The 144,179-nt window shown below is 37.7% G+C and overlaps 1 long non-coding RNA gene across 1 annotated transcript; it reads right to left on the bottom strand.

Annotated features, from left to right (window-relative positions):
- Positions 1-68,798: 68,798 nt before the first annotated feature.
- On the bottom strand, positions 68,799-134,728 carry LOC105485072 (uncharacterized). The gene is made up of 6 exons (XR_989332.2): positions 134,692-134,728; positions 120,379-120,448; positions 89,354-89,398; positions 81,691-81,736; positions 72,036-72,134; positions 68,799-70,084 (listed from the first exon to the last, which is right to left on the bottom strand). It is a non-coding gene; the product is annotated as an uncharacterized lncRNA (long non-coding RNA).
- Positions 134,729-144,179: the final 9,451 nt, after the last annotated feature.

The following is a 144,179-nucleotide window of genomic DNA, read 5'->3' as shown; positions in this document are numbered from 1 at the left end:
TGATTTTTTAATGTTTTCATAGAGATAGAGTCTCTCTATGTTTCCCAGGCTGGTCTCAAACTCTTACTTTCAAGTGATTCTCCCACCTTGGCCTCCCAAAGTGAGAAATGAGTGTTTGTGTTCAACAAAACACATGTACAAGAATGTCAATTTCACATTTACTCATTATGGCTAAAAACTGGAATAAACTAAAAGTACACCAAGTTTTGAATGAATAATTTCTGCTGTATTCATATAATACTACAGAGCAATGAACAAGAGCAGACTACTGTTACATACAACAACTTATAACAACGTATAACATATCACAGACAATGTAGCGAGAAACATAACAGACTCAAAAAAGTATCTAGTGTGTGGCTCCATTTATATGAATGTCAAAAGCAGGTAAACTAGTCTATCCTGATAGAGTTCAGAATCACGGTTAATTTTAGAATATATTTGTTTTTTGTTGTTGTTGTTTAAAACCATCATTTATTTTTTTATTATATTTTAAGTTCTAGGGTACATGTGCATAACGTGCAGGTTTGTTACATATGTATACTTGTGCCATGTTGGTGTGCTGCACCCATCAACTCATCAGCACCCATCAACTCGTCATTTACATCAGGTATAACTCCCAATGCAATCCCTCCCCTCTCCCCGTGATAGGCCCCGGTGTGTGATGTTCCCCTTCCTGAGTCCAAGTGATCTCATTGTTCAGTTCCCACCTATGAGTGAGAACATGCAGTGTTTGGTTTTCTGTTCTTGTGATACTTTGCTGAGAATGATGGTTTCCAGCTGCATCCATGTCCCTAGAAAGGACACAAACTCATCCTTTTTTATGGCTGCATAGTATTCCATGGTGTATATGTGCCACATTTTCTTAATCCAGTCTGTCACTGATGGACATTTGGGTTGATTCCAAGTCTTTGCTATTGTGAATAGTGCCGCAATAAACATACGTGTGCATGTGTCTTTATAGCAGCATGACTTATAATCCTTTGGGTATATCCCCAGTAATGGGATGGCTGGGTCATATGGTACTTCTAGTTCTAGATCCTTGAGGAATCGCCATACTGTTTTCCATAATGGTTGAACTAGTTTACAATCCCACCAACAGTATAAAAGTGTTCCTATTTCTCCACATCCTCTCCAGCACCTGTTGTTTCCTGACTTTTTAATGATTGCCATTCTAACTGGTGTGAGATGGTATCTCATTGTGGTTTTGATTTGCATTTCTCTGATGGCCAGTGATGACGAGCATTTTTTCATGTGTCTGTTGGCTGTATGAATGTCTTCTTTTGAGAAATGTCTGTTCATATACTTTGCCCACTTTTTGATGGGGTTATTTTTTTCTTGTAAATTTGTTTGAGTTCTTTGTAGGTTCTGGATATTAGCCCTTTGTCTGATGAGTAGATTGCAAAAATTTTCTCCCATTCTGTAGGTTGCCTGTTCACTCTGATGGTAGTTTCTTTTGCTGTGCAGAAGCTCTTTAGTTTAATGAGATCCCATTTGTCAATTTTGGCTTTTGTTGCCGTTGCTTTTGGTGTTTTAGACATGAAGTCCTTGCCCATGCCTATGTCCTGAATGGTATTACCTAGGTTTTCTTCTAGGGTTTTTATGGTATTAGGTCTAACATTTAAGTCTCTAATCCATCTTGAATTAATTTTTGTATAAGGAGTAAGGAAAGGATCCAGTTTAGAATATATTAGCTTGGATAGGCATGAAGTTACCTTCTTTGGTGTTGGAAATACTCTATAGTTTGAGTACAATTAACATTTATGCACACTGCTATAACTATGTTTAATTCAATTAAAAAAATAAGGAAATTAAGGCCTATCAGGATCCACCCATCCCCAGCCAGTGGCTCACTTCATATTAACAAGTAATACTTTCCCATAATGCCCTATGAGAATGAATGTGGAGCACCTAGCACATTCCCTTTTCTAGAGAGAACGGGGCATTCAGTATTGGTTGAATGATTGAAGGCTTCCAGCCTTGCCTTTGAAACCTTTCACCTTCCCATTCCCCACTTCCACAGTTCCACCTGATCTCTAGCTTGTGTGATGCAAGCACCAAGGAAATTGGAGATGCCTGACATTGAGGATTGGGCAGCACAAATGGTGAACAAGTGGGCGGACAGCAGACAACCTGAGAAATGAGAGGTAGAGGAAGAGGAAAGGAGGGAATAGCCTGCTCTGGAGGGAAGTGGGCAGAACATCAGCTGCATTAAAGTGGCTTCTACATCAAGCCCTCTTTAGGGCTTGGTAATCATCTCCTTAGTACTTCATTCTCCCCATTTCTTACATATTACCTGGTTATATTTTTCTTTAACACAGTAAAGGAGGCAGATACATTGTAATGAAAAGGTCCTCTTAATGAATAGACCTCTAAAGGAAAATCTGCATCAAGAAGAAAGGGGCTCCCTTCACTTCAGGACACCCTCGATGGTAGCTGTGCCACCTGGGGGAATACGCTTCAATCTCTTCTGGGAGTTAAGAGGTTGGGGCTAGGCACGGTGGCTCACGCCTGTAATCCCAGCACTTTGGAAGGTCGAGGTGGGCAGATGACCTGAGGTTAGGAGTTTGAGACCAGCTTGGCCAATATGGAGAAACCTCATCTCTACTAAAAAATGCAAAAATTAGCTGGGCATGGTGGCATGCACCTGTAATCACAGCTACTCTGGAAGCTGAGGCAGGAGAATCACTTAAATCCAGAATGGGGAGATTGCAGTGAGCCAAGATCTTGCCACTGCACACCAGCCTGGGCGACAGAGCAAGACCCTGTCTCAAAACAAACACACACAAAAAAAAAGGGGGAGAGAGAGGTTGGTGTGAATTCCTTGAGAAAACTATCCAGTGTAGATGCATCTTTCCCCTAAACCACTGAAGGTGAATCAGTTTGGTTGTTTTCTCTGTGGGTGTCTAAAGGAAGGTCTAACATCCTGTAACACTTCTCTTCTGTCTTCAGGTATCCGCACATCTTCACAGAAGATTATCTGGATCTGGAGAAGAAGTGGTTGTCTCTGGGAAAGAAGCAGAGAGGTGAGTGGCACAGAGGCTGTGGTGGGTGAACCTGAGTGTTTGTATCATCTCTTAGGCCTGAACACCAGTGCCTTCACCTCAACACATGAAGGCCATGCTCACCGAGCAGGGGAGGAGAAAGGGCAAAGGCAAGGGTGAAGTCCACATTATTGCACAAAAGTCTGTGACCACTCCCAGGCTGATCATCCCTGGGGCTGGGAGGAAAGTTATTTGCAGAGGAGAACAAGCTCAGGACTCTTCCTAAGAAAGGCTGAGTAAGAAACTGGGTTCCTGACCTCTCTACCCCAGCAAGCTCAGAGTTCCTTGCCTTTCCTCTCTTCTGGCTCTGTGTGTTTGCATTACTCACTCTGTGGTTTGAAGTTCAGGTAAGTGATTCTGGAAAAGGAACTTTTGGAAAAAGTTGCCTGGAAAACAGGATGCTGCTTGGAGTGTCATTTCTCCTTATCAATCGAATATGGACAGAGGCAACTCACATTTAAGTAGGCATCTTATTCCGCTGTGAAAATCAGTAGGCAAGGACATTCCTGCCCTTGGGAAGGCAAAGAGGAAGACTTATTCTCTGAGACTGTGCTCAGCCTGGGTGAGGGGATACTCATTCTGGGTAAGATGGAAGAGGGAGGGCAGGAGAGGGGGCCTGGCGAGGTTTTTGCAGACATTTTGATGTCCACTTATAGGCTGATAGCAGCAGCACACTCGTCACTACACAATCAAGGTTCAATGGATTGCCTACGACACAACTTGGTGAGTAGCTGCCACTTTGCTCATTTTTTTAATTTTTTTTTTTATTTTTGTCTACATAATGGTGTGAAGGAATGAAGGGAGGAGAGACAGGTCAAGCTTAGTGAGAATGGAGATATGCCATTTTGACTTTCCTTTTTCAACTGTTTTTGTGTGCCTTTCCTTACATAGGGAAGAGAGAGAGGGGAAGAGAGAGAGAGAGAAAGATACAAGTACAGGATGTGCAGACATTCTGCAAAAGAGCAATAGCAGTCCTTTGTGTCTGGGCATCAGGTGATACATTTTATATCCTTGAGTTTGGAATGGGGGATTATCCCGATTCCTCCCACTCAGGTAAGTTTCCTTATAACACGTCAGGGAATTTCATGGGTAAATGGTATTTATGCAGTTTTATTGCCGATCTCAAAATAGCTACATACCTCCCGAACTCCAGTCTCAAATGCATTTTTACAACCTGAGAAAAGGAAATGGCTCTGGGTTGTATCCTTACATATCAGGCCATATCCAGCATTTGTTTACCTTTCATGGGGTCTGCTCACATCTTGCTTGAGCTCTGAGCCTTTCCCATTTTTAGAAAACCAGTTCAGGCCATGTAGCTAGTAAGTGTCAGTATGATAACTCCAACCAAAGCCACTGTCCCTAGGAACTGTGTTCTTTTAACTCATAAGCTTTATGGCCTCACCAGGTGAGGCCTGCCAGGAGAATAGGGAGATGCAGAGGCTGGATCCTTTTTGTCTTATAGTCACCTTCTTGGGACCTCAGTCAAGTGATGGAAGCAATCTAAAACTTCAGATTTCCAAAAGAGTGTGAGTGGGATAATCTGATGGCCTAGGATAGTTGGAGAAGGCTCAGGAGCCTTAGGGTCTCCAAAGAACTGTGTAGGTAATTGAATATCATAAAATGTGGTATCATTTGTTGGTCAGAGATGAAAAGTCTTTTTAAAATAGGCTGGACTGTTGCATGTTTGTTTGTACTGGGTTCATTGGGATGTGGCCCCTCTCATTGAGTTTTGCTGGTTCTGGATTTAGAACGCCAAATTCCCTGCTCCCTCCAGGCAGAGTTTCCACCCAGAAAAAAGCACCATCTTGGAACCAAAGAGTAGTGATGAAGGCATGAAAGCAGGTAAAGGGCAATTGATTCTGAGTGCAGAAGGAAGGAGGTGTGAGCTGGTCAAGTGGGATGCACAGCTTCCCTTTCCCCAGGTCCGGAGGTTTCATGGTTTTAATAAGTGACATGAACACACTAGCCATACACCAAAATCACTGATTTGCAATAGCATTTTATGCTATTTCCTGTGATTATAGATGTTTCATTTATCCACAATTTATGTTATTTAGGAGTTCTTGTATTCTGGGGGGAGCTACCCTCCAGACATTTTTTATTTTGTTCACTTTGGGCATTTAGCAATAGTTTCCTCCAGAGGCAGCCCAGGTATTTGGAGGGTTTGGTAATCCCCACAGGCTTTATTTTAATTTTTAGTGTAACGATAGATATTACTTAAGGAAAGGCATGGATCATAGGCCAGTCTGTTTATACACTGCAAAAAACCCACACAGCTTCTTTTGTAGCAGGACCGGTCACAGACAAAACCTATCAAACACTGGTTTTAGGAAGGAAGAGGCTTTAATCAGCTGGGAGCATCAGTAGACTTGCGTCTCAAGGTCCGAGCTCCCCAAAGTAAAGATTCCTGTCCCTTTTAAGGGCTTACAACTCTAAGGGGTCCACGTGAAAGGGTCATGATACATTGTGCAAGCTGGGGTGACGTGATTAAGGGCTACATGTGTCAGTGATGGGGGCTAGCAGAACAGAACAGAAAGTTTCACAATGCTTCCTCATACAATGTCTGGAATCTACAGATAACACAAGCGGTTAGGTTAGGAGTTGATGTTTAACTACCAGACTTGGTTTTTGGCACCAAGCCATCTGGCTATTGATCTCACTTCTGCTTCTTGTTAACTTTCTGCTTCCTTTTTGAAACAGGAGACAATGGGAGAGGTGGACTCCTTCCCTATTTTCACATTTGTAATGATGAAATGATAGCCTAGTGTCTGGCTAGGATTGAGACAAGTGGGGGCACTTGTGACTTTTATAGATGCTTTTGCTCATACAAAAGAATTTGATGCAGGCCCGTAAAGTGCAGGATTTGTAACTATGATGCAAAATGTAAAGCTGATAAGCAGTAGTACCATGTATTCAAAGCACATGCAGTCAGGTAGGGGACGGAGAGGATAGTAAATAAATGGGCAATGAGAGGAGAATATGGCAGAGAGGGAGGTAAGAGTTCCTCCCCTTCCCACCCAAGAGGGTGCATGTGAATGGGAATCTCTGGACTTCAGACCCTGGCTTCTCAACAAGATGAAGTGAAAACCACTCCACTCTCTGTCTTTAGTCACCTGTTGCACCTGTGAAAAATAGTCAGGTCTTTATTTTTCTTCTTCCTTGCAGGATGCAGGGGACACAGGGCTTGGCTCAAAAGTGTTGACATCCCTTCCTTCTCAGTGGCAAGGACAGTGTGTCTTATAGACCAGGGTGTCTGGGCTACAGTAAGAAGTGGCCATTCTGGGGCAGCCCTGAGTGGGCCTTGGGCCCACCCCTCTCAGACCTGGGAAGGGCACCACTGGAAGAATCAAAACAGGTGAAGAGGCAGAAAGGGCCCCTGTGGGAGCAAGAGGGAGACCAGCACAGAGAACAAAGGAGTTATCTGGAAGAAAGGGTTGGTGGATGCTGGGTCCTGACTGCCCAGTGTTCCTCTGCTGCTTATCTCATCTCCTCCTTGTTCCCAAAGCAATCTCGCCATCAAAGAGTTTCCATGGTGATGGCAGTCATTCTTGATCCCTCCCACCTTCCAGCTGATTTTCGGAGGCATCTGGTGAGAGTGGGGCAGGGGGTCAGAAAAGAAGAACATGTTGGTTTTTTGCCACCCTCCGTCTCTTGGCATCCTTCTGAGGGGGACAGAGCAGGGACAAGGTTGACAGTGGTGTAGGCTGGGGTGGTGGATGAAGGCATGTGTGATACCCTTCACGTCCTGTGTTCTCCTAAGTCCTATGACCAGCACGGCAGCCGATCAATCCTACTACTCATTCCTGATTGTCTTTTCATTCTTTTCCTTCCCATTCTTTAAGTCTCCGTTCTGAAATGTACCCTCTGATGCAGGCTGCAGCGAGATGTCTCAGAGCAGCCAGGAAGTTGTCGCAAGGTTTGAGTCAAGCAGCTCAGGCTCCTCTCCTCAAAACCATTCCAACTCCAAATTTGTCAATAAAAGGAAACCTGACGACTGTGGTTAATGACAGGAGTCGTGGCTGCTTTGTTCCTCTCTACCCATGAAGGTCACAGAGAACAGGGAGAGATTGGACCAGATGATTCACAGGACAAGTGGGGTCTCTCTTGACCCAGAATGGGTACACATACATGAACCTCTCAGTGTTCCCAAGCAATCAGTAGTTTCTTGACCCAGAATGGGTACACGTAAATGAACAATTCCATGTTCCCAAGCAGTCAGCTCTGAAGTATCTTAGGAATCTAGCGCTATTGGGTCAGCAAACCACCTGGGCTCCTTCCAACTCTAAGCAAACAGTGTGCTTAAAGAAGTGAAACATATCACTTGTGCCGGTGATGTTAAAGATGCTCCATCCAGGCTAACACAAGTACAAAAATTCTTAATAATTCTTGGTATTGGTCAGAGAGTCCCCACCTTTTATCAACGTAACCCTGTGAGGTTTCACTTTACAAATAACGACAAAGACGTATCCTGTGAACTAGAATGAAAATACTGTGTAGATGTTGGATGCGCTTTAATAACAATGACTCCCAATGAGTCAGGTGTTCCTGTGAAAACACCCTTTTGCAATGAGACTGTCTCTCCTTTCAGGGTTTGAATTCATTTCCTCATGCGGTGACGCTGGCTTGGTTAACTTATTTCGATCAGTGAAATGTTTCTGATATGACATTGCTCACCTTCCTAGGCTGAGTCCTAAGATGCTTCGTAGTTTCTGTCTTTGCCCTTTTGGAGTCTTGAGCGCCCCACACTGTAAACAATTCCAGAATGAAAGACCAGCTGGAGGGAGAGGCCCAGGCATGCTTGCTGTTCCTGCCATTCCAGTTGGAACTGCATCCTTGTGAGGGGGCATCTTAGACCACCCAAGAGTGGCTGTTTGTAGTTCCATGTTTGAGCCCAGGTGAGCCTAGCAGAAGAAACTCCCAGCGAACTCACTGAATCATAGAAAACTCTAATCATTGTTTTCAGGCACTGTGGTTCAGGATGGAATGCAGCCCTAGGTTGAGTACCAGGTTTGATCCTCTTTAGTCTTAAGGTATAAGTATCCTTTAGTGTTACAGTATAACCCTAAGATCAGACTATGGACTTGGTTCATAGCATGGAACAACTTACTTAACTTCTCTAAGCTTCATTCTTTATCTGTAAATTCATGATAAAAATAAATACTGTCTTATCAGGATTTTGAGTAGATTAAATGTGGTAATACATGTATGTTCTTAATGAAAAAAATTATGGAACAAAATCTAAGAAAAAACACTATTTAAAATGGAATATTTTAGTAAATCTGATAGAAAGTAGGAAACACTTAGAAAACATTTAAAATATTTAAAATTCTATAAAAGCAAGTCAGAAATCAATCAGAAAAAATTTTATGATAGAATGAAACATGGCGCATAAAACCATGTTTCAGAATTACTAGGCTACTCAATGTTTTTATAAAATATTCATGATGCATTATTTGAAATCATTTATAAAAAATCACACAAAATTGTTGACTCCAACCTAAAACCCAAGTATAAATACAGATAAATGTGTGGAAAGATCCACATCTAAATTTTATCAAGCACTGTATCCATATTATGATGTTACTGGAATTATTTCATTACTGCTATTCATGTTTTTCATACCTTGTATGTGTTTTCCACATTGTTCTGTAATAAATAGGAATTATCCTCATGGTCTGAAAAAGAAAGATATCATTAAAAATGTAGTTTTCTTTGGCAGAATTCTGATATAAGAATAACTTGGAAAAGTGTAAAATTTGTGAACCATCTGGTCCAATCTCTCCCTGTTCTCTGTGTCCTTCATGAGTAGAAAGGAACAAAGCAACACAGATAAAGAATGAAGCTTAGAGAAGTTAAATATTTTTCCTATTTTTAGCTTCCTAAATCTATATATACTCAGCCTATTCAGTTAGAGTTCTTGCCTTTCCACATTCCTGACTCCTAAGCCAAATAAATGTTAACTTATTATAAATTAACTTATATATAACTTACACTTTTATATGTAAATAACTTATTATATATAAGTTAGCTTATAAATTATGAGGATAAACTAATATATTCATATTAACGATGTGACAAAATTATAGTATAGCAAGGAAGGTCCAGAATGAATACATAAACATTAAACCAGGTTTTTTCATGTGCTAGGACTACAACACAGATCAAAACAGCCTCAACACATGCTAACAGAACTGACAGTTTAAAACACAGATAATTTTTTAGAAGTAACTAGTAAAATACTTAGTATACACAGGAGTGCTAAATTATATGTAGTTATTTATGCTGGATATATGTTATTTATCACATTATTGAATTATATATATTTTTATTATTCTGTAATTTGCCTTTTCATTATCTCAATGGTCTTATTTGAAGACAAGTCTTAATTTTTTCAAAGTCTATTTTATCAATTTATTTTTAATAAATTTTTTAATATTTTGATATACATAATAAGTTGATGGTCAAAAATATTTTCTCTCATGTTTTTCATGAAATTTGATAGTTTGACATTTTGGCTTAAGATTGTGTTAATTTCTGTATGTGGTTTGAAATATGATCAAGGTTCATATTTTTTACATCTCTCACATTTCCCAGCATCTTATTGTTTAAATACTATTATTTCTTCATTAGATTGACTTTACAGCTTAGTCAATATGAATTGGTGACATATATGAATATTTCTGGTCCTTCTATTTTATTTGTCCATCCTTTCTTTGGCACCACAGTACATTGGGTAATCTAATTAGACAGTAAATCTGGAAATTACAAGTGTAAATTCTCCAGCTTTGTGATTCTGTATTTGTTTGGGATATTCTAGTTTATTCGTCTTTTTTATCAGTTTTAGAATCATCTTGCTAATGTGTACAAATATTTTTTCTGGGACTCTGGTTGGAATTGCATTACCTCTAGAGATTAATAGGGCTTTAAAAGTCTATAGATTTGAATCCTTCAATCCATAAATATGATCACTCCACTTAATTCGTAATTATTTTAGTGTATTTTACAATTTTAGCATACAGATATTTTTGGGTTTCTATTGATACTGTAATACATTGCCACAGATTTACTTGTTTACAACAATACAAATTTATTAGAGTCTAAAGGTGAGAAATCTAAATTAGATTTATCTCGGCTAAAATGAAGGCATTGGCAGGGCTTTGTTCCTTCTGTTGGCTCTAGAGGAGAATCTACTTGATTGTCTTTAGAAGATTCTACTTGCTTTCTCCATTCTTTGGCTCATGGCTTTTACCTCCACCTCTAGTCAATACTATAGCCTTTTCCAATGTTTCTTTTATTCTAACCACCTTTCTCCTACTTATACGGGCCCTTGTGATAATGTTGGGCTCACCTAGATAATCTAGGATAACCCCAATCTCAAAATATTTAATTTAATCACATGTCTTCTACAATAAAATGTGTCGTTTATGAGTTCAGGGGTTACTCTGTAAACATTGTTTCAAGGGGCTGTTATTCTGCTTACCACAGAGATCTTGTAATTTTTTGAGAGTTTCACCTAAATATTTTATGTTCATATTTTATTTTTCAATTAGCTTGATTTAATCATTGCATAATGTACACATATATCAAATCATCGTGTTGTATACTTTCAATATATATGACTTTCGTGGCAGTTAAACCTTAATTGGAAGTAAAAAGGATGAGTAATACAAAACAGTATTTCACTGAGAAAAAAACACATAAATACCATTAAATATACTACTCTTTTGAGAAATCATAAAAGAGGTATGATAACAACTAAATTCTCTTACTTTTCTTTCATTTTAAGATATCACTTATATAAGTAACATGTATCACTATAATACAGTTTTAGAAATTATATACTAAAAAAAGCTATCACTTTGGAAAATTCTGTGTAGATACAGTATTTCAAAGTGACAAAATTTTTTTACTGTTCAGAATGCTGCACCGACCCCAAAAAGATTGTATGTATTCTATTATTACAGTGGTATTCATTATAGAAAAGATACTTCAACTGTTTATTTTTTTACTTTCAGACATTAATGGTCTTATACATATTCATCCATTCTGAATCTAAAAAAACATAAACTAAAATCCTGCCTGTAACCATATAGTAATTGTTTTTTATAGTTTTTCCCTTTGGATGTTTATGCTGTAGGCTCTGTTTCAGTTGGAATCAAAATTGTATTAATCCCTTACTATTTATAACATTTTTTTACACATTTCCACAATATAAGTAGCTTATTTATAACCTATTTCCCAAATATGCATACTAGATTAATGCTGCAGATGGCCTTACATAGTCTGGTGCTTGTCCTTCTCCTTTCTCTTGCATGCTGTGTGTGTGTGTATCTCCCTCTATTTCTCTTCATTAGGTTAAGAGTTAAGCGTCACCACAAAAAAATGGGGAGAGAAGCCTAGGAGATATCTCTTGAGTATCAATTCTGTCATAGCCTTCCATTCTTCAAATATAGTCTTTAAAAATGGGGGAAAAAAGATAATTCAAAAGAGTGAAATATTCTTGGGTGGGCTGTGCTTAACCCTTCATAAACTGGTGACATAATGATTTGAAAGGTATTTTAAAAGTCAATGAGAAAACGTTTTAGACTTTGACAGAAAATGGACACTGTGGATCAGCAATGAAGGGACCTGAGAGGCAGGAGAGTCTTTGGGGAGCTCTAAAGGAGAAGCCTTGCAAATGATGAGTAGTTGATAGGTGAGAAGAGTTTAGAGAATTTAGGAATCTGGAGTAAAACCTTCCAGCTGATGAAGAATGGCTGTGGCCTCTGTACAATGTATTTGTTATTTGAGCCAAGCATCATTTGGCAAAAATAGATAAATTCTTAAGGAACCCAAGTGCATGTGTTTTCTCAGGGAGCCACAGTTCCTAGGTATAGTCTTCTAGAAGGGACGAAAAGTGCCTTGAAGTAGCCCAGCACTGAAGAGTGGGTGCAGAGGATCCAAAACAGGCATCACCATGCTTGCAGCTACAGCCCCATCCCCAGGGACACCACATTTGCAGTGCATGTTGTACATTACTCTTCCCAAAAAGGTGACATTTATAGTTTAGTTCACATAAATGACACCTCCTTGTGAAAGGCACTGTAAACCGAATGGCTGAATGTGGCATCCCAGACCCAATGCTCCCTATTCACGCCGTTTTTATTCAAGTCCCTATAGGTGTATGCTTTCACATGGCCACCAAGATTTATGCCAAGGAACAGTGCAACTTCTAGCCCCTAGCGCTCCCCTTTTCATCCTGCCCTGAGTGAGATTTTAACATGCAGATTTTTGTTTTGTTTTGTTATTGAGCCACCTAATTAATTCCTAATTAAATTAATTCCTAATTTTCCTTTTTTTCTGCCTGATGGTGGATTTAGTATTTTTATCATTCCATTATATTTTCTGCACTCTTGGCTTATTAGTTGGTCACTTAAATAGCCATTGCTCTGGAGTTTCCAGTGTTCATATTTAATTCATCACAGTCTATCTTCAAAGAATATTATACTATATTTTATATAGTTTAAATATCTTATGGTATACTTACAATGCACCCCATCCTTTGTAATATATTTGTTAATTACTTTCATTAATGTTCTAATCCCCACACACATATTTTTTACACTGTTATCTATTATTGACTGATTAAAAATAATAAAATATCCCCTGTGTGAACCCCCAAAATTTGAGACAGGTCTCAGTTAATTTAGAAAGTTAATTTTTCCAAGGTTGAGGATGCGTACCTGTGATCCAGCCTCAGGGGGTCCTGATGGCATGTGCCCAGGGTGGTCAGAGCACAGTTTTGGTTTTATACATTTTAGGGAGACATGAGACAATGATAAAAATATGTAAAAGGAATGTTGATTTGGTCTGGTCCGAAAAGGTGGGACAATTCGAAGTAAAAGTGGGACAACTCAAAGTAGGGAGGAGGCTTCCAGGTCACAGGTAGGTGAGAGACAAACGGTTGCATTCTATTGACTTACTGACTAACCTTTCCAAAGGAGGCACTCAGATACTCATTTATCTCAGTGAGCAGAGGGGTGACTATGAGTCAAATGGGAGGCAGGTTTGCCCTAAGCAGTTCCCAGCTTGAATTTTCCCTTTAATTTAGTGATTTTGGGGCCTGAGATATTTCCGTTTCACATCCATATCTTCATCTTTACCATTTTCTGGGTTTTTAGTTTGTTTGTGTAGATTAACGTTTTTGCCTGGTATTTCTTTCTGCCTGAGGAAATGTGTTAATGTGTCATGTAACACATTTCTACTGGGGTGAATAATCTAAATGTTCTTTGAAAAAATTATGTCATTTTTGTGTTTATTATAGAGATAATGTGAGTCCATCAAAATATTTATCTCTCAAAATAGTTTGTTTGCTTTTTTCTAACTGTAAATTTCTAAGAAATTTACACTTCCTATCTCTGTGCTCAAATTCCTCATTTGCTCATCCATGATGTCTACTTTTTTCCAATAGTGACGAGGTTTGGATCTGTGCTCCTGCCCAAATCTCATCTTGAATTGTAATCCCTAATGTTGGATGTGGGGCCTGGTAGGAGTTGTTTGTATCATGGGGGTGAAATTCTTGTGAATGGTCTAGCACTATCCCTTTGGTGCTGTTCTCATGATGGTGAGTTCTCATGAGGTCTTGTTGTTAATAAAAAATGTGTAGCACCTCCCCAACCTCTCTCTTGCTCCTGTTCTAGCCATGTGAGGTGCTAGCTCCTCCTTTGCCTCTGCCAAAGTTGAAAGTTTCCTGAGGCCTCCCAGCCATACTTCCTGTATGGCCTAAAGAAGCATGAGTCAAGGAAAGATACCTAAAAATGTGGAAATGGCTTTTGCATTGGGTAACAGGCAGAAGTTGAAACAGTTTGGAGGGCTCAAAGGAAGACAGGAAGATGAAGGAAAAGTTGAAATATCCTAAATACTCGTTAAATGGTTGACACTAAATTACTGAAACTGATATGGACACTGAAGGCCAGGCTGAGGAGGTCTCAGATGAAAATGATGAACTTGTTGCGAAGTGGAGTAAAGGTCACCTTTGTTATGGATTAGCAACGAAATTAGTGGAATTGTGCCGCTGCCCTAGGGATCTGTGGAACTTTTGCACCTGACAGTGATGATTTAGGGTTTCTGGTGGAAGAAATTTCTAAGCAGTATAGCATTCAAGATGGGGCCTGGTTCCTTCTAATAGCCTATGCTCATGGGTGTCAACAAAAAAATGATGTAAAACTGGCACTTATATTTAAAAGGAAAGCAGAATGTAAAGCTTTTGAAAAATTGTAACCTGGCCAAATGGTAGAAAATAAAATCCCATTTTCTGGGGAGGAATTCAAGCCATCTGCAAAAATCTGCTTAAGTTACAAGGAGCTGAATGTTAGTAGCCAAGACAATGGGGAGGCCTGAAAGGCATTTCAGACACCTCTGCAGTAACCTCTCCTCCCATCACAGTCTGAGAGGTTAGGAGGGGAAAATGTTTTCATGGGCCACACTGAGGGACCCATTGCCCTGTGCAATGTCTCGACACTGCTCCCGATATCCTGGGTGCTCCAGTGCCAGCCTCTGCCCAAAGGTCGCCCAATACAGCTTGAGCCACTGGTTCAGAGGGTGCAAACAATGAGCTTTGGTGGCTTCCACTTGGTGTTAAGCCTGTGGGTACACAGAGCAAGGGTTGAGTCTTGGGAGCCTTGGCCTAGATTTCAGAGGATGTATAAAAAAGCATGGATGTCCAGGCAGAAGCCTGCTACAGGGGTGGAGTCCTCACAGAGAACCTTCACTAGGGCAGTTCAGAGGGGAAATGTGGGGTTGGAGCCCCCACACAGAGTCCACAATGAAGTACTGCCTAGTGGAGCTGTGAGAAGAGGGCCACCACCCATAATGGTAGATCCACTGACAGCTTGTATTAGGGCCTGGGAAAAGCATAGGTACTCAATGCCAGCCCACTGGGGGTTGAACCCTTCAAAGTCATAGGGTTTGAGCTGCCCAAGGCTTTGGGAGCACTCCCCTTCTGCCAGTGTGCCCTGGATGTGGGACATGAATTGAAGGGGATCATTTTGGAACTTTAAGATTTAATGACTTCCCTGCTGGGTTTCAGACTTGCACAGGATCTGTAGCCCCTTTCTATTGGCTGATTTCTCCCGAGTATTTACCCAATGCTTATACCTCCATTGTATCTTGGAAGAAATTAACTTGTTTTTTATTTTACAGTCCCATAGGCAGAAGGAATTAGCCTTGTCCCAGATGAGAATTTGTACTGTGGACTTTTGAATTAATGCTTCAGTGAGTTAAGACCTTGGGGGAATACTGGGATTGTAGTTTGCAAAGTGAGAAGGACATTAAAATTTGGGAGGGGGAAGGGCAGTATTATAAGGTTTGGATCTGTGTCCCCACCCCAATCTCAGGTTGAACTGTAATCTCCAGTGTTGGAGGTGGGGTCTGGTGGGAGGTGATTGGATCATGGAGGTGGAATTAAATAGCAAAAAAAAAAAAAAAAAAAAAAAAAAAAAAAAAAAACAAAAAAAAACCCACTATTTAAAATGAAATATTGTAGTAAATCTGAGAGAAAGTAGACAAGACTTAGAAAACATTTAAAATATTTAAAATGCTATAAAAGCAATTCAGAAATCAATCAGAAAAAAATTATATGATAGAATGAAACATGGCATATAAAAATGATATTTCAAAATTATTTACCTGGCAACTCAATGTTTTTATAAAATATTCATGATGCATTATTTGAAAGCATTACAAAATTGTGGACCCCAACTTGAAACCTGAGTATAAATACAGATAAATGTGTGGAAAGATCTACATCTAAATTTATCAAAAACTGTATCCATATTATGATGTTACTGGTATTATGGTATTATTTCATTACTGCTATTCAAGTTTTTCATACTTTGTATGTGTTTTCCCAGTTGTTCTGCAATAAATAAGAATTATGCTCATGGTCCAAAAAAGAAAGATATCAATAAAAACATAGTTTTCTTTGGCAGAATTCTGATATAAAAATAACTTGGAAAAGTGTAAAATTTGTTTTTGGCAGTTATTTTTCCTCTTTTGAGCTCCCTAAATCTATATATACTCAGCCTATTCAGTTAGCGTTCTTGCCTTTCCATGTTGTTGACTCCTAACCCTAATAAATTTTAACTCATTATAAATTATGAGGATAAACCAATATATTCACATTAACAATGTGACAAAATTATAGTATAGCAAGAAAGGTCCAGAATGAATACGTAACAATTAAACCAGGTTTTTTCATTTGCTAGGACTACAACACAGATCAAAACAGCCTCAAAACATCCTCATAGAACTGACATTTTATTGAAAAACAGATAATTTTTAAAAAGTAACTAGTAAAATTCTTGGTATACACAGGAGTGTTAAATTATATGTAGTTATTTATGCTGGATATATGTTATTTATCACATTATTAAATTACATGTATTTTTAGTATTCTGTAGATTGCTTTTTGTTATCTCAGTGGTCTTATTTGAAGACAATTTTTAATTTTTTCAAAGTCTATTTTATCAACTATATTTTTATATTTTGATATATATAATAATTTATAGCTCAAAAATATTTTCTGCCTTTTTTCATGAAATTTGACAGTTTGACATTGTGGCTGAAGATTGTGTTAATTTTTCTATGTGGTTTGAAATATGGATCAAGGTTCATAGTTTTCATTTTTATATCACATTTCTCAGCATCTTGTTTAAATATTATTATGTCTTCATTAGATTGACTTTACAGATTATTCTAAATGAATTGGTGACATATATGGATATTTCTGGTCCTTCCATTCTATTTGTCCATCCTTTCTTCAGTACCACACTATATTGGCTAATCTAGTGAGACAGTAAATCTGGAAATTACAAGTGTAAATTCTCCAGCTTTGTGATTCTCTTTCAGATTGTTTTGGATATTCTAGTTTATTTGCCTTTTATATCAGTCTTAGAATAATCATGCTAATGTCTACAAATGTTTTTCTGGGACATTGGTTGGAATTGCAATACCTCTAGAGATCAATAGAACTCTGTAAGTCTATAGATTTGAATCCTTCAGTCCATAAATAGGATACTCCTCTCCACTTAATTAGTAATTATTTGATTTCCTAGTGTATTTACACTTTTAACATACAGATGTTTTTGGTTTTCTATTGATACTGAATCAAATTTCCACAAATGTAATTGTTTACAACACAAATTTATTAGAGTCTAAAGGTGAGAAATCTAAAATAGGTTTATCTTGGCTAAAATTAAGGCACTGGCAGGACTTTGTTCCTTCCGTTTTCTTTAGAGGAGAATCTACTTGATTGTCTATAGAAGATTCTACTTGCTTTCTCCATTCTTTTACTCGTGGCCTTTACCTCCACTAGTCAATACTATAGCCTTTTCCAATGTTTCTTATATTCTAACTGCCTTTCTCCTGCTTATAAGGGACCTTGTGATAATGTTGGGCTCAACTAGATAATCTAGGATAATCCCAATCTCAAAATATATAGTTTAATCACATGTATAAATTTTCTTCTATAATAAAATGTGTTGTTCATGAGTTCAGGGGTTACTCTGTAAACATTGTTTCAGGGAGCTGTTTTTCTGCCTACCACAGCGATCTTGTAATTTTCTCTTAGAATTTCACCTAAATAGTTTATGTTCATATTATTTTATTTTTCAGTTAGCTTCATGTAATCATTTCTTAATGTACACATATATCAAAATATCATGATGTATACCTTAAATATATACAATTTTTATGTCAGTTAAACCTTAATAAATTGGTAGAAACACAGATGAATAATACAAAACAGTATTTCTCTTTAAAAAAAAAACAGTGATTATACTATTCTTTTTGAGTAAATCATAAAAGAGATATGATAACAACTAAATTTTCTTTCCTTTCATTTTAGGATATCACTTAAAGTTATATATAAGTAAACATGCATTCACTATAATACAGTTTTATAAATTATATTCTAAAATGAGTTATCACTTTGGAAAATTCTATGTACATACAGTATTTCAAACTGACAGAATTTTTTTATTGTTGAGAATGTTCCCCCCCCACCCCCCCACAAACGAAGATTATTTGTATTCTATTAGTACATTTGTTTCATTATGGAAAAGATACATGAACAGATTTTTTTTTTTTACTTTGATACTAATGGTTTTACACATATTCATCCATTCTGAATCTAAAAAAACATAAACTGAAATTCTGCCTGTAAGCCTACAGTAATTTTTTTATAGTTTTTCCCTTTCGGTGTATATGCTGTAGCCTCTATTTCAATTGGAATCAAAATTGTATTAATAACTTATTATTTGTAACATTTTTTACACATGTCCACAATATAAGTAGCTTATTTATAACCTACTTCCCAAACACGCGTACTAGTTTCATGCAGCAGATGACATCACACAGTCTGGCGCTTGTCTCTCTCTCCCTCTACCTCCTCCTCTTTCTCTCTCTCTCTTTGTATGTGTGTGTGTGTGTGTGTGTGTGTGTTTGTATTTCCCTCTACTTCTCTCCATTAGGTTAAGAGTTAAGCATCACCACAAGAAAATGGGGAGAGAAGCCTAGGAGATATCTCTTGAGTATCAATTCTATCATAGCCTTCCATTCTTCAAATATAGTCTTTAAAAATGGGGGAAAAAAGATAATTCAAAAGAGTGAAATATTCTTGGGTGGACCCTTCAAAAATTGGTGATGTAAGGTTTTGAAAGGTATTTTAAAAGTCAATCAGAAAACGTTTTAGTCTTTGACAGAAAATGGACACTGTGGATCAGCAATGAAGGGACCTGAGAGGCAGGAGAGTCTTTTGGGAGCTCTAAAGGAGAAGCCTTGCAAATGATGAGTAGTTGATAGGTGAGAAGAGTTTAGAGAATTTAGGAATCTGGAGTAAAACCTTCCAGCTGATGAAGAATGGCTGTGGCCTCTGTACAATGTATTTATTATTTGAGCCAAGCACCATTTGGCAAAAATAGATAAATTCTTAAGGAACCTAAGTGCATGTGTTTTCTCAGGGAGCCACAGTTCCTAGGTATAGTCTTCTAGAAGGCACAAAAAGTGCCTTGAAGTAGCCCAGCACTGAAGAGTGGGTGCAGAGGATTCAAAAACAGGCATCACCATGCTCGCAGCTACAGCCCCATCCCCAGGGACACCACATATGCAGTGCATGTTGTACATTACTCTTCCCAAAAAGGTGACATTTATAGTTTAGTTCACATAAATGACACCTCCTTGTGAAAGGCACTGCACACTGAATGGCTGAATGTGGCATCCCAGACCAAATGCTCCCTATTCATGCCAATTTTATTCAAGTCCCTATAGGTGTATGCCCATTTTCCCAAGGTCTTATCAATCGGCAGACCAGGTGATTCTGTACTGTGCCTGGCTTGGCGGGTCCCACGCCCACGGAGCCTTGCTCACTGCTAGCGCAGCAATCTGAGATCAATCTGTGAGGTGGCAGCCTGGCTGGGGGAGGCACATCTACCACTGCTGAGGCTTGAGTAGGTAAACAAAGCAGCCAAGAAGTTCGAACTGGGTGCAGCCCACAGCAGCTCAGCAAGGTCTACTGCCTGTAAACTCCACCTCTATGGGGTAGGCATAGCTGAATAAAAGGCAGCAGACAACTTCTGCAGACTTAAACGTCCCTATCTGACAGCTCTGAAGAGAGCAGTGCTTCTCCCAGCATGGTGTTTGAGCTCTGAGAAAGGACACACTGCCTCCTCAAGTGGGTCCCTGACCCCCATGTAGCCTAACTGGGAGATACCTCCTGGTAGGGGCTGACAGACACCTCATATAGGCAGCTGCCTCTCTGGGGTGAAGCCTCCAGAGGAAGGATCAGGCAGCAATATTTGCTGTTCTGCAGTATTTGCTGTTCTGCAGCCTCCGCTGGTGATACCCAGGCAAACAGGGTCCGGAGTGGAACTCCAGCAAACTCCAACAGCTCTGTAGCTGAGGGACTTGACTGTTATAAAGAAAACTAACAAACAGAAAGAAATAGCATCAACATCAACAAAAAGTTCATCTACACCAAAACCCCATCTGTAGGTCACCAACATCAAATACCAAAGGTCGATAAAACCACAAAGATGGGGAGAAACCAGAGAAGAAAAGCTGAGAATTCTAACAATCAGAGCACCTCTTCTGCTCCAAAGGATCACAGCTCCTTGCCAGCAATGGAACAAAGCTGGATGGAGAATGACTTTGACTAGTTGACAGAAGTAGGCTTCAGAAGGTCGGTAATAACAAACTTCTCTGAGCTAAAGGACGATGTTCAAACCCATCTCAAGGAAGCTAAAAACCTTGCAAAAAGATTAGATGAATGGCTAACTAGAATAAACAGTGTAGAGAAGACCTTAAATAATCTGATGGAACTGAAAACCATGGCACAAGAACTTCATGACACATGCACAAGCTTCAGTAGCCAATTTGATCAAGTGGAAGAAAGGGTATCAGTGATTGAAGATCAAATTAATGAAATAAAGCAATAAGACAAGGTTAGAGAAAGAAAAGTAAAAAGAAATGAACAAAGCATCCAAGATATATGGGACTATGTGGAAAGACCAAATCTACATTTGATTGGTGTACCTGAAAGTGATGGGGAGAATGGAACCAAGTTGGAAAACACTTCAGGATATTATGCAGGAGAACTTCCCCAACCCAGCAAGGGAGTCCAATATTCAAACAGAAGGTTAACAAGGATATCCAGGACCTGAACTCAGCTCTGCAACAAGCAGACCTAATAGACATCTACAAAACTCTCCACCCCAAATCAACAGAATATATATTTTTTCTCAGAACCACATCACACTTATTCTAAAACTGACTGCATAATTGGAAGTAAAGCACTCCTCAGCAAATGTAAAAGAAGAGATATCACAACAAACTCTCTCAGACCACAGTGCAATCAAATTAGAACTCAGGATTAAGAAACTCACTCAAAACCACTCAACTACATGGAAACTGAACAACTTGCTCCTGAATGACTACTGGGTAAATAATGAAATGAAGGCAGAAATAAAGATGTTCTTTGAAACCAATGAGAACAAAGACACAATGTACCAGAATCTTTGGGACACATTTAAAGCAGTGTGTAGAGGGAAATTTATAGCACTAAATGCCCACAATGGAAAGCAGGAAAGATCTAAAATTGACACCCTAACATCACAATTAAAATAGCTAGAGAAGCAAGAGCAAACAAATTCAAAAGCTAGCAGAAGGCAAGAAATAACTAAGATCAGAGCAGAACTGAAAGAGAGAGAGATATAATAACCCCTTCAAAAATCAATGAATCCAGGAGCTGGTTTTTTGAAAAGATCAACAAAGGTGAGAGACTACTAACAAGACTAATAAAGAGAAAAGAGAGAAGAATAAAATAGATGCAATAAAAAATGATTCCATTCCTTCTGAAACTATTACAATCAATAGAAAAAGAGAGAATCCTCCCTAACTCATTTTATGAGGCCAACATCATCCTGATATCAAAGGCTGGCAGACAAACACACAAAAAAGCAAGTTTTAGACCAATATTCCTGATGAACATGAATGTGAAAATCCTCAATAAAATACTAGTAAACCACATCCAGCAGCACATCAAAAAGTTTATCCACCACAATCAAGTTGGCTTCATCCTGGGATGCAAGGATGGTTCAACATATGCAAATCAATAAACATAATCCATCACATAAACAACCAATGGCAAAAACCACATGATTATCTCAATAGATGCAGAAAAGGCCTTCAACAAAATTCAACAGCCCTCCATGCTAAAAACTCTAAATAATCTAGGTAATGACAGAACGTATCTCAAAATAATAAAAGCTATTTATGACAAACCCATAGCCAATATCATACTGAATGGGCAAAAACTGGAACATTCCCTTTGAAAACTGGCACAAGACAAGTATGCCCTCTCTCACCACTCGTACTCAACACAGTGTTGAAAGTTCTGGTCAGGGCATTGAGACAAGAGAAAGAAATAAAGGTATTCAATTAGGAAAAGAGGAAGTAATATTGTCCCTGTTTGCAGATGACATGATCGTATATTTAGAAAACCCCATCGTTTCAGCCCAAAATCTCCTTAAGGTGATAAGCAACTTCAGCAAAATCTCAGGATACAAAATCAATGTGCAAAAATCACAACCATTACTATACAGCAATAACAGACAAACAGAGAGCCAAATCATGTGTGAACGTGAACTCCCATTCACAATTGCTATAAAGAGAATAAAATACCTAGGAATCTAACTTACAAGGGATGTGAAGGACCTCTTCAAAGAGAACTACAAACCACTGCTCAGTGAAATAAAAGAGGACACAAACAAATGGAAGAATATTCCATGCTCATGGATAGGAATAATCAATATCATGAAAATGGCCATACTGCCCACAGTAATTTAAAGTAATTTATATAATCAATGTCATCCCTGTCAAGCTACCAATGATTTTCTTCACAGAATTGGAAAAAACTACTTTAAAGTTCATATGGAACCAAAAAAGAACCCGCATTGCCAGGACAATCCTAAGCCAAAAGAACAAAGCTGGAGGCATCACGCTACCTGACTTCAAACTATACTACAAGGCCACAGTAACCAAAACAGCATGATACTGGTACCAAAACAGAGATATAGATCAATGGAACAGAACAGAACCCTCGGAAATAACACCACACATCTACAACCATCTGATCTTTGACAAACCTGATAAAAACAAGAAATAGGGAAAGGATTCCCTATTTAATAATGTTGCTGAGAAAACTGGCTAGGCATATTTAGAAAGCTGAAACTGGATCCCTCCCTTACACCTTAAACAAAAATTAATTGAAGGTGGATTAAAGACTTAAATGTTAGACCTAAAACCATGACAACCCCAGAAGAAAACCTAGGCAATACCATTCAGGACATAGGCATGGGCAAGGACTTCATGACTAAAACACAAAAATCAATGGCAACAAAAACCAAAATAGACAAATGAGATCTAATTAAAATAAAGAGATTTGCTGTGCAGAAGCTCTTTAGTTTAATGAGATCCCATTTGTCAATTTTGGCTTTTGCTGCCGTTGCTTTTGGTGTTTTAGACATGAAGTCTTTGCCCATGCCTATGTCCTGAATGGTACTACCTAGGTTTTCCTCTAGGATTTTTATGGTATTAGGTCTAACATTTAAGTCTCTAATCCATCTTGAATTAATTTTCGTATAAGGAGTAAGGAAAGGATCCAGTTTCAGCTTTCTACTTATGGCTAGCCAATTTTCCCAGCACCATTTATTAAATAGGGAATCCTTTCCCCATTTCTTGTTTCTCTCAGGTTTGTCAAAGATCAGATGGCTGTAGATGTGTGGTATTAATTCTGAGGACTCTGTTCTGTGCCATTGGTCTATATCTCTGTTTTGGTACCAGTACCATGCTGTTTTGGTTACTGTAGCCTTGTAGTATAGTTTGAAGTCAGGTAGCGTGATGCCTCCAGCTTTGTTCTTTTGACTTAGGATTGTCTTGGAGATGCGGGCTCTTTTTTGGTTCCATATGAACTTTAAAGCAGTTTTTTCCAATTCTGTGAAGAAACTCATTGGTAGCTTGATGGGGATGGCATTGAATCTATAAATTACCTTGGGCAGTATGGCCATTTTCACGATATTGATTCTTCCTATCCATGAGCATGGTATGTTCTTCCATTTGTTTGTGTCCTCTTTTATTTCACTGAACAGGCAACCTACAGAATGGGAGAAAATTTTTGCAATCTACTCATCTGACAAAGGGCTAATATCCAGAACCTACAAAGAACTCAAACAAATTTACAAGAAAAAAACAAACAACCCCATCAAAAAGTGGGCAAAGGATATGAACAGACATTTCTCAAAAGAAGACATTCATACAGCCAACAGACACATGAAAAAATGCTCATCATCACTGGCCATCAGAGAAATGCAAATCAAAACCACAATGAGATACCATCTCACACCAGTTAGAATGGCAATCATTAAAAAGTCAGGAAACAACAGGTGCTGGAGAGGATGTGGAGAAATAGGAACACTTTTACACTGTTGGTGGGATTGTAAACTAGTTCAACCATTATGGAAAACAGTATGGCGATTCCTCAAGGATCTAGAACTAGATGTACCATATGACCCAGCCATCCCATTACTGGGGATATACCCAAAGGATTATAAGTCATGCTGCTATAAAGACACATGCACACGTATGTTTATTGCGGCACTATTCACAATAGCAAAGACTTGGAATCAACCCAAATGTCCATCAGTGACAGACTGGATTAAGAAAATGTGGCACATATACACCATGGAATACTATGCAGCCATAAAAAAGGATGAGTTTGTGTCCTTTGTAGGGACATGGATGCAGCTGGAAACCATCATTCTTAGCAAACTATCACAAGAACAGAAAACCAAACACCGCATGTTCTCACTCATAGGTGGGAACTGAACAATGAGATCACTTGGACTCGGGAAGGGGAACATCACACACAGGGGCCTATCATGGGGAGGGGGGAGGGGGGAGGGATTGCATTGGGAGTTATACCTGATGTAAATGACGAGTTGATGGGTGCAGCACAGCAACATGGCACAAGTATACATATGTAACAAACCTGCACGTTATGCACATGTACCCTACAACTTAAAGTATAATAATAATAAATAAATTTTAAAAAAAAATGTAAAAAAAATAAAATAAAATAAAATAAAGAGATTTTGCATGGCAAAAGAAACTACCATCAGAGTGAACAGGAAACCTACAGAGTGGGAGAAAAGTTTTGCAATCTACCCATCTGACAAAGGGCTAATATCCAGAATCTACAAAGAACTCAAACAAGTTTACGAGAAAAAAACAACCCCATCAAAAAGTGGGCAAAGGATGTGAACAGACACTTCTCAAAAGACGACATCTGTGCAGCCAACAGACACATGAAAAAATGCTCACCATCACTGGTTATCAGAGAAATGCAAATCAAAACCACAATGAGATACCATCTCAGGTCAGTGAGAATGGTGATCTTTAAAAAGTCCATCCCATGCCAGTTATAATGGCAGTCATTAAAAAGTCAGGAAACAACAGATGCTGGAGAGGATGTGGAGAATTAGGAATGCTTTTACACTGTTGGTGGGAGTGTAAATTAGTTCAACCATTGTGGAAGACAGTGTGGCAAATCCTCAAGGATCTAGAACCTGAAATACCATTTGACCCAGCCATCCCATTACTGGGTATAAGCCCAAAGGATTATAAGTCATTCTACTATAAAGATACACGTACGTTTATTGTGGCACTATTCACAACAGCAAAGACTTGGAACCAACCCAAATGTCCATCAGTGATAGACTGGATTAAGAAAATGTGGCACATATACACCATGGAATACTATGCAGTCATAAAAAAGGATGAGTTTATGTCCTTTGCAGGGACATGGATGAAGCTGGAAGCCATCATTCTCAGCAAACTATCACAAGGACAGAAAACCAAACACTGTATGTTCTCACTCATAGGTGGGAATTGAACAAGGAGATCACTTGGACACAGGGCAGGGAACATCACATACTGAGGCCTGTTGGGGGGCTGGGGGAAGGATAGCATTGGGAGAAATACCTAACGTAAATGATGAGTTGATGTGTGCAGCAAACCAACATGGCACATGTATACCTATGTATCCAACCTGCACGTTGTGCACATGTATCCTAGAACTTAAAGTATAATAAAAAAAAAATGAAAAAACAAAACAAAAACCGTCATTGATTGTAGTGTCTTGTCTGTGCATTACAAAAAAGGAATATTATACTACTTTATGTACAATTTAAACATCTTATAGTATGCATACAATTCACCCCATCCTTTGTCATATTTTTTGTAATTACATTTATTAATGTTCTAATCCCCATGCACATATTTGTTTACACTGTTAATTATTGACTGATTAATAAAATAAAATGCCCTCTGTGTGAACCCCCAAAATTTGAGACAGGTCTCAGGTAATTTAAAAAGTTAATTTTGCCAAGATTGAAGATGTGCATCCATGACACAGACTCAGGAGGTCCTGGTGACATGTGTCCAACGTGGTAAGAGCACAGGATGGTTTTATACATTTGAGGAGACATGATACATCGGTCAAAATATGCAAGATGAACATTTGCTCAGTCTGGTCCAGAAAGGAGGAACAACTATAAGCAAAAGTGGGACAACTCAAAATGGGGAGGAGGCTTCCAGGTCACAGGTAGGTGAGAGAAAGTTATTGCATTCTTTTGAGCTACTGATTCACCTTTCCAAAGGAGACAGTCAGATACGCATTTATCTCAGTGAGCAGTGGGATGACTGTGAATAGAATGGGAGGCAGATTTGCCCTAAGCAGTGCCCAGCTTGAATATTTCCTTTAGCTTAGTGATTTTGGGGCCCTGAGATATTTCCTTGTCACATCTTTATCTTCATCTTTACCATTTTCTGGATTTTTGTTTGTGTAGATTCATGTTTCTGCTTGGTATTTTCTCTGCCTGAGGAAATGTGTTATCATGTCATACAATGCATTTTTCCTGGGGTGAATAAATGTTCTTTGTCTGAAAAAATTATGTCTTTTTTGTGTTTATTATAGAGATAATGGTGAGCCCATCAAAAGAAAAATTCATCTCTCAAAATAGTTTGCTATTTTCTAACATAACCATTTCTTACAGTTCCTATTTCTGTGCTAAAACTCCTCATTTGCTCATCTGTGATGTCTACTTTTTCCAATAGTGATATTGTTTGAATCTGTGTTCCCACCCAAATCTCAAGTTGAATTGTAATCCCCAGTGTTGGAGGGGGCCCCAGTGGGAGGTGATTGGATCATGGGGGTGGAACTTTCATGAATGGTCTAGTTCCATCCCATTGGTACTGTTCTCATGATAGTGAGTTCTCAGGAGATGCGGTTGTTAAAAAGAATGTAGCACCTCCCCCATCTCTCTTCCTCTTGTACTGGCCATGTGAGGAGCCAGCTTCTCCCTTGCCTATTCGATGATTGAAAGTTTCCTAAGGCCACCTAGCTATGCTTCCTGTACAGCCTACAGAACCATGAGCCGTTTAAAGTTACCTAAAAATGTGGAACCAGCTTTTGCATTGGGTAACAGGCAGAGGTTGAAACAGTTTGCGGGGCTCAGAGGAAGACAGGAAGATGAAGGAAGAGTTAAAATTTCCTAAATGCGTGTTTAATGGGTTGTCACTAGATTGCTGATAGTGATATGGACACTGAAGACCAGGCTGAGGAGGTCTCAGATGGAAATGAGGAACTTATTGGGAAGTGGAGTAAAGTTCACCTTTGTTAAGGATTAGCAAAAAACTGGTGGCATTGTGCCCCTGCCCTAGGGATCTGTGGAACTTTTGAAATTAAGAGAGATGATTTAGGATTTCTAGTAGAAGAAATTTCTAAGCATCATAGCATTCAAGATGGGGCCTGGTGGCTTCTAATATCCTATGCTCATGTGTGTCAACAACAAAAAAAATCATGTAAAACTGGCACTTATGTTTAAAAGAAAAGCAGACTATAAAAGCTTTGAAAATGTGTAGCCTGGCCACATGGTAGAAAATAAAAACCCATTTTCTGGTGAGGAATTCAAGCCAGCTGCACAATTCTGCTTAAGTAACAAGGAGCTGAATGTTAATAACCAAGACAGTGGGGAGGCTTCAAAGGCATCTCAGAGACCTCTGCAGTAATCCCTCCTCCCATCACAGGCCGAGAAGACTAGGAGGGGAGAATGCTTTCATGGACCACACCCAGGGCCCCACTGCCCTGTGCAGTGTCTAGACACTACTGCTGATATCCTGGGTGCTCCAGTGCCAGCCTCAGCCCAAAGGACCACAATATAGCTTGAGCCACTGGTTCAGAGGGTGCAAATCATGAGCTTTGGTGGCTTCTACTTGGCGTTAAGCCTGTGGGTGCACAGAGAAAGTGTTGAGGCCTTGGAGCCTCGGCCTAAATTTCAGAGGATGTGTGGAAAAGCATGGATGCCCAGGCAGAAACCTGCCGCAGGGGTGGAGTCCTCATGGAGAACCTTTACTAGGGCAGTGCAGAGGGCAATTGTGCAATTGGCGCCCCCACACAGAGTCCACACTGGAGCACTGCCTAGTGGAGCTGTGAGAAGAGGGCCACCATCCTCCAGACCTCAGAATTATACATCCACTGACAGCTTGTAATTGGGCCTGGAAAAGGCATAAGTATTCAATGCCAGCTCACTGGGGACTGAACCATGCAAAGTCACAGGGTTGGAGCTGCCCAAGGCTTTGGGAGCTCAACCCTTGCACCAGTGTGCCCTGGATGTGGGACATGAAATCGAATGAAATCATTTTGGAGCTTTAAGATTTAATGACTTCCCTGCTGAGTTTCAGACTTGCACAGGACCTGTAGCCCCTTTCTATTGCTGATTTCTCCCAAGTATTTACCCAAAACTTATACCTCCATTGTATTTTAGCAGTAATTAACTTTTTTTTTTTTTTTTTAATTTTACATGCTGATAGGCAGAAGGGATTAGCCTTGTCTCAGATGAGACTTTGGATTGGGGACCTTTGGGTTAATGCTTCAATGAGTTAAGACTTTGGGGGACTGTTTGGATTGTATTTTGCAATGTAAGAAGGACATGAGATTTTGGAGGGGCCAGGTCAGAATTATAAGTTTTGGATCTGTGTCCCCACCCCGATGTCAGGTTGGATTGTGTCCTAGTGTTGGAGGTAAGGCCTGGTGGGAGGTGACTGGATCATGGGGGTGGAATTAAATAGTGGAAAACAATGACTATTTAAAATGGAATATTTTAGCAAATCTGAGAGAAAGTAGAAAAGACTTAGAAAACATTTAACATATTTAATATGCTATAAAAGCAAGTCAAAAATCAGAAAAAAATGTGTGATAGAATGAAACATGGCATGTAAAATTATGTTTCAAAATTATTTCCTAGGCTACTGCATGCTTTTACAAAATATTTGTGATGCATTATTTGAAATCATTTATAAGAGAATGGCACAAAATTGTTGATCTCAACCTGAAACTTCAGCATAAATACAGATAAATGTGTGGAAAGATCCACATATAAATTTTATCAAGTATTGTATGCTCATTATGATGTTATTGGTATTATGGTATTATTTCATTACTGCTATTCAAGTTTTTCATCCCTTTTATGTGTTTTCCAAGTTATTCTGCAAAAATAGGAATTACGCTCCTGGTCAGAAAAAAAAAGATATCAACAAAAATGTATTTTTCTTTGGCAGAATTCTGATAAAAGAATAACTTGGAAAAGTGTAAAATTTGGTTTTGGCAGTTATTTTTCCTTTTTTGAGCTCCCTAAATCTATATATACTCAGCCTGTTCAGTTACACTTCTTACCTTTCCATGTTCCTGACTACTAGCCATTATAAATGTTAACTTATTATTAATTATGGGGATAAAGAAATATATTCACATTAATGATGTGACATAATTATAGTATAGCAAAGAAGGTCCAGAATGAATACATAAGCATTCAACGAGATTTTTTCATGTTCAGGGACTACAATACAGATCAAAACAGCCTCAACACATGCTAACAGAACCGACATTTTATTGAAAAAACACAGATAACTTTTTAAAAGTAACTAGTAAAATTCTTAGTATACACAGGAGTGCTAAATTATATGTATTTATGCTGATATATTATTTATTTTTACACTATTATATATTAAATGTAAATTACCATATTATTAAATAACATATTTTTAGCATTCTGTAGATTGACTTTTTATTATCTCGGTCTCATTTGAAGACCAGATTTAATTTTTTCGAAGTATTTTATCAACTTATTTTTATATTTTGATATCATATATAATTACTGGTCAAAAATATTTTCTGCCATTTTTTTCATAAAATTTTATTTGACATTTTGGCCTAAGATTGTGTTAATTTCTGTATATGGTTTGAAATATGGATCAAGGTTCATGTTTTTCATACGTATATCACATTTTCCCAGCATCATATTGTTTAAATACTATTATTTCTTCATCAGATTGACTTTACAATTTAGTCAAAATGAATTGGTGACATGTATGGATATTTCTGGTCCTTCTATTTCTATTCATCCATCCTTTCTTGAGAATCACACTACATTGGCTAATCTAGTTAGAGAGTAAATCTGGAAATTACCAGTGTAAATCTGGAAATTACCAGTGTAAATTCTCCAACTTTGTGATTCTCTTTCAGACTGTTTTGCATATTCTAGTTTATTCACCTTTTATATTAGCTTTAGAATCATCATGCTAGTGTCTACAAATATTTTTCTGGGACATTGGTTGGAATTGCATTAACTCGATAGATCAATAGAACTCTAAATCTATAGATATGATACTCCTCTCCACTTAATAATTATTTATTTTTTAAGTGTATCTACTTGCACTCTTAGCATACAGATATTTTTGGTTTTTTATTGATAACTGTAACAAATTGCCACAAATTTAGTTGGTTACAACAACACAAATTTATTATATTAGAGTCTAAAGGTCAGAAATCTAAATTAGGTTTATCTTGGCTAAAATGAAGGCATTGGCAGGGCTTTGTTCCTTCTGTTGGCTCTAGAGGAGAATCTGCTTGATTGTCTTTAGAAGATTCTACTTGCTTCCTCCATTCTTTGGCTCATGGACTTTACCTCCACCTCTAGTCATTACTGTAGCATTTTCCAGTGTTTCTCTTCTACTTGTAAGGACCCTTGTGATTATGTTGGGCTCACCTAGATAATCTAGGATAATCCAAATCTCAAAATATTTAATCATATCTGCAAATTTCCTTCTACCATAAAATGTGATGCTCTTGATTTCAGGGGTTACTCTGTAAACATCTTTTGGAGGGGGACTGTTATTCTGCCTACCACAGACATCTTATAATTTGTATTTAGAGTTTCACCTAAATATGTTATATTATATGTTTTAATTAGCTTGATTTAATCATTGTATAATGTATACATATATCCAAACATCATGTTGTACACCTTAAATATATACAATTTTTATGTCAGTTAAACCTTAATAAATTGGTAGAAACGGGGATGAATGATACAAAAATGTATTTCACTGAAAGAAAAACCATAAATAACAGTGAATATAGTACTCTTTTTGAGAAATCATGAAGGAGATATAATAACTAAATTCTCTTTTCTTTCATTTTAGGATATCACTCAAAGTTATATAAGTACACATGCATTTACCATAATACAATATTAGAAATTATATACAAAAAAGTATTATCACTTTGGAAATTTCTATGTACATACAGTGTTTCCAGCTGACAGAATTTTTTTACTGTTCAGAATGTTCCCCCACCCCCAATGAAAAAGATTCTATGTATTCTATTAGTACAATTGTTTTAATATTGAAAAAGATACTTCAACTGATTGTTGTTTTACTTTCAGACATTAATGATCTTATACATATTCATCCATTCTGAACCTAAAAAAAAGCTAAAATCTTTCCTGTAACCATATAGTAATTGTTTTTTTATAGTTTCTCCATTTTCATTGGAATCAAAATTGTATTAATAACTTACTATTTATAACATTTTTAACACATTTCTGCAGTATAAGTAGCTTATTTATAACCTACTTCTCAAAAATGCATACTAGTTTTATGCTGCAGGTGGCCTCACACCATCCCGGCACTTGTCTTACTCTTTTGCTCTCTCTGTCTCTGTCTGTGTGTGTGTGTTTCCCTCTCTCTCTCTCCATTAGATTAAGAGTTAAGAAGTGTCAACACAAGAAAATGGGACCAGGCATGGTGGCTCACGCCTGTAATCTCAGCCATTTGGGAAGCTTAGGTTGGTGGATCAGGAGGTCAGCAGTTCGAGACCAGCCTGACCAATATGGTGAAACCCTGTCTCTACGAAAAATACAAAAATTAGCCAGGTGTGTTGGTGCGCACCTGTGATCCCAACTACTCAGGAGGCTGAGGCAGGAGAATCCCTTGAACCCGGGAGACAGAGGTTGTAGTGAGCCGAGATGACGCCACCGCACTCCAGGCTGCACGAAAGAGCAAGACTCCATCATACACATACATACACACACACACACACACACACACACACACACACACACACACACACAGAGAGAGAGAGAAAATGGGGAGAGAAGACTAGGAGATATCTCTTGAGTATCAATTCTATCATATCCTTCCATTGTTCATACATATTCTTAACAAATGGGGAAAAAGATAATTAAAAACGATGAAATATTCTTGGGTAGACTATGCTTAACCCTTCATAAGTTGGTGACTTAAGGCTTTGAAAGGTATTTTAAAAGTCAATGAGAAAACGTTTTAGACTTTGACAGAAAATGGACACTGTGGATCAGCAATGAAGGGACCTGAGAGGCAGGAGAGTCTTTGGGGAGCTCTAAAGGAGAAGCCTTGCAAATGATGAGTAGTTGATAGGTGAGAAGAGTTTAGAGAATTTAGGAATCTGGAGTGAAACCTTCCAGCTGACGAAGAATGGCTGTGGCCTCTACAATGCATTTCTTATTTGAGCCAAGCATCATTTGGCAAAAATAGATAAATTCTTGAGGAACCCAAGTGCATGTGTTTTCTCAGGAGTACACAGATCCTATGTATAGTCTTTTAGAAGACACAAAAAGTTCTTTGAAGTAGCCCAGCACTGAGGAGTGGGTGCAGAGGATCCAAAACAGGCATCACCATGCTCGCAGCTACAGCCCCATCCCCAGGGACACCACATATGCAGTGCATGATGTACATTACCCTTCGCAGAAAGGTGACATTTATAGTTTAGTTCACATAAATGACACCTCCCTGTGAAAGGCACTGTACACCACTGAATGGCTGAATGTGGCATCCCAGACCCAATGCTCCCTATTCATGCCATTTGTATTCAAGTCCCTATAGGTGTATGCCTTCACATGGCCACCAAGATTTTATGCCAAGGAACAGTGCAACTTCTAGCCCCCAGCGCTCCCCTTATCACCCTGCCCCGAGTGAGACTTTAACATGCAGATTTTTGTTTTGTTTTCATTTTCAGATGACGTCTGGCTCTGTGACCCAGACTGATATGCATTGGTGCAATCTCGGCTCACTGCAACCTCCGCCTCCCGGGTTCAAGCACTTCTCCTGCCTCGGCCTCCCAAGTAGCTTGGATTAAAGGCACACACCACATCAAATGGCTAATTAACATGCAGATTTTAGGCTGATCAAGAATTGAGCTTTTCGCTTCATCTCTTCCCCAAAGGAGAGTAATCCTTGTCTGGATTATCCCATTTGTTTTCATGTTAATTTGCTTGTCTCATTAAAAATCCTCAAAATCAGGCCAGGCGCAGTGGCTCACGCCTGTAATCCCAGCACTTTGGTAGGCCAAGGCTGGCGGATCATCTGAGGTCAGGAGTTTGAGACGAGCCTGGACAATGTGGTGAAACTCCATCTCTACTACAAATACAAAAAATTAGCCAGGTGTGGTGGTAGGTGACTGTAACCCCAGGTAATCTGGATGCTGAGGCAGGAGAATCATTTGAACCCAGGAGACAGAGGTTGCAGTGAGCCGAGGCTGTGCCTTTGCACTCCAGCCTGGGCAACAAAAGTGAAAATCCATCTCAAAACAAAACAAAACAAAAAATCTTCAGAGTCGGCTGGGCATGGTGGCTCATGCCTGTAATCCCAGTACTTTGGGTGGTCTAGGTGTGCAAATCACTTGAAGCCAGGAGTTTGAGACCATCATAGTGTGCAAATCACTTGATGTCAGGAGTTTGAGACCACCCTGGCCAACATGGCCAAACACCATCTCTACTAAAAACACTAACTTAGCCGGGTGTGGTGGCTCGCGCCTGTAATCACAGCTACTCGGGAGGATCACTTGAACCTGGGAGGCAGAGGTTGCAGTGAGTGGAGATGGCACCAATCCTCCAGCCTGGGTTACAGAGTGAGACCCTGTTTCAAAAAAACAAAAACAAACAAAACCCCCAAAACCTTTGAAATTACAGTTAAGTAGACAGGGTCAACCACTCACCAAAGATTTCTATTGTCCTAAAACTCCAACTGTGCTGCACAGACCCTAATTCCAACGGGAAAACCACAGAATACAACAACATGGATCCAAACTACTAGAGAAGAGTCACATAATACCAGGTTGGAGAGAGCAGAAATTTAATTTCTTCTTCAGGCTATGCAGTGGGAAGAACCCATAGAAATTAATACGAGAGACAGACAAGACAGATAATGGGCTGGAAGACAAGAAATGCTATTCTATTTTTCTTAGCTCCATGGGTCTTTATAGTTCATTTATTTGGGCTCTCTCTCTCTCTCTCTCTCTCTCTGTGTGTGTATGTGTGTTATTAACAATTAATAACTAAGATTTTTTAGCTTTATTATTTAGTGTTTGCATTAATATATTTTACATCCTTTTACCCAACTTTCACATAGGTCTTCATATTTAAAATGGGTTGGTTTTAGAAAGTATACAGCTGTTTCTTATTTTTATATCATTTGACAATGTCTAAATTGAAGCATTTATATCATTTATATTAATATAATTATTTATATACATGCATTGAAATCTACTGGCTTTCTAGTTGTTTTCTGTACTTCATCCTTTTCTAATTCTTAATTTTCCTGTTTTTCTGCCTGATATTGGATTTAGTATTTTCATCATTCAGTTATATTTTCTGCACTCTTGACTGATTAATTGGTCACTTTAAAAGAATAGCAGTTGCTCTGGAGTTTCCAGTGTTCATATTTAATTCATCACAGTGTGTCTTCAAAGAATATTACACTAGTTTACGTATAGTTTAAAACCCTTATGATAGTATACTTACAATTCATCCCATCCTTTGTAATATATTTGTTAATTTTATTAATGCCCACACAAATTTGTTTACACCGTTATTTATTATTTACACTGTTATTTGTTATTGACTGATTAAAAATAGTAAAATGTCCCCTGCGTGAACTCTGAAAATTTGAGACAGGTCTCAGTTAATTTCAAAAGTTAATTTTTCCAAGGTTGAGGATGCGCACCAGTGACCCAGCCTCAGGGGGTCCTGATGGCATGTGCCCAAGGTGGTCAGAGCACAGTTTGGTTTTAAACATTTTGGGGAGACATGAGACATCAGTCAAAATATGTGAAATGAACGTTGGTTTGGTCTGGTCTGAAAAGGTGGGACAACTCGAAGCAAAAGTGGGACAATTCAAAGTTGGGAGGAGGATTCCAGGTCACAGGTAGATGAGAGACAAATGGTTACATTCTTTTGAGTTACTGACTCAACTTTCCAAAGGAGGCAATCAGATACACATTTATCTCCGTGAGCAAAGGGAGGACTATGAATAAAATGGGAGGCAGCTTGAATTTTCCCTTTAACTTAGCGATTTTGGGCTGAGATATTTTCCTTTCACATCCATATCTTCATCTTTACCATTTTCTGGGTTTCGAATTTGTATGTGGCGATTCACGTTTCTGCCTGGTATTTTTTCTGCCTGAGGAAATGTGTTAACATATCTTGTAATGTACTTATAATGGGGTGAATAATCTAAATTTTCTTTGTCCAAAAAAATTGTCATTTTTGTGTTTATTATAGAGATAATTGTGAGCCCATCAAACAAAATATTTCTCTCTCAAAATAGTTTGTTTTGCGTTTCTCTAATTGTAAATTTCTAAGAAATTTACAGTTCCTATCTCTGTGCTAAATTTCCTCATTTACTTGTAATCAACTAATGTTTGAAGTGGCACCTTGTGGGAGCAGTTTGGATCATAGGGGTGAAATTTTCATGAATGGTCTAGCACCATCCCTTTGGTGCTGTTCTCATGATAGTGAGTTCTCACGAGATCTGGTTGTTAAAAACTATGTAACTGCCGGGTACAGTGGCTCACACCTATAATCCAGCACTTTGGGAGGCCAAGGCAGGTGGATCATGAGGTCAGGAGATCGAGACCATCCTGACCAACATGTTGAAAGCCCATCTCTAGTAAAAATACCAAAAAAAATTTTCTGGGCATGGTGGTGCGCACCTGGAGTCCCAGCTACTCAGGAGCCTGAAGCAGGAGAATCGCTTGAGCCTGGGAGGCGGAGGTTGCAGTGAGTTGAGATCACACCACTGCACTCCAGCCTGGTGACAGAGTGAGACTCCATCTCACAAAAAAAAAAAAAAAAAAAAAAAAAAAAGTGTGTAGCAACTACCCAACCTCTCTCTTGCTCCTGTTCTAGCCATGTGAGGTGTTAGCTCCTCCTTTGAATCTGCCATGGTTGAAAGTTTCCTGAGGCCTCCCAGCCATGCTTCCTGTACAGCCTAAAGAACCATGAGCCAAATATAAAGATACCTAAAAATTTGGAAACAGCTTTTGAATTGGGTAACGAGCAAAAGTTGACACAGTTTGGAAGGCTCAGAGGGAGACAGGAAGATGAAGGAAAAGTTGAAAATTCCTAAAGAATTATTAAATGGCAGTCATTAAATTGCTGATAGTGATGTGGACCCTAAAGGCCAGGCTGAGGAGGTCTCAGATGGAAATGAGGAAATTGTTGGGAAGTGGATTAAAGGTCACCTTTGTTATGGATTAGACAAGAAACTGGTGGCATTGTGCCCCTGCCTTAGGGATCGGTGGAACTTTTGAACTTGAGTGTGTGATGATTTAGGGTTTCTGGTAGAAGAAATCTGTAAGCAGCATAGCATTCAAGACGGGGCCTGTTTCGTTCTAATAGCCTATGCTCAAGTGTGTCAACAAAAAAATGATGTAAAACTGGGACTTAAATTTAGGGAAAGCAGAGTGTAAAGCATTTGAAAATTTGTAGCCTGGCCACATGGTAGAAAAGAAAAACTCATTTTCTTGCGAGGCATTGGAGGCAGCTGCGGAAATCTGCTTAAGTAACGGAGCTGACTGTTTGTTAATACCCAGGACAATAGGGAAGTCACTGAGGCATTTCAGAGACCTCTGTAGTAACCCTTCCTCTCATCATAGGGCAATAAGCCTCGGAGGGGAAAATGCTTTCACGGGTTACACCCAGAGCCCCACTGCCCTGTGTAGCCTCTGAACACTGCTCCCTATATCCTAGGTGCTCAAGTGCCAGCCTTGGCCCAAAGTGTCCGATACAGCTTTAGCCACTAGTTCAGAGGGTGCCAACTGTGAGCCTTGGTGGCTTCCACCTGGTGTTAAGCCTGTGGTGCACAGGAAAGAGTTGAGACTTGGGAGCCTCAGCCTAGATTTTACAGGATGTATGAAAAAGCATGAATGTCAAGGCAGAAGGCTGCTGCAGTGGTGGAGCCCTCATGGAGACCCTTTACCAGGTTAGTGCAGAGGGGAATGTGGGGTTGGAGCCCCCATGCTGAGTCCACACTGGAGCACTACCTAGTGGAACTGTGAGAAGAGGAACACCCTTCCTCTAGACCCCAGAAGGGTAGATCTACCGACAGCTTGTAATTGGGCCTGAAAAAAGCATAGGAACTCAATGCCAGCCCATTGGGGGCTGAACCCTGCAAAGTGACAGGATTGAAGCTGCCCAAGGCTTTGGGAGCCCACTCCTTGTGCCAGTGTGCTCTGGATGTGGGACATGGAATTGAAGGACATCATTTTGGAGCTTTAATGACTTCCCTGCTGGGTTTCAGACTTGCACAGGACCTGTAACCCCTTTCCGTTGGCTGATTTATCCCGATTATTTACCCAGTGCTTACAACTACATTGTGTCTTAGAAGTAATTAACATTTTTTTCCCCACAGGCCTATAGGCAGAAGGGATTAGCCTTATCTCAGATGAGATTTTGGACTTGGACTTTTGAGTTAATCCTTCAATGAGTGAGTTAAAGCTTTTATGGACTGTTGGGATTGTATTTTGCAATGTGTGAAGGACATGAGTTTTGGGAGAGGTCAGGGCATTATTATTACGTTTGGCTTTGTTTCCCCACCCAAATCTCAGGTTGAATTGTAATCCCCAATATTGGAGGTGGAGCCTGGTGGAAGGTGGTTAGTTCATGGGGGTGGAATTCTGGTGGAATTAAATATTGGAAAAAAAAACACTATTTAAAATAGAATCATTTAGTGCATCTGAGAGAAAGTAGAAAAGACTTAGAAAACATTTAAAATATTTAAAATGCTATAAAAGAAAGTCAGAAATCAATCAGAAAAAAATGTATGATATAACGAATCATGGTACATAAAATCATTTTTCATAAAATATTCATGATGCATTATTTAAAATCATTTGTAGAAAAATAGCACAAAATTATTGACCACACCTAAAATGTACATAAAATCATTTTTCATAAAATATTCATGATGCATTATTTAAAATCATTTGTAGAAAAATAGCACAAAATTATTGACCACACCTAAAATGTACATAAAATCATTTTTCATAAAATATTCATGATGCATTATTTAAAATCATTTGTAGAAAAATAGCACAAAATTATTGACCACACCTAAAATGTAAGTATAAATACAGATAAATATGTGGAAAGATACACATCTTAATTTTATCAAACACTGTATCCACATTATGATGTTCCTGGTATTATGGTATAATTTCATTACTGCTTTTCATGTTTTTCATACCTTGTATGTGTTTTCCAAGCTTTTCTTCAACAAATAGGAATTACCCTCATGGTCAGAAAAAGAAAGACATCAATAAAAATGTAATTTTGTTTGACAGAATTCTGATATAGGAATAACTTGGAAAAATGTAAAATTTGTTTTTGGCAGTTATTTTTCCTCTTTTCTGCTCCCTAAATCTATATATACTCAGCCTGTTCAGTTAGAGTTCTTGCCTTTCCATGTTCCTGACTACTAACCATAATGTTCATTTATTATAAATTATGAGGATAAGCTAATATATTCACATTAACGATGTGACAAAATTATAGTATAGCAAGGAAGGTCCAGAATGAATATGTAACCGTTAAACCAGATTTGTTCATGTGTTGAGACAACACAGATCAAAACAGCCTCAACACATGCTAACAGAACTGACATTTTATTGAAAAACACAGATAATTTTTTAAAAGTAGAGAAATTCTTAGTATACACAAAAGAGAAATTCTTATACACAGGAGTGTTAAATTATATGTACTTATTTATGCTGATATATATTATTTATTATATTAAAAAATTACATGCATTTTTAGTATTCTCTAGTTTACATTTTTGTTATCTCAATGGTCTTATATGAAGACAAAGTTAAATTTTTTTAAAGTCTATTTTATCAATTGATTTTTAATCAATTTTATTTTTATATTTTGATATCATATATAATAATTTAATGGTCAAAATTATTTTCTCTCATTTATTTTAATGAAATATGATAGTTTCACATTTTGGCCTAAGATTGTGTTAATTTCTGTATATGATTGGAAAAATGTATCAAGATTCATATTCTTCATATATATGTCACATTTCCCAGCATGTTGTTGTTTAAATATTATTTCTTCATTAGATTGACTTTACAACTTCATCAAAATGAATTGGTGACATATATGGATATTTCTGGTCTTTCCATTCTGTTTGTCCATCCTTTCTTCAGTACCACACTATATTGGCTAATCTAATCTAGTTAGACAGTAAATCTGGAAATTACAAGTATAAATCTTCCAGCTTTATGATTATGTTTCAGATTGTTTTGCATACTCTAGTTCATTTGCCTTTTATATTTCAGAATATATCATCATGGTAATATCTACAAATATTCTTCTAGGACATTGGCTGGACTTGCATTAACTCTGTGGATCAATAGAACTCTATAAATCTATAGATTTGAAACCTTCAATTCATAACTATGATACTCCTCTCCACTTAGTAATTATTTGATTTCCTAGTGTATTTACATTTTCGCATACAGATGTTTTTGGTTTTCTGTTGATACTGTAACAAATTGCCACAGATTTTCTTGTTTACAACAATACAAATTTATTTTATTAGAGTCTAAAGGTGAGAAATCTAAATTAGGTTAATCTCAACTAAAATGAAGGCATTGGCAGGGCTTTGTTCCTTCTGTTGGCTCTAGAGGAGAATCTACTTGATTGTCTTTAGAAGATTCTACTTGCTTCCTTCATTCTTTGGCTCACGGCCTTTACCTCCTCCGCTAGTCAATATTATAGCATTTTCTCCTCCCCTAGTCAACATTATAGCATTTTCCAGTGTTTCTCTTATAAGACCCCTTATAATTATGTTGGGCTCACCTAGATAATCTAGGATAATCCCAATCTAAAAATATTTAATCATATCTGCAAAATTCTTTCTACTATAAAATGTGATGTTTTTGCATTCAGGTGTTATTCTGTAAACATCTTTTGGAAGGGGTTTTTATTCTTCCTACCAGAGATCTTGTAATTTTTCCATAGAGTTGTGCTTAAATATTTTATGTTTATATTATGTTTTAATTAGCTTGATTTAATCACTGCATAATGTATAAATATATCAAAACATCATGTTGTACACCATAAATATATACAATTTTTATGTCACTTAAACCTTAATAAATTGGTAGACAAAAGACTGAATAATACAACAAAGTATTTCCCTGAAACAAAAAAAATACCAGTGAACATACTATTCTTTTTGAGAAATCATAGAAGAGATATAACAACTAAATTCTCTTACTTTTCTTTCATTTTAAGATACCACTTAAAGTTATATAAGTGCACATGCATTCACTAAAATACAGTTGTAGAAATTATATACTATAAAGAGTTACCAGTTTGGAAAATTCTACGTACATACAATATTTACAACTGACAGATTTTTTTTTTTTTACTGTCGAGAATGCTACCCCGTCCCCCCCAAAAAAGATTGTATGTATTCTATTAGAACAATTGTTTTCATTATGGAAAAGATACTTCAACTCATTTTTTTCACTTTCAGACATTAATGGTCTTACACATATTCATCCATTCTGAATCTAAAAACACAAACTAGAATCCTGCCTGTAAACATATAGTATTTGTTTTTTATAGTTTCTCCCTTTTGGTGTATATGCCACAGCCTCTAATTCAGTCGGAATCAAAATTGTATTAATAACTTACTATTTATAACTTTTTAAAAACACATTTCCACAATGTAAGTAGCTTATTTATAACCTACTTCCTAAACATGCATATTAGTTTCATGCTGCAGATGACCTCACACTGTCTGGGGCTTGTCTTTCTCTTGCGTGCTCTCTCTCTCTCAATCACACACACAGTCTGACACTCGTCTTTCTGTTGTGCGCACGCTCACTCTCTCTGTGAGTGTATGTGTATTTCCCTCTATTTCTTTCCATTAGGTTAAGAGTTAAGAGATGTCACCAAAAGAAAATGGGGAGAGAAGCCTAGGAGATATTTCTTGAGTATCAATTCTATTATACCCTTCCATTCTTCAAATATATTCTTAAAAATAGGTAAAATAGATAATGAAAAGGAGTGAAATATTCTTGGGTGGACTATGCTTAACCCTTCATAAATTTGTGAAGTAAAGTTTTGAAAGTTAATGTAAATGTCAATCAGAAAACGTTTTAGACTTTGACAGAAAATGGACCCTGTGGATCAGCAATGAAGGGACCTGAGAGGCAGGAGAGTCTTAAAGGAGAAGCCTTGCAAGGGATGACTAGTTGATAGGTGAGAAGAATTTAGGAATCTGGAGTGAAACCTTCCAGCTGAGGAAGAATGGCTGTGGCCTCTGTACAATGTATTTCTTATTTGAGCCAAGCATCATTTGGCAAAAATAGATAAATTCTTAAAGAACTTAAGTGCATATGTTTTCTTAGGAGTTTACAGTTCCTATGTACAGTCTTCTAGAAGTTATAAAAAGTGCCTTGAAGTAGCCCAGCACTGAAGAGTGGGTGCAGAGGATCCAAAACAGGCATCACCATGCTCGCAGCTACAGCCCCATCCCCGGGGACACCACATATGCAGTGCATGTTGTACATTACTCTTCTCAGAAAGGTGAAATTTATATTTTAGTTCACATAAATGACACCTCCCTGTGAAAGGCACTGTACACTGAATGGCTGAATGTGGCATCCCAGACCCAATGCTCCCTATTCATGCCGTTTTTATTCAAGTCCCTATAGGTGTATGCCTTCACATGCCCACCAAGATTTATGCCAACGAACAATGCAACTTCTAGCCCCTAGTGCTCCCCTTTTCATCCTGTCCCGAGTGAGATTTTAACATGTAGATTTTTCTTTTCTTTTGGTTTGTTTTTGTTTTGAGACTGGGTCTGACTCTGTCACCCAGATTGGCATGCACTGGCACGTTCTAGGTTCACTGCAACCTCTGCCTCCTGAGTCCAAGGGATTCTCCTGCCTCAGCCTCCTGAATATCTGGGATTAAAGGCACTCATGACCACAAATGGCTAATTAACACGCTGATTTTTAGGCTGAGCAAGAATAGAGCTTTTCATTTCATCTCTTCCTCACAGGCGAGTTATTCCTTGTCTGGATTATCCCTTTGGTTTTCACATTATTTTGCTTATCTCATTAAAAATCCTCAAAATCAGGCTAGGCGCAGTGGCTCATGCCTGTTTTCCCAGCATTATGGGAGGCCAAGGCTGGCAGGTCATCTGAGGTGAGGAGTTCGAGACCAGCTTGGCCAACATGGTGAAACCCTCATTCCTACTAAAACTACAAAAAATTAGCCAGGTGTGGTGATGGGTGCCTGTAATGCCAGCTAGTCTGGAGGCTGAGGCAGGAAAATCACTTGAACCCGGGAGTCAGAGGTTGCAGTGAGCCGAAGTTGCGCCCTTGCACTCCAGCCTGGGCAAAAAGAGTAAAACTCCATGTCAAAAAAAATCTTCAACGTCGGCCAGACATGGTGACTCATGACTGTAATCCCAGCACTTTGGGTGGCCCAAGTGGGCAGATCACTTGAGGCCAGGAGTTTGAGACCACCCTGGCCAACAGGGTAAAACCCTGTCTCTGCTAAAAATTCAGAATTAGCCTGATATGGTGGCTTGAGTCTGTAATCCCAGCTAGTCAGGAGGCTGAAGCAGGAGTTGCTTGAAACTGCGAGGTAGAGGTTGCAGTGAGCAGAGATCATGCCACTGTACTCAAGCCTGGGTTACAGAGTGAGACCCTGTCTCCAGAAAACAAAAACAAACAAACAAAACATTAAAATTACTAGTTAGATATAAAGGACCAACCACTCACCAAAGCTTTCTGTTGTCCTGAAATTCAAGCTGTGCTGCACAGACCAAATTCCAATGGAAAAAACATAGAATACAACAACCTGGACGCAAATAAGTGGAGATGAGTCAGAGGGTACCAGCTTGGAGAGATCAGAGACTTGATTTCTTCTTCAGGACTCTGCAGTGGGAAAAACCCATAGAAATTAATACGAGAGACAGACAAGACAGATAATGGACTGGAAGACAGGAAATGCTATTCTATTCTCTTAGCATCATGGTTCTTTATAGTTCATTTATTTGGGCTCTGTGTGCGTGTGTGTGTGTGTGTGTTATTAAAAAGTAAATATAGCTCTAAGATATTTAGCTCTAAGGTTTACTGTTTGCATTAGTATATTTTCCATCCTTTTACTTTTACCCAACTTTCACATAGGTCTTCATATTTAAAAGTATACAGTGGTTTCTTATTTTTATATAATTTGACAATCTGTTTAAATTGAAGCATTTACATCATTATATTGATACAATTATTTATATACATGTATTTAAATCTACTGGCTTCCTAGTTGTTTTCTATGTTTCATCCTTTTCTTATTCCTAATTTTCCTGTTTTCTCCACTATTGGCTTATTAGGTCACTTTAAAAAAATAGCGGTTGCTGTAGGGTTTACAAAGTTCATATTTAATTCATCACAATCTATCTTCAAATAATATTATACTGGTTTATGTATAGTTTAAATATCTTATGACAGAATACTTACAGTTCACCCCATCCTTTGTCTTATTTTTGTTAATTTTATTAATGTTCTAATCCCCACACACATTTGTTTACACTGTTAGTTATTGACCAATATAATACTAAAACGTCCTCTGTGTGAACCACCCAATTTGAAACAGGTCTCAATTTAGAAAGTTAATTTTGCCATGGTTGAAGATATGCACCCATGACACAGACTCATGAGGTCCTGGTGACATGTGCCCAATGTGGTCAGAGCACAGGTTGGTTTTATACATTCTGGGAGACATGAGATATCAATCAACATATGTAAGATGAATATTTGTTCAGTCTGGTCCAGAAAGGAGGGACCACTGGAAGCAAAAGTGGGACAACTCAAAGTGGGGAGTAGGCTTCCAGGTCACAGGTAGGTGAGAGACAAACAGTTGCATTCTTTTGAGTTACTGATTAACCTTTCCAAAGGAAGCAATTAGATACACATTTACCTCAGTGAACAGAGAGATGACTATGAATAGAATGGGAGGCAGGTTTGTCCTAAGCAGTTCCCAGCTTGAATTTTCCCTTTAATTTAGTGATTTGCAGGCCCAAGATATTTCCCTTTCACATCCATATCTTCTTCTTTGCCATTTTCTGGGTTTTTAATTTGTTTGTGTAGATGATTGATGTTTCTGCAGAGTATTTTTTCTGCCTGAGGAAAAGTGTTAATATATCTTGTAATGCATTTCTACTGAGGTGAATCATCTAAATTTTCTTTGTCTAAAAAATTATGTCATTTTTGTGTTTGTTATAGAGATAATTGTGAGCCCATGCAAAGACATATTTATCTCTCAGAATAGTTTGCTTGCTTTTTTCTAATTGTAAATTTCTAAGAAATTTACACTTCCTATCTCTGTGCTCAAATTCCTTATTTGCTCATCCATGATGTCTACTTTTTCCAATAGTGATGTGGTTTGGATCTGTGCTCCCGCCCAAATCTCACGTTGAATTGTAATCCCTGATGTTGGAGGTGGGGCCTGGTGGGAGTTGTTTGGATCATGGGGGTGAAATTCTCATGAATGGTTCAGCATAATCCTTTTGCTGCTGTTCTCATGATAGTGAGTTCTCACGAGATCTGGTTGTTAAAAAGTATGTAGCACCCCCAACCTCTCTCTTGCTCCTTTTCTAGCCATGTGAGGTGCTAGCTCCTCCTTTGCCTCTGCCATAGTAGAAAGTTTCCTGAGGTCTCCCAGCCATGCTTCGTGTATGGCCTAAAGAAGCATGAGCCAAATAAAGATACCTAAAAATGTGGAAACGGCTTTTGCATTGGGTAACAGGCAGAAGTTGAAACAATTTGGAGGGTTCAGAGGAAGACAGGAAGATGAAGGAAAAGTTGAAATTTCCTAAATACTTGTTAAATGGTTGACACTAAATTGCTGATAGTGATATGAACACTGAAGGCCAGGCTGAGGAGGTCTCAGATGGAAATGAGGTACTTGTTGGGAAGTGGAGTAACTGTCACCTTTGTTATGGATTGGCAAAGAAACTGGTGGCTTTATGCCCCTGCCCTAGGGATCTGTGGAACTTTTGAATTTGAGAGTGATGATTTAGGGTTTCTGGTAGAAGAAAATTTATATTTAAAAGGAAAGCAGAATGTAAAGCTTTTGAAAATTTGCAGCCTGGCCACATGGTAGAAGAGAAAATCTCATTTTCTTATGAGGAATTCCAGCCAGCTGCAGAAATCTGCATAAGTAATGGGGCTGAATGTTAATACCTAGGACAATGGGGAAGTCACAAAGGCATTTCAGAGACCTCTGCAGTAGCCCTTCCTCTCATCACAGGGTGAGAAGCCTAGGAGGGAAAAATGCTTTCCTGGGCCACACCCAGGCCCCCACTGCCCTGTGTAGCCTCTTAATACTGCTCCCCTTGGCCGGGCGCGGTGGCTCAAGCCTGTAATCCCAGCACTTTGGGAGGCCGAGACGGGCGGATCACGAGGCCAGGAGATCGAGAGACGATCCCGGCTAACACGGTGAAACCCCGTCTCTACTAAAAAATACAAAAAAAAAACTAGCCGGGCGAGGTGGCGGGCGCCTGTAGTCCCAGCTACTCGGGAGGCTGAGGCAGGAGAACGGCGTAAACCCGGGAGGCGGAGCTTGCAGTGAGCTGAGATCCGGCCACTGCACTCCAGCCTGGGTGACAGAGCAAGACTCCGTCTCAAAAAAAAAAAAAAAAAAAAAATACTGCTCCCCATATCCTGGCTGCTCCAGCACCAGCCTCGGCCCACAGTGTCCCAAATACAGCTTCAGCCACTGGTTCAGAGGGTGCCAAACATGAGCCTTGGTGGCTTCCACTTGATGTTAAACCTATGGATGCACAGAGAAAGAGTTGAGGCTTGGGAGCCTCAGCCTAGATTTCAGAGGGTATGAAAAAAGCATGGATGTCCAGGCAGAAGTCTGCTGCAGGGGTAGAGCCCTCATGTAGAATCTTCACTAGGGCAGTGCAGAGGGGAAAGGTGGGGTTGGAGACCCCACCCTTAGTCCACACTGTAGCAATGCTTAGTGGAGCTGTGAGAAGAGGGAAACCATCCTCCAGACCCTGGAAGGGTATATCCACCGACAGCTTGTAATTGGGCCTGAAAAAGCAGAGGAACTCCATGCCAAGTCCATTGAGGGCTGAACCCTGCAAAGTGACAGGATTGGAGCTGCCCAAGGCTTTGGGAGCCCACTCCTTGTGCCAGTATGCACTAGATGTGGGACATGGAATCGAAGGAGAACATTTTGGAGCTTTAAGATTTAATGACTTCCCTGTTGTGTTTCAGACTTGCACAGGACCTGTAGCCCCTTTCTGTTGGTTGATTTCTTCTGAAATTCACCCACTGCTTATACCTACATTGTATCCTAGAAGTAATTAACTTTTTTATTTTACAGACTCATAGGCAGAAGGCATTAGCCATGTCTCAGATTACAGTTTGGACTGTTGACTTTTGAGTTAATCCTTCAGTGAGTGAGTTTAGACTTTGGGGTACTATTGAGATTGTATTTTACAATGTGAGAAGGACAAGAGATTTGGGAGAGACCAGGACAGTAAGGTTTAGCTCTGTGTCCCCACCCAAATCTCAGGTTGAATTGTAATCCCCAATGTTGGAGGTGGGGCCTGGTGGGAGGTGGTTGGACCATGGGGTTGGAATTGTGGTGGGATTAAATATAAGAGAAAGTAGAAAACATTTAAAATATTTAAAATGCTATAAAAGAAAGTCAGAAATCAATCAGAAAAAAATTGTGTGATATAACGAAACATGGTACATAAAATCATTTCTCATAACTACTTACCTGGCTACTCAATATTTGCATAAAATATTCATGATGCATTATTTGAAATCATTTATAGGAAAATAGCCCAAAATTGTTGACCACACCTAAAATGTAAGTATAAATATAGATAAATATGTGGAAAGATATACATCTTAATTTTATCAAACACTGTAACCACATTATGATGTTACTGGTATTATGGTATTATTTCATTACTGCTTTTCGTGTTTGTTCATACCTTGTACATGTTTTCCAAGTTGTTCTTCAATAAATAGGAATTATCCTCATGGTCAGAAAAAGAAAGACATCAATAAAAATGTAATTTTCTTTGATAGAATTCTGATATAACTTGGAAAGATGTAAAATTTGTTTTTGGCAGTTATTTTTCCTCTTTTCTGCTCCCTAAATCTATATATACTCAGCCTATTTAGTTAGTTAGAGTTCTTGCCTTTCCATGTTCCTGACTACTAACCATAATAAATGTTAAATGAAGATAAACTAATATATTCACATTAATGATGTGACAAAATTATAGTATAGCAAGGAAGGTCCAGAATGAATATGTAAGCATTAAACCAGGTTTTTTAATGTGCCGCGTCTACAACACAGATCAAAACAGCCTCCACACATGCTGATAGAACTGACATTTTATTGAAAAACAAAGATATTTTTAAACAATTAGTAAAATTCTTAGTATACACAGGAGTGTTAAATTATATGTAGTTATTTAAGCTGATATGTTATTTATTATATTACGTATAGTTTTAGTATTCTGTAGTTTGAATTTTCATTATCTCAATGGTCTTATTTGGAGACAAATTTTAACTTTTTTAAAGTCTATTTTATCAATTTATTTTTAACCAATTTTTTATAGTTTGATATATATAATAATTTTATGGTCAAAAATATTTTCTCTCATTTTTTTTAATTTGATAGTTTGACATTTTGGCCTAAGATTGTGTTAATTAATTTCTGTATGTGGTTTGAAATATGTATCAAGGTTCATATTTTTCATATGTAGATCATATTTCCCAGCATCTTGTTTAAATATTATTTCTTCATTAGACTGACTTTACAGCTTAGTCAAAATGAATTGGTGACATATATGGATATTTCTGGTCTTTCCATTCAATTTTTCCATCCTTTCTTCTGTACCACACTATATTGGCTAATCTAGTTAGACAGTAAATCTGAAAATTACAGGTGTAAATTCTCCAGCTTTTCAGATTGTTTTGGATATTCTAGTTTATTCACCTTTTATATCAGTTTTAGAATCATCATGGTAATGTCTACAAATTCTAGGACATTGGTTGGAATTGTATTAACTCTATAGATCAATAGAACTCTCTAAATTTATAGATTTGAATCCTTCAATCCATAAGTATGATACTCCTCTCCACTTAATTAGTAATTATTTTTTTAGTGTATTTACATTTTAGCATCCAGATGGTTTTGGTTTTCTATTGATACTGTAACAAATTACCACAAATGTAGTTGTTTAGAACACAAATATATTATATTAGATCTAAAGTTCAGAAAACTAAATTAGGTTTACCTTGAATAAAATGAAGGCATTGGCAGGGCTTTGTTCCTTCTGTTGGCTCTAGAGGAGAATCTGCTTGATTGTCTTTAGAAGATTCTACTTGCTTCCTCCATTCTTTGGCTCATGGACTTTACCTCCAACTCTAGTCATTACTGTAGCATTTTTCAGTGTTTCTCTTCTACTTATAAGGAACCTTGTGATAATGTTGGGCTCACCTAGATAACCTAGGATAATCCCAATCTCAAAATATTTAATTTAGTCATATCTGCAAATTTCTTTCTACCATAAAATGTGATGTTTACGAGTTCAGAGGTTACTCTGTAAACATCTTTTGGAGGGGAACTGTTATTCTGCCTACCACAGAGATCTTGTAATTTGTATTTAGAGTTTCACCTAAATATGTTATGTTTATATTATTTTATGTTTTAATTAGCTTGATTTAATCATTGTATAATGTATACATATATCCAAACATCATGTTGTACACCTTAAATATATACAATTTTTATGTCAGTTAAACCTCAATAAATTGGTAGAAACACGGATGAATGATACAAAAAAGTATTTTCACTGAAAAGGCATAAGTAACAGTGATTATAGTACTCTTTTTGAGAAATCATAAAACAGATATAATAAATTATCTTACTTTTCTTTCATTTTAGGATACCAGTTATATGTACACATGCATTATCTATAATACAGTTTTAGACTAAAATTATATACTAAAAAGAGTTATCACTTTACCAATTTCTATGCATATACAGTATTTCCGAGTGACAGAATGTTTTTACTGTTCAGAATGCCCCCGCCCCCCATTCCCAATGAGAAAGATTCTTTTTTTACTCCCAGACATTAATGGTCTTATACATATTCATCCATTCTGAACCTAAAAAAACAAACTAGAATCCTGCCTGTAACCATATAGTAATTGTTTTGTATAGTTTCTCCCTTTCGGTGTATATGCCATAGCCTCTATTTCCATTGGAATCAAAATTGTATTAATAACTTACTATTTATAACATTCTTAAACAGGTTTCCCCAATATAACTAGCTTATTTATAACCTACTTCTCAAAAATGCATACTACTTTCGTGCTGTAGATGGCCTCACACTGTTTGGCATGTGTCTTACTCTTGTGTGTGCTCTCTCACTCGCTGTGTATTTCCCTCTCTCTCTCTCCATTAGGTTAAGAGTTATGAAGTGGCAACACAAGAATATGGGGCCGGGTGCGGTGGCTCAAACCTGTAATCCCAGCAATTTGGGAGGCTGAATCGGGTGGATCACGAGGTCAGCAGTTCGACACCAGCCTCACCAACATGGTGAAACCCTGTCTCTACTAAAAATACAAAAACTAGCCAGGTGTGTTGGCATGTGACTGACTGTAATCCCAGCTACTTGGAAAGCTGAGGCAGGAGAATCCCTTGAACCTGGGAGACAGGTTGCAGTGAGCTGAGATGGTGCCACTGCACTCCAGCCTGGGAGAAAGAGCGATACTCCATCATCAAGAAAGAAAGGAGAGAAGTCTAGGAGGTATCTCTCGAGTATCAATTCTATCATACCCTTTCATTGTTCATACATGTTCTTAAAAAACGGGGAAAAAAGATAATTAAAAAGGGTGAAATATTCTTGGGTGGACTATGTTTAAAACTTCATAAATTGGTGACTTAACGCTTTGAAAGGAATTTTAAAAGTCAATGAGAAAATGTTTAATGGACACTGTGGATCCACAATAAAGGGACCTGAAAGGCAGGAGAGTCTTTTGGGAGCTCTAAAGGAGAATCCTTGCAAATAAGGAGAAGCCTTGCAAATGATGACTAGTTGATATGTGAGAACAGTTTAGAGAATTTAGGAATCTGGAGTAAAACCTTCCAGCTGATGAAGAATGGCTGTGGCCTCTACAATGCATTTCTTATTTGAGCCAAGCCTCATTTGGCAAAAATAGATAAATTCTTAAGGAACCTAAGTGCATGTGTTTTCTCAGGAGTACACAGATCCTATGTATAGTCTTCTAGAAGGCACAGAAAGTTCCTTGAAGTAGCCCAGCACTGAGGAGTGGGTGCAGAGGATCCAAAACAGGCATCACCATGCTCGCAGCTACAGCCCCATCCCCAGGGACACCACATTTGCAGTGCATGCTGTACATTACTCTTCTCAGAAAAGTGACATTTATAGTTTAGTTCACATAAATGACACCTCCCTGTGAAAGGCACTGCACACTGAATGGCTGAATGTGGCATCCCAGACCCAATGCTCCCTATTCATGCCATTTGTATTCAAGTCCCTATAGGTGTATGCCTTCACATGGCCACCAAGATTTATGCCAAGGGACAGTGCAACTTGTAGCCCCCAGCGCTCCCCTTTTCATCCTGCCCTGAATGAGATTTTTATTTTTTGAGATGGAGTCTGGCTCTGTCGCCCAGGCTGGAGTGCAGTGGCCGGATCTTGGTTCACTGCAAGCTCCGCCTCCCAGGTTTACGCCATTCTCCTGCCTCAGCCTCCCAAGTAGCTGGGACTACAGGCGCCCGCCACCTCGCCCGGCTAGTTTTTTTGTATTTTTTAGTAGAGACGGGATTTCACCATGTTAGCCAGGATGGTCTCGATCTCCTGACCTCGTGATCCACCCGTCTCGGCCTCCCAAAGTGCTGGGATTACAGGCTTGAGCCACCGTGCCCGGCCACCCTGAATGAGATTTTAACATGCAGATAGATGAAGTCTGGCTCTGTCGCCCAGACTGGCATGCACTGATGCGATCTCGGCTCACTCCCACCTCCCCCTTCCGGGTTCAAGCACTTCAGCCTCCGTAGTAGCTGGGATTAAAGGCACACACCACCACCCATGGCTAAGTAACACACAAGTTTTTAGGCTTAGCCAGAATATAACATTTCACTTCATCTCTTCCCCAGAGATGAGTAATCCTTGTCTGGATTATCCCATTCGTTTTCATGTTAATTTGCTTGTCCCATTAAAAATCCTCAAAATCAAGCCAGGCGCAGTGGCTCACGCATGTAATCTCATCACTCTGGTAGGCCGAGGCTGGCGGATCATCTGAGGTCAGGAGTTTGAGACCAGCCTGGACAATGTGGTGAAACTCCATCTCTACTACAAATACAAAAGATTAGCCAAGTGTGGTGGTGGGTGACTGTAACTGCAGCTACTCAGGAGGCTGAGGCAGGAGAATCACTTGAACCTGGGAGGTGGAGGTTGCAGTGAGCCAAGATCATGCCACTGCACTTCAGCCTGGTGATAGAGCAAGACTCTGTCACACACACACAAAAATATATATATACACATATATATGTACACAAATAATCATGATGCAAAGAAAATTAAAAGACCTGGATTCTTCTAGCTCTGGCCCTTGATAGCATGAAGAAGTCAGACCACATGATCATCAAGACCAACTGTTTCTATGTACCATTCTCATTCATCTACTAAACATAACCCCTGAAAGACAGAGACACACATAGCTCAGTCTTAGTGCTGAGTCACGGTCAAGGAACCATAGTTCTCTGAACAGAATGATTCTAAATACGTCAAGCCTTTTATTGAATTTTTTGAAATCCGTGAAAAACAACCAAAGTTAGAGTCTACAGAAATTCCCTTTTCTCTTAAGTATTTGGGCCCTTGATCTATCTCTCCAAAGTTCTCAAGGGAAAAAAAAATACACAGCCACAACACAATACTCCCTCCTTCAGACACCAGTACAAGCACTACTTCTCTTCCTCTCCACCACCCACCCCTCAGCAGCTTCAAAGGAGTGTTTCCAGCAACCTGGCACATAGCAGGAGATTCTAAGACCCACTGCTTCATGAAACCACATACACAGACACATACACACCCAAGTAAGCAATATTAAAAAGAACGAAAATGTAAATACTACAAAATATAAATACAAAAACCATAAACAGAATTCATAAGCCATCAAAAGAACTCTAGCAATACACAATGCAAAGTTCCAACAACATATGCAGAAGTTAATATGCAAGTAAAAATACAACAGAAATCACACAGTGAAATCCAAATAACAACACAAAGAAAATACAAAATTCCAAGCAATGTACATAAAGAAAGAAATAGCAATCAAAACACCAATGACCAAGAGCATGCCAAATCTGAAAACAAATTCAAACACATAATCCCAAAGGAGCCAAAGTCAAAGCAAAACCGTACACATGAAACAAACTGATAAGAATCCCAAAAGCAAAACAAAACAGAGATCCAACCTCAAACAACAAAAACAACATAACAAAATCCCCACGCTACATGCCCTATGCACACAAATATATGGGCGCATATACCAAAGCACACACAGATACATATATTACTCCCCCATCACCATATAAACACAAACAAATGTCCTAGAACACATGTTAAAAAGTCACAATCACCAACAAATATATCAGGGGTATCTGATACTCAAAGCCCAAGGAAATCCTATGAGTGCAAGAAGGATGGAAATAAATACGATGAAGGGTAGCCACATGTAGGTGAATGGTAATACTATTAGGAAAGCAAGTAGAGTAGTTTTCTTCTATTTCATTATAACCTACATTTCCCATGAAATTTTTGAGTTGCGGGGGAGGGCATGTGGTTGTTTGGAGATGGGAAACAAATTCAAATTACACAATCCGTATTTGCCAACACTTGATAGAGTTTACCTGAAAGGAGGCATCCTCACATTTTTCAGCACAGAAGTGTAAAAGACTTACTGCTCCAGTCCTGTCTCTCTGTCTCTTTCTTTCATTCTGTCTCTGATTGTCTTTCTCTTTCTTTCATAATAACTATAGTTTAAGAAGAGATATCCTGAAAACATGGAAAGAGAAAAGTCAATACAGTATTTCCTAACTTTTTAAGAGGTCAGAGAAGGGAGTTACTATGTGGCCTGGCACAGGTGATTCTGACTACCAAGGTAAAATTGGAGTACTACTCCACAATGGAGGTAAGGAAGAATATGTCTGAAATACATGAGATATCTCTTAGTATTACTATGCCTTGTGATTAAGGTCAATAGATAACTATAACAACCCAATCCTGGCAGGACTACTAATGGCCCAGACCCTTCAGAAATGGAAGTTTGGGTCACTCCACCAGGTAAAAAATAATGGCTGAGATGCTTGCTGAAGGCAAAGGGAATATAAAATAGGTAGTGAAGAAAAGTAGTTGTAAATACCAGCTACCACCAGATGACAGTTACAGAAATGAGAACGGTAGTTCTCATGATTATTTTCTACTTATATTTTTATTAATCTATTTCTGTATGTGTTTTCTTGTCTCTCTTATCCCCTTTCCATGTAACATAAGATGTACCGATATTATATCATAGTTATTAACCATCATTAACTTTAAATCATAGTAGTGATGTTATGGAATATCAAGGAGAAGAGTAAACAACACTCCAGGACTTTATCTCCTCTTCTGGTGAAGTGGTTTGTGAATTCTGGGTTGTATAAATGGTAGTTGTATCATATTAAATGAAATTATGACCTTGGTATTTTTCTCATTTGATGATTAAATATAATTTCAGGAGACGTGTATAAGTGTCAAAATGACAAGGGGTGAACTTGTGATGATATTAATTCTATGTTGCAACCTGATTGGGTCATGGAGTGCCCAGACATTTGGTCAATCATTATTCTGGGTGTTTCTGTGAAGGTCTTTTTGGGTGAGATTAGCATTTAAATCAGTAGAATGAGGAAATCAGACCTCCCTCCCTAATGTGGGTGGACCTGCACCAATCAGATGAAGGTTTAAAATGGAACAAAAAGGCTGACTCTCCCCTGAGTTAGAGAGAATTCCTCCTGCCTGACTGCCTTCAAACTGGGGCATCGCCTTTTTTTCTGGCATTGTACTCAAATTAAAACATTAGTTCTTCCTGGGTCTCAAGCCTGCTGGCCTTTGGACTGGAACTACAAAATGGTTCATTCTACTGCTTCTTTGGCCTCTGGACTTGGACTGCAACTATATCGTCAGTTCTCCTGGGTCCCCAGCTTGCTGACCCATCTCTCTGCAGATCTTGGAACTTACCAGCCTCCATAATTGTCTGAAGTAATTCCTTACAGTATCCTTATAATAAATATCTTAAGGGATTTATTTTAAAAACAGACTATATACATATATATTTGCTCATTCTTCTGGGTGTTTCTTTGAAGGTCTTATAAGACCTGATCCAGAATCTGAGGGTGCCTGGGGTGCCTGTGAAAAGTATCTCCTGTAGATTTTTTAAGCATTTATTCCTTTTTCTCCACAAAAGGACTACAACACTGGGAACAAGATCTGAGGTAGGAACATGATCCTTTTTCTGGATCCTTTTCCTTTTTCTGTGAATGTCATATATGTGTGTGTGTGTGTGTGTGTATGTATATATATAAAGGGATATATAAATCCGTTTGTATATATAAAGTTTCCCCAAGTATATGTACACACATGTTTATACATATATATTCTCATCACTTCATCCATTCGCATAATAGTTAAGACCAGCTAAAAACATAAATAGTTCAAATGAAAGCAAATTTGGGGTATCAAATCAAACTCTACTGATGTGAGAATATCATCATGGATACACGGGAATATTAAAGGGAATCGAGGAGATCACTTCGTAAGACGGTTCATGGAGTTTGGAGTTCAGCAGGGAAGGGCAGGAGGGTATTTGTGCTCCCTACAAAGAAAGCTTAAATATTGTGAGGAAAGATCAGTGTAAACTTTTCAGGGGTTTATAAGGCAAGAAGTGTATTTGGGTTGTATAGAGAGTAAAGACTAGGAGGTACAAGAGAAAAAGTATGTTCCTACCTCAAATCTTGTTTCCAGTGTAGTCAGTCATTTTGTGGAGAAAAAGCAATAAATAATTGAAAAATCTACATGACAGACTTTTCCCAGGCACCCTCAGATTCTGGATCAGATCTCTCAAGAGGTGCTTCAGAGAGTACCTGGAAATGGCTCATCACCAAAGGTTGGGTACCAAGGCTCAAGGGAGGGCAGTATCACCACTGAAAGTCCACTCATTATTACCAATGCCACCACAAATGATGTCCATGTTGCACATTACTCTACTCAGAAGGGTGCCTTACAAATATTAATATATTAAGTAACACCTTCCTGAATAAGGCACTACACATAAAGGCACTAGACACAGCATGGCTGATGGTGGTGGCCCTGACCATCTTAATAGTCATACGGGGAAACTACGGATGAGGCTATTTCCAGAGAAGCTCATTCTCTAGGTTTTACCCCACAGAATTCTCTTCAAAGGGTTTCATGAGTTGACCCGTCACTGAGTGGGTAGTTCTGACACTTAGGAAATGGCACCTGTATGCATGTAGCCATATTCCTTTCTCCAGGGGCAGCACTGAGGTTGTACCTGTTGTGCATTATTTCACTCCAAAAGGTGCAAAACATATTTCTAGACACATGAATGGCACTTATTGAAGTGAAGCACTACACACAGCACAGCTGAATTGTTCTGCTCATTTTCAATTTAATATAGTTGGCACATGAACAACTACTTTGTATGCCTCAAAAGCCAGTCATTACGTAGAAAGGACCATTCAAGTTACTCATCATACCTAGCGATTGCAGGCCAGACAGAGCTCAGTTGAAACAGTGCTGGAGAGTTCTCTTCTTTCCAATTTGAATCTCCCTTATATCATTTGGGCCTTGGCTTGGCATCCTCTGTTCAGAGATGAAGGCCTACAGCAGCAGAAGCAATAGTCACCACAGTCATGTACTTGCACATCGGTGTTTAGACCAAGAAATATCTGCAACACATGTGAACACCTGCAAATAAACATGTGAACAATGAAACAACCCAAAAATGAATGCACACAAAATAGGGCAATGCAAACACAAAGACAAACACTGCATGATCTGACTCATATGAAGAGTCTAAAAAAGTTGATCTCATAGGAGTAGAGAGTAGAATGATGGTTACCAGAGTCTGGGGAAGGGGGCTTAGACAAAAATTGGTTTATGGGTACAGGGTCACAGTCAGGAGGGATAAGTTCTGATGTGTTATTGTGCAGAAAAGTGATTATAGTTAACAATATTTTAAGGTATATTTCAAAATCACTAGAAGAGAGGGTTTTGAATGTTCTCCCCACAAAGAAATGGATGTTTGAGGTAATGAAAATGCTAAATCCCTGATTTGATGATTACACAATGCATATATGTATCAAAATATCTCACTATATCCCATCAATATTTACAATTATTATGTGTCAACTAAAAAAAACAATAAAGGAGTAACTTTTTTTTTTTTTTTTTTTTTTTTTGGAGACAGAGCTTTGCTCTTGTTGCCCAGGCTGGAGAACAATGGTGCAATCTCAGCTCACTGCAACCTCTGCCTCCCAGGTTCAAGTGATTCTCCTGCCTCGGCCTCCTAAGTAGCTGGGATTACAGGCATGGGCCACCAGGCCCAGCTAATTTTCTGTATTTTTAGTAGCGGCGGGGTTTCACCATGTTGGCCAGGCTGGTCTTGAACTCCCGGCCTCAGGTGATCCACCAGCCTCGGCCTCCCAAATTGCTAGGATTACAGGCATGAGCCACCGTGCCCAGCCAGGAGTAACAATTTTTAAGAACGTAAAAATACTACTGAAAATTCTAATTAACACACATTGAAAAACACCATTCAAAATAGGAATAAAAAGAACACACAAAATACACAAAACACATGCAAATATACAAAATTATACAGGAAACAAAAACCCAAATAAAGCAAACATGCAAAACAATAACAAAAAAAAAGAAGAAGAACACACACAATACAAAACCCCCCAAAACATAAAAACAAATACACTAAAATATAACTTAAATTCCAAACAAAACAGAGAACAAAGTTCAAAGTTCAAAGGAAATCTAGCACGTATCAGGGATAGACGATGCTGCACTGAGAAATGCTGCGAGTGCAGGAAGTAGAGGAGTGGACACTGAGAAGTAAACAGATCTGGTATCATAATAAACAATGATAGAAAACAAAGTAGAACAGTTTCCCACCTCTTCACTACAGCCTGTATTTCTTCATGGCTTTGGGTGAAGTGAGGTATTTGGCCACTTCGAAAACAAAATCCATACACATCAGTTGCCAACTAGACACCAAGACATGATTTGAAAGAGCTTTCCTGGGAGATAATGCAGCAGCAGATTGTCAAATTCTATCCCATCCTCTGATATGGACATGTAACATTTACACCTTGCTTCCCAGGTCATGCTTCCTGTGGGCTCCGGGAATTGATTCTCCCTCCCCCTCTAATTTCTCCTCCCCTCCCTCCCCTTTCTCCCCTTCTCCTCCTTCCCCTTTTCCACCCTCTCCCTTCTCCCCTTTCTCTCCTTCCCCTCCCCTCTCTTTCTCCTTCTGCCCCTCCATACAGATATTTTTATATCAAGGTTCATAGCTGCTTTATTTCTAGTAGCCATAGCCAAAATAGATACAAACTGGAGACACATGGTCATTAGCAGGTGAATGCATTTAAAAAACCTGGAATATCCATACAGTGGACTACTACTCATCCATAAAAACAAACTAACTATTGATGCAAATAACAATGTGGACAAATTTCAAAATAATTATGCTGGGGGGAAATAAGCTAGGCCAAAATAAATAGTATATACAGTATGATTTCGTTTTAATAAAAATGTTGTCCAGGCACCATGGCTCATGCCTGTAATCCCAGCACTTTGGGAGGCTGACACAAGAGGATCACTTGAGGTCAGGAGTTCGAGACCAGCCTGGCCAACATGGTGAAATCTTGTCTCTACTAAGAATACAAAAAATTAACTCAGCATGGTAGTGCGCACTTGTAGTCCCAGATACTCGGGAGGCTGAGGTAGGAGAATTGCTTGAACCTGGGTTGCAGAGTTTACAGTGAGCCAAAATCGCACCACTACACTCCAGCCTGAGTGAGAGAGAGAGACTCCATCATCTCAAAAAATAAGAATCTGGAAAATAAAATCTAATCCATAGTGCATAAAAGCAGATTAGTGACTGCATGGCTCTGTGGTTATGTGCAGAGGAGCGAAAATGAAGATCACAAAGGGGCAGGAGGAGTCTTTCAGGGAGGATGTATAATATTCTCTATTTTGATTTAGGTGATGATTTCATGGGTATATAAACAGAATATGTCAAAGCGCGAACTTTGTCAGTCATATCTCAATAATGCTTTTTAAGAACTAAAGCTATCACAATATAAAAATCTCAAAATAACCAACACATACTCATACACGCAATTCAAAGAAAGCCATATAAGCTAAAAAAAAAAAAATTCAACAAATAATGCAAATTATTCCTAACAAAAGAAATTTTAGCCTTATGTACCAACTTCTATAAATGATGATTTTTAGAAAAGCGAATCAGAAAAACAGGGCACAAATAAATAAAAACTAAGTAAACCAATAATATATTTTTAAACCCCTATCAACAATAATCCCAAATTAGAAAAGCTCTATAAACAGGATTCAAATAAATAAATCAATCAACTACAACAAATTCCAAACAGAATTAATACATGAACTTATCAATTAGAAAGCATGCTGCAAATACCAAACCATGTAAGCATACACACAGATACTGAGGCAAAACATTTAAAATCCAAGCAAACTCCCACAACTTACAAAAAAACACATCCCCAATAAAGTGCACGTATATATGAAAGACAAAACTTTCTGAGCCTCACACAAATATTAAAGGTGAAAAAATAACTAAAGCAACAAAACAAAAATCATACAAATTTAAATATCCCAAAACACAAGGAAAATGAAGAAACCCACACATATACACACACAAAATAAAACAATAAACACAAACTGAAACTAAAAATACATGGAAAATAACAAAATACTCTTAAAAAGTCAACATCATTCAAAAATAAAACACAATCACAGAAATGCATGCATACACACCCACATCCATCCACCCACCCACCCACTCACATATACACACACAAAAAGTCAAGCTGAAAAGCAAACAGAAATACACTAGGGAATAAAACGAAAATATAGGAAAACAGCAGGAAAGAAACAAACATGTCTAAATACACAAAGGGAACTATAACTAAAACTCCCAAGCACCTCTCAGTACAAATCAAACCAAACACATAAATTAAAACGGAATCAAAACCAAAGAAGAAAACTCAGGTTTGAACCAAAAACTAGTAATTAAATCATGACAGCCCCCACCGCCACCAAAACAGGAATAAAACATTTGCTGAAACACAAACCACAATTCTAACTTTAAAAACAAAACAAAACAAAACAAAAAACAAAAAAACAAAACTTCAAGTATGCAAGGAAACAAGCAGAGGTGCCATGAACACTGAAAGGCAAACAATAAAAAATCACACTGTATCCCCAAAATACGTGCGATAATTATATGTCAGTTAAAAATAATACAAGCAAACAAAATAAACCTAAAAATGCAAAAACCAACTTTAAAAAATAAATGCACAGAGACTTTGGAAATGAAAGGACAATTATAAACAAAGTAATATCACAAAAGAAATAAAAACAAAACAAAAACCAGATACCAATATCTGGATAAACAACAATTACTACAGAAAAACAATTTGGAAGATCCCACCAAACTCAACCACAATATGCACATGAACCAATCAACTAACTAAATTAACTCATTTGTAAAAACCAACACACACTTACTCACACCTTCTCAAAAATAAGCACAAATTTGAGAACAATTTGCAATGGTGCCGCCGTCACTGCCCCAGACACACATCTAGTGTGGTGAGACTTTTTACCCAGGAAAATTCTTAGAGCTCATGAAATAGGGAAGAAACCATGAGCAGTAGACACTGGTTGTACACAGGCGATAATGTAGTAGTATTAGTAATAGAAGAGGAGAATACCCTTCCTCTTGGTTACAATCTAAATTTTTGCCGAGATTTGGAATAGGAGTGAGACATGTTACTGACTCAAGATGCCAACAAAATTCCATAAACTTCAACTTGCCCACTCAAGGTGCTTTATGATAATTAATCCGGAAGGGGGTCACCAGGATAATTACCCTCCAACCCCACTCCACCTCCATTTTTCCAGCACTGTAGTGTATACAACCTGCTTCCTAGTCACTGCTCCAATCCTGAAGATGTTCTCCAGGGATCCAGTGCTGGCCATCTTTTGTCTGTGATTGTCAAGACACGATCTTTCTGAAGACCTTAGATTAAGAAGGAACAACTGAAGGAAAGTGGAAGGGAAAAGACAAATATACATGTTATCATTCTCAATAATCTGAGATGAATACCTTCACTTCCTTTTATTCCTTCACATAATTTTAAAAGTAAAATGTTAAGTAGAATTCAAAGAAAACTAACAAAACAAATATTCTAGGCAACTTCTTAACCCTTTATAGATATTTTGAATTTAGAAAGGACTGATATACACAGTTTCAATAAATATTTAAATATATATATATATATTTAACCTACAGATAATTTTGTAAATAATGTATTTTTCCAAGTAAGGAAGAACATACAAACTCTTGAGGAAAGACTTGTCTTCAATCCTGAAAGAGCAAGAGCTTTTTGGTGCAGAGGGATGCTTCCGAGGCAGGAGGGAATTTGAAGAGCCCACTGGGAAATGAAAAGGCTTGGAAGCTAAAAGAAATGTTGTGAGGAAAAAATAGGTTGGAGGTTTTTCGAGGCAAAATGAATACTTGGGTGCTGTAGCAGTAGAAGCTCTGAATATACAAAGAGGAAAAGCCACATCCTCACTACAAATTGTCTTACCTGTGTGGGCATGCCTCCTTTGGACAAGGGTATATAAATCCTTGGAAAACATACATGGGAACTCTCAGTCCCTAGGATTTGCCTTTCAAGACCTCCCTATGGGAGTTGATTGAGTTAGCCCAGCAAGGGGAGGGTGGCGCTTGGACACAAGGGAGGGCAGCTCTGTGCATGCTTATGGCATGTGTATACACTCACACCCATGGCCACCAAATATGCCTTACGTGATGTGTATTACTCTACTCAAAAAGGCGACAATCATGTTTTAGTTTATGTGAGTGACGCCCTCTGGAGTAGAGCACGACACTCAGCTGAAGGTGGTGACTGCCCAAATATATATACGTGAAGTTTAGATACAATGAAGAATTTCTAGTATGTTTGCCACTCCACCGCCATTCTCTAACCATCCTTTCGTGAGTATACTCTTACTTGCTGCATATTTAATGTGCTGATTTTGAGGCCTTTTTCTCTTCTGTCGGTAACAAATAATCTCACCAACATTTTCCTATTTATTTTCAAGTCATTAGGAATGGCATATTAAAAATGATTTGTTTTCCACCATTGTTAAAGGTCTCCACACCCTCTGTGCCCCAAACTTCCCAGTCCCTTGGTTCAGAGTTATTTAACTTAACACCAAAACAACAGAGAGAACAAGGTAAACATGCAGAGAACTCAAGGGAAAGAGGTAGATCATTTAGGTGGTGCCAGGATTCATAGGGCAAAAACCTCATTTTCTCCACCATTCCTGGAGATTATACAGATCATTTATCTTGCCTGGAATCATTTACCAAGAAAGCAATTGGCTTATAACCTAGATATATCTTATTCTTCCTTCTCAGCCCTGGACTTTCTCAACATTTCCTGGAGTTCTTGTCTAGAGGATCTCTTTCAAACTTTTCATTTGGAGACACGGGCCTCCCAGGAATCTATTGTTTCCTTTAAATACTGAGGCTGAAGAAACGTGGAAGCAGGTAGGAGTAAGAGATCAACAGACCCCAAACTAGTTATATTTTAAGAGCTAGGGAGCCAAGTTAAACAAAAGACTGTAAAGAGAGAGGGAGGTGTAACTGAATAAATTAAAGGAGTAGCTAAATTACTTGCCATGGAGCAAGAGGAAGGGAGAATATGGTGTGGGACATTTAATCTGGACATGTCCAAGTCTCCCAGCATTCAGGAACCTCCACAAGTGTCAATAGTCCAAAATGGCCCAAGTCTACATCTATACACAATAAATCAAACCTTAAACAAAAATATTTCTAAAATCAATTCTACCTCATAAATAAGTGAAACAATGCTCAATATCACTAATCATTAGGGAAATGCAACCAAAACCATAATGTGATACCACTTCACATTCATTAGAGTCATTATTATCAACAAGCAAACAAACAGAAAATAACAAGTGTTGACAAGTGAAGAAATTATAACCCCGTGCATTGCTGGTAGGAAAGTAAAATGGCGCAGTCACTACAGAAAACACTATGGTTGTTCTTCAAAAAATTAAAGATAGAATTACCATATTTCAGCAATTCCAGTACTGGGTGTATACCCAAAAGAACTGAAATCCGTATTTCGAAGGGACACAGTGCCCCCATGTTCAAAGCAGCATTATTTATAATAGACAGAAGGTAGAAGCAATACAAGTGTTCATCAACAGATAAAGTGATATGCAAACGTGATATATGCATACAAGGAAATGTTATTTGCCCTACAAAAGGAAATAATTTTATTTTAAACTGGGCCTCCTTATATTGTTCAGGCTAGAATCTAACTCTTGGACTCAAGCAATTACCCGCCTCAGCCTCCTGAGTAGCTGGGACTACAGGCATGTGCCTCCATGTCCAGCTTAGAAATAAAATTCTGACACATGCTATAACATGGATCAACCTTGAAGACATTATGCTGAGTAAAATAAACCAGTCACAAAAGGACAAATACTGTATGATTTTTACTTCTATTCAGTCCCTGGAATAGGCAAACTAGTAGAGACAGAAAGTAGAATAAAGGTTACCAAAAGCTAGGAATGGGGGAGTCAGTGTTTAACGGTTACAGAGTTTTAGTTTGGGATAATGAATCATTTCTGGAGATGGATTGTCGTGATCATTGAACACCACTGTGAATTTACTTAATTTCACTGAATTTTACACTTAAAATGATTAAAATGGTAAATTTTATGTTATATACATTTTACAATTCAAAAAAATTAACCTCCAAATAATTCCAAATACTTCTGAAAATATAAGAACCCACCCCCAAAACAGATACCAAAACTAAAACAATCAGCAGTAAAGCAAAAAAATACAACCACGAAGCGAAATAAAACCACTCTAAGTAGATACATGTTGTACAGCAATCCAGAGAAAGGTGGGTTTTCCTATTTTTTGATATGAGAACTGCTACTGTCTTAATGTCAACCAACAACCAGAACATTATTCTGGTTTTAACCCTCATAATAACGTAACCATGTAAAAATGGGATATACTTTAGCCTCAAACCTGGATGTGGTCCAGTAAATGAAAATAATTTAAGTATCTATATGTATGTTCAAAAATTTCAACCTGCTATCTAATTTTATAATACCCGATGGTTCAACCTCAAGGAGACATTAGTAGACAAACATAACCAGACATCGTGATGTCCTCTGATGAGGGCTGAAGATCCTGGATGCAAGTGAAGTGGACTCCAGTCCAGATCCTTTTCACCCTTCCAATGTGAGTACTTGTGTGTTTTGTCAGAGCCCCTTTGTTTTGTGATCAGGGCCATTATCAAAGCCTACATAAGGAACTGTGAGCTGACTCCAATGTTTAATACATTCTAGTGCTGGATTTAGAAGAAAAGAAACTAAGGGAGGGCAGTGAGTTGATGTAAAGAAGGGACACTAGAGAGTGGCTGCCTGGGTTCAAATACAAGCTCTGCTTCTTGAGAGCTGTGTGATCATAAGGCATTTATTAAAATTATTTTTCTTCTCTTTTCTCATTAGTAAAATGAGAGTGGATATAACATCTCCTACTTCATAAGGTTCTTGTAAAGATTCACTGAATTCCTGTGCATTAAGAGCTTACAATTCATCACATAAACAGAATAAAAACAAAAACTACATGAATGCTTCTACACTGTTGGTGGGAGTATAAATTAGTTCAACCATTGTGGAAGACAGTGTGGCGATTCCTCAAAGACCTAAAGACAGAAAGACCATTCAACCAAGCAATCCCATTACTGGGTATATTATACCCAAAAGAATATCAATTGTTCTATTATAAAGATACATGCACGAGTATGTTCACTGCAGCACTAGTCACAATGGCAAAGACATGGAATTCACTTAAATGCCCATAAATGATAGACTGGATAAAGAAAATGTGGTACATATGCATCATGAAATACTATTCAGCCATAAACAAAGAATGAGATCATGTCCTTTACAGTGAAATAGATGGAGCTGGAGACTATTATCTTCAGCAAACTAGCACAGGACCGGACAACCAAGTATGGTATGTTCTCATGCATAAGTGGGAGCTAAATGATGAGAACACATGGACACATAGAGGGGAACAACTCACACTGGAGCCTATCAAAGGGTGGAAGGTGGGAGGAAGAGTAGGATCCGGAAAAATAACTAATGGATGCTAGACTTAATACCTGGGTGATAAAATAATCTGTACAACAACCCTGCATGACCCAAGTTTACCTATATAACAAACCTGCACATCCTGCACATGTACAACTGAACTTTAATGAAAGTTTAAAAAAAAGACCAGAAATAATTACTAAAAAAAAAAAAAAAAAAGAAAGAAAGAAATAAAAGGAGCTTTAATACCTGGGAGAATAAAATACTTTGGTCTTCAGCAGGGTAAGGATCTGAGAAGGGAGGGAACTGCTGGATGCCTAAGGGGAAAATCTTGGAGAGGAACGTCAATAGGTGATACGTTAAGAGATTTGCAGGTTATGGTTGGGAATAGGTTCTTACAAAAGAAAAAAATACTTTATAGATGACAGGAACACCATGAAGACACTGAAAGGCTTGTTACCATTTTGGTCAAGCAACTTTGTCAAAAGGGATCTGAATCCCAGAAGAAACTCAATAGAAAGTTTTTCCTCAGACTTTCAGTTTCTAGGTCTCACCTCTGATAATTAATTTAGAGATTTACCTGAGCTAGTCCAGAACAGGGAGGGTGTCAGCAGAAATGTCTGCACTCTGGGGAAAGTATTATACTGTCTGCAACTTAACATCCCCCATGTATCCACCGTGCCATGTCAGATGATGGAAATACCATGTGTTACTCTACTCACAGAGGTGTCAATCATATCTAATTACACATGATTGCCTCCCTCTTGAGAAGAGTACCACATGAAGAATAGAACATTTAAGGATGGCAGCTCAGCCTGATCATTGACTCATGCACCTTTCTTTTTATATTTTAAAATACGTAATTGATAAACAAAATTTGTATGTATTCAAGGTGTGCAATGTGGTGATTATATATATATATACACTGTGTACTGATTACCATAGTAAAATGAATTAACACATCATTCACCACCCTTAGTTACCATTTGTGTGTGTTGTGGGGGTGTGGTGAGGACACTTAAAATCTGCTCTCTTATCAAATTTCCAGTAAACAATACAGCATTATTAAATATAGTCACCATGCTATACATTAGATAGTCAGAGCTTATTTATCACATAACTCAAAGTTTGTACTCTTTGACCAACATGCATCTTTCAAAAACACGTCACTGTTTTCAATCTGAATGGTGACTGGTGTGCATACGAAGGGCCTCTGTAGCATGCACTACCCTGTCTTTCTTCATCCATCCTTTCCTGTGTTGTCCAATCATGGTTTGGAGTTATGATATGGCAATTTTCAGAACTATGAACCATTAAGCTTTTCTGCTAGATTCTCATGTGCATGGAAAAAAAATCCTTGCATATCTTATCCTGTTTATTTTTCCATTATTATAAAGAGTTAACAGTTTACATTCCTCAGGTCTAGTAGTTAACAGGAAAATATACTCTATGTCATCTATGCTTGTCACCTGAAGATGAGTCCCTCTACCTGAGTTACGTCGCTCAACTCCTGAACCACAGAATAAGCAGGGAAAACACACAACATTCTAGGATAGGATGGTAATCACTGGTCGGTGTGATGGAGAGTAATGTCTGTTTCTCCTTAAACCTAGGGCAAAAATAAAAATATTTTACTTACCAGGAATGAACTGCAACACAGAAAACGTTCTTGACATCTATGGATGCCATTCACCTTCTTCCAGTTTGTGAGATTTCTGAGTCTTTCCCTTGAGCATGGTCTTTTCAAGCATTTTTGTTTGCATTTTTCTCCATTTGGAAACATGCAACTGTGTGTCTTCATTTTCCTGGATGAACTAAATCTGGGAGACCAAAATATAGTAACACAAATATGGTAAATGGATGTCAGAGAATTGAGATGGAAGAAAGAGGTGATTGTAAGTAGCCTAAAATGTGAAGTTGCTACCAGTCAAAAATTATGGTATCTTAATGGAAGAAACAAGTTCCCAGCCTTTCTCATGTACCCTACCCCTGAAATGTTGTGTTGTGTTGCTGTGGCTAAGCAACAGGTGCAGCTGTTAGGGACACTGTTTCTACACTCAGCTCACTTTTGTAGGGTGGAGGCTTTACTGTGGTTTTGGCAAGTTGAGAATATGGGGTCTCTGATCATCTTCATCCCAGAATGATTATAAGACAGAGTTTCAACCCTGGAATGAGCAGGCTGAGAAGACCAAAATGTACGACTACCAATCTTCACTCTATACATAAAGCAGGAGTGTTGTGAAAGAAGCAGGTCACTGCACCTACCCAAAGCTTCAGAGCAGTGAGTCAGAAATTCTTTTTCCCAGTGTGAGGAGTTTGAATAAAAGATGGTATTATAGCTCTCCTAAAAATAATATGACTTCATAGCAGAGTCAGGGAAAGCTCAGGCTTCACGGTGGTCCAGATAACAACACAGATTTTGGAGGTAAGTAAATAAGATGGATTTGGCAGCTGTATGAGAGCAACAAGCTAAACCACAGGCCAGCTTATTTACCAGAGAGTATCCGATAAACTGACAGCTAATAAGAGCCTTCCTGTATCAGAACAAACATGAAAGACTTACCTTTAAAACAATGTGTTCAAAGTGGCTCAAATTATTTTGATCAAACTCTGATACATTTTTCCTTTAAAATTCCAAAAAAGATAGAGAAAATCAGCACTGAATGAGAACACCTAACATCTCTGTGTGATACACAGAGACCACTAGCTGGACAGAGAGATCAGGAAAAGAAACAAAAAGAATGCTACTGAAACCACTGTCATCTTTGAGTTACTATGTGCATACATAGGCTGTGCTCTCTAAAGAACAGTATGAGAAAATTCACAGCAGATAAGTAAATAAACTCCAGCCAATTCAATAAACAAATTAAAAACAGACAACAACAACAACAATAAAAGCCGGGAGTGGTGGCTCACGTCTGTAATCCCAGCACTTTGGGAGGCTGAGGTGGGTAGATCACGAGGTCGGGAGATCGAGACCATCCTGGCGAACACGGTGAAACCCCGTCTCTACTAAAAATATAAAAATTAGCCGGGCGTGGTGGCAGGCGCCTGTAGTCCCAGCTACTCAGGAGGCTGAGGCAGGAGAATCGCTTGAACCCAGGAGGCAGAGGTTGCAGTGAGCCGCGATCATGCCACTGCATTCCAACCTGGGCAACAGAGCAAGACTCCATCTCAAAAATAAAACAAAGAAACAAAAATATAATTCCTCAGAGGAAATGGTTATTATCCAGAATACACTATTTGATCTTAACTGTCCTGTTTTACAGAAAATCATAATATGTGCCCCAAAAAAGGTAATGTAATCTTTACAGACAACAAAAATATGTGACAGAAAATGCCCATGTGAGGGCACAGAAGTCATACTAATAGATAAAGCCTTTATCGCAGCAATTAAAGACTTCGAAGAAATAAAAAGAAAATTAGATGTAAAGGAAGTTATGACGGCAATGTCTCACTGAAAGTTTACAATAATGAAAATGTAGAAAACACTTTTTTCTTTTTTTGATATGGTGTCTCCTCTGTCACCCAGGCTGGAGTGCAACGGTGCAATCTCGACTCACTACAACCTCCACCTCCCGGATTCCAGTGATTCTCCTGTCTCAGCCTCCCAAGTAGCTAGGACTACAGGCACCTACCATCATACCCAGCTAATTTTTGTATTTTTGTAGAGATGGGGGTTTCACTATGTCGGCCAGGCTGGTCTTGAACTCCTGACCTCGGGTGATCTGCCTGCCTCGGCCTCCCAAAGTGCTGGGGAAAACATTTATTAAAAAGAAAAATATGGATTTTAAAAGTACAACAGCTTAAATAAAAAATCAATAGAGAATCTCAACAGTATATTTCAAGTATCAGAATAAATAATATAACAAATTGCACATTAATAGTACTAATGCCTTATGAAGAATGCAGAAGAAAATGAATAAGGAAAAATGAACAGAGCATCAAGGAAGTAAAAGAACAGAAAGGGCAAAAGATCTTCGTTATGGAATTACCAGAATCAGAAGAGAGAGTAAAGGAAAAAGAAATCTGCCCAAATAGATATTCTTAGGAAGGAACACTTCCTAAATTTGATGAAAAATGTTACACATTGAAGAAGTAAAACAAATTTCAAGTACAACAGATACAAAGAAACTCAGAGTAACAGACATTATATGCAATCTGTTGATACCTATGAAAAATAGTTATTATTGACAGCTGCAGGAGAAAAGCAACTCATTGCATGCAGTAATTTTTGTAAGATTAATAGCTGACTTTTCACAAGAAAGTATACAGGCCAGAAAGCAGTGGGAGGTTATATTCAACATGCTAAAACAAAAACAGTCAAACAAGAATAATATATTTAAGGCTAACAGCTGTTTACTATGGTACTAAAAGCACAACTCGTAACATAAAAAATCAATAAATTGCATTTTATTAAAATTGAAAATGCTTGCTTTGTATGAAACAGTTAAGAGAATGAAAAACCAGATTGTGGATTGAGATATGTATGCAAATCACATTTTTAAAGGAGTTGTATTCAGAACATATAAGAACTCTTAAATATCATTAATAATAACTCAGTGCAATAAAATTTGTAAACATTCCTCAATGGATACTTCATTAAGAAGATGTATGAATGGCAAATAAATATATTAAGAGACACTCAATACTTGTGGTCAATATGAATGTGCAAATTAAAACTACAATGACAAAAATCTATACAAATATTACAATGGCTAATAAAAACACAAAACAACACAAAAATTGCCAACAAAATACACTGATAAGAATATGAGCAACTGGAGATGTTAGACATTTTTCATGGCAGCAAAAAATGTTAAAGCAGTTCTGGAATAAGTTATTTTTCTACTGCTTTTAAATTTAAAATTACATTTACCATAAGACCTGCAAGTTACACTGCTGACTACTTGTGCAAGTAAAATAAAACTTGTATTTATACACATATCTGTGTGCAACTGTGCATGGTACAATTATTTGTAATGTCCAACAAGTTGAAAAAAAGATTGTCCATCACCTGACTTGTACCCAACTCAGTAATAAAAACACTGACGCAATTGAGTCTTGTTGCTTTTTCTTGCTTTCTCTCTCCCCGTTTCTCTCTCTCTTTTTTTTTCAATCACTCTCACTCATCACAGTGTTAGGAAATGACACTGTGTGAAAAATAAAGGGAAAATGAAAGACATGTAAGTTAAAATAAATAGTAATAGCAAAACAAAATGAAATAAATCAGAGAGTACAAGTTTCTGTGTGCTATGTACAACCTCTTATAAATTGGTGGCTTATAAAGGATTCAAATGCTTTTCAAAGAATGAGTACTTCTTCAGCCAATGAAGAAAAAAAATGAGCTTTTATATTTAAGACAGAAAATATGTTGTCAGCAGGTTGGGATCTGAGTAGTAGAAGGGGATTTGGAAAGGCCTAAAAAGAAGGCTTGAAAATGAGGAGGGGGAATGATAAATAATAACTTGTAAACTGATATAAGCATCAAGAAAGAAAAAGGTTCTGTAAAAATTAATACTCTGTAGCAGAGAATAAAAACATAGCCACACTGAAAACCTGGTTTTCATTTTCGTCAGGCAACTTCACAAAAATAGATAGAAATGCCAGGATAAAATATCCCGGGAAAAAATAAAAACAAGAAAAGGTGTTTTTCCAGGACCTTTAGTTCCTAGGAGTTGCCTCTGCAAATTTACATAAGATGATTCCATGAGATAGTCCAGCAAGGTGGGGGAGGTGTGTGAACAGCACAGATGTACTCCATGGAAAACAGCTCTCTGCATGCAACTAATCTTCCCTCAAGTGCACCCATAGTTATATTACATGTGCTGCATATGTCATGCGTTACACTACTCGTAGAGGTTTCAATCATATGTGATTACCATATGTGATTGCTACTCTCTCGAGTAAGGTACCACAGACAGCATGTCTAAGGATGGAAGTCCTGCTTAAACACCCATTCATGTACCTTTTTAAAAGCTACTCAATGTTTTCAGGCTGTGAGTGGCTACCAGTATTGGTTCAAAGTACCTCTACAGTGAACACTCCACTGTTTTTTTCCTCATCCATTCTTCCCTGAAATGTTATCCACTCGTGTGTTGAAGTTTTCACATGGTAGTTTTCAGAACTGAGGAGCAATAAGCCTCTTTTTTGTTTGGTTGTTTGTTTGTTTGTTTGAGATGAAGTCTCACTCTGTTGCCCAGGCTCGAGTGTGGTGGTGCAATCTTGGCCCACAGCAACTTCCACTTCCCAGGTTCAAGCAATTCTCCTGCCTCAGCCTCCCGAGTGGCTGGGATTACAGGCACCCACCACCACACCCAGCTAATTTTTGTATTTTTAGTAGAGACTAGGTTTCACTATGTTGGCTAGGCTGGTTTCGAACTCCTGACCTCAAGTGATCCACCCGCCTTGGCCTCCCAAAGTGCTGGAATCATTAAGCCTTTCTCTTATGTTCTCTTGCATATATAAGAGGTACCCCTGAGTGTCTTGTCCTGATTTTTTTTCCATTATTATATATAAAGCATTAACAAATCATTTGTCTTCTTTAGATCCAATAATTAAGCAGTAAATATACTCCATCTCACCACTCTTGCCTTGTCACCCAAAGATCTGAGTCCTTTTATCCGAGTTATGTTCCTCAATTTCTGAATCACAGAATGAGCAGATAAAAAAGACCAGATTGGCTGGGCGCGGTGGCTCACGCCTGTAATCCCAGCACTTTGGGAGGCCGAGGCGGGTGGATCATGAAGTCAGGAGATCAAGACCATACTGGCTAACATGGTGAAACCCCATCTCTACATACAAAAAAATTAGTGTGGTGGCGGGCGCCTGTAGTCCCAGCTGCTGGGGAGGCTGAGGCAGGAGAATGGTGTGAATCCAGGAGGCGGAGTTTGCAGTGAGCCGAGATCATGCCACTGCACTCCAGCCTGGGTGACAGAGTAACACTCCGTCTCAAAAAAAAAAAAAAAAAAAAACCAGATCAACTAAGTAAATAACAAGATAATAATCAGTATAATCAGTAGGTTCAGTAGGTAGTGGAATGGAAAGAGTAAAAATTCATTTTTCTTTCCAGACTCAGGAATTGAAAAAGCTCATTTTACATACCAGGAGTGATCAACGAGACAGAAAATGGTCTTGGTATCTTGGGATGTTCTTATATTTCTTTTTGTTCCTGTTATGTTCCTGAGTTTTCTGAGCATTTTCCTGGAACAAGATAGTTTACAGTTGTTTTTTTGTTTGTTTGTTTGTTTGTTTTTTTACCCTTTTCCATTGAGTAACTTAGCATGAGAAGGGCCTCAGAAAGGTGAAACGCCAGAGTCATACTAAAATATGCCTAATGGAAATAGCATCAGGAAAGGAGAGAGAAAACCAGAAAAAAATAGTGTTGAAAGATATAATGCTAAAAACTTCAACTTTCATAAAAACATAAATTTATACATCAGAAAAGTGAGATAAACATGAAGATATCCAGAGTTAAAGACATTGTATTCAATCTGTTAATGGAGAGAGAGACAGAGAGAGAAAGAGAATGTGTACAAGAAAGAATACCTTTACAGCTGCAAGAGAAAGGGAGCATATGTCATACAAGTGATTCTTCCAAGATTTAACACTGACTTTTTTTGAGAAACCATGGAAGCTAGAATCAGTTGTAGAACATATTCAAAATGCTGAAAGAAAAACATAGTTAACCATGAATCTCACGTCTAAGGCTAAAAGTTGTTAGATGCAGCATTAAAAGCATAACACATAAATTGAAAAACTGATAAGTTGTACTTTATCAAAATTGAAAACATTTGCTCTGCACAAAATACTGTTGAAAATAAAAAAAAAACAGATTGAGAGATAATATATGTAAATCATAATTCTGGCCAAGAAATTGTATGCAGTATACCTATATATCTCTATCTACATGTATATAGTAAACCTCAAAAATAAGTGAACAACTCAATAAAGGTGAGAAAAATCCCAAAGGCACTTCATCAAAGAAGATACATGAACGATAAGTAAGTACATGTACAGGTGCTCAACATTTTCAGTCGATAAGGTGATGCAAATTAAAACCACAACTGACAAGGGAACTATACACATATTAAAACTGCTAATAAAAAACAAAACAAAAGCTTCTCAATACAAAATGCTGACGAGGAGTTGGGTAACTGGATCACTAATACATTGCTTAAAGCAGCACAAAATGGTAAAACCATTCTGAAAATTATTTTTTAATTAATTAGAAATTTAAACTTACACTTGCCACATGACCTTCAAATCCTACTAGCAGCAATTTACACAAGGAAAATGAAACTTGTGTTCATATATACATCTGTATGCAAATATAAAAAGTAGCTTTATTTATAGCCATGAATAACTGGAATAAAACCTAGATGTCCACCTGTGACTTCTACCCTACTTGATTTAAAAAAAAAAAAAAAAAAAAAAGATTATTCTTGTTCTTGATCTTACCCTAATTCTGACTCTCATTCTCTCCTTTCCCCATTTTCTGCTTCCATCCACCCTCCCTCATCACTGAATGAGAAAGAAATACCATAAAGGAAGTAAATTAAAAACTAGAGATACAAAAATGTTTTTAAATGCAAAAAAAAATCAAACAATAAAAATTTCTCAGTATAATTCACAACTCCTGATATATTAGTTACTAATAATAGATTAAAATATATTTACAAAAGAACGAATATGTACTTTATTAGCACATGAAGAAACAGAACATTTTATATCTGAGATAGAAAATATTTTGTTTTTCTGAAGGTTAAGTGTTTAAGAAGCAGGAGGGAATTTTGGAAGGCTTAAGAAGACTTGAATGAGAAAGGAAGCTGACAGTTAACAGATTGGGATGTTGGAGTAGGAAATAGTTTCTGCAAAATGAATAACACTCTTAAGGCAGAAAGAAACTACATAATGGCAAGATAAACCTTGATTCAATCAGGCAACATTATAGAAATGGAAATCAATCTCAGAAGAATTCAATGGGAGGCTTTTTGCGAGGACCTTAAATTCCTAGATCACGCCTCTGATCAGGCACCTGAGAGAGTTTTCTGAGGTAGTCCAGCATGGAAGTGGAGGGTTTGCGAGGGGAAAATACCTGCACTGTAAGGAAAGCATCCCTCTGCATGCAACTAAATGCCTCTAACACACACACAGTGTCGTCATGTATGTTGCATGTGTCATGCATTACTCTACCCACAGACATACCAATCATTTTTAACTATACATGATTGCCACTGCCTGCAGTAGGGTACCACACACAGCATGTCTGAGGATGGCAGTTTTGCTTTAATACCCACCCATTCACCTTTGAAACAACCATTCAGTATTTACAAGCTGTGAGTGGCCATTGGAATTTGGACAAAGGACTTCTATAGCATCCAATCCACTATCTTTCCTTATATTTCCCGCTTTGAGTGCCGTCCACTCCCATGCTGCAGCTTTCACCTGACAGTTTTCAGAACTGAGAAATAGTAAACATTTCTGCTAGGTTCTGTTACCCACAGAAGAAATATCCTTGCATGTCTTATCCTGTCCCTTTTCACATTGCTACTTGCAAAGCATTTACTACCAGTTTGCATTCTTTAAATCCATTAATTAAGTAGTAAATAATCCTCCATCTCATCAATCTCATATCAGGTGTGTCCCCACCTAAATTTCATCTTGTAGCTCCCATGATTCCCAGGTGTTGTGGGAGGGACCCAGTGGAAGATGATTGAATCATGGGGGCAGGTCTTTCCTGTGCTGTTCTCATAATAGTGACTAAGTCTCATGAGATCTGATGGTTTTAAATATGGGAGTTTTCCTGCACAAGCTCTTTATCTTTCCTTGTAACCATCCACGTAAGATGTAACATGCTCCTCCTTGCCTTCTAACATGATTGTGAGGCTTCCCCACCCACATGGAACTGTGAGCTCTCCATTAAACCTCTTTCCTTTGTAAATTGCCCAGTGTTGGATATGTCTTTATCAGCAATGTGAAAACGGACTAATACAGTAAATTCGTACCAGCAGAGTGGGACACAGCTGGAAAGATACCTGAAAATGTGGAAGCGAGTTTCGAACTGGGTAACAGGCATGGGTTGAAACACTTTGGAGAGCTAAGAAGACAGGAAAATGTGGGAAAGTTTGGGACTCCCTAGAGACTTGTTGAATGGCTTTGCCCAAAATGTTGACAATGATATGGACAATGAAATCCAGGTTGAGGTAGTCTCAGATGGAGATGAGGAACTTGTTGGAAACTGGAGCAAAGGTGACTCTTGTTATGTTTTAGCAAAGAGACTGACAGAATCTTGCACCTGCCCTAGAGATCTGTGGAACTTTGAACTTGAGAGAGATGATTTAGGGTATCTGGCAGAAGAAATTTCTAAGCAGCAAAGCATTCAAGAGGTAACTTGCATACAGTTAAAGGCATTCCATTTTATAAGGGAGGCAGAGCATAAAAGTTTGGAAAATTTGCAGCCAGACAATGCAATAGAAAAGGAAAACCCACTTTCTGAGGAAAATCCAAGCCATCTGCAGATAATTGCATAAGTAATGAGGAGCCAAATGTTAATCCCCAAGACAATGGGGGAAGTATCTCCATGGCATGTCAGAGGTCTTTGTGGCAGCCCCTCCCATCACAGGCCTGGAGGCCTAAGGGGAAAAAGTGGTTTTGTGGGCCAGGCCCAGGGTTCCTATGCTATGTGCAGTCCAGCAACTTGGTGCCCTGCATCCCATCCACTCCAACCGTGGCAAAAAGGGGTCAAGGTATGGATCAGGCCGTGGCTTTGGAGGGTGCAAGCCCCAAGCCTTGGCAGCTTCCATAAGCTGTTGAGCCTGTGGGTTCACAGAAGTCAAGAATTGAGGTTTGGGAAACTCCACCTAGATTTCAGAGGATGAATAGAAATGCCTGGATCTACAGGCAGAAGTTTGCTGCAGAGGCAGGCCTCTCACAGAGAACCTCTGCTATGGCAGTGCAGAAGAGAAATGTGGGATCACAGCCCTGACACAGAGTCCCTACTGAGAACTGCCTAGTAGAGCTATGAGAGGAAGGCCACCATCCTCCAGACCCCAGAATGGTAGATTCACTGACAGCTTGCACTGTGTCCCTGGAAAAGTGACAGACACTCAACACTGGCCCATGAAGACAACCAAGAAGGAGGCTGTACCCTGCAAAGCCATAGGGGTGGAGCTGCCCAAGGCTGTGGAAACCCACCTCTTGCATCAGCATGACCTAGATGTGAGAAATGGAGTCAAAGAAGATCATTTGGGAGCTTTAAGATTTGACTGCCCCTCTGGATTTTGGACTTGCATGGAGCCTGTAACCCCTTTGTTTTGGCCAATTTCTTCCATTGGAATTGGTTGTATTTTTCCAATGCCTGTACCCCCAATATATCTAGGAAGTAACTAACCTGCTTTTGATTTTACAGGCTCATAGGTTGAAGGGACTTGCCTTGTCTCAGACAAAACCTTGGATTGTGGACTTTTTAGTTAATGCTGAAATGAGTTAAGACTTTGGGGGACTGTTGGGAAGGAATGATTGTGTTTTGAAATATGATAACATGAGATTTGGGAGGGGCTGGGGTGGAATGACATGGTTTGGCTCTGTGTCCCCAACCAGATCTCATCTTGAAGCTCCCCTGATTCCCATGTGTTGTGGGAAGGACCCAGTGGAAGACTGAATCATGGGGGCGGGTCTTCCCTGTGCTGTTCTTGTGATTGTGACTAAGTTTCACAAGATTTGATGGTTTTAAAAATGGGAGTTTTCAGCCAGGCATGGTGGCTCATGCCTGTAATTCCAGCACTTTGGGAGGCCAAGGTGGGCAGATCATGAGGTCAGGAGATCGAGACCATCCTGCCTAACACAGTGAAACACTGTCTCTACTAAAAATACAAAAAAATTAGCCAGACGTGGTGGAGGGTGCCTGTAGTCCCAGCTACTCAGGAGGCTGAGGAAGGAGAATGGCGTGAACCCAGGAGGTGGAGCTTGCAGTGAGCCGAGATCGTGCCACTGCACTCCAGCCTGGGTGACAGAGCGAGACTCTGTCTCAAAAAAAAAAAAAAAAAAGGAGTTTTCTAGTGCAAGCTCTCTCTCTTGGCCTGCTGCCATCCACGTAAGATGTGACTTGCTCCTCCTTGCCTTCTAACATGATTGTGAGGTTCCCCCAGCCACTGTGAGTTCTGTGGAACTGTTTAATGGAACTGTGAGTTCTCCATTAAACCCCTTTCCTTTGTAAATTGCTTAGTCTTGGGTATGTCTTTATCAGCAGTGTGAAAACTGACTAATACACCATACTTGTCACCTGAAGATATGAGTCCCTCTAAGTCTTGAGTTATGCACCTCAACTCCTGAGATACAGAATAAACAAGAAAAACACACATGATCCTAGAATTAAAGAATAGGAGAATAATCAGTGAATGATAAGATAAAGAGAGCAGAAATTTCCTTTCTTCCTCAGTCAGTAATATATAAAAAGCCCATTTTACTTATCAGGAGTAATCTACAAGATTAAAACTATACCTGTTGCCTAAGGATGCCCTCAAATTCTTTCCTAGGTTTTCAGGGTCTTTTCTTGGAACGAGTTTGTTTTGAGCATGCTGTTGTATTTTTCCATTCTGAGATATACTATATAGCATATGCATCTCCCTGGAAAAACTGAACCTGGTACATCAAGCTACAGGTATACAAATATGGTGAATGAATGCCAGAGGATGAGGACTGAGGAGTTTAGGTGACTGTGGCCTACAAAAGGAATTTCCTCTGTAGCACCCAATAATTGCTATGGTATATTCATGGAAGTTATAGGCCTTTGGCATTTCTCAGCCATCCCACACACCCAGCTTAATGGCTTGGAGACAAAACACCATGTCTATATGGTAAGAAGTCAGGGGCACTGTTCCAATGCTCAGACCACTATTCTAGAGTGTACTGCAGATGAAGCATATGAAAACATGGTCTACAACCACTGATAAGCAACATGCTCATAAAGCAGAAATGTCACTGTGAGGGAAGCAAGCCACTGCCCTTAATGCCAGCTCCAGCTCAGTGGTTCTAACATTTTGCCTAGTGTGAGATGCTGGCCTAATATAGAATATTAAAGCTCTCCCTAAAGTAGGGGTCCCCAACCCCCAGGTTGTGGACCAGTACCAGTCCATGACCTGTTAGGAACCAGGCCACACAGCAGGAGGTGAGTGATGGGCAAGCAAGCCAGCATTACTGCCTGAGCTCTACCTACTGTTAGTTCAGTGATAGCATTAGATTCTCATAGAAGCAAGGACCCTATTGTGAACTGCCCATGTGAAAGATCTAGATTGCATGCTGCTTATGAGAATCTAATGCCTGATGATCTGAGATGAAACAGTTTCATCCCAAAACCATCCCCTCCAACCTGGTCTGTGGAAAAACTGTCTTCCACGAAACCAGTCCCTGGTGCCAGGAAGGTTGGGGACCACTGCCCTAAAGAATCTGACTTTATTTGTAACAGAGCATGGGAAAGGTCAATCCTAATGCATTCTCAAAAGCAATGTAGATTTTGGTGATTAGTAAATAAGATGATGCTCCCTGAGAGCAAGAAACCAGAGTGAACCAGGGAAAGAGCTAAATAATGAAAGCCCTCTTGCTATCCGCAAAAACCTTAAAAACGTTTCTCAAAAACTACCTATGGAAAGGCATCTAAATCATTTGAATAAAACTCTGAAACAATTTTTGTCCATAGCATTTAAGAAATATATAATAATTATCTAAAATTAGGGAGCCTAAGGGCTGTGTGTAATAAACTCAAAGGCAGACAGCTTGACAAAGAGAGCAGGAACAAAAACATTCAAAAAGAATCCCAATAAAACTGCTGCCTTTGGCTGGGAATGGTGGCTCTCACCTATAATCCCAGTACATTGAGAGACTGAGGTGGGAGGATTGCTTGAGGCTAGGAGTTCAAGACAAGCCTGGGCAACACAGTGAGGCCCCATCTCTACAAAACAAATACACACAAAAAAGCAAACGAAAAACCCCTGCTGTCTTCTTAGAATGACTAAGTGCATATTGAAGGCTATGCCCTATGAAGAACAACATAAGAGGCTTCATACTGCAGACAAATCTTTACTAGTATAGTATTTTAAATTTAATATGCAATTAAACAAAAGACAAAAACAAAACAATCTCTGGAAGGGGAGAACATTATCTGGAATTGCTTCAGTAAATTATCTAAAATGTCTAGCTTTCAATAAAATTTCTAAGACATGAAAAGAAAAGGAAAATGTATCCAATACACAGGAGAAAAACAGACACTAGAATCCAAAGCATTCCTGTGAGAAGGTCCAAATATCACTGTCATGGATAAATACGCTAAAGCAAGTATAAATACTTACAAAGAAATAAACCATTATTTGAGAAGCAATAGAAGTTATTGTGACAATGTCTCATCAGACACACATATCAAAAAAGAGGTAGAAATGTTTTAAATAGAATATTCTGGAGTTTAAAAGCATAACATCTGAAATGAAAAATTCAACAAAGAGGTTCAACAGTAGATTTGAACTAGCAGAAGACAGACTAGAAAACAGATTGATAATGATTATTGTTTACAAAGAATACACAGTAAAGTGAATAAGAGTAAAAAGCAGAGCATTAGATAAAAGTGGAACAGGAGAAGACACAATAAAATATGTATTGAGAGTAACAGAAGGAGAGAGAAAAGGAAAAAGAGCAGTGAAAAATCTTCAAAATAATGGTTAAAAATGTCCCAAATGTAGTAAAAAGCAATAACCTACGCATCAAAGACATGCAACAAATTCAAAGTAGAATAAATGTAAGGAGGTCCAAATGGACAGATATTATATTTAATCTGTAGGTGATGATAAAAGGGAATTTTGAAAGCTATAACAGAAAAACAGTTCATTGCATAAAATAAATCCTCACTAAGATTAACAATGAACATTTCATCAGAAACCATGGAGGCCAGAAGACAGTAAGATGACATATTCAAAGTGCCAAAAAAATAATATGTCAACCAAGATTCTTATATCTAAGACTAAAAGCTCTTAGCTGGGACATTAAAAGCACAATTCAGAAAGGAAAAAGAATTACCAATTACAATATATCAAAATAAACATAACCTTTGTTCTGTGTAGCACAATACTAATAAGAGTGAAAAACAAAGACAACCTGTGAAAATATATGCAATTGACATTTCTGTAAAATGATTGAAAGTATGAATATACTTTCAATATTCAAGAGAAAAATTTGCGTTTACAATACCAGCCATCATTAATGAAAGGCCAGCTCAGAGGCATGTCCCCTCCATCAACAGGTGTTAACCCTAGAGGACTAGAACCTAATCAGTTATGGCAAACAGATGTTATGCACATCCCTGAATTTGGAAAACTAAAATATGTACATATATACATTGATACCAATTCCCACCTAATTAGCACTCATGCTCTTCCCAGAGAGTTTGCCCAGTATGTCATTAAACGTCTTCTCTTAACTTTTGCATTTATGGGGTGGCCCACAAAAATTAAAACTTACAATGGTCCGGCTTACACCAGCTCCCAGTTTCACCAATTTTGTCACACACGGAATGTCCAACATTCCATAGGCATCCTGTACAAACCCCAAGGACAAGCCACAGAACATGCCCATTCCACCCTTAAAAATATGCTCAGTAAACAAAAAAGGGGGGATATGAGTAAGGATGCTGCAACACTACTAGCACAAGTCTTATTTACTCTTAATTTTTTTAATTTAGATGATAAATTTCAATCAACCATAGAAAAGTAGTTTGCAAAAGCCCCTCAAGGCACAAAACCGGTGGTGTTATGGAAAGATGCTAATAGTAATGTATGGTGTGGTCCAAATTATCTGCTAACCTGGGGAAGAGAATATGCTTGTGTTCACGCCCCACTCAAGTCCTCTTTGGATTCCAGTGTGACAGACACATCAAACCATACCATGGCGTGGCTAAGGCCCAACCCGGTATCAAAAATAAAGGAAATGACACTGCAGGACCTGCAGCCCCAGATGATGTGGCTTCCTCCAATGACACAGGCCCTGGACATTACCTGGGGGATGCTGAAGAAGACAACTCAGGAGGCCGAGTGAATCCTTCTCCGGACACAGACACCATTCACTCCAGATAATCTATTCCTTGCTATGCTCGCTGTTGTACATTGCAACTCTCATAGGGTATTAACCTTTCTTATTCTCTCACTTTGCCTGCAACCCATACCTGCTACACTCTATTGGGCCCATCTTCTAGATTCGCCTTTCTTCCAACCTGTTACCTTGGCAGACACCCCCTTCCCATCCTCTAATAACGTAACCGCTTGGCTGGGAGGGGTTAACATACCCCCAGTGGGGTTCCTTAGTAACGGCACACATTGAACTGAGGTGCCAAGTAACACTACATATCTCTCCTTGATTAGAAAAGAATAATACTGACTATACTCATGTTTGACTTATGTTATTTACTGATTCTAGGATGCAAAGCCAGAACACGAGCTGTAACCGCTGTGCCTGTCAAACCTGTCGCTGCACACATCTGTACTATTCAATCAACAAAACCTGATGCTAAAAACAGAAAGGGGGGAGATGTGGGAGATTGGTTAGAGTGGTAGGAGAAGGTATAGGGAAAGGAGGAGGCCTTCTGAAAGGTCGGAAGGCTCTGGATAGCTTCGGGGATGAATAAGCTGAAGGCAGCTGTTCTCTTAACCTGAGGCAGAGGGCAAGGGGTAGGTACGAGGAAGTGTAGGGGAATTTGGTGTAAACAGGCTTGTTTACTTACATTGTCTGGAAACCGACCTTTGACCATCAGCACAGGAGACTGCTTCCTGAAAGGGGAAATAATAATGTTAATTACCCACAGATTGTGTTGGCTGGGGCTTTCACTATTTTGTCTGTACTGAATAAAAGCAAGCAGCTCCAGCTGTTCGAGACTGCTCACTCTTCAGCCAGTAGTGCTAGGCATTCCCCTAATTGCTCTTACACTGCATGCCTGTGTCTGACTACTCCTTTCATCCGTCACTTGGCCACGGTCTGCAGGACAGACTCGGCAGGTAAGGGTTATAAAAAAAAAAAAATGATCATACTAAAAGGCTTTTTTTCCCATTTTAGTCTTGCAATTTTGTAAAGAAGGATATGAAGCCCATAAGAATTCAGTGAAACACTTTTTCCCAAGACATTTATTTCCTATGTCTTGTCTTCAGAAGTTTATGTAGAAACTCCCGAGCTAGGTTAGTACTGAGGAGGGTTTCAGATGGACTATCTATGCTCTACGAAAAGCATGCCTCAGCATGCAACTAAATACCTGCAATATCATTTCATATGTAGTACATGTCATGTGTTACTCCACTCTTAGAGGTTTCAATCACACTTAATTATATGTGATTGCCACTCTCCGGAGTAGGATACCACACACACACAGCATTCCTGAAAATGGGAGCACAGCCTAAATATTCAATCACATACTTTTCAAACAACCCCTCAAATGTTTTCAGTCTGTAAGTGGCCATTGGCATTTATTTAAATGATCCCTGAAGAACCTACACCATTTTTTATTCACTTATTCCCCCTTGAGTGTTGTCCACTCATGGTTTGGAGTTTTCACATGGCAGTTTTCAGGACCAAGAACCTTCCTGCTAGGCTCTCCTGCTAATGGGAAAAATATCATTGGATGCCTTATTCTATTTCTTTTCCCATTGTTTTATATAAAACATTAACAAGTAAATTGCGTTCCCCAGATTTAGTAGCTACCCAGACATTACACTTATCTCACCAATCTGTGCCTATCATCCAAAGATCTGAGTTCTTCTACCTGAGTGCCTTACTACAACTCCTCACTACAGAATAAGCAAGGATATCACACAGGATCCTGGAAGCAAAGAAGAGAGAATAATCAGTGGGTGATGAGATGGAGAGAGTAGAATTTCTTTTATCCTCATCAAACTTTGAAGTGAGAAAAAAATCTCATTTTACTTACCAGGAGTGATCTACAAAACAGAAATTGTGCTAGGCACCCAGACACTCCTAGAGATTTTTCAGTGTCTGGGTTTTCTTAGAGCAAGGTTCTTTTTAGCATGTGTTTGCATTTTTCCAATCTGAGACACATGCTACTAGGTGACTATGTTTCCCTGCAAAACTAAAATTAGCACACCAAAAAATATGGACACAATTTTGGTGACTGGATTTCAGAGACTGAGAACTGAGAATTTAAGGTGACTGTGGCTTACAAAATTACCTGTTCCCCTATCTCCTAATCAAGAGCAACAATATACTTGTGGGTTTAAGAAACCTCCAGAATTTCTCATCCACTCCACAAACCCAGTTTAGTGTTTCAGAGGCTAAATACTAGGCATGTGAGGTTAGAGGTCAGAGGCCTGCTACTATAGCCATTCCTCATCACAGGGTTTAGGCTCTATACCAGGTGCAGCTGGCTGAGAGTATTAAGTACGTAATATTCCTCATCTCAGCTCAATCATCAGGGGGAGCTTCCACGTTGGGAGAGGCAAACCAGAAAACCAGAATCCACTGCTATTACTCATCACCCTGGTTGTAAAGCAGTGGTATCAGTGTACAAGAAGCAGGACACTGCTTTATTCTCAGCTTGGGGCAATTGCTCAGGGATTTGTCCATTGAGAGAGACTAGCCCTAAGAGAACAAAGCTTTAAAGGTTTCCTCCTCAAAAAAGAAAATGACTTCAGTTCTAACGGAAGATGGGAAAGGTCTCACAAATAATGTAGATTGTGGTGCCAAGTAATTAAGATAGAACTGGAATCAGGAAACAGACAGTTAATAAGAGCCTTTCTGGTAGAACAGCCTTTAGAGACCTGCCCCCAAAACTATCTGCAAAGTATTTGGATCAGACTCTAAAGCAATTTTGCCCATGGTATTCTCAAAAGCTACAAAATAATCCATCTGCAAACACTGAAGTTTATTACCTGTGTGTGATACCGCAGAGGCAGGCAGCTTAACAGAAACATCAGCAAAAGAACAAAGAACTCTACTAAAACCATGACAGTTTAGAGTGACTATGTACATATACAAAGTTATGCCTTGCAAAGAACAACATTAGGTTTTCCACAATAAAAAGAATATAGATTTTACTAAAACAGCACAGCCAAGTAAATCAACAAAGGAAAAAATCAGACAACAACAATCCCCAGAAGCAAGATCTGCATCCAAAATTTCTCTAATATATTAATAAAATATGCAGTTCTCAACTGGAGATTCTGACACATACAGAGAAAATAAAAATATAACACACAGGACAAAAGTAGATTACAGAAAATGATTGCAACAGAGCCTAATGTTATACTTAATAAACAACAACCGTGAAGCATCCACTGTAAGTATTTTCAAAACACTAAACAAACAGTGCTGGGAAGTGTAAAGGTAGCTATGTTGACAATGCCTCATCAAAAGAGTCTATCAATAAAGAGGCAGAAATATTTAAAGAAAAGGAATTTATGGAGTATAAAAGTAAAATAATTGAAGTGAAAAATTCACTAGAAGGGCTCAAGAGTAAAAACCAACTAGGAGAAAAAAGAATCAGTAAAGTTTAAGACAGCTTGAAAGTGATAATTCTATAAAAATAAAAGAATAAAATGAGTGAAGAAAATGAACAGTGCCTCAGAGAAAGGCAGAACACTAGCATGGACACCAAAATATGCATAATAGGGCAGCAGAAGTGAAAGATAGTGCAAAACACTACAGGTAGCAAAAACAAAAGAAATCCAAGCTGAGAGACATATTTACTTTTTGGTAACAAAAAAAGAGAATATTGAAATACACTAGAAAAAAGAAACTTAATGCATACAAGAGAGCCTCTACAAGATATTTTGCTGACTTTTCATCAGAAACCATAGAGACCAGAAGACACTGGAATAACATTTATAGTGCTAAAAGGAAAACAGTCAACCAAGAATCATATACCTAAATTTAGACACTCTAAGATATGGCATTAAAATATAATTCATAAAATAACAAATGGTGAATCATCCTTTATGAAAAAAAAGTTTGCTCTGTACAACACATGGTAAAGGGAATGAAGAAGTAAACCACAGACTAAGAAAAAATATTTGAAAATCACATATCTGGGCTAGGCGTGGTGGCTCATGCCTGTAATCCCAGCACATTGGGAGGCCAAGGCGGGCGGATCATGAGGTCAGGAGATTGAGACCATCCTGGCCAACATGGTGAAACCCCGTTCTCTACTAAAAATACAAAAAATTAGCCGGGCAGGGTGGCACGTGCCTGTAATCCCAGCTACTCAGGAGGCTGAGGCAGGAGAATCGCTTGAACCCAGGAGTCAGAGGTTGCAGTGAGCCGAGATTGTGCCACTGCACTCCAGCCTGGTGACAGAGTGAGACTCCATCTCAAAAAAAAAAAAAAAAAAAAAAAAAAAAAAAAAATCAAATATCTGACAAATAAATTGAATTCAGAATGAATAAAACTCCAAACTCAATAAATATGAGGAAAATACCTTAACAGACAATCCAACAAAGCAGATATATGAATGGCAAATAAGTATATGAAGAGATGCTTAAAATTTCAGTCATCGAAGAGATGCAAGCTGAAACTATATTGACAAAACACCCGTATTAGAATAGCCTATAAAAATAAAAACACTCAAAACCCATGCTCATGCCAAGTGCAGATAAGTATTTGGGCAAGTGGATCACTGATACATTGTTCATGACAGTACAACATAGTAATTAATGCCATTCTTGAAGAATTTTTTTCTATTTCTCTTAAATTTAACTTAGAGTTAACATAAATCCCACTTTGGGCTATTAACACAAAATAAAACTTGTGTTTGCACATATATCTGTATGCAAACATATACCCTAGCATTATTCATAATCACTAACAATAGGAAACAATCCAAATGTCCTTCACTTATGACTAATATTCTACTCAGTAATAAAAATAAGCAGGCTATTGATTCTCTTCCTGACTCCTCCCTCTGTTTTTCTGTCTTTCTCTATGTCCTTGTAACTCTATGTATGTCTCTCTGTCTCTGTTTGACTCTCTCTCTTTCTCACCTCACTGCATTAGGAAGGGACACCAAAAGGAAAATAAAACTATATCCCTTTTTAAAAAAAAAAAAAAGTGACAAAATCATATCAAAGAGTATAAATTTCTCAGTATGATACGCAAGCTGTAATAAATTGGTAATTTTCATTATATTCAAAAGCATGCTTTCAAAAGAATGAGCATTTTCCAGGTCCCTGAAAAAGAAGGACTTCCAATACCACAGAAAGAAGAGACACTGAGCTTCAAGTAGATTAGGACCTGGGAAGCAGGAAGGAATTTGGGAAGAACCATGGAGAAGCTTTGAAGATAATGAGGGCAACTGAAAAGTGAGAATGGGTTAACAGATCTGGATGTAGGGGCAGGAAATAGGTTCTGCAAAATTAATCATACTCTTTATGAAGAGAAGAATCACATAACCACACTGAAAGACTGTTTGTATTTTAGTCAGGCAATTTTGGGAAAATGTGTACAAATCCTGGGGGCGGGGGGGAACAAAAACAAGAAACCTCAACGGGAGAATTTTTTCGCAGTTTCTTGTATTCCTCAGACTTGCCTCAGAGAATTCACTTAACTGGATTATCAAAAGTAGGCCAGCAAGAGGGACAGAGAGGTGTTATGGGGTGGCATATATATACTCTAGGGAAACCATCTCTCTGCATGCAACTAAATACCTCTAAATTCACCCACAGTGTCATCACATATGTTGTACGTGATATGTGTTACTCCACTTGTAGAGGTGTCAATCATATTTAATTATGCATGATTATCACTGTCTAGAGCAAGGTACCACACACAGAATTTCACTATCAGTATTGAAAATATTTGCTCTGTAAATAAAGACAAACTTGAGAGAATTCAAATAAGAAATTAGAGACTGGGAGAAAATATATACAAATCACATTTCTGCCAAAGGATTTGTAATCAGAATACATAATAAACCAAAAATTCCACAATAAGAAATCAAAAAATCCAACAAAATAAAAAAAATCTCAATAGACACTTCATCATAGGAGATTGTGGATGGCCAATAAGTACATGAAAAATTGATCAACATCATTAGTCAATTAAAAAAATGCAAGTTTAAACAACAATATAATAAATCAATAAGCCATAGAGAATGGTTATGAATATTTGTCAATACCAAGTTTTGATGATGATTTAGGCAACTGTAATTATGATGCATTGTTCATAGAAACACAAAATGGTAAAGCCATTCTGGAAATTCGTCTTTTTAGGTTTTTTTAAAAAATCAATTTAAACAAACTTTTCACAGACCTAGCAATCCCACTCTAGCTATTTATAAATGTGAAATGAAACTTGTCTTCTCACATATGTCTGTATGCAAACTTTACAGTAGTTTTATGCATAATCACCAACGACTGGAAACAACTCATTTCATTCACATTTGACTGTAATACTATTTAGCAGTTACAAGAGAATATTAGTTCTTATAGAAACATGGATGAATTTTGAATGCATTTTAAGTGAAAGGAACCAGACCAAAGACCAACATATCATGAGACTGCAATTATGCAGTGTGGAAAAAGATGATAAAGGTGGAAAACAGAGCAGTGGTTGCCAGATGTTAGGCTGCGCTCGGGATTTACTACCCAAAAGGCAGAAGGAGGTAATTTTGGGGGCAATGTAACTTTTTTCTATAATGATCATAGTAATATATACAGAACTACAAGTATTTTTTAAAACCCATAGAACACTCCACCACCATTGAAGAGTCTTATTTTTTTTTAAATGCTTATTTCTCACAATCAATGTCCCAACAACACAATTTTCTCTCTGACACTCTCTGGAATTCAGGGAGAGCATCAGGGAATGGGACATTTTATGTTTTAAAGATCAGAGAAATCAACAGCAACTAAATAAAAAAACGCATTTTAAAAATTTCACCAAAAGCCATCATAAAACATCCAAAAAACTTTGTGTCCCCAATAACGCGTAGCAAAAAATAAATCAGAAGACAATAAATGAAAGAAAACAACACAAAATCTGATCACAATCAATGAACTGTGAGAAGATATTTGCAGTGTGGCCATGATAAGAAATAAAAGAGAAATTTATCCTGATTTGATAAGTAAATATCACCATACTTCAATCACAAAGGATTGAAGTATGGTGATACATATGCCTCATTGATGCAGACAAAATATCACAAAGAGCCATTTCCAACTCAACTCTCTCATCAGAATTAAAGGAAAGATGCACCAACTTATTTCCTTTTTTCCAACATGAAGAGGTAAGATTTGTGTCTTGCTTCTTAGACACTTTTCCAGTCCACCTGACATATGGTGCTTAGCATCCCCAACTCTCTCCTCTGTACAAAACTAAAAGATATAGAACTTTTTGTGGAGAAATAAATAAAATTATATCAAACAGTAAAATTATTTGGGTACTATGCATAAGCCCTAATAAACTGATGACTTGTAGAGGATTCAAAGATATTTTCAAAAGAACTACCATCTTTTGGGCCAATGAAGAAAGCCCATTCAATATCAGAAAGCCAAAAAATCTGAGCTTCAGCAGAATAGATTACTTAAAAGTGGGAGGGCATTTGGGGAGGGCTAAAGGAGAAGCCTTTAAAATCCTGAGGGGAACAGTTACGGAAGAACAGGTTAAAGGATTTGAGGGATAACATAGGCAAAAGATTTTACAAAAAGAAAAGAAAAAAAAAAAAACTACCACAGAGGCAATGAGTCTCACTGTCATCACACTGAAAGTCTTTTTCTCATTTCCATCAAGCAACCTGGGAAAAGGAATATGACTCAGAGAAGAACCATGGGAGTTCCTAGACTTGCCTCTGAAAGGCACTTCAGAGGCTTCCCTTGAGGGAGGCCAGCACTAGGGGTTTGAAGAGGTATTATACCTGCACTTTAGAGAAAGCTTCCCTCTGTGTGCAATAAAACACCTTCAATGCACCCACAGTGCCATTGTCTGTCGCACGTGTCATGCATTACTCTACTCACAGAAGTGTCAATCAAATTTAATTATACATGATTGTCACTCTCCAGAGTAGGGTACCACAGACAACATGTTGAAGGATGGAAGCCCTCCCTAAGCACCCATTTGTGTACTTTTGAAACAACTTCTCAATGTTTTCAGGCTGTGAGTAGCTGCTGGCAGTTGTACAAATAACCTATGCAATACCCACTCCACTTGTCTTTCTTCATTCATCCCTCTTGAGTGCTATCTTCTCATGTGTCATGGGTTTTACATGGCAGTTTTCAGAACTTAGAACCATTACGCCTTTTGGTCTAGGTTCTCTTGCTCATGAAAGAAACATCCTTGCGTGCTTTTCTTGCAAAGAATCAGCAGTATGCAGTCCTCAGATCCAATAGTTAAGCAGAAAATGCCTAACTCCAGTCTTAAAAGATCTGAGACCCTTTACATAAGTTACTTACCTCTACTCTGGAATCACAAAGTAAGTGGTGAAAACACACAAGATCCTGAAAGCAAAAAGAAGGAAAATAATCTGTGATTACTGTGGTGGAGATAGTAGAAATTGATTTTCTTCCTTAGACTCGGGAGTAAAAAGAAGCCCATTATACTTACTGGAAGTGATCTACAAGATAGATATGAGCTTGTGGTCCAGAGATGCCCTTATATAACTCGCAGTTCATAAATTTTCTTAGTCTATTCCTGGAGCAAGGTTGTTTTGAGCATGTTTTTGCATTTTTTATCTAACACACATGCTATTTGGTGTCTGCATTTCCCTAGGTCTACTGAACCTGGTACAACAAAATACAGAAGAACAAATATTTCTAGAGTCTGGGGTCTGAAAGAAGTTTTGACTCCAACAAATCTTACAGGCTTATTAAAAATTGAAATTTTATTGTTATACAAATTTCATATTCATCTAAACTCACAGAAGTGTGCACTAAAAAGAAGCTGTATTATGTATATGCATATGTATCATGCATGTTAATTACACATATATGTAATTGCATATATATTATGTATATGCATATGTATTTACATGTTAATGACATGTATATACGTAATTGGCATTAAGGGGTTAGAAGGAAATTCAAGTAAAAACATTCACAGCCTTAAACTGGAGTTTGTTTTAGAACTTAGTAGCTACAGGCTGAATGTATTTTTAAATATGGAAGTGGGAAAGTCTGAGAAACATCATCTCTAGTTTATAAAGTTTTTATTGAAACAACAATGAATACTAAAGGAAATCATCTCAATGCCTGAACATCTTGAAATCTTCCTTCTTTAATAAGAAAAACACGAAGCCTATATTTATAGTTGCAGGAGGCCCAACATATTTCTAAAAAGTACTAGAATTTCTAAGAAGACGTCAACTCTCCTCAGCATTATTAACCCCCATATTCCTCATCTTAACTGAATGCCTTAAGGCCCACTGGCCACTTTTTGCCTCTATTTTCTCTGTGAAGCTTACCCAAAATTAAGAAACACCACCTTCTCCTCCATTTCTCAAGGGAGATAAAATAGGTTATAGTAGAGGAAGGCCCAATCTCCTGTGGACACTGATTAGTTTTGTTATCAGAAAGCTTGACTGTAATCTGCCTGTCCAATTCACCTTTCTCTCCTCTCTTACCACCATGTCGTCTTGTGCTGGGCCATTCTCTATTCCATCCAGCAAACATGCAGAAGCACATACATCAGTCATCATAGCCATGTGCTGGCTTTAAGCTGGTAGAGGATAGGAATTTAGATTCATTCTTTCAGACATACCTGTGTACAGCCACTATCAGTTTAACAGGCAGCTGCAACTTTTTAAGACAAGAAACTCATGTTTCAGTCTCTGATCCGTTTTCTTCATGGTCAAGGATAATCAGTACTGGCAAAATAATACATTAACATGTCTTGAATTTCTTACTGGCATTTTTTTGAAACCTTCCAGGGAGAGAAAAACCCCCCCACCTAAAACATCATGCTAACAGTCACTGTCTTCTTCTTCTCTTCACCTCATATTCCACTGCCTTGAGACTATGTTACATAGCTTGACAGAGTCTTTGGATATTGTTCTTTCCTTTTCACCTCTAAAACCAAAGTGTCTTAACAGTCCCCTGAATTTGTGACATAAAATCCCTTGGAAGAGGATGCAACTGTAGTGGGCTGCAGATGGGTATGGACATCAAGAAAAGATAGACAGGAAAAACTGAGATTCCCTTTCATTGCTAGGGAAGAAGAAATGTCTTAGAAGCATTGAGAGATTAGAGATTGGTTAGACTCCTTAATAAATACAAAACTTTGCTCCATAGTGCTTTCCCAGAGTAGTCTTCTCTGACCACCCCATTTGAAATTGCATACCTCTTCCTCTCTGCCATAATGCCCAAACCTCAATTCACTTTACTGTTTCTCTATAGTGCTTAAAGCTATAACACATAGTTAACATTCTATTCATTTATTACTTTTTATATATTTGTACCAATAGCATATCAGCTTTTTGAAGAAAGTTTTGCCTCTCCTGTTACACTACTGTATTTGCAGCACTGATATACAATATGATGTGCTTAATGATTTTCTCTTGAACGAATCAGTGTATATTTCATTTACTCTCAGCTGTTAGTTTCATGTATAATCTGGAGTTTTCAGATGACCAGTCTAAAATCATGTTGAAATCCCAACAAAGAGTCCACCAGGGAACTCTGATGCTCCTGCAAAGCAAATGGGATTCAACTTGCTGCGTATAGAAAGTGCTAACTTGACAGAGTCTCAATATTGTCTAAATCGGGGAGTTTCACTTCGTCGAATTTAAGAAAGGCTGTATCTCCAGTGCAAGTCTGCCACTCTTTGGCCACACCTCCTTAGACTAAAGTGTTACAAATCACTAAAGGTATTATTTGGGACAAATTTTCCTTAAGGACTTCAATCACTACAAAAGTTGTACTTGTTAAGCATTACTATACTCAGAAAAGTACATTTTGTAATGCAGTATATGTGAATGGTACTTTCCTAAGTTAGGACACTGCACACAGCATAACCAAGGTTGCTTATCTCTGCCCAATCCATCCTACAACAATGTGAGACTTCTTGTTCCTACCCAATCCCCCCAATCCATGGCATGACATTCATCATTTTTTCATAAGACATGGCATTACCCACTCTATTGCCCTCCCACTTTCACTTGTCCCTGAGTAAAAGTCCCCTTGCTTGCTCTTTGCATTCTTGTACAATTTTCATGCCCAAGAAAGAATAAACCTCTTTCTGTTTTTTCTTCCTTATGTAATAAATATATTCTTCCTCTCTAACTTGTTGTTTTACAATATTATTAGGAAGTAAGCATTGAAAATATTTGCTTTACCACAAAGTAAACCAAACTCAACCAAAAGAAAACAAACACCAACAACAAAATATTTCCAATATACTCCCATACTCAGTATCCAAAAATTCATTCATTTCAAATCTATATAAAAGTAATCAAAACACACTAAGACATTTAAGAAGAAAAGGTTAGTCAAAGGGTGCAAATATTGAGTGGGCATAAACTCCATTTCCTGAATCTACTGAAAGGAAACTAACTTTTAAATTTATAACTGTTCAATTCCGAGAAGAGAGAGAGAGAGAGAGAGAGAGAGAGAGAGAGAGAGATGAGCTTAAATCCAAGAGTTGTCTTATTTTTCTCCTCTCAGCCCTTGATCAGAAGTCTAGCTGTTGACAATATGTTTTTCCATTCTGCACCACTGGCCATCAACAGTCTAACTTTCCTATGACCAGCTGAACCTGATAGATGAAAGAGAGTGTGTGAAGGAGACAGAGGTTACAAATCAGTCATAGTCAAGCAGAATAGGAACAGGATTATGGAACACTCTGCAGAGAGAGAGAAAAAAAAAGGATTTGGAAACACACGTCTGGCTATGTTATTTGCCATGGAGAGAGAAAGAAAGGCTCAAGGTAGAAACGTTTAAACCAGACTTCCCTAAGTCATTTTTTTCTTTCAATAGGCTAAAAAATGAGTAAAGTTCTCATCTCATAAAACTGTTAGAACTTTCACAAATTCAGTAAGTATGCCTGAGCCATCTGTGACCGAAGTATCTAATCTGTAAGAAGTTTGTTATGGGCAAAACCTTCATACTCTTTTTTTTTTTTTTTTTTTTTTTAGCTCTGACAGTCTTCTGACTGGTACTCATTTCTACTTCAGCTGTATCCTGCAGCCGATTGTATGGAAGTGTAATGGGGGAGAGAGAAATCTCCCACCTGGAGAACAAAGACAGTTGTATCTCTTCATGTTTGCCTTTAGGAAGGAAAGTAAGAACTCAGAGGGTTACTTGAAGTGGGCAGTTAGGAACTAAACCCAACTGTATCATAGACTTGGTTGCTTGGGGTCTTTTAAAGACATGGGATGAAAGACTAAAGTAATATATTCACAGGTTTCTAATTCCCTGGACTAACTGTTCCCTTTGTCTTCGTGGAGTCAAAGGGTGCCTACCTGTACCTCTCAAACCCACTGTTGACCCTAGCTAGCTCTCATCTTTGACTTTTCTGAAATGGTGTCCACAAGAACCAGACTATGTCTGTTATACCCCTCACTTGTGGTTTAATGTCTTTATGATATGGTAAATGTAGAACTAAATAGCATTTCCCTAAACACACATCCCCATTGCCCTTTCACTCATGGGAGATCCATTCCCCACATGCTCACTTACTCTTCCTCTCAAATGCTCCCTCTGCTGCCCCCAAATGAATCACAGAGGCCATTCGATAGCTAAGTCTCTAAAATGGTTTTAAATAATTAAAATTGGATCCTTTGCTCAACGGGTCCTTTAAAATGGGTTATGTCCTCCAGAACCTATTTCCAATCAAACTGAGATGATTTCTATGATATCTTGGTCCATGATCAAATCCAAAAGCAATGTTCAGCAGTAAATTTTCCTCATTGCCTGGGGCATAATTCTATTCAGAAACTGTACTGTAGCCATGCTTGGAAAGAGTATATCATGTGTGTCAGCTTTCTCCACATATCTTCCATGAGACAAAGTCTCCCGAAAACCATCTAAGGCCACATTGGCCTCAAATCAGAATCTCTACATATTCCAGAATAATTACACTCACTCACTCACTCACTCATTCTCTCTCTGTCTCTCTCCACCTTTTCAGAAATAAATATACAATTAAATTTGAGAACGATCTTTAATGATGTCACTGCTATTGGCTATGCATATCAGGCATAGTGAGAGCTTTTGTCCAGTGCAAACATTAAAGCTTATAAAGAAAGGGAGAAGACACCCTATCAGTAGACACAGATTGTTCATGATAAGTAATGTTTGGAGATAAAATAGAAACTTCCTTTGTTTTGATCACAACTGAAATTTTCGCCAAGGATTGAAGTAGGGATGTAATCTGTCATGGTTTGAGATGAAGGAATACCAGAAAGCCTAATTTTCCATAACCAATAATTTGGTTAAAGGGGGCTTTCCTGGTGGCCTAGTTCCCACAAAAGAATATAAAACTTGCTTCCCATGCACTGCTTCAGTTCCTCAGAAATTCTTCAAGAGTTGGCTATCTTCTCTCTGTCCTTCAGTGTACGGAGTTAAGAATAAAAACCCAAAGGTAAATAAGAGGGGGGGAAAAAGGCAATATAATATTTTATCATTACCCGAAGTCCTAAACTGTGGTTCTTCTTGCCCATGCATCACTGACATAACTAAAAAGTAAGTAATAAGTAACACATGCTAATAATACATTAATAAATAGGAATTGAAACTGTGTAAGAGTATCATCTAGCTCAACCACGCTTAACTCCTAATAATTTGGTAACTGAAAATATGATTCAAGGTGAGTCTTAACAAGAGGAAATTTTGGTGTTAAACAGAGGAAAATCAACAGGAAGACAGAGACGCATGTTAACCACACCTCATACTGTAGTCTCAACTGCTCAGACCACTTTTTAAAAAGTTATATAAATTCCTGAAGAACATGTATGTAAAAATTTTCCTACGGGCCTTCATTCTCTATACCTACTTCCTTAGAAGGCACTTAGTAGGGTCCCCTGATGTGTCTCAGCACTAAAAGTTTGGCACCTTGACTCAAGGAAGGGCAGCTGTGAGGACATTGCCATACTTCTTCCTCCAGGGCCACTACTGATGTTGTACCTGTTGTATATTACCTCACTCTAAGAGGTGCATATTATGTTTTTAGCCACACAGATGGCACTTGCTGGGATGAGGTACTGCATACAGCATGGCCAAAGTGTCAGTTCTACCCAAACTCCAACACTTTTCACCATGCCATTTCAATCAATATCCCAACACTATCAACGTACGAGGGATCCACAGGATATACTCAAACCACATGGAAAACAATCATCCCACTTCCTTCTTTCACCATTTCCTGAGTGTGTACCTTCTACATGCTGTGTAAGTAATGGGACAGATTTTAGGACTTAAAGAGAATGAACTTTCCTCAACTTCCTTCTTCCTTTGGTACTTACAGTATCTACCTAAATTATTCTGTTAAGTTTAAACTTAATATAGCTGACACATGAAAAACTAGTTCGCATTTCCCAGAAGTCAGTTATTAAGTAGAACAAACCTCTCAACTCACCCATCACATCTATGTATTGCAGGCCAGAAAAAGCTCTACTGGAAGACAGCAGAACAGAATTATCTGCTTATTCCCAACTTGAATATTCCTCATACTATTACATGGGCCTGACTTGGGCATCCTCTGGCCATGTACTTCATTTAAGAGAGCAAGAAAGTTTCTCTCTTCTATTCATTCCTATGTCCAGACTCCATCAGTCAAGCAGGTTGCTTTGACAACTTCAACATAGCATTTAGTATTAAAACATTGTCAAGTAAACATTGTCTAGCCAATAAAATTATTCAAAATATCTCAAATCCTTCAGTTGAATTCCTTAATACTAATTAAAGGAATCAAAGTTGCATTATACCGTAACATTTAAATATACTACCTTCTCTTTCTATATACATCTCTCACATGCCAAAGTTCTTCCTTCAACTACCACATCAATCACTCCAATGAAATCCAGATACCCAATAATAAAACAAATGTCTCTATTTGTCAACCACCAACCCAAGTGCTATTTCTTCTTCTCTTCCCCGTCTCCTCTTTTGATTAACTTCAAAGGAATCATGACCACAGCACGGTATATATAAGAGGGTGCTGAACCTAAGGGCTCAGAGAAGCCCCCAAAACACAACTATTCTCCATTTCCATAGTATGCAGGATCCAATCAGAGGAGAGAAACAACACAGTCATTTGAATAGGAAATATCTGATAAAAGGAATTATTAACTGAACATGGAGATTCAAGTAATAAGGATTGTCTAGCACAACGTAATGATAAAATTTTAAAAAATACAGTAATACCAGATATATAATAGCAGACATAACATCATGTAAAATTATACATAGTAGCAATTAACCCTCGGGCAACATATGACTCTTCTCAGTGTTGGTGTCCATTTTCCATATCTCCACAGTTGGAGATATCACTATGAACTTGTGTTTAGCTTAACACGGAAAGAGATAATCACATATAGAAACTATCTTGCATATATAACCAAACTGATTTTAAACTTCATAAGAAAAAGTAAAAGATCTATTGTAAACAACATATAGATACCTGTATGTACATGGGTTAGCGTACACATATATTTTTACTTAAAAAGATAATACAATGATTTTATGAATACACTATTAAATTTGACATCTTGCATAAAATATACAAATTATTTGAAATACAAAAACTACCAAAGATCAGGAAAAACAGATAATCTGAGTAACTCCTTTTTTATTAAATGTATAGAGTCTTTGGGAAAAAGGTAACCTTCCAACAAAACAAACGATGGTCTTTATGATGTATAAACTTGGCTAGGTTACAGGTTCCAGATATTCATATGCTAATCCAGGCATTGGTTTGAAAATATTTTGTAGATGTGACTAAAGTTTGTAAGAGTTGACTTTAGGTAAGGGAGATTATCCTAGGTAATCTGGATGGACTAGATTCATCAACAGAATGTTTTAAGAGCAGAGCCAATGACTGCATGAAGAAGAAGAAATTCTACCTGTGGATATTAGCTTCAGCTTGGGTCCAAGGGTTACAGCATGCCCTTCCTGATGACTTGGCCTATGAATTTCAGACTTGTCTAGTTATCTGCAACAATTGCATAAGTCAATTCTTTGCAACACACACACACACACACACACACACACACACACGTGCACGCCCTACTTATATTCCCTGAAACAATTCTATTAATATAATATATATGTCCTAAAGGACCTATATAGCTCCACTAGCATATTCTATCACACATTAAAGAAATAATATCAAATCTGCTCAATCTCTTACAGAAAATAAAGAGAAATAACATTTTCAACTCATTTTTGAAGCTGCTATTATCTTGGTTCTGAAACCAGACAAATGACTGAAAAGAAAAGTGAACCATAAATTGATATTTTCCAGAAACATCAGCACACATATTTTAAAAAACAATTTATAGCAAACCAATCAAGCAATATATAAAAGGATAATGCATTACAGCCCGATGAGGTTTGTTCCAGGAATGTAGGGCAGGTATAACATCCAAATACTGATGCAGTTTAACTCATAAAAGAAATGAGAAAAGCCAGAGAATCATCTTGAATGGTACTGAAAAGTATTTGAAAAAATCATTCCCTATGAAGAAATTCCTCAGTAAACTATGAATAAGAGGTAACTTCTTCCTGATAAAGGAGAACAACAAAAAACAAAACTGACAACAAAACAATACAAATATCATACTTTGTGGTAGAAAAAAATGTTCTCTTCCTTAGTATTTGAGAGAAAATAAGGATATCTACACTCATTGATTACACTTTTTTTAATGTATTTATTATATTTTTTTGAAATGGAGTCTCACTATGTCGCCCAGGCTGGAGTCCAGTGTCACGATTTTGGCTCACTGAAACCTCCACCTCCCGGGTTCAAGTGATTCTCCTGACTCAGCTTCCTGAGTAGCTGGGATTACAGGTGCATGCCACCACACCCAGCTAATTTTTTGTATTTTCAGTAGAGATGGGTTTTCACCATGTTGGCCAGACTGGTTGATTACATTTAATATGATACTGTAGGTCTTAGCTAGAGTAATAATTCAAAATAAATAAATGTATTAATAAAGGTACATTAATGATTAAGGAGGAAGTAAAGCTGTATTTGGAGATGGCATTAATAGTCCATGTGGAAAACCTAGGGCATGTACCAAAAAGTTACTAGAACTAGCAAGTGACTTTATCATGTTGGCAGAATAGAAAGTATAGAAAAATCACTTGTATTCCTCTGTGCTGGCAATGAACAGTTGAAAATGTGAAAAATAAGGCCACTTACAATAGCACCCCAAAATGGGCATTATTTAGGCTACTTTAGCTACTATATTTTAGTTCAAATAGGGATATACCTTTGTTATACCTTTTCCTAGGAGATTAATCTTGAAGTTTTCATGTCTTTACATTTGACAAAAATATAAACTTGTTGTTAACCTCATGCCTTATAAACATTGGCTTACACCTCATGCCTTATAAACATTGGCTTACACATACTTTTTACTTTCTAAGCCTTTCACTAACCTTTAGTCAGAAGAAGTACGTTTTTGACCCTCAGGACAATTAAATGAAAATTATTGACATTTATTAATATGTATAGACTTAGTGGGGTTCAAACCTAAGCATAGTGTTTACCTGACTTTGAACTCATACTCTCAAGAAAAATGGAAATTCAAATGCTTCTTTAATGACTTTTATGTAAAATTATAGGAAATTCTATCATCTCAAAGAAAGTTTATGAAATCATTTGTTTACCAGAGCGATATTTATAGGATTGTTTTACCTTTCTGAGTAAGCTGAGTTAAGGTCCTTGAATAAATATTAATATACTACGGGAAAGTAATTAAAAACAAAATATCAGAACAGAGTATTCTGAAAATAATTATGTATAAAATAGGACACTTTTTCATGTTTCATAAAAGTCTGTGCCACCAAGATTTGAGTGGATGAGATGCTTTCTACTGAAATATTTAATAGTGTGCAGAATGTAAATCTCATGAAGGCAGTGACTTGATTTTCTTCACTGCTGTATTTGTAGATCCTACCACAATGTCTGCCAAACAGTAAAAATCAAAGAAGCCAGTGAATGACAGCTTTCTTTGCATTTAACTCTGTTGACTTTCAATAAAGTTAGAGATTTCTAATTCAAATGAAAAAGGAAAGTACTTGTCAAGAAGGAGGGAATAACAGTAGCTCTTTAAGTCATGACCATTTATATTATATTAATATGAAACAAAATAATACAGCATGGTAAAAGTTATGGGATAACTTGTATTTTTATTATAATAAAAATAAAGGAAAAGAACCCTTCCTGAAAAAGAAAATAATATAACTCATAATATACAGGGAATCATTATTTCAATAAATAATATATAGGATTCAATAAGATGTAAACTGCCTAGTATAGTGTTGATACCTAGCATGGGTTCAATAAATTATGGTCACTGTGAAGACACAGGTAGCAAAAAGAAAACAGAGAATAAGAATCAAAAGAAATACAGGATGAGGAAATTCTTCAACAACTAGCTTCTGGGAGACGTTTTGGACATTATTGACAGCACGCTGAAACCTCCTTCTCTGTACCACCTCCTAGTCTTATGGCTGGTATCTTAAGAAGTAAGTCCCCACCAACTTACCACTCATTAGTCTAACCATGCCGCAAAGCCACATGTTCTAACACCCAGGTCCAAGAACATTACATTGGTTATCTTTCCTCTTGCACATTTTTATTAGTATAATTGTCTGTAATTCCTCTTGCACTTTTTTATTAGTATAATTATCTGCAATTCCTTTCCTTACCCAACCGATGATTATCATCTCTCTCCTAAATACTGTGCCCTCTGTTTCTTCTGTTAGCAGTAAAATTCTCTAGATCCGGTTCCATTTTACCAAACACTGCCTCTATTCCCACAATAACTGACACCTGGCTTTCCTCCAAGGATTATCTTACCCCTGTATCTTTTGCAATGGGAACTACTTTTTCTCCCATGTACTAAAGCTCTCATAATCAGAGACCATTCAGCAACATGCTCTTTTCTCTTTCCACTATTTTCACCCTTTAGCTCAATGCTTAGTAAGAACCAGTATGACAGTACAATGATTTAGAGGATGGACTCATAAACTTGCACACATTCAGCTATTTACTAGCTGAATGATTTAGGACAAATTCTATAACCCTCTTGTCCTGTTCCAACTTCCTCATTTTTCTCATCTGGAATAAGATGCTCATACCCTTATTATGAGTTGAACTAAGTAGCACATATATATAAACTACCAAGGACAGTGCTTATCACTGTGTGAACGTTCAATAATTGTTACATGTTTTAATGACTCATTTCTGAAAACTTGTATATTCAAATTTCCCATCTGAAAAATTTTCATTGATCTAATGTTGTAGTGATTCTTATAATTTTATGTTGCCTCACCGTTCTTTTTGAATATAAGTTTGACTTTCCAATATCAGAAGTAAGGTTGAGTTACCTATGCCCCCGTTTCCAGTTCTCCATCTCCTCCAAGTTTCTCAATGTGGTCAATCCAGGTATCTGCCTTATAAAACTGCATTCTGATGATGAGCTCTCCTTGGGACATATAGATACAACCTACTTGACTCTCCCCAGTGACCCCGTCATTCTGCATGGATGGTGCAGATACGGTTGAGATATGCTCCAGTGACCACCTCTCAGTCACAGAGTGACCCAACAGAAGTCACACCTACTTCCTCTAACTCCATCAATTAGAACTCCCCATGGGAAACCTGCTTGGGTAACATCCTGGACCCCAATCAAAGCCTGAGCCTACAGGACCATCCCTTTCTCTGGTTGCCCACCTGTGGGTTAAGCACATAGCCCCTGCAACCTGCACATCAGCCCTCATGGGTACCCCCCTGTTTTGGATCTATGAGTAATGAAGTGCTCCTGTTATTTCCTGTGTTTTTGTTATGCTGTCTTTTTTGTGACTTACACAACTGACACACCCAGACCTAACTTTCCTCCCAGTCAAAGAGAGCGCCTATCTTGTCAGGATTAACCTGGTCATGTGTCAGACAAGAGGCACAAGAGCATCTGCCAGTGTAAACAAGTTGCCTGTAAGAGGGAAACAAGTTGGACACGTAAGCATTAGATGATATACCAGGATAAACAATTATTCCATGGTAGTCACAGTGTAAGCATCTACGACCAAATCCTCTGGAGCCCTGTCAGGGAAGGGCTAGAATGTATACTCCCATCGCAGAGAGAGGCCTTAATACCAAATTAGAGATAAACAACACAAGTCATCCTCCAGTATATGTCTCTATTTCTCCCAGCCTTGATAGCCAAACTTCTTGAAAACATTGTCTATATTTGCTATCTCCATTTTATCCATAACTACTGACTTCAATTAGGTTTAGTCCCACACAGTTCCACTACAATTGTTTACTCCAAAGTCCCCCAGTGATTTTAAACTGCTTCTCTGCAATGTTCAGTCCAAAATATCTGATGATGTGTTCAAACTTAGAAGAAAAAAATGTACTTTTTATTTTTTATTTTTAAAATTCTTATTTCAATAGCTTTTGGGGTACAAGTAGATTTTTGTTATAAATGAATTCTATAATGGTGAATTCTGAGATTTTAGTGCACCTGTCACCTGAGTAGTATACATTTTATATAATGTGTAGTTTTTTTATCCAGAGTCTCCCTCCCACTCTCCCCCCAAGTCTCTAAAGTCTAGTATATCATTCTCTATGCCTTTGCATACTCATAGCTTAACTCCCACTTATAAGTGAGAAAATACAGCTTTTGGTTTTACACTCCTGTGCTACCTCACTTAAAATAATGGCCTTCAGCTCCATCCAAGTTGCTGCAAAAATACATTATTTTGTTCCTTTTAAAGGATAAATAGTACTCCATGGTATATACACACCACATTTTCTTTATCCACTCATTAGTTGATGGGCACTTAGGTTGGTTCCACATCTGGGCAATTGTGAACTGGACTGCTATAAACACATGCGTGCAAGTGGCTTTTTCATATAATGACTTCAAAAAGGTACTTTTTTGATTAGTTACACCTGTAAAGGACACAGAATGCATAGCATCCATATTTGTTAAACCTGTCTTGCTTTTTATTGTCTCCAAGTATATACCTATGTAAAATTTTTCGACTTCGTTACTTCATTTGTCTGCTACTACTATTTCAAATATTAATTCTGCTGGGTGTGGTGGCTCATACCTGTAATCCCAGGACTTTGAGAGGTCGAAGCAGGAGAATCACTTGGGCTCAGGAGTTCGAGGCCAGCCTGGACAACATGGTAAAATCCCATCTCTACACACACACACACACACACACACACACACACACACACACACACAAAGCAAAAAATTAGGCAGGTGTGGCAACACATGCCTATAGCCCCAGCTACTTGGGAGGTTGAGGTGAGCGAATCACCTGAACCCAGGGAGGCTGAGGCTGCAGTGAGCCATGATTGTGCCACCGCACTCCAGCCTGGGTGACAGTGAGACCCTTTCTCAAAAACTATACACACACACACACACACACAGACACACACACACATACAGAACAGAATTGGGAAAGAGAGGTCTATTACCCACTATTATGAGACCATAGCTCTTCACATACAAAAGAAACCTCCAATCACTTTTGGGGTTATTAGCATTTTAAAAATGTTTTATAAATCCTCTTTAGATACCATATGCTGTCTTCCTTTTTTTATTTTCTTGTTCCTTTTCCAGATCTCCATCATGGTGTCTGCTGTAGGAGTTATTTCCAGAGAAAATTTTTATTCTATCTCTCCTACCTCACGTTCTACTAGAACATATTCCCTACCCACTTTCCCAGTTGCAGTAAATGGCACTAACATTATTCAGTCATTCAAGTCAGAAAAACTAGGAGTCATTCTTGAATCTTCTATTTGTGTTACCTTGACTAACAGACATATCCAATCCATAAGCAAGTTCTTTTATCTCTATTTCCAAATTAAAGCTCAATGTATCCACTTCTCTCCATCTCCACCACTACCATTCTCATTCAAGGAGATGTGGTCTGTTACTTGCACTTCTACAACACCCTCCAAACAAGGTATCTTTCTTATCACATTTCCTCTTTCTAGTCATATCCACAGAATAAACACAGTAATCTTTTATAAACAAAAATCAAAACATATATCACTCCTCACCAACTTTTTTTTACACATGGAACAAAATTGAAAACACTAACTCTAGCCTACAATGCCTCCATGAGTCCTCTCTCTCTCTCTTTTTTTTTTTTTCCTGTCAATGCTTTTGTACATGCAGACAGGAAAATACAATATAAATTTGAATTGAGATTCAAGAAACTTAAACTCTGGTGGAGGGAAGACATAAAGTGTATGATACATAACATCATCCACATAAAGATATAGTGTAACGATAATAAGAGTTATATGAAACTGAGTTATGGGGAAATAAGATGCTTTAAATAAAGATGATCAAGGGACATCTCCCTAAGGAGTGAATGGTTGAGTTGAGATTTGAATGACCTGAAGGGGACAGCTGTGCTAAAGTCTGAGTAGAGTATTCCAAGTAGAGGGAAAGATAGTACAATTAAAGTAAGAGGCACATAAAAGATTTAAAACCTTGTCTGTGTGGTCAAAATTCTACTGGTTTCACCAGTATCGAATATTTTCTTAGATATACTTATTAGAGTTACTACTAATTAAAGTGAAATATTCTAAAAGATTTTCCGTATAGACAGAAAATAAGTGTTTATAGATTAAAATGCAATAAAGAAAAAATGGGAATGTGTATAGTATATCCCCTTGTGCATATTTTCACGAATTTTCTTAGGTAAATTGCATTAAAGAGTTATGTTTTCATTTCTTAAACCTCTAGCAATCTGTAAAATAGGAAAAACACTGTAATTATGATGTTATTTTTATAATTTTAACATAATATATGACACCGATTCAGCCTTAAGCGTGTAGACAGCAAATAGACATGGAATTCCTAGGTGGTATCTATGTGCAAATCATCATCCACTAACAAAATTTGAGACTAAATATTCCTTTGCAATTCAAACCTAATTCTCTCCTCACCTCACTGGGAACCCCAGTAATTGGAGCAACTTTGGTCCTCTCTGAAACTTTCCCCTTCGTTTGCCAGGAATCCACTTCCTATGTCCTTTCATCCTTCAATAGACTTTTGGAACCTGTTTTTGCATACCAATTGTGTCATGCCATTTTGGTCATCATTTAAAACTAGGATTCCTGTTATTGCTGCTCTTTGCCTTCATAACTCTGTCAAACTCCTCTGATTTATGTATTTCTTGGCAAATTTTCATTGACTGCCTACAGCATGCAAAACACTGATGATACAGCAAGGCTATACAAATTACATACAGAAGGAGGGTCCTTGAAATTATTTATTGATGTTGCTGGCAGCTTTGGAAGAGCAGGAATACTCTCTCTCCTATCCTGCCATCCAGTATTCCAGTACTCAACAGCTGTGTGAATTAGATCTAGGCTATACCGCCACGATCTGGGCCTTCTCACTCATCTGCAGTCTCAGTCACCGGCACTAGAATTGTAAACATTTCGTAAGTTTTTATCTTTGGCTGGTCTGTATCTGTCTGTGGGTGAGGGCAAGTATTGTTAGCCGTTTTGTCACTTTACTTATTTTACAAGTCTGTGACTATTAAAATGATGTTAAGATGATGTTGATAAATTCTCAATATTTGCCTGAAGTGGGTTCTCAAATTTGATGCTGAAATGTTGCACACTGCAATTTATTCTTTCATTCGTAAAACTATTATTGAGTGCCTATTGTGTGCCAAGCACTGTCTTATAGAAACTGATATAACTCAGTTCTCAAGGACACTGAAGACATGGAACAGTATGTGACCATAAAGGAGACTGTAAGCAATTGTGTAAGTGAGACTATTTCTCAGCGCACAATACCATAAATTATCTCATTCTATCCTGTTTCCTTTTATTATTGGAAATCAAATCAAGATTATTTCATATTCAAACTTCAGCAGACCATGTGCTGCAAAACCCAGATGTTTATGACTTTATTATCTGAAATTCATTTCTGTTCTAATTCACTGATAAAAGTGGACACATAGTTAATGCCAGTGCATACATGCAGACAGGAAAATATACTAGCAATTTGAATTGAGGAATTATTCTCTAAATATTACTATTCTAAAATTATCCTTTTACTTATTTTCATCTGCAATTGTTTTTGTTTGGTTGTATACTTTATGCAGACTTGTAATAGCAATATACATTATATTTAGATACCTGGTTTACATTATATATATCGTGGTGGAATTTATTTTTTCCAATGTTTTAAGAGATTATAAATCCTTTTTGAGGTACGTCATGGGAACACTGGTGTAGATACATGCAGATTACCTGAAAGCTTTACATAAAGCCTTATTTGTCCTGCTAAGTTTCCCCAAATCAAACTACAACACCATTTAGAAGAGAGGAGAATATTAGATAATTGAAGAAAAAATTACACGAAGCTGTTACAGTACATTACACATGGCAGACTCTCACTAAATATTTGTTGATTTGATTAAATGAAAGCTTACTTAACCTAACCAATTATATGGCTCATGTGCCTGTTACGTAGCATATATTTAAGCCACTGAGAAAAGTCACAAGAATAATGATGTTTTTTTCTTTTTCCTGCACTTCCAGATACAAAGGTAGCAGGAATATTATTTACAAGTTTTTTTGACACAAACTCTAAATATGGTAATAAACTTATATTAACAATAACAAAATGGCTTTCGGTCAACACCAATCAGATCTTAGAACATTAGAAGAGTTTAGACTATAGCAGGGTTGCAGATACAAGTTCAACACCTAAGAATCAATCATATTTCTATATACTAACAAGGAATATTTATAAACTGAAATGTAAAACATGGTCTCTTTTACATTGACATTTAGCAAACATGCACATCTGAATATTTAAAATTACATATGTTAATGAAAGAAAGCAAAGAAGACATGAACAAGTGGAGAGGTGGTACATTGTGTTTATGAATTGGAAGATAACATAGTAAGGATGTTACCTTTCTCCACATTTACGTAAAGGCTTAATTAAATTTCTATCCAAATCAAAGTAAGGTTTGCTGTAGATCAAGCTTGTCCAACCCACAGCCCCCAGGGCACAGGTAGCCCAGGACAGCTTTGAATGTGGCCCAACAGAAATTCTTAAGCTTTTTAAAAACATTATGAGACACTTTTGGTGATTTTTTTTTTTTTTTTTTTTTTTTTTTTTTAGTTCATTAGCTATTGTTAGTGTTAGTGTATTTCATGTGTGGCCCAAGACAATTCTTTCCACGTGGCCCAGGGAAGCCAAAAGATTGGACACCCCTGTTGTAGATATATATAAGCATATTCTAAACTTAATATGAGAAGACATAGGTCCTCCAACAGCTATCACCTACTATCCTAATAAAGAAGCATAAACTAAGAAGAATCAGTCTATCATATTAAAGATTATTTTACAGATACGTTAACCAAGACAGTGTGGTATGGGCAGAGGGATAGACACATAGATCAATAGAGCAGAATAGAGAACCCAGAAGTAGGCTCACACAAATATACCCAACAAATTTTGGATGAAGTTGCAAGGGCAATTCAACTGAGGAAACCTTTTCAACAAATAATGCTGGAGTAATTGGACACCCATAAACCACCTCCCAAGGATTAACTGAGCAGTACCTCACATATTTAACCAACAACAGATCACAGTCTTCAGTATACCATGCAAAACCATATATACACACACACATATACGTATATATATATCTTAGGTATATTTATATATTCGTACATATATACGTGCATATATATATCTCTCTTAGGAGAAAATCTTTGAGATTTAAGACAAGGCAAAAGAGTTAATAGGCTTGATATCAAAAGAGTAATTCATAAAATGCAAAGTAAATAAAGTGGAACTTATCGACCTTTTTTTAAAAGCATATTTTTCTCTCTGAAAGTTTATTTGAAGAGGATGAAATAGCAAGCTAGAAACTGGGAGAAAATACTTGCAAACTGTATATTCAACAAATACTTGTGTATAGAATATATAAAGAATTATCAAAATCAACAGAAGGAGGTGGAGCAAGACGGTGGAATAGAAGCTTACACTGTTCATCGCCCCTGCCGAACACCTCATTTTAACAACTATCTGCATGTAGGAAAGCACCATCACAAGAACCAAAAATCAGATGAGCAATTACAGTACCTAGTTTTAAATCTGTATCACAGAAAAAGGCATTAAGGAGGGTAGAAGAGACAGTCTTGAATTGCTGATGCCAACCCTCCCCCATACCCCAACAATAGCTGTGCACTTGGAGAAGGACAGTGCAGTGACTGGGGGACTTTACATTGAACTCAGTGCTTCCCTGTCACAACCGAGAATAAAGCCATCCTGGATGCAACCAGGGCCCATGTACAAAAGGAGCATTTGGACCAGACCTAGCCAGAGAATAGCCCACCCCATCAGTCAGAACTCCAGTTTCTCAGGAAGCCTTGCCACAGTGGGCTGAAGCGTTCTTGGGTTCTAGCTAAACTTGAAAGACAGCCTAGGACACAAGGATTGCAACTCCTAGGAAAATCCTAGTGCTGAGCTGGGCTAAGAGCCAGGGTGGCATTTGACCTAAGGAGACACCAGATAGGCAGCTGAGGGAGTTATTGTGCCATCCTTTCCCCAACCCCAGGCAGTGAAGCTGAAAGGACACAAAGATAGATGTGTACCCGCCCCCCACCCGCTACACCCTTGTTCTGCTCTCTAATCTTTGCACATACCAGAGATTTCGTAAGTTCTGTGAGTACCTGGTTTTCTGCACGTACCAGAGATTTTGTTTTGCACATACCAGAGATTTTGTAAGTTCTGAGGCAAGGTCACAAGACGTGTTTAAGTAAGATAAACTCTTGCTGCCATAAACCTGCTCTCCCGCCTCAAAGTTTGAACCAAAATATCAGAAATGGCGGGAACCAATCATAGTTAGCCAAATCGCCTTGTTCAAACACTAGCCAATCATATATCTGATTTGTATAATAACTCTATGCCCACTTTTCTTAGACTATATAACATTGTTCGGAGCTCAGTGGGGGAGCTCTCCTGCCTGTCTCGTTTCACGAGCGAGGGAGAGTTCCAGGTTCGAACCTGTAATAAAGATCCTTGCTGCTTAGCTTTGACTCTGGACTCTGGTGGTCTTCTTCGGGGAATAAACGGTCTAGGCATAACAAAGCCCACAGCAATAAAAAAGTGACCCTTTCCTTCTACTTGAAGAGAGGAGAGGGAAGAGTAAAGAGGACTTTGTCTTGCATCTTGGATACCAGCTCAGCCACAGTAGGATAGGACACTGGGCAGAGTTGTCAGGACACCATTCCGGGCTCTACCTCCAAGATGACATTTCTAGACGCACCGTGGGCCAGAAGGGAACCTACTGTCTTGAAAGAAAAGACCCAGTCCTGCCAGCATTCATCACCATCATTAGAGTCCTTAGGCCCTAATAACCAGGAGTGATACCCAAGGAGCATGCTGTGGACTTTGGCCTCTGAAGGATGGTAGCTTCAAGTATGACCAAGCACATTCCCAGCTGAGGAAGTTATGGCCAAAGACTCCATCTGATTGAGAAAAGCACAGGAAAAAGTAAAGAGGATTTGTCTTGTACCTTAGTTACCAGCTTGTATTAGGCTGTTCTTGTGTTGCTATAAAAAAAAAAAAATGTGTGAGACTAGGTAATTTATAAAGAAAAAACAGTTTAATTGGCTAATGGTTCTGCAGACTTTACAGGAAGCATGGGGCTGGCGTCTGCTTGGCTTCTGGGGAAGCCTCAGGGAGTTTTCAGTCATGGCAGACAGTGAAGAGAAAACAGGCACGTCACATAGTGAAAGCAGAAACAAGCAGAGTTGAGGGGGAAGGTGCCTCACACTTTTAAATGATCCAATCTTGCAAAAACTCATTCACTATCACAAAAAGAGTACCAAACCATTAGAGATCCTCCCCTATGACCCAAACATCTACCACCAAGTCCCACCTCCAACAATGAGGATTAGAATTCACCATGACATTTGGGCGAGGACAAATATCCAAACTACATCATTCTGCCCCGGCTGCTCCTAAATCTCATTTCCTTCTCACATTAAAAAAATACAATCATGCTTTCTCAACAGTCCCTTTAAAGTCTTAACTCATTCCAGCATTAACTCGAAAGCCCCAAGTTCCAAATCTGAAGTCTTATCTGGAAATGAGTTATTTTCACCTATGAGCCTGTAAAATCAAAACAAGTTATTTACTTTCAAGTTACAATGGGAGTATTTGCATTGGGTAAGGATTCCCATTCTGAAAGGGATAAATTGGATTTAAAAAAGTGGGAGGATACAGGCCCCATGCATGTCTGAATCTCAGCAGGGCAGTCATTACATATTAAATCTTCAAAATATAATCCCTTTTGTTTCCACGTCCCACATCCAGGACACACTGGTGCAAGGGGTGGGCTCCCAAGGCCTTGGGCAACTCCACTCTTGTGGCTTTTCAGGGTTCAGGTTCCATGGCTGCTCTTGCAGGTTGAGAGTTTGTGGCTTTTCCACACTGAGGTTGCAAGTCTGGTGGATCTACCATTCTGGGGTCTGGAGAATGGTGTCCCCCTTCTCACAGCTCCATTAGGAACTGTTCCAAATGGGGACTCTATGTGGGGGCTCCAAACCCACAAATCCCTTCTTCACAGCCTTCCCTGGGGAAGCATCAGGGAGCTTTCAGTCATGACAGAAAGTGAAGAGAGAACGGGCACGTCACATAGTGAAAGCAGAAACAAGCAAGAGAGTTCCCTTCTGCTTGGGAACTCAGACCTTCTCATATATCCTCTGAAATTTAGGCATTGGCTGCCAAGCCTCATTCACTCTTGTCTCCTGTGTACCTACAGGCTTAACACCATGTGGAAGCTGCCAAGGCTTACAGCTTGCGACTGCCAATGTGGTGGTATGAGCAGTATCTGGGGCGCTTGAGCTGAGGTTGGAGCCAGAGTTGCTGGGATGTGGGAAGCAGAACAGTGGGGACCTAAGCCTGGGCCATGAAACCATTCTTCCCTCATAGGCCTCCAGGTCTGTGATGGAAGTGGCTGCTGTGAAGCTCTCTGAAATGCCTAGGAGGCTTTTTCTCTATTGTCTTGGATAGTAGCACTTACTTCTTTTTTATTATTCAAATTTATCTAGCAACTGGTTGTTCCATAGCTTGCTTGAATTCCTCTCCCCAAAACGCTTTTTCTTTCTCTGCCACATGGCTAGGCTGCAAATTTTTCAAACTTTTACGTTCTGCTCCTCTTTCAATGATAAGTTCCAACTTTAAGTCATTCCTCTGCTCTCACATCTGAGTGCAGGCTGTTAGAAGTTGCCAGACCACATCTTCAATGCTTTGCTGCCTAGAAATTTCTTCCACCAGATGTTCTAAATTAACGCTATAAAGTTCATACTTCCACAAAGCCCTCAAACCCCTAGGGCATGAACAGAATGCAGCCAAGCTCTTTGTCCCTATAACACACATGGCCTTTGCTCCAGTTCCCATTGGGTCCCTTATTTCCATCTGAGATCTCTTCAGCCTGGACTTCACTGTCTATATCAGTATGGGCATGTGGGGCACAACCACTGCAGCAGTCTTGAAGAAGATCTAAACTTTCCTTTACCTTCATGTCTGCTTCTGAGCCCTCCAAACTCTTCCAAACTCTGCTCATTACCTGATTCCAAAGTTGCTTCCTCATTTTCAGGTAACTTTATAGCAATACTCCACTACTGGTACCAATTTTTTTATATTAGGCCATTTTTGCATTGTTATAAAGAAATATCTAAGATTGGGTAATTTATAAAGATAGGTGGTTTAACCGGCTCACAGATCTTCAGACTTTATAGGAAGTCATGTTGCTGGCATCTGCCTGGCTTCTGGTGAAGCCTCATTGAGCTTTCAATCACAGGGCAAGGCAAAGAGGGAAAAACCATGTTACATGGTGAAAGCAGGGAAGCAGGAGCAAGTGAGAGAAAGAGTTGGGTGAAGGGAAGGTGCCACACACTTTTAAACAACCAAAGCTCATTGTCAGAGGTGTTTGAACCAGAGCAACTCCATCTTGAGTGAGGGGTAGGAAAATGAGGCTGGGACTTGCCTGGCTGCATTCTCAGAAAGTCAGGCACTCTTAGCCTCTAGATGTTTACGGTTAAGGGAACAAATGAAAAATGTTTACTCAACAGACCCAGACTTGGGAGTGTCCAGATATTCCAATATCTGGAGAACAAAGGCATTCCTAATTTTGCTTTAAAGATAATAATATCAATTCTTGCAAAATACAGTAATTAAGAAAATTTATCCTTTATCACAAACCCTTGTAGCAGAGCACAACTCCCAATATGTACAAGCATGGTACCTAGGGCGGATGCGTTCCTCCTCTTACTTTCAGGAACGTCCTACTCTGTCTATGGAGTAGCTATTGTTGCACTACTTGACTCTTAATAAACTTGCTTTTACTTTGCACTGCAGACTCTCCCTGAATTCTTTCTTGCGTGAAATCCAAGAACCTTCCCTTGGGGTCTGGATCAGGACTCCTTTCCTGTAACACATGTCTGGCGAACAACAGAAAGGACTATAGTGTGAAAACCCTGACCCAACATGTACCTATGGGTAAGTGGTGGGGTCCTGTAACATCATGAGAACTCACTCACTATCAAAGACAGTACCAAGCCATGAGGGATCTGCCCCCATGACTCAAACACATCCCCATCAGGCCCCACTTCCAACACTGGAGATTACAATTCAACATGGTATTTGGCTGGGGACAAATATCCAAACTATATCACAGCTCACCTGCAGTAGGGTAGAGCAACAAGCAGGCCCATAGGGTCCAGGAGTCCAGGCTTAGGCCCTTGGATGGCATTTCTGCACCTGCCCCGGGCCAGAGGGGAGCACACTGCCTTAAAGGGTAAGTCCTAGGCCCGGCAGCATTCACCACAAGCTGACAGAAGAACCCTTGGACTTTGAGTGAACATCGGAAGTTGCCTGTCAGAAACCTGTGGACTGGTGGTGGTAGTTGCCACAGAGAGAGGTTCTTCTGCCTGTGAAATGTGGAGGGAAAAGCAGGAAGGCCTTTGTATTGTGGTGCGGGTGTCAGCTTAGCCACAGTAGAATAGAACATCAGGTAAACTGCTGTGGTTTTTTTACTCTAACCACTGGCTCCCAGACAGCATCTCTGGACATGCCTGGGGACTGAGGGAAATTGACATCCTAAAGGGAAGGGCCTCGGGCAAGACCCAGTGTTGTGTTGGCTTTAGGTCTCACCCAGTACAGTCCCAGTTGTGGTGGCTACAGTGTTGCTTGTGTCAGCACACTTCCAACTCCAGGTGGCTCAGCACAGAGAAAGATACTTCATTTGTTTAAGAGAAGTAAGAGAAAAGAACAAGAGTATATGCCTGATAATTCAAATAATTCTTTTGGATTTAATTCGAGACCACCAAGGTGGTACATCTATGAGTCTGCAATAACTACAGATATTAGGCTTGAGGCCCAACTCCCTTCAAATACCTGGAAAGCCTTCTAAAGAAGGACAGGCACAAACAAGCCCAGGCTGTGAAAACTATAATAAATACTTAACTCTTCAATGCCCAGATACCAACAAACATCTTCAGGCATCAACATTCAAGGAGGTTATAGAACATCAAGCAGGCTGAACCCAAAAAGACTACCAAAAAGCAGAGGGTCGATGAGGGAATCAAGAAGAAAATTGAAAAGCAAGTTGAAACAAATGATAATGAAAACACAATATGTATAAACTTGTGGTATACAGTGAAAGCAGTACTAAGAAGGAAATGTATAGCTATTATTATCTACATTATAAAAGAAGAAAAACCTAAAATAAATGACCTAATGATGCATCTTAAAGAAACAGAAAAGCAAGAGCAAACTGAACCCAACATTAAGACAAGAAAAGAAATAATAAGGATCAGATCACAAATAAATTTCAAATGAATAAAACAATACAAAAGATCAATGAAAGAGAAGTTGGCTTTTTGATAAGATAAACAAAATTGACAAACCCTTAGCTAGACTAAGAAAAAAAAAGAAGACTCACATAAATAAAATCAGAAATTAAAAAAGAGACATTACAACTGATAATGAAGAAATTGAAGAGATCATTAGCGGCTACTATGAGCAACAAACAGCATGCCAATAAACTGGAAAACATACAAGAAATAGATAAATTCCTAGACACATGCAACCTACCAAGATAGAACCATAAATAAATCCAAAACCTGAACAGACCAATAACAAGTAACCAGATTGGGTTGTTTGTAACATAAAGGATAAGTGCTTGAAGGAATGCATACCCAATTTTCCATGAGGTGATTATCATGCTTTCCATGCCACTACCAAAATATTTCACGTACCCTATAAATATATACATCTACTATGTACCCATAATAATTAAAAATTAAAAATAATTCAACAGAAAAGAATATTAGAAAATGTGCCATATACATCGAACAAACATTTCACCAAGAAGATATATAGAGATGGCAAAAAACACAAGATGATCAACATCTTTAGCTGTCAGGGAATTTCAAATTAAACTACAATGATATATCATAACACATTTTTTCAGAATGGCTATAAAAATAGAGAAAATACCAAATGCTAGCGAGGATGTGGAATAACTGAGTCACTCATACATTGCTTCTGGAAATAGAAAATGTTACAGCGACTCTGGAAAACAGTTTGGCAATTTCTTTTGAAACTAAGCATGTGAAGAGTGGCCAAGATTGCTGACTAGAAGCAGCTAATATGCATGGCTCTTACAGAGAGGAAGTGAACAGGCAAGTAAATACAGCACCTTCAATTAAACATCCAGGTACTCACATTTGGACTAATCAAGGAAACAACTCAAACCATGGAGAAAGGAGAAAAGGCAGGATGACAGCCCACCCAAGAGTGACATGGAGCCAAGGTAAACTCCTCCACCCAGAGAACCTGTGAGAGAATGTGTGACTCCAGGATCCCATACTTTCCCAATAGATTTTTGCAGCCCTTGGGCCAGGAGATTGCCTCATGAACCCATTCCACGAGGGCGTTCAGTCTGACACACACAGCTACATGGAGTCTTCATAGAGCAGCCGCTCAGGAATGCACAGAGATCCAGGAGCTTTAGATACCCTGGCTTTCTGGGAGTCCTAGCAAAAGCAACTGCAACTCCGGAAAAGCAGGAGGTTAGATCCCTGTTCATACCCCTAGGAAAAAGGCTGAATCCAGAGGGCTGAATAGTGAGGATCTGTGGGCCCCACTTTTGCGGCACCTCACAGGATAAGAACCACTGGCTTGGAATTCCAGCCAGCAACCAGTAGCAGTGTTGCACCTACCTGGGACAAAGCTGCTGGGGAGAGGGGCAGGCCACCACCTCTGCTGTTTGGGAGAGTCCTAACCAACAGGGGGTGAAAGCGATGCCCCAGCATAGCACAACTACTCTACAAAAACTGTGGCCAGACTACTTCTTTAAGTGAGTCCCTGATCCCGTTCCTCCTCACTGGGCAGAACCTCCCAAACAGAGCCTCCATCCACCCTACCAGTGTTCTCCATCTGTCAGATATTTGAAATCTCCCTGGAACAGAGCTCAGAATTTTATCAGATGGCAGGCTGCCAGCTTTGCTATTTGGGTGCCTTAGCTGTTCTAGCCTTTGGGCTCTGGAGAGTCCAAGCAGACTGGGGGCAGAAGTGGTACCCCAGCACAGCAAAGCTGCCCTATGAAACGTGGCCAGACTGCTTTTTGAAGCAGGTGCCTGATCTCCTTCCTCATCACTGGGTGGAGCATCCCAACTGGGGTCTCCAGCTAACCCCACCAGTGTTCACCAGCTGACAAAGGTTTCAGGACTCCCTGGAACAGAGCTCCCAGAGGGAGGGGTGGGCTGCCATCTTTGCTGTTTGTACGACTCAGCCATAACAGCCTTCTGGCTTCGGAGTTTCCAAGGCAACTGGGGGCTGACATGGAGCCCCAGCACATCACAGATGCTCTAAGAAAACGTGGCCAGACAATTGCGAGGAGTATCTTCGAGTTTTTCTCTGGATTCTCCAGTGATCTAATGTCTTTCGTTTTCTCTTGATTTTTTACATTTTTTATTTATTTATTCATTTATTTATTTATTTATTTATTTATTTTTTGAGACAGAGTCTCGCTCTGTCGCCCAGGCTGGAGTGCAGTGGCCGGATCTCAGCTCACTGCAAGCTCCGCCTCCCGGGTTCACGCCATTCTCCTGCCTCAGCCTCCTGAGTAGCTGGGACTACAGGCGCCCGCCACCTTGCCCGGCTAGTTTTTTGTATTTTTTTAGTAGAGACGGGGTTTCACCGGGTTAGACAGGATGGTCTCGATCTCCTGACCTCGTGATCCGCCCGTCTCGGCCTCCCAAAGTGTTGGGATTACAGGCTTGAGCCACCGCGCCCGGCCGATTTTTTACATTTTTTAATTTCAAAATTTTGCCTTCAAATGTGTGGGTATTTTTAATTGTTGATCAGACTTCTGTATGTGAACATGTATGACAGACGGATATTGTAAATGTCTCCATGAAGAATCCATCAGCAATACTCAAATTTTAGGCAATTCTGCAGGACATATGACTCAATTTTTAAATTAAATACATTGCAATAAAATAAATAAATCCATTGCAATAAAAATGAGATGGAAGTGAAACCTATACATTAAAGCATACATAAGAGGTATTAGCCAACCACAGTTGTGGATCTTCTTTGGATCCTGATTCAAATAAACATTTCAAAAACACATGCCATTTGTGAGAAAAGTTTAAATTTGGATCCTAAGTGGATATTTAATGATATTAAAGAATTATTATTTTAAAGCATGATAATCGTATTGCAGTTACGTTTATAAAAAGTATTAACTAAATGTGATGCGGTATCATGGAACACAAAAATAAAAATCTAGTGGAATCCAAAGTCTGGAGTTTAGGAGTGATGTATTAACGTTAGCTTCTCAGTTTTGACAACTGCATTATGGTAATATATATGACCATATATATATAATATAATATATATAATATATGGTAATTATTGTATAATATGGTAATATGATATATAATTTATATATATAACCATATATATTATATTAACAATGTAAGAAACCGAGTTAGTATACGGAAAATCTGTGTACTATTTGTCATCTTTTCTGTAAATCAAAAATTATTGCAAAATAAAAGTTTACTAAGAAAAGGAGGGTTTATCTCCATAAAGGCATATATTGAGACATTTATGGGTAACATTATATGTTTATAGAATTTTCCTCAAAATGATATGTGGGGCAGAGAAATAGGTGGGATTATAGATTAAACAAGATTGGTCATAAATTGTTATCTGTTGAAGCTGGGTTATGGTTGCATTTGAGTTCACTGTATTATTCTCTTTACTTCTGTGTATGTTTAAAGTGTTCTATAATAAAAATAAAATTTGAAGTTATATACGTGTTACTTTATATAACTTTAAGTTACATGCGTAATTATAGTTATACATTATATAACTATAATTATTTAAATCAATACAACCCTTTCCTAAAGGGAAATGTGCAAATTTCCAAAAGGGTTGTATTGATTTACATCCTTTACACTTCCCTTTAGAAAACAGCATCTACTGCCTGTGAATCTGGTAATGGCTCATTCACATCAACTTTCCATCTGAGAACAATTACAAGGGGGTTGAAACGGAGGACAGTTTAAGGATCCTAAGAGGCTACTTTGAAAAACCCTCTGCAAATAATTTGAAAAACTAGATTATGTGGGTATGTTTCTAGGAAAATAAAAGTTTTTAAAATTGGTCTCAGTAGGAACAGAAAATCTAAACAAACCAACTACCACAGAGGAAATAGAGAAAGTATCAGAAGAGCTTCTCTGGCATGAAAACAAGATGTTTTTACAGGGAAATTCTGTCAAACATTTAATGATTAGATTATTCCAACATTATTAAAAATATTCCAGAGTTTATAAAAGAAGAAAAACTTCCAGATTTGTTTCCTGATGTGTTTTAACATTAGCCAGGCAAATAACACAACAAAGAATTCACTAGTACTGTACATTAAATACATCATTTCCAAATGGGTATTATTGCAGATATGCAAATATATTAATAATTCAATATTAGAAAATGCATTAAGATAACACAGCATTTTAAAACAGCTAATGAAAAAATATATAATCAGCATATATACATGAATGGTTTTGATACACCCATTCATTCTGAAAACTGTCAATAAAAGAACAATGGATGGGGTTACAATAAAAAAGATAAGATAGATGGGAAACCTATACATTAACCTATATATTTTCATATATATTAATGATACCTATGTGTATATATACATACACAGATATGCATATATGTATATATGTATGTGTATGTATGTGTACATATATGTATATATGTTTGTATATACACACACACATGCACACACTCACATAATACGTATACATATACATATTTGTCCAACATCTTACTTACCATTGGGGGAAAAATCAGAAACTTTTTCACCAACATCAGGAACAAGATGAGAAGCCCACTATCTACACTACTATTTAACATTGTTTTTGATACTTAATTTAGGAATATGTTTTAAAATTTCCAGATGGATTATATTATTTTCTGGTTTGTTATTAATTTCTAATTATATTGCATTATGGTGAGAGAATTATGATGTATAATTTATATATATTTTTTAATTTATTGGGGGTTTTTTGGCTTCAGATATAGTCAGTTGTAGACAATGTCTACATTAGTTGAAAGTAAAGTGAACTCCTGTTAATGGAGTTCTAAGTGCTATATATAAATGAATTTCTACTCTATTCATAACATAGCTTAGGTCTTTTATGTTACTTAGTAAGTATAAGTGGTCTTGAACTCCTGACCTTAGGTGACCCGCCTGCCTCAGCCTCCCAAAGTGCTGGAATTACAGGCATGAGCCATCTCACCTGGCCTACAATTTAACCTTATTAATCAATTTTTCCTTTGGGATTTTGTTGTATGTATATTTTCAGTAGCAAAATTTTATATCAGAACACAATGGAGCAACTAATTTTAAAAACTCAAGAAATATGAATCAAGAATTTTATATTGAGTCAAAGGAAGCGGAAGAAAGTGAGGGGCTCTTTGCTAAGCATATTTCCTAATACCTAAGAAAAGGCAAATCCTGAAGTTGCTTGGGAAATATGCAGAGTCTATTTGCAAACAGCAGCTGAAACTAGAAGGGATTTTTGCACAGTCCACTTTGTGGGTAAGTTCAAGGAGCTTGTTTTAAGGTCAGAAATGAATAAAGCAGTCAGGGTCCTATTAACTCTCAAAACTAACCCGCTGAACTTTCTTCTGAATCTTTATCTTTTTCTTTGCTTCTTTTTAAAGTTTATTCTTCTCAAATTTTATTTTCCTTAAGAAGCATTATTCCATGTTTAATTAATCTTATAATCCTTTTAATATAGTCTTTATTTCTAAAATTACTTAATTACTTTCAGGGTATAATCACATCACCCTAAATTTGTGCAATTCACATTTACATTATTTTTATATATCTTATATTATTTTGTTAATTCCTTTTACCTTGTTTTGAAATCTTAGGTAACATATTTGTTTTGTGGATGTGCCTTTCTCTGAAAGCTTTTATTGCCTATACTGATACTATTCTGTTCATGTATTACATAAATTTATTATTCTATTATTATTATTATTATTGTTTTTTGAGACGGAGTCTCTCTGTGTCGCCCAGGCTGGAGTGCAGTGGCACCATCTCGGATCACTGCAACCTCCGAGTCCTGGGTTCACTCGATTCTCCTGCCTCAGCCTCCCAAGTAGCTGGGATTACAGGCATGTGCTCTCACACTCAGTTAATTTTAGTATTTTTAGTAGATATGGGGTTTTGCCATGGCTGGTCTCGATTCCCTGACCTCAGGTGATCCACTCACCTTGGCCTCCCAAAGTGCTAGGATTACAGGCGTAAGCCACTTCGCCTGGCCTCTGTTTATTAAATAATACATTTCTATAATACTCTCTCATGATAATCTGCTGTTTGTTTTTATGTGAAATTCATTTTCTTAAACTTGTAGGAAGGTGGTAGATTAGATTATCTTGCTTCATGGCTATAAAGTTCCCTTTCTTTGATTTTTGCAATGTATTCCAAAAAAAAAATGACCATATACTTACTATGATCTCCTGACTCTCTTCCCTGACTCTCTTCCCTGCTATATTAACTACCTGCTTCCTTTGTCTCTGGTGTCCCTGTTTTTCTGAATTGGGATACCACTCCCAGGGATTGCTCTTCAATCTAGGCTTTTGGACTGATTGATACATTATGGATGTATTTTTAAGTTATATCCAGCAAGATTTGCTAATAATGAACAGAAGAGAAATCTTAAACTACAAATGTAGGAATATACAGAAATAATTATTTGAGCAAAATGGAAAAACAGATTATAATTAAAAATAAAACACTACCATTTGGGAACTTCTTTAAAAAACTTACTAATCATTAGGTATAGGGTGTAAAAGAAAGAGAGGATTAATGAAGATGCCAAGGGATTTGTCCTGAGCAGTGGAAAGACCGTTTCCTTTAATGAGTGTGTGAGAGATGAACTGAAGAGCAAGTTAGAGTGGAGGAGGGGCAGGGATTGGAAGTGAACATTTAGGCATATAAATTTTGAACAATACATTAGACATAAAAGTGGAGATACCAAATTAAAAACTGATATGAAATTCAGAGAAGCTATCAAGGCTGAAGATATACCTATATTTGGGCAATGTAAATAAATGTATGGCTTTAAAATTATAATGCTAGATGAAATCACCAAGGGGATAAAAGGAATGTATGCTAATAAGAGATCCAAGGAGTAATCTTGAGTCACTCCAAATAAAGAAAACTAAGAAGGGGGGCTAGTGAAACAAGGGCAAATTGAGAGTAAGATGCCTTAGAATGCCTTAGAAGTTACTGGAAGAAAATGTTTCCAGGAGGAGGAAGTAATCACCACCTATGACAAATGCTACTGATACCTACATCAAATAAAATCTACTAGTCCATCTCACCAATGTACAGATGGAGAAACTGAACCCCCGAGAATGCAAGAAATCGTTTCAGCATCTCAGAGCTAAAGGCAGGCCTAGTGTTAGCGCTCATGTCACCTTAATCCTGATCTCAAGCTGCTGTTGTTTCTCATTAATCTTCAGTATTCAATCCACCAGCTTTCCATCCTAAGAAGTTTTGAATTAACAAGTTGATATATCCAAAACTATAAAATCTTTAGTCAATATGAATGATTATGTCTACTTTTAACACTGCTAATTTAAATCTACAGAGGGCTTTCATAAAAAGCCCTCCTTAAGAAGTAGAAAGATACTTACTAGATCATCTGAAATCTCATAACACCAGATAGCCAGAAGACCAGGGTGCAGTGGATTACAAAAAGCAATTCTAAAAATAAAAAGAGAAAACATTAATTAACCACGTTACATCTTTTTTTTTTTTTTTTTTTTTTTTTGAGCAGGGAGTATCATCTGGTGATACTGTCAAGATGGTGAAAGTAGGTGTTAGTGTCAGCTCTAACATAGTTACCAACCTACAGACACCAAGGAGATAGTGCTCCAACACAGATTTTGTAATTCCAACGTGAAAAATAAAAATTGGCCTGGCACAGTGGCTTATGCCTGTAATCCCAGCACTTTGGGAGGCCAAGATGAGCAGATCACTTGAGGTCAGGAATTTGAGACCAGTCTGGCCAACATGGTGAAACTCTATCTCTACTAAAAATACTAAAATCAGCAGGGTATGGTGGTACGTGCCTGTAATCCCAGCTACTGGGGAGGCTGAGGCAGAAGAACCATCTGAACCCGGGAGATGGAGATTGCAGTGAGCCGAGATTGTGCCACTGCACTCTAGCCTGGGTGAAAGAGCAAGACTACGTCTTAAAAAAAAAAAAAAAAAAAAAGGAAAAAAGAAAAATAACAAAGTTAGTGAAAACAATTACATCTATTGAAACCCTTCCCAACAGGGCTGGGATTAGTCAGTAATGTTTTACTAAAAAAAGACTTGAAAAATCTCTAGACCCATTTGAAATACTTCACTTTTCTGTTGATGTAATTAGCCTTTCTATTACATTTGAATTGGCCTTTACACAGCGATATATTTTTTTACCTTGTTTGTCTCATGCAATTTACATACCTCCCTGAGCTTCAGGGCATTTTTTTCTATTTTGGAAAAAATAAGGTTAATAATACAAAAAATGCAGAGACTATAACAGCAAAGACTTAGGTTAATATTTTTCCGTACTTACATACTTACGTCATATTTTAAAAATATAAGCCACTAAATATTCCTGATAAAAATTGTCTCTAGAATTCCTTCCTCAATCCCATTCTCCTACCTTAGCTTTTCCCTGGAGGAAACAACTGAATTTTATGTTTATCCTACCAATCCATACACACACACACACACACACACACATATATATAAAACGGTCACACATATTTTTAAATTACACAAATGCTTCCATACTATGTATATCTTCCTACAAATTACCTATTACTCCCAAATTAGATTTTAGAAATCTATCATTGTTGATGCATAGATCTAATTCATTATTTTTAACTGCTACATAACATCATACCTCAAAAATATACCAAACTTTCTCTGTCCATTTTCCTATTGATGGACATTTAAATCATATCCAATCTTTAACTAGTACATACTGCACTGCAGTGAACTTATGATGTGTACCTCTTTGCACTCAAATAGGAAAACTTCCACAGAAATCATATCTAGAAGTAGAATTGCTGGGTTTTAGTGTATGCACATATTTAGATTTTCTAGCTATTTCCAAATTGTCCTCTGCCAAAAAAATTGGCCTAATTTATGCACTTATTAGAAGTATATACTGGTTATTGACACATTTTATAGTTTTGCCAACATGAAAACTATAAAATAGTGTTTCACTGATGCTTATATTTTCCTTTTCCTAATTAATATACAGGTATAGCATATTTTCACATACTTATTCCACAATTTTCTCTATTATAAATTACCTATTTGTGTTTAGTGCCTATTTTTCTCCTGAATTGTTCATACTCTTCTTATTCACTTGTAGAATGTTGTCATATATTTTGGTTTCTAGTCCTATCTTCATTGCATATGTTGGAAATATCTTCTAATCTGTCATATGTCTTTCAACTTTTTCATGGTATCTTCTTTTTGTCATATTAATGTTTTAAATTTTGATGTAGTATCTTTTTAAAGAAATCTTTTAAAATAAACTCTCTTTACTCACAAGATAACTCTTTCATATAGATATTTTAAACATATTTCATCTTTTGTGGTTCACATTTAGATTTTAATGCATTTGGAATTTTTAAAAAAATATATGGTGGGTTTGAAACAGGGATTTAATTTAGGGTTTTGTTTTTCACTTCTCTGGTAACCAATTATCCAAAACCACCACATGTTAAATAGTCATTTGTTTCTCTACTAATCTCTAATACTAACTCTGATACACACCAACTTTCCTTATATGTGTTACTGATGAATTTTCTTTTAAAAGTATAAAACTGCGACATTAACATATTGATCTGCTTTATTATAGGGAATTCTTAAAAGGCCTGGGTGGGCCAAGAGTGAGAAACTGAAACACTTTCATGCAATCCTCTAGATGTGTCTTTTGGTATTTACCCTCTGGTTTCAAGATATCTGTCAAGTTAATAGAAAACTGCATTGTAAGATGATGAGAACCAATTTCAAGGTAGGTGGCAACAGGAGACGCCCCTTATACTGTGGAGAGGCCGGGGACACTCATTAAAGAGATGAACTATAATTAAGTTATAAACCAAACCAAGGTCACTCACCAGCAGTGCATCTTTGAACAAAGTACTTGATATTTCTGTCATCTATTAAACGGTCATAATAATGACTCTACTATAGGATGGTTATGAGAAATAAATGAGACGTGTGCAAAATGCTTATGATGGTACCCTACATATAACAACAGTTTGGTAAATGTCTGTTTTCCCCTAACAACGGAAGAATGCTTACTGTTGCATTTAACAATTAATTCTGTTCACTGAATTTCATAACTATCTCTCCATTATTTTGACCGTGTCCACTCCCCTACCTGCTGAGAAAGTTCTGACATGTAAAGATTTTAGGTAACCAAGGGGTGGACTTACCATCAAATGCTGTCCACAGAAGTATTCTTAGAACAGAAATGTGTCTCAATTAGCTTTTCCAAGCCAGGATTCACTCTTCACCCTCAGGAGGTACAGCAGGATGCTAGTCCTGTAATGGTTCTCACACTTTTGCGTCTATCAGAATCTCCTGAAGGGCTTGTTAAATACAAATTGCTGAACCCTGCCTCAGAGTTTCTGGTTCTGTAGGTCTAGGTTGAGATCTAGGAGTTTCCAGCTCAATAACAAGTCCCCAGGGGATGTTGGTGCTGCTGGTTGAGGAGACCACATTCTGAGAACCACTACTCTATAGTATCACTACATGTGTGTTATTGCTATTAAACACTTCCTTGCTAACGTTCTCTTTGAAAATGTGCTGCACTGGAGAAATTTAGTTACAATTCGCCATGCAATGACCATTCATACAAATCTAGAGAAGATTTTAGAAGAACATATTGTACTATAATTACGTTATTTGAAGTCAATTTGGGACACTGTTTGTAAAAAGTAGCTATTTAAAATAGCGGAGCAAATAAATTGTTGGGTTTCCAACTGGGCAGAAAATGTAAATTCCTGTAACACTACATTTGTTCAATTCATTTGTTAAGAGAAGCTACAGTGACAAATTCAATGTGCTGTATATTTTACTCACAGCGATCTCATTAATACTAAATCTTCAATGGAATCATACAAGCAAAACAACTGGATTAGAAGTAATGCCTGCTGGGACTAGTTTTAGATAATGGAAAACAAAAAGAGAATCTGCTTCTGGTAAAACGTAAAACACTGAGATCTAATCAGTCTAAGAGACAGCTTGGTCATAGTTGAAATAACATTGCACATATAATCAAAGAACTGTTTCTAATTGCTAAATATTTCACTAAATAGCCATACAAACTTGAACAAGCATCATAACCTGAAAACTCGAATTTTCAGTTTTCTTATCTGTAAAGTGGGAATTATAATGCCTAACTTATAAGATTTTTGTAAATAATATATATATATATAAATCCACTTCCTAAACAATACATACAAATCTGCTTCATAAACTATAAAATGCTATCAATATTTAAATATCATGTGTCAATCAACAATGTATTAAGGCACATAGCAAGTTACTAATACCTGAAACTTTCTCCTCCACAAAAATAACTGAAAGGGGCAAAGCTGACATCCCCAACTCTCCCAAGATTAGTGTTGGCAGATTCAACAAATGAAAATACAGAATGCACAAACACAAATTTCAGATGAACAACAAATAATTTTTAGTGTATTTCACGTGCAATAGTTGGGATATACATATAATGAACATTTTATTCACGATTTACCTCAAATTCAAATTTAACCCTATATCCTGTGATTTATCTGGTAACTCTATCCAAGAAACTTACATTCCTAGAAATGACTCAATATTTCCACTTTCCTTAAACCTTTAGACCCTTCTGCAACCCCTGGCCCCTAACTCTTGCAAGTGAACAAGTTCTTCTCCCACATCATGGAAAAAAATGTTCCTTAGCCTAGGCCAATACCCACAGCACTTATACCACCTCAATAGACACGTCTAATTTCCAGAGTTCTTCCTTTGCCCCTACTGTTACCATGAATCTTTCATTTTCAGCTGTCTCACATATGATGACATACTAAACTAATGTTGTTCCTCACAGCCATATTGTGAGACCTTCAGGCAGGTGTTACACTATGCTGATTGAAACTATAAAGAAGCTAAAACACTGAAAATTAAGTGACGTAGGCAATATGGGGCTGAGCAAGAACTAAGTGCCTTTTCTTGAATCTTTACCCAGACCTCATTCCCTTCTACACACATTGCCACTCCAACCCCTGATACCCTGATCACAGCCACCACCAGAAGGAAGGGGAAAAAAGGAGTTGTTATCTGGTCACACTGGAAGAAGTGAATTAAGAAGTCAATAGGCATTACTATGTATAAATGAGAACTAATTGAATGAAGAAATTGATGACACCTGATATAATGGCTGAAGGTAAAACAAAGCCATCCATTCTAGTTGCTGCATCCTGAAGATTCCAAGCTCCACTTGAGGGCATCCAAGCTTTTCCATGACTTATTAAGCATACCCAACTTATTCATATGGGATGTTCATCCATGCATGCAGAAGAAAAAACAACTAACAGCAGGGTTTTCAGTACTCAGCATAGTAAAAAGCTGTTACATTTGTGTTCCCAAAGCTTTTTTGGATGTTGTTGACTCAGTATGGAATTTTTAGTTACCCTTGTACATAAAAAAAAGAAACGAAAAAGCCCTATTTCAAGGTATGAAATAGGATTTCAAGCTATGGTGGAGTGTTCCACAGGGAAGTATCAAGTACATGCTGGATTTATTGTCATTGTCTTTAGTATTTTTTTTTTCTTTAAAATTTTAATTGTTATGAATATATAATAATTATACATACTTACGGAGTACATGTGATATTCATATAATTATCTCATGAAAGATACCTCCTCAAGCCTTAAGAGAACCAATATTGTCAATACCTCCTAAAGCTCTGTTTTTTCCTTTAATTTCTCTTAAGTTCTAATAAGACAAATATTCAAAGTCTAGTACATACCTGAATGAACAGCTGTGTAAAGAGCATACAAATCCTACAGAATAATGACCTTCCAGCTTACCTGCATATTGAAATAAGTTGTATCAGAGGCATTTAAACTAGAGCAACTCTATCTTGAGTAGGGGCTGAGTGAAATAATGCTGAGACTTGCTCAGCTGCATTCCCAGTAGGTTACACTTTCTTCTCTCTTTTTTTTTTATTATTTATTATTATTATTTTTTTTGAGACAGAGTTTCACTCTTGTTTCCCAGGCTGGAGTGCAATGGCGCGATCTCAACTCACTGCAACCTCCATCTCCCAGGTTCAAGCGATTCTCCTGCCTCAGCCTCCCGAGTAGCTAGGATTACAGGCGCCTGCCACCATGCCCAGCTAATTTTTTGTATCTTTAGTAGAAATGGGGTTTCACTAAGTTGGCCAGGCTGGTCTTGAACTCCTGACCTCAGGCAATCCACCCACCTTGGCCTCCCAAAGTGCTAGGGTTACAGGTGTGAGCTACTGCACCCATCCCTACACATTCATAGTCACAGGACAAGATAGGAGGTTGGCACAAAATACAGGTCACAAAGACCCAGTTGATAAAACAGGAATCAATAAAGAAGCTGGCCAAAACCCAGCAAAATCAACGTGGTGATGAAAGTGACCTTTAGTTGTCCTTACTGCTCATTGTATGTTAATTATAATCATTAGCATGATAAAAGGCACTCCCACCAGTGCCATGACAGCTTGCAAATGCCATGGCAACGTTCAGAAGTTACCCTATATGGTCTAAAAGGGGGAGGAACCCTCAGTTCAGGGAATTGCCTGCCCCTTTCCCAGAAAACTCATGAATAATTCACCCCGTTTAGCATATAATCAAGAAATAACTATAAGTATACTCCGTCAAACAGCCCATGCTGTGGGCCTGCCTATGGAGTAGCTACTCTGTATTCCTTTACTTTCTTAAGAAACTTGCTTTCACTTTACTCTGTGGACTCACCGTGAATTCTTTGTGAGGCCCAAGAGCCCTCTCTCTTAGGCTGTGGATTGGACCCCTTTCCAGTAATAGTTGGGGAGCTTTAAGACTGTTCAACCTCACCTCCTCCACCCAACCCCTTTTAGGTGGGATGTAGTCTGGTCGTGAACATACTTATGTAAAAGCTCCCTGTGTCATTAAAATATGCAAACAAGTTTGAGAACCATTAATTTAAGAAATGTTGGCCGCAAATTAGAAATAATTGAGAAAGCTTTTAAAACTCCTCAATGTCCAAGATAGATTTCAAACAAATTAATTAAAAATATCTGAGGGTGGGACCCAAGCATAGAATTTAAAGCTCTCTAGGTAATTCTGATGGGAAGCGAGGGTTGAGAATCACTGTTTTGGCTTTAGTGCCTTTTCATGCGATTTTCTTTGCACTTAAGATCAGAGGAGAACAGAGGACAACTATTTGTTGACCTTTTTAACTCATTTTCGACTGAACACAGTGAATTCTGATTCACATGGAGTGCTCAGAAAGTATTTCATGCATGACTGTATTTGAAGATCTTGCCATATTGAGGGTACAGGAAGTTTAATATATAAATATACTATCCTGAAATCATGACTGATAAAATATCATATATTATGTGTGTGTGTGTATATATATATATATATACACATATATATACATATATGTTTTTACATATCATGTATACTATATGTATTGGTAGATACTAATAACATTAGTTATAAGTTTATGATATCAACGTAATGCATTTATTCTGAAACTCTAAATTTTACTTTTCATACTGCTAAGGATTAAATAGGGGTGCTCATATTTACCTTCTATCTTTTCACCTAGCAGTCAGTGATCCTCTACTTTGGTCATTAATCTAGAATTGTCAGATTTAGCAGCAAAAGAAACAGAAAAGACTCTCAATTATATTTTAAGTTCAAATGAACAACAAATAATTATTAGTGTAAATATGCTCTGTGAAATATTTGGGGCATATTTATACTCAAAAAACACAAAATGAAAACTAATACAAAACCAGCTATTGTTTCTTTGAAATTCAAATGTAACTGGACATACTATATTTTATCCTGCAACTTGAAACTGCTGCCCATGCAAATGTCTTTAAACTAAAAAGCAGAAAAGTAAAAATAATAATAAACATTAAATAATGGTTACATTACTGATTAGATGTTATATTTTTTCTTTTTCTCTTATATCCTTAGATGTTATCTTTTAACATTCGTCTTACAGTTTATAATAAGAATTTTATTTATGGACTTATATTTTAAATTCAATGTCTAATGATTTTATAATCACATTGAGCACAAAGCTTCTAGTTTAGGACATAAGGTTCCACATTCAAGAAACACACTGAAGAACAATATGAAAGCATATCAAAGTATAAATCTCACAGGCAAAGGTAAATATATGATCAAATAATACAGAACAATATAACATTACAATAGTGGTATGCATATTATCAATAACCCTAACATAATAATTTTAAAAACATTAAGAATAACTGTAACCGCAAAAAATTAGTAATAGATTCACACTTCTTTCAATGTACTTGATACATATATGTTGAAATATAGTTCTTATTTTAAAATGTCATTGATATGGGCAAACCAAAAATATAAGATACTACTTTAATAACTTGCTAAATATAAAGAGGACTTACTAATACATTTAAGAAAAGAGGTTAGGCAAACCACTTGTTCTTGAAATGTTTCCAATTCTATAACAGCGACTACATGAGAATACGGATATCTGCCCCAGCATTAACTACATCAGTGTTTGGGTCTTTCGACTGGCAAAGTCAGTATCACAGGAGAACTTGTTAGAAATGCAAATTCTTAGGCGTCCACCTAGACATACTAAATCAGAAATTCTGACCCAGATGAGGGTGCTTTAAAAAGAGGATTCTGTTGTATATTAAAATTTGAGAACAAAGGTTTTAATCCTGCCTCTGTCATCACCAAGCTGAGTTATTTACACAAATCACATCCTTATGGAATTTCAAGTCCATCATGTCTAAAAGAAGATAGATGTTATTTATCTTGCAGACAGCATAGAGATGATGAACATGAAAGCATTTTGTAAACCAAAAATACCATGGAAACATGAGCAACCTATTATCTATAGCATGTGGAAACATTTTTAAGTTTTTTAAAACCCGTAATAGCATGTATTCAATGTGTGATAAAGTAAGTATGCATGTTTGTTCTTATCGTTATTTTGGAACTTTTTAATTATCAAATAATAGATAATGAAAGAAAAACATACTCAAGATTAAAATGACCTTGGGACCTCAGTTGTTGATTTTAATTGCTCAAAGCATCCAATTTAATTGTAAATGTTTTACCCAGGCTTATATTACATATTACCGTTTCAAATAGAACAACTGCAATGAGGACTTTTCCTATATATGAATGTTTAATGGGAGAGCCTATAGAGGAGATCAGGTTTACTGGATTCAAAGGCTGACTCTGCTGGTTCCCTCACTATGAGTTTAGGCAATTACCTGCCCCTCTGTGTATGCCGAAGGGTTTTACGAATTGAGCTCTGTGAATTTTTTAAGTTCTAAATACTATTATGGGCATATTTGAACATCTTTTAAAAACATTTTATGAATACAAAGTAGTTGTGCATATTTATGGGGTACATGTGAAATTTTGATATAAGCATAAATGTGTAATGATCAAATCTGGGTAACTGGATATTCATCACTTCAAACATTTATCATATCATTGCGTTGGACCTCTTCCATTTACAGCACCTCAGAGAAAATTATTCTGTTCCCATTCATATTATATTAAACTTTTAAGGATTCTAAGATATCTTTCTTAGAAACTGCAGGGGATTGTTACAGAAAAACGAATCTCTAAATGCATTTATGTATCTTATTTTTTTTTCATTTTCAGTTTATTCAGATCAAACATTTTATCTGACCAAACTTATAAGACAAAGACTTAGAAAAACGAGCTCTGAGCTCAGCACACTGCAGCTGTGTCTCTGCTTCCTGAAACTTAATCTCTACTCCAGGGAGACAAAAGATTCCATTTAGTAAGTGCATTTTATTGCCACTTACAGGAAAAACTCTAAAATATTATTTAGCTCTTAGAGATAAGGATGAATGATTTAAGTAGAAAACCTCAACATCAGAAGTAAACCTTTTGCAATATATAATCAAAAATCAATACTTTGAGCAAAACATATCGGCTCTGAACATGTAAAGCGATAAGAAAGAAAAAATATTAATTAATGCATATGCATATATCCAGAATATTTTATTGACTAATAGAGGAGTATCCACTTGTTGCTCCAAAACCTTCAAGAGTCCTTGGTCTTTAGAAAAATGCAATATGATGTTGATATCTATATTTCAACACTTTTAAAGCACTATTGTAGGAAGGTGCATATAGTAAATTTTCTCATTAGAGAACCATTTTTTTGACCATGTGCTGTAGTTCATTGTAAACTTAAATAGGAATTATTATTAGCCTAGGTCTACAGAATGCCATTCAGACAAAGAAATTTATATATAAACATATATATACGCACACATATGTACATCATCACCATTATGCAAATGGACTTTCTATATTATGTTTTCACTTTTATTTAACACTTATATCCACATTTTCTTCTAAAAATTATCCTAACTAGACAAACAGGCAATATATGTTTATTGTGTCAACCGTGTGCTTAGTTCTAGGCTATGCTCCTGTGTATGTAGGCCACATTTTTTAAATTCATTCATTCACTAATGAACACTTAGGTGGATTTCATATCTTGGCTGTTGTGAATAGTGCTGCAATAAACATGCAAGTACCGATATCTCTTTGACATACTGATTTCCTTTCTTTTTAAATATATACCCAGTAGTGAGATTGCTGGATCATATGGTAGTCCTATTTTAAGTTTTTTCAGAAATCTCCATACTCTTCTCCATAGAGGTGTGCCAATTTACATTCCCACCAACAGTGTGTAAAAGTTCCCTTTTCTCTGCATCCTTGCCAGCATCTGTTACTTTTTGTGTTTTTGATAATAGTCATTCTGGCTTCTCACAGAAAAAGAATACATTGACTGATGTTAGTCAAAAGGCTCCCTATCTGGTTAAAATTCCCATTGTAAATTAATTTTTCTATGGTTAAAAAAGTCTATTCAAATATAGAAATTTTAATTATGATTGGCTGTGTTTGTGAAAAACTTTCTCTTAGAGTCTCTAGGCTATGAACAAGTCATTTGGAGCTTTCCCCAAAAATATTACTTTCTACAACTGAAAAACCTATGGCCATCATATGAATTTTTGTTTTTTGAGGCCTCATGTCTGTTTTTAGTAGATTTTGGTAAAATAAACAGAATTTAAGATTTTCCATTTTAACAATTTTTAGTGTACAATTGAGTGGAATTTTAACTATATGCACAATGATATATAATCACTACCATTATTTATTTCCAAAACTTTTTCATCACCCTAAACAAACTATGTAATAATGAAGCAATAACTTACCACTTCTCCCTTCCTCCAGCCTCTGATAACCTCTAATCTACTTCGTTTTTATGAATGTGTCTATTCTATGTGTGAAATGTTTTTGCAATCAGAGTTATCTGAGGATTTTTTACAGATAAAGATGGAAACAGACTGCTTGATACAGCTCTGGATACTAATTACACATGGTTGCTGTTCGACCAACACTTTCAACTGAATGTGGATATTAATACTATCATATCACTAGAATAACAAATTCAGACTCAATATAATACAAGTAACAAAGAACAATTAAATATATCAAGTGTAATGGAATCAAGAAAAATGAGGGTTTGGAAATTCACGTGGAACTAGATTTCACCTGGCTCTGCAATTTACTGGTTGTGTATACATGAACAAATTATTTAACCTCTCTGAATGTCTCTTTCATTATCTGCATAATGAATGAAGTTGCTGATGACTGTAAAAGAGAAAATAACCAAAGTGATCTTCATGAATCAATTAGTCTATTAAGTAAGGCAGATAAGTCAGTGATAAGCTTGGTCATCCAAATCTTTCTCAATCAGGTCCAATATTGCATAGCCTTACTTGCCATTCATTCTCTTTCAAAATGCTCAGAAATTTTAGACCCAGGAGAAGGTCAGGTACAGTTTCTAGGAATCCCCTTATTCCATTCTCCCTGTAAAATGTATTTGACACAAACACTGAGAGTGGGATGCAGGAAAACTGGCGTCTCATTTTGTTTTATCTCTGTCTTTATTTTGTGACCTTGTCCAAGTCAACCACTTTCTTTATAAAATGACCACACTGTACCACAACTGTATTCAAATTATTATATAAAATAATAAAATAAAATACATTGTGAAAAAAGGTTATTTTGAAGACCAAAATAAGATATATTACGTAACTGATGCAAAACTCTAGATATATGAAGAGTTTGGTTTATAAAACAAATTTTTAAGAAAATATAGTTTATGTTAAAGGGGTGAGAGGAGATAAAGAAAAATTTTGTAAGTTTCAAGTTTATCTTTACATTGCATTTTATTTCATTTTACAAATGCACTTGTTAATAAAAAAAAATCGCATCCAGAAAACCCCAAAATATCATAGAAGTTGGTAAGATAACTTGTGTTTGTGCAATGGCAACAATAGGTAGATTCTGAGCAGTGATGTGCTGGAGCCAGCTTGCATAGTCATGTGAGAACAGACTGTGCAAATCTTTTCCCAATTCCACATTCAGTGACATCATGCAGTTAGCTTGAAATTATTCATGGTGAAGTATTCACACCAAGGAAATTGGAAAATTATAGAAATCACGATTTTTATTTCCAGAGCGTCATCAGCTATCATTAGTTCTTGACCACAGTTTCTCACACTATGGCTATGGGAAGAAATGTGGAGATACACATCCTTACTGGGATTGAGACAGTAGGCAAAGCTTTCTTTAAAATCTGGGAACACTTTTGCTAGTGGTAGTGCTTCTCACTTTAATGTGCATAAAAATAACCAGAAGATTCATTGAAATGAAATTCCTCATTCGATAAATCTACATTGGGACCTGGGATTATTTGTACTGTCCCCAGTGACACCTATGCTGGCCTAAGTATCACGTGAGTAGCAAGAAGCTATAGTACATCTAATTAATTTCCTTCAGCGGAATAAGGCCCTCTTGGAGCGGGCGGGGGAGGCTGCTTTTTTTAAAAAAAAAAATTCTTTAGTTATTGGTGGTGAAACCAAGCTCTTGAAAACGTCGACATAAATGATTTGTAGTCATTGTTTTAGGAGTAGAATAGTACCAAAGCATATTCTATTTCTTCAACAAAATAGGCAACAATTTATTCTCCCTAAATAATAAGCTAATTATTCTACTAAAAATTAAAGAGAAATTTTATACTACTGTTCTACTGCCTGTTAAGGTCACCTCGACCAGACTGTTCCCTTCCCCTCCCACAGGCCTTACAATAGAGTCACTTCCACTTTCCGCACAGCTACCCCAGGGCAAAAGACACACACCCCCCACCCCAGCCACTTCACGGATCCTGTTTGTCCAGACAGTTACAGGATAGAGTTAACATGTCTGTTAACCTCTCATAACAAAGCTGGCAAAAAACCATCTCCAGGAGGCGGTCAGGACACCTACACCTCTGACTCAGCTCCCCAACCCCGACCCAGTCCTCCTGCACCCCCGACTCAGCTCCCCCACCCTGACCCAGTTCTGGCCCTATAAAACCCTGCTATAGTCTGTAAGCGGTGCTGCCTCCTCTAATTGTGGTGAGGCAGCCAAGCAGCTCAATAAAGCTTGCTTGCCTGACTTTGGGTCTCCTCATCCTTTCTCTTGGCTGACCTTACACTACCCACTCTCAAAACTCACCAGTATCACAGAACGAGCAAAGTAGACTGTGTAGTGTGTTTTGTTCTGGGGGTGGGAAGTGGATGTGTCTTCAAAGGCAAAATAAAATGACCACAACCATAATACAAAATTTTTGAGACATGTCTACAAAACACTATGAAACATAAAACAAAATAAGGCAGAAGACTCAAAGTACACACTTTACACCTCAAGAAGTACTCAGTTGCTTCAAAATAACTACTACTATGTTTAGTATTGAATTCAACAACACTTTTGAGGAATGGGCAGACAACCAGAGAAGGAGAGAATACCCGTGCAGAAACCCAGCTTGGCACTACAGAGTGGTCCGAGAGATGGCGTTGAAGAAGAAACCATACTAATACAACCTGTTTATCTATTATCTAACCTTATATCCAGCTGGAACTGTCAGAGGTGAAATGGAATAAATGTGTTTCCCCTCTGTCGTTTATTCCACTTCACCTCTGTGAATGATCAACAACTTGAATGCCAATAACTAAGAGAAGACATGCCACCAGGTGAAAAGGACAGACATTTGTTTTGAAAATTTGCCCCAGAAAATAAACGCAAATTAAAGATACTGACATCCTCATATCATTATTTTTTCCCAACCCCAAAATACGGCTGGCATTATTAAAAGATGAGTAATTATCTCAAAACAGAAAATATTAAATTATCAAAATAAATTTCAAACATTACTTTAATTAAAAAAAAAATAAAGGAACAAAAGGTCAATTAACAGCACGTATCACAAGAATTCTCCAAGGAGTTAAAAAACAGATAATTATTTCTCCATAGTCTCAAAAAATTACAAATGGCATGAGTTGGATGGCATGAAGGAGAGCTACGATAAAACAGAGGTTCAAAACATAGATTACATGGTGATAGAGGGAGATAAAAGCTAACAGAACTCAGAAAATAAGTGGAAAAGAGAAAATTAAACAGTACAGATATAAGATCATATTAGAAGCAACAAAATTACACATAAGCATTACTGAAAACTGTAAGGCCTGATGGAAAGGCATGAAGAAATTACACAAAATAAAGCAAAAGAAGGAAAAGATATTAAAATATTAAAAGCAATACCTGAAACCTTGACAAAAGATGTTCAACTCACACAGAACTGCTGTTCCAGAAGAATGAAGCAAAATACATGAAGGTTAAGTCTTTAATATAGGGATAAAAAGAGATATTGTATCTCTGAAAAAAAGAAAAAAAGGTACAGAACATTCAGCATGTGGACCTATCTGGAAAAAGTTGCTGAATTTCAAGGATAAATAAAGATACATGTGGGGAGTCAGGAAGAAAGAACAAGTCTTTTACAAAAAGGGTTCTATTCTCTACTTGCCAGGACAGATTAACTGAGGCTAAGGTTCCTCTCCTGTTCCAAAAAAGAAACAAAATAGAAACAAAAACTGAAAACTAGAAAACTGTATAAAATATAAGAAATAATTGTTTGCAGACAATGGGCAACAAACAGTTCAGTACTGTGATCCACCAAATAAAGAAAATTAAGTGGAGCACTAAGACCACTATAGTATACCTGGAGGCATTTCTGGACCACGGAACAGGCAGGGAGCAAAGAAACGTGTACAGTGGTCTTGCTGAGTTAAGAAAGCAAGTATCAGAGTTTGGGAAAGATGAAGCATGTAGAAATAATAAAGCAGACAACCACAGAGACAGGAGATATGCAGAAGAGGAACTGCAGATTTCCTCAGAGGGATCCCCTTGAGTTTTTGGTTGAATATTACACTGTACCTGTGTTGCATGAAACTTTAAGATAATAGATAACAAATTCTGGAGATTGATAAATTTAACAACTTCTCGAGTTTACAAAAGACATGAACACTTCTGAATTCTAACCTGCCAGAATGGAGAGATTATGATAAACACTCACAGCATTAAGTAGAAGCCCCAGAAGGATTGTGCTTTGAATAGATGTAGAATAGCCCTAGAGTAAAGTTAACTCCAAATATAGTGTAAGAAAGCCTGCACAGCAATCTCTGACACATCGAGCAAGTTTTCAACTACAAATTACTGTCCTAAATAAACACGTTAACATCAACACTCCTTTAGGAAGACATCAAAACCCAGACACACAACAATGCAAAATGGCAAAGTCTAGTAACAAGAACAACTTTCTACGCATGCTGAGAAGCAAAAAAACAAAAACAAAAACAAAAAACCATGAAGACAATCCACACAGAAATTAAAAACATAATGAAAACACCAGAAAAATTAATTGAAACACTTACAACAAACTGTAAGTATTTCGAGAAAAGCACAAATATAGCAAGTCAAGAAATATATTAATATAAACAAAACTGAATTTCTAGAGCCCAATAAATATAATTCTTGAAATGAAAATCTCATAGAATGGACTTAAAACAACAGACTGCACAACAACAACAACAAAAAAAGTAACAATATGGTGGCAATAAAAACTATTGAATGTAAACTACAGATTGAAAAAATGTTAATACTATGAAAATATCAACAATGTATAGAAAAATATGCATTTCTAACATATGCATAATTGTAGATCGCGATCTAACTAAGGGTTAGAGTCAGAAAATTTATTAAAGAAGTCAAGGCTGGGACGTTAGCAAAAATAGTAGAATCAGAACCTAGCAAAATGTTCTTTTCCATAAAATGAGTAAGAAAAGTTCCAAAAAAATAATGTCAGAATAAACATTTCCCAAACTCTGGAAACTAATAAAAGATTTGCAGCAATCTGGGGAGCATTTATTAAAGAAACATTTCTGAAACTCTGTAAGACTACTCCTTCACAAAAACAATATAGACACTGGCCAAAAAAACTGATAAAAAAGCGGACAAATTCAATTGTGAATAAATCTGGAAATTAACCAAAGGCTTGCAAAAATCTGAGGAACATTCTTCAAGAAACATAGTATAATATTGGTAAGATAAGCAATCTTTAGCATTTATACTTGCTCTATTCCCACAGCACTTATCTCAGCTGTATGGTAGCCTTGAAAAGATCTCTATGAGAACTAGCAGTCTTTGTGGGAACCAGCAGTCTCGAGGCTGCAAGAAGGAACTGAATGCACTTGGAGCTGTAAGATAGCCCTGTTCTCAGATAATTTTTATTATTTGACATGTCTGTCAGCTCCCTAAATAACTCAATTTTCAGGATATATTCTTATTTGGCCTGTTTTAGAGCTCACTCAGTGCAAATAATAGTGACCTTAAGGTGTTAAAAATATCTATATTAATTGTTTGGCATTGCAAGGAGCTAGGATGTCTATTCACGTTAGAGCTAACAAAAGACTGACAAAAACAAATAAAAGTAAAAATTGCAGAATGAGGTTGCATATGAGGTCACTGAAAAGCTCCAGTATATTACTGGGAATTTCGAAGGCCATGTACATGTGCAGAGCCATGTAAATCCCCAGAAAAGACATGAAAAAAGCTGAGTCATTTACCTGTGGCTGACATTGAAGTTTTGCATAGGGAGAACTATAAACACCGGAGCATTGAACACATGCTCCAGCACCCATAGTGATCCCCAAGGAAGGGGCAGTGAGACTTATTGGTTCATGCCATTTAAAATTTTTGCCAAATCATTGGCTCATGCCTGTAATCCCAGCACTTTGGGAGGATGAGGTGGGCGAATTGCTTGAGCTCAGGAGTTCGAGACCAGGCTGGGCAGCATGGCAAAACTCCGTCTCTATGGAAAAAAAAAAAAAAAAATTAGCCAGCCATGATGGCTTGTACCTGTAGTCCCAGGTACTTGGGAGACCGAGGTGAGAGGATTGCTTGAGCCCAGGAGGCAGAGGTTGCAGTGATCCAAGATCGCACCACTGTACTCCAGCCTGGGCAACAGAGGGAGACCCTGACTCAAAATAAACAAATAAATAAATTTTCTGCACAATCATGAGTTGACCACTAACAATTCAAGCAGAGACTTCAGTGCTTGAATATGACAAAGAATACTGATTTTATAAAATTAGTCAAGGACAGTCACTAAACAAACAGCAACAACAAAAACAACAAATAACAACAAACAAAAACAAAGGAGGGAAAATATGATTTCCAGCTTTTACATATTATAATATTGAAATGTCTATGTTTTAACCAAAAATTATGAGACTCACAAAGAAAAAGAAAATACAGCCCCATATATATGAAAATAAAATCAGTGAATAGAACCTCTCCCAGAGAAAGCTAAGACATTAAACCTACTAGACAGAATTAAAATCACCTATTATATAATACAATTAAATGAAACCAGGGATAAATAATTGAAATATATAATCAATGTGTCACCAAAGAGAGACTACAAAAAGATAAAAATTATTTTGAAAAATATAGAAATTATGGGTTTGATAACTACAATAACTAAAATAAAAATATACTAGATGGGCACAACAGTAAATTTGAACTCGCAAAATAATAAATCAGTGACTTTGAAGATGCATCAATTGCAATTAGCCAGTCTAAGAAACAGAAAAAAATCTGGTGAAAACATAACATAGTCTCAGAAAGCTCTGAGACACCATCAATCATACACATATATGTGTACTGGGAGTGTCAGAAGAGGAGAAGAGAAAGAGAGAAAATTAATAAAGAATATATGAAGCATCTACACATTAAAGAAGCTAAAATATGTCTAAGTAGAATAAACTCAAAGAAATCCACAACTAGGCACTTCCCAGTCAAATTGATATAAACCAGTAACAGGCCAGGGGCAGTGGCTCACACCTCTAATCCCAGCACTTTGGGAGGCCAGAGTGGGTGGATCACTTGAGGCCAGGAGTTTGAGACCAGCTGGGCCAACATGGTGAAAACCTGTTTCTACTAAAAAAATACAAAAATTCGCTGGGCATGGTAGCACGTGCCCATAATCCCAGCTACTCAGGAGGCTGAGGCACAAGAATCTCTTGAACCTGGCCAGGAGTGGTCACTTATGCCTGTAATCCCAGGACTTTGGGAGGCCAAGGCGGGCGGATCACCTGAGGTCAGGAGTTTGAGACCAGCCTGGCCAACATGGTGAAACCCCGTCTCTACCCAAAATACAAAAATTAGCCAGGCGTGATGGCGAACACCTGTAATTCCAGCTATTGGGGAGACTGAGGCAAGAGAATCACTTGAACCCGGGAGGCAGAGGTGGCAGTGAGCCAAGGTCACACCATTGCACTCCAGCCTAGGGGACAAGGGCAAGACTTCATATCAAAATAAATAAATAAATAAATAAATAGGAATCTCTTGAACCTGGGAGGCGGAGGTTGCAGTGAGCCAAGATTGAACTGTGATCAGTATGGAATGCAGTTTTGCGGTTCTTCAAAATGTTGTATAAAGAAGTATTAGGCTGGTGGAAAAGTGATTGCAGTTTTTGCCATTACTCATAATGGCAAAAAGGTTTAAAGGTTATATACCTCTGTGTAACATATTAACAACCACTTTTGCCATTACTTTTAGTGGCAAAAACTACAATTACTTTTGCACCAACCTTATGCTACATGGCCCAGCAATTCTACTCCTAGGCATATAACCAAGATATTTGAAAATGTGTCTAAACAAAAAGTTTTATTTGAATGTTCATAAAAGTACTGACGATATTAGCCAAAAAGTGGAAACAATTCACATTTCCATCAACCAATGAATGTATTAGTAAAATGTGGTATATTCATACAGTGGAATACTATGCAGTATGCAGCCACAAAAAGGAATGAAGTACAGATTCATATCACAACATGAATGAACCCCAAAAGCATCATGCCAAGTGAAAAAAGCTAGTCACAGAAAACAAGCGTTTTAAAATTTTATTTATATGATATATTCAAGATAGGTAAATCTATATAGACAGAAAGTAGATTAGTAAATAATGGAGACTGGACAAGGTTAGAACAGGGAGTGATTAATAATGGGTATGAAGTTTCTTTTTGGGGGGGTTCTTTTTGAGGTGATGAAAATGTTCTGAAATTAGTGATGATGTTTGCATACCTTTGTGAACATATTAACAACCAACTTTAAGCTGTACTTCTTTGCTATGTAAATTACATCTCAATAAGGCTGTTATTTTTAAAAGCAATAAATGGAAGTGGACAATAGATTTGAATACTTTACCAAAGAAGGTCTAGAGGCGACAAATAAGCATGTGAAACACTTCTCAGAATAGTTTATTTTTAGGAAAAATCAAATTAAAATCACAGTGTGATTTCCCTACACACCTATGGAAATTAATAAATTGAAAAGACTGCCAATATAAAGTTTTGGTGAGAATGCATAGCAAGTAGAATGTAGGAATGCAAACATGGCACAGCATTTTTGGAAAATGGTTTGGTATATTTTTATAAAGCTAAAAATACATTCACCACATGATCTCCCAATTATAATTGTAGGTATTTGCTCAACTGAAATTAAAACATATGTTCACATAAAGTCATATATGTGCATGTTATTACAGTTATTTGTAATCACCACAAACCATGAAAAATGTTTATCAGGTGGTAAATGGAAAACACATTGTGAATTATCTTTATAATGGAATATTACTAAAGAAGGTAAATGCAAGACATTATTATTCCATTTATATGACATTCTGGATAATGAATACTGATAGGGATGGAAATTAGATTTGTGTCTGTACATGGAAGGAGGGAATTCTCTGTAAAGGAAAAATGGAAAGTTTTTGGTGTAATGGAAATGTCCTGTATTTTGATTTTGGTGATGCTTAAATGACTGTATGCATTTTGAAGATTTATTGAACTACATACTTTAAAAAGGTGAATTTTACTGGATGCAAATTTTACCTTCATAAACCTGATCAAAAGCGAAAAATAATAATTCACAGTATAAATAAAAAAGTTTATATTGAGGCTAATAGAACATATTGAAGTAAACCATATGAAAAGAGTAGCACAAAGAAACAGAATCAGAACATAGGAGGATAGAACTGTAAGGTTCTTACATGTGAAACTGTATATTATTTAAGGTAATCTGTAAAGATTCATATTTTAAAATCTTATAGCAACCACTAAAAAGTTACAAAACAGAGAAAGCATGCAGGTTCCAGAATTTTCCACTACATCACACAACGACAGAAGACAAGCAATAGCTACAAAGTTTCAGGGAATGAAAAAGTGATTCAAGAATTTTATACTCAAATGGTAGTCTAAATATAAAATCTATCAAAGTCTCATAACATACACTTTTAATATTAATATTATCCTTTAACTCCTTTGCCTATTCTTTTTTTCACCCTTATAGCAATATTACAACCTTTTATTAATTCAACTGTCAACATTTTTTGTGCCAAGGCTGAAGAAAATCACACAACCTCACAAATTGTTCCTGCTACAAATACATGTTCTCTATCAACAACTTGATCTTCAGTGATCTCTACTAATGTTTCTTATGTAACTTTAACTAAGCTCTTGATCTCTTTTTCAATTCTTCTGAATACTAGAACTTTAACATACCTTTACACCTCCCATCCCACCTGAAAAAAACAGAAGTCATCAAATGAAGCACTTTCAACTTTTGCCACTCCACATGCTAACTGACTGCACCCATACTGTCACTTTTCTTGCCCAAGATTCATTCCCATGCTTATTCTCTGTACCCATTCAATGTAACCTCCTTAAAAAACACCCTACAAAATCATCCCTTCCCTCTTTACCTTCATCTTCTCATATACATTGAAACGTAGTTCGGTCTTTGATGAATTAAAAATAAAAATTTAGATAAACTTCCCTTACTGCCTTGCTGTATCTAGCTAGTATCCTCTCTCTCTCTTCTCTTTTGTTGACAACTTTTCAAAATCTGTTTACAATAGCTTCTTCTTCTTCTTGACTTTTCCCTCATTCCTAAATCCACTCAGTATGATTTCTGCCCAATCAGTCCACTAAAACAGCTCTTGCTAAATTCACCAGCTGCCTCCATGTTAAAGTCAATGGAAACTGCAGAAATGTAATAGGGTCTCGACCTCTCAGCTGCATTTTCATTTGTCATTTTACACATTTCCAATTATGATTTTAGTAAATATGTTTTTTTCTTAAGAATGATATAACTTTTTATTAAGTACTGGATTTAAACATAAGAATTTTATAAATATAATACACTCACAAAAATTCAATCCCTTCATAATACATTTGACCAAATAATACTGCTCACAGTTCTTTCAGGTAATGTGGATTATGGTTTTGAAAACTGAAAGTTAAAAGGATTGATATTTGAAATCCTGCATTCTGTATTTAATCCCATTGTACTGTAATTGGATGTATTTTGTATTTATTTTATTCAATGAGTGAATAAAAAAAAGAGGATTAAATGTGTTCACACTCCTCTAAAAGGACACAATGTCTCTTTCTGACCCACTTTTGGAGTGGAAATAACCTGGATTTTCACTAAAATCAAGTAGTATTGTACTAAAATTGAAACTGTTCTGTATAAACTGCATTATTGTCCATGTTATTTACCAAATTAAAATATTTAAGAACATCAGGTACAACTCCCAATGCAATCCCTCCCCCCTCCCCCCTCCCCCCTCCGATGGGTGCAGCACACCAACATGGCACAAGTATACATATGTAACAAACCTGCACGTTATGCACATGTACCCTACAACTTAAAGTATAATAATAATAAATAAATTTAAAAAAAATATTTAAGAACAAGCAATCTTCATTATAAAATGAGATAATGCATATGATAATGCTTTAAAAATACTCAAGTTTTACTTAGTAAGTTATCATTATAATGATGATGATTTTCTGTAAAATTGAAACCTTTTGTGCTAAGTTGACATGAAGCAGTCCTATTATGTTGCCACTCTGGAGTGGTTCAGCTCACCTAGCTTGTCCATGCTTGGCAGCGAGATAATAAGTCCAAGTGTTTTCTAGACTCATCCAATTCCATTTTCCCTCCTAGGGTAGTATTAGCAGTTTATTGCTCTTGTTATTTGTTTTCTATTGTTGTATTCATTAAGACATCAAAGATTAATTGAAAATAACTGATTCCACACCCAATCATGAGAATAAAGGTGATCAGGATGAAGGTATAATTTCTGTTTTTCAACACCAAGCTCTCCATTCCTCAGTGTGGACAAACTCCTTAGCCAGAACAGGCATAGGAAATGTTTCCTTGCTCATCCTGGTTTAGTTCCTCTGCATTTTATCATATTTAAGTTTATTGTCTTTTGATATGTCATTCTCACTGGGTAATCAAAAACAACAAATTTTCATTTTCCTATCATATGAAATTTGACTAGTTTAACTCGTAGAGGAAAATTTATTTGAAAATTATAGAAAATTCCTCACTATCATCCCAATGTACAAATGAATTATTTTCCAATCCTGTAAAATATTTGCAGCAGCTACCTCTAATTGTCCAGAGATGCCTTACTATATATCACCTTCTCTTTTGTACTGCTGCAGTGGAAGAGATTTCACAGACCTCTGTTCCTTTATCAACAAAGATAACATTTAACATTTTCCAATTGTAATGATAAACTGAATAATCAGTCTCTATCCTGAAATAACTTACACTATGATTACTCCCTATGACATGTAACCAGCCCTTCACCAAATAGTAGTAACTCTCTCAAACCGTTCTATGTATAGCACCAATCATTTTCATTTTTTTGTAATTTTATCCTTTTATGCTCAACTATATGTGCACATTACACTGAGAACTCAACCATATGTCCACAGACTACCTTTTCAGATACTGTGCATCAACAAATTGAAGGACTTACTGTACATTCTCTCCCCTGTCCATTTTCCTGACTCTTTGCTTGTGACTTCCTGTGCCATTCACCTCTACTCCAGTTCTGAATGGACCCGGACAGATTTATGTTTGAGACCCAGCTTTATCACTTACATAGATGTGTAACCTTGCACAAGTGGCCTTTCTCCCATAAACTCTATTACTCTTTCTTTTCTTTTTAGTTCGTCCTCTTTCTCTTTTTCTCCTTCCTTCACTTTCTTTCCTCCCTCCCTCATTTCCTTCCTCTTTTTCCTTTTTTTCTCTCCTTCTCTTCTTTTTCTTCCTTCCTTCCTCCCTCCCTCTCTCCTTCCCTTCCTCCCTCCCTCCCTTTCTCTTTCTCTCTTTCTCTCTCTTTCTTTCCTTCTTTCCTTTTCTTTTCTGTTTGAGACATGGTCTCACTCTGTTGCTCAGGCTGGAGTGCAGTGGTGCAATCACAGCTCATTGCAGCCTTGACCTCGTGAGCTAAGGCAATTCTCTTGCCTCAATCCCCCAAGTAGATGGGACTACAGACTCAAGCCGCTATGCCTGGTTAATTGTTTTATTTTATTTTATTTTATTTTCTGTAGGGACAGAGTCTCACTATGTTGCTCAGGTTGGCCTTGAACTCCTGACCTCATGCAGTCTTCTTGCCTTGGCCTCTCAAACTGCTGGGATTATAGGCATAAGACACCATGCCTGGCTTTGACATCTTCACATGTAAAATGAAAATTATTATTAGTACCCCTTTCTAGCATTGGTATGAAGACTGAGCAAGACTATAAATTAATCATGTAGCACAATATCTCACATATAATAGATGTCTAATAAATAGCAATGGTGTCATAGGGTGCCAGGATATAGCA

Source organism: Macaca nemestrina, chromosome X (genome assembly GCF_043159975.1).
Source record: "Macaca nemestrina isolate mMacNem1 chromosome X, mMacNem.hap1, whole genome shotgun sequence".
Classification (NCBI taxonomy): Eukaryota; Metazoa; Chordata; class Mammalia; order Primates; family Cercopithecidae; genus Macaca; species Macaca nemestrina.
The sequence above is the reverse complement of the archived record's forward strand: the minus strand, read 5'-3'. Positions and strand labels throughout refer to the sequence as shown.